Source organism: Grus americana, chromosome Z, assembly GCF_028858705.1.
Source record: "Grus americana isolate bGruAme1 chromosome Z, bGruAme1.mat, whole genome shotgun sequence".
NCBI classification, from domain to species: domain Eukaryota; kingdom Metazoa; phylum Chordata; class Aves; order Gruiformes; family Gruidae; genus Grus; species Grus americana.
The window spans coordinates 46,087,732-46,225,232 of record NC_072891.1 but is presented as its reverse complement, the minus strand read 5'-3'; the positions used below and the strand labels follow the sequence as shown (position 1 = coordinate 46,225,232).

The 137,501-nt window shown below is 41.4% G+C and overlaps 1 protein-coding gene across 4 annotated transcripts; it reads right to left on the bottom strand.

Moving 5' to 3' along the window:
• Nucleotides 1–27,430: 27,430 nt before the first annotated feature.
• On the bottom strand, nucleotides 27,431–117,514 carry DAPK1 (death associated protein kinase 1). 4 transcript variants are annotated; one of them, XM_054810903.1, is made up of 26 exons: nucleotides 117,495–117,514; nucleotides 116,254–116,404; nucleotides 76,991–77,212; nucleotides 65,914–66,052; nucleotides 63,902–64,031; nucleotides 63,575–63,623; nucleotides 63,399–63,425; nucleotides 62,825–62,977; nucleotides 62,633–62,678; nucleotides 60,935–61,024; nucleotides 59,831–59,923; nucleotides 58,128–58,247; nucleotides 56,872–56,970; nucleotides 55,764–55,862; nucleotides 54,498–54,596; nucleotides 52,780–52,977; nucleotides 51,554–51,751; nucleotides 48,894–48,992; nucleotides 44,019–44,096; nucleotides 40,963–41,185; nucleotides 38,461–38,649; nucleotides 36,708–36,905; nucleotides 34,343–34,481; nucleotides 32,181–32,301; nucleotides 30,463–30,690; nucleotides 27,431–29,834 (listed from the first exon to the last, which is right to left on the bottom strand). In XM_054810903.1, the coding sequence occupies exons 2-26, from the start codon at nucleotides 116,313–116,315 to the stop codon at nucleotides 28,608–28,610; spliced, it is 4,326 nt and encodes a 1,441-aa protein (XP_054666878.1). In that variant the 5' UTR covers nucleotides 116,316–116,404; nucleotides 117,495–117,514; the 3' UTR covers nucleotides 27,431–28,607. The 4 variants fall into 4 exon arrangements, with proteins under 4 accessions (XP_054666878.1, XP_054666882.1, XP_054666881.1 ...); XM_054810907.1 differs by having other exon boundaries at nucleotides 30,463–30,651; nucleotides 117,495–117,513; XM_054810906.1 differs by lacking the exon at nucleotides 117,495–117,514 and adding an exon at nucleotides 116,862–116,990.
• Nucleotides 117,515–137,501: the final 19,987 nt, after the last annotated feature.

The window sequence follows — 137,501 nt, the reverse complement described above, 5'->3', positions numbered from 1 at the left end:
AAGTTGCTTCTTAAACTCTTGTAAAGCCAGCGTTGCTGATGGCTTTAGTTTGCAAACTTGAAAGCATGTATTTAGAGTGAAAAACAAGGTTTGTAGGCTGTTGCACAACAGCAAAAAGGAAGAAATCATATGATATATGCTGCTCCCTTTTTTGGTGTCTTAAGACACACAGTGTGTCATTAGAACAAGCAATAAGTGTAGCAGTCTTTGACTTAAGGAAGCCCCACAGAGCCAAATACATAAAGTTGGAGGGGTTGTCTTTTGAAAGTACCCATGCAAGTCTCCTGCCACTGAACTAGTGTACTGATTCCCAAAAAATGTGTAAATACACCCAACAATGGTGCTTCTTGATTCGTCAGTAATCATAAGCAAGCCTTGTAAAATCTCTGAGAAAAGAAGGTATTTTCAGTCTAAACTACTGAAGTGGAAGCTTGCATATGAACACTCAAGACTGATCTATCAGGATGGTTGATACATGTGCAGCCAGGCCACTTTGAGCAGGAACGTAAAACCTGGAAAAGACTTCTTCAAAATAGGACTGCAGCAAATGCACACTGGCTACATTACAATTTTTAGGAATTACTTGCCTGTAATTTTAATATTTACTTGCTTTGCAAAGCTGTGTTATCAAATTTCTAGTGGTCTTTGTGGCTGAAATTTCTGCAAGTTCTTGTTTTGCTTTAAGTTGTTGTATGGCTAGTGGCTGACTGACAATACAGTCATCATGGAAACATCTTCTGAAAGGAAGAAAGAGAGTTTGACATACACTGCAACAATCAACATTGCATGCTTGCACAAATTTGAATAATTAATAGTGTGTGTAGGTTTGAAAAATTAAACAAGATATCCTTTCCAGCATGAAACTTTTCACTATCTAACCAATTCACATGTAAATACCTCATGAGAGTTAGATGAACTTCATATAGTTTGACTAACTCATAGTTAGGTTCTTTTGTTTGTGGGGTTTTTTTTGTGGTTTGTTTTTTGTTTGTTTATTTGGGGTTTTTTTGAGTTGTGCAGGATTTGAAAAGTTTCTACCTAATAGCTTTTTGCAGTATTTTCTGTGCAATGGGACCTCTCTGACCTATTGCTGTTAGCTTTGTTTCTGCAACTGTATCTGATATCAGCGGAGCACTGAAAGGCTACAATTAAGTTCTCAATGAGCTATGGATGAGGACTTATTTTCTAAAAGGGCAAGATGTTTAGCTGGCATGACAGGAGGTAAGGTGAAAATTACAGAAGGTCTTGCACCATAAATCACATGTCTGCTGCTCTGTAATGCACCCTGAGATGCACTAGGACAAACCAATGCTTTTCCAGTGGTGTGAAGTCATGTCTCTTTGGGGAAGTTACCGTGCAGTCAGCTAGCATGTGATACCACTGTGCTACCTCTCCTTGTGAATATTGTTAGTGCACGTACACACACAAATGCTGGATACCATTTTTACTATGAAGATAAGTTCACACTTCAAGTTTATTTAATTACCGCACACAGGGAAATGTTAACTGAATTTGTCGAAATTCTTGAAGGAGACAGGAAGACTTTCACCTTCAGCATGTTGACTTTTGACCTGCACTGAGTCATAACAGTTGTGTGGACGTATCAGTTCCCCAGGTATTTTGGGAAGGAAGCCTGGGAGCCCAGGTGCAGAAACATAGGCATATACAAGGGAAATCTGCATGGCAACAGCTATGGGCAGACCCTGGTCATCACAAGAGTGCCATTTAGAAACCTGTGATAGGAAGCTGGCCTAGGACTACCTCAAACTCCAGGACGAATATCTCTTCTTTGAGAGTTGTATTGTATTGTCATCAATGCGAAGATTGCCAGCCGTGCTGCAGAGACTGTTCACGACTTTTGTCTAGGTAAAAATGCCATACTAGACAGCTGCTAGACATCCCTCTGTCCCGGCTCTGTTCCTACTGCTCCTGTCTGTGGACCATGATGCCAAACTGCAAGCCCAGCATGGTGGTGGTCTGCTGAAGTGAACAGAGGGTCAGCGGCAGCACTTACAGGTAATTAATGGACAGATTCTGCTAGAAATAGTTTTCCATCAAACTGTGCAACCTTGTGACACCCTGCTGCAGTCACACCAGCCACAGCAGTCTTTGCACTGTTGAAAACATCTCTGTGGCGACTAGCAACTGTGTGGGGGTCTTGTGTGCAAAGCACTCCTTCTAGGTTAGCAGAGAGAAGGGGTGAAATCAAGAGCTCCTTTGGTTCCTCTGCTTAAAAGCTCAACTGAAGCCATGCCATCCAGTCCAAAGGAGACCTAGATAGCCATGCTAATCACAGTAGTCACACAGTCTTTTCTTCAATAACCTAAAGATCAAAACCTTGAAGGAAGAAGACCCTTGTTCATTAATTTAAATCTCTCCTTTTTGGAGCATAACTTTCCAAATTGCTTTGAAAAAGTAGCTTTTGAGGAACTCTATATGTGCAAAAGTCCAACTATTTTGCCAAAGGCTTGCCGCTCTTCTCAAGATGCAGGAACAACACCTTTTAATAACTGGTCTTGTTTCCATTGCAACAGCCAAAAGATTGCCAATCACCCTGCGGCTATCTGGCCCTACAAGATACCAGATAACAGAGGCCATGCATTTCTCAATAGTCCCAAGAACTTGCATAGCGGTGTGTTGCCTCTGCAGTTGGAGGGGTGAACTCACCATTGATCTCCAGGGAGCCATCTCATCAGTGTGAAACTCAGCTGCCACTGCACATCCCAGGTGTGCAGCACAATTTTCCCTCTCTGGAACTACTCTACTTATTTGAATCCAGGATTTCTGGAACTTGTTTTGTACTTTTAAATAATTTTTCTTCTTTGTTCTCCTGGTACAGATGTACCAGGGCCAATCTGCATCTGCCAGAAAAAGACCCAGAAATCAGAAATGCAAAGCTGCTTTGTAATGGTAGTTGATTTGCAAAGATGCAGCAGGCTGGCAATGTATCAAAACCACCTGTGCAATGTAAACAGAATTAGCTATGTCACACTTAACTGTGACAAGAGTGTGTCCACAAGCAGCTCCCACAGACCAGCTATCTCAAGGTAACTCATGTGCCATGATCCTTACTGAAGTGAAAGTGAGTGGTTTGGATGGCATTTCTCCAAACAGTAAGGAAAGGACATGTTATTTAGTCAATGCATTACTATGAAGACTAAATTCTGGATTTTTATTGCTGGAATACAAAAAGCTGAACTGGCTTACTTAAAAAACTATGACTGTGAACGTGTTTATTTATACCAGGTTAAAGTTCTCTGACTTAAATCTGGTTTCTATCATTTTACCCTACTACACCATCACTTAAGAATGGAGTTCTACAGCAGCATGGTCTTAGTCAAGGTGGATCTTAAAGTATTATCCACCCTCAAATGCAAATTATTGTAGTTCAAAGCAAGCTTTCACTGACCAACTTTTATTAGATGCTAAAAAAAAATAAATAAATTCCAGTCACATTATGTACTTCTGTTCAGCCAAACATTGATCCAGTTTAGAAAAACACAGAGAGCACTGTGCTGATTTTACACGCCAGAGTCTGGTTTATGTGTAAGAAATGCAAGAGTCGTATTTGTGTTTAGGAGAATGACACTTTAAAAAAGCAGGTTAGCTTTCTTCTATTTTATGGCAAAGATTCTTCTCACAGAAACAAAACACAGTAAATTTCCAACACCAGAATGACTTTCAGGGTCTGAAAAGGCAATTATAGAACAGATATCCCTATGCCATTATAGAAATACTACCTATTTTTAGTGACAGTTTCAGAAAAGTTTTAGGAACTGCTGATATTTTTTACGTAACTTGATTTGAACATGGCTGGCAGAAAGGCTACCAAAAAAGCATGAGAATTTTTTCTTCTTCCTCACAGCTCCATGAAAAGCAACCAGCCTCCCTCCCCAATTTGGGCATTCCTCAACAAAGATCTGAGGTGGCTCTGGAGTTTGTAATGGCATTAACAACGTTCATAAGTACCCATTTAAGAATATTCATTTTGGATTCTCCCTAGTAAGAAATCAGATTCAAACTGTGCTTCAGCTGGAGCACCCATAATGGAAGTGCATCATTATTAGGTTAAAAAAGTAAGTAGCATCTGCTTCAAGGGAACATAGACAGGGTTCTGTCAGTTTTCTGAAAACCTGGGAGATGGCTGGCTGGGGAGCAGTGACACAACCTTTCTGAAACACCTCTTTTTTTTTTCAGCAGTCTTGTGATCTCCCAGAACCATCATTTCCTCACCCAAGTGCCAGATAAGAAACTGCATTCCAGCTTCTCTGCTGGCCCACAAGGCAAAGGCGACTTCATTTGCATCTCAATGTCTTACCTGGTCACAGGATTTGGGGAATGATGCAAGAGATTGCTTGCCTTGCAAGAAAGACGGGGTGGAGGTCCTAGTATTGCCACTACTTCAGGGTTAGGGTTTCCCAAAAGCAATATTATTTTCCTGTGAGGTTTTCTGATGAAGTTATTTTTGTACGTATGGAAAAAATGAATTGTTTTGGTTTCTTTTTTCTTTTACCTTAACTTATATTTTTTTAAAGAGGCTAAATAATGAGTCATACTTGAAATCAGCTTTGAAGCTTTGACCATGGTATAACTCATGTACTTAAAATTTCAAATCTCAATTTGATTGAGTTCTCATTTTTTACTCAGTGTCTCCTCCTGATTTCTGGTGACTAGTCATTTCTGAGTTTCAGGAGATTGGTGATTTTAAAAGCCAACCTGGGGAAATAGTGGGAGGATGTGTGGAAGTATCATATTAAATTGCTGATGTAGAAGTTCATAAATATAGAATAATTTCCACATTGTATTGATGTTTCTCTAAAATTTAAAGGGCATTGATAGTTTTTTCTCCCTCATAATAAAAGGGATTTTTTTTTCAATTTTTACACAAAAGTAGTTACTATTTTCTGACTCTCTTAATTCAAAATTTTATTGTAACAAGTTGGGAGTTGCAAATCCTGTTTGTATTGTAAAGTTCCCCTGACCAAGACCAATTTTTTACTGCACATCTCTACTCTAGAGATCACAGTGAAGGCATTTTAACAGAATTCAAAGGCAGCTTTGGGGAGTATTTCATACACTATTTAATATTTGAAATCACATTTTGAGTTAAACAAACAATGATCTAACATTTCTGTTTTGAAACGGAAGCAGTAATAAAGTTCAGAGAGGTATAAATCTTTAAGTGCTTGAGTGCAGTGTTTGTGCTTCTGCAAGCTGTTGTAAACAGTTGCAGAGCATGAAAGAAAAATCTGTTTGTCTCATGTTGTTCTTGGAGCAGTGGTGTCTAAAGGGCAAGTTGACATGCTGGAAAGCATTTCCCATGATAAGGTTAGAGACTGTGAATGATGTGAGGAATTATTTTTAAACTTAAAAGTTACAGGCTGGGCTTCATTAACAGATCATGTGAGGGAAGGTTAAACAAAAGCTGCTTGCAGAAGAGGAGAGAGGCAATTGAAACAATCAAATACCGGTTTAAAGTTTGTTTTCCTGAAAATCAGGTAAGAGGAAAAAGAGATGAGTGCATGTGCTTTTTGGGTAAGAGCAGTGGTGACTCACAACTGCTGTCATTCCTGCTTCACAAATGGGACGGCTGAGGCAAAAAGAAGCAATAACATGCTGTTGTGGCCACTGAAATCAAATGAATGACCCCTGGAGAGACCACTCAAGGCTCTTCAATACAGACGCTAGTCATGTTAAACCATAATGCATCTTTTTTCCCTCTTCTGCTAATCAAAATAAATGCAAGGGTTAGTTCATTTGTTTTGGGAGTGCAAACAGATGTGATACAAATCAGTGCAATACGCATTGCCTTGGCTGTCTCCAAGACCCAGTTGAAGCACAGTCAGCCCATTTAACACCAGGATGCTGGTAATTGCTGTCAGATTTACATAATAATTTCAAATATTTTAATCACTGTTTAATCACTGTGTCAGACACACACTACACCAGGTCTTTCATAGGACCTTTCTGGCCACCAAAGACCTGCTTGATTGGAATCTTCTCACTATCAGTAGAGCAGAGTTTCTTTTGATCTCTCCCGGTTTGATCAACCCGTGGAGCATCCTAAATGTGTACTGCAAAGCTTCAGGACAGCACAGCAGAAGGAAAAGGACTTCTGCACTGGTTCCTCATGGGGTATGGACTGTGAGTGTGTGCAGGGGGACATTCATCTGGATGCGAGATGAAGATGGTTTAATTAGTGGCCAGTATGAAACAAGATATTTTAGGAAACTGCTTCACATTGCAGCAGTGTCTTGATGACTCCATGACAAGGCCATACATAGTACAGTAGCTGCAGAGCTGAGTGCTGAACACTGCTTCCCTGACTTGTTTCATGAGCAGCTATTAGCTTATGCAATTTCCTCTTGCTCCATATGGGAACATCCACAGGGATTTCACTAGACCTTACCCTTAGGCTTGCAGAAGAAGACAGTGCATGACTGTCACAACATCTATACAATCACTTCTCATCCCCATCACCAGAGTCTTCCTCTGGTCTTATGGCAGGCGGTCTCTTAAGGTGTGGTCATGCAGTGCTAGAAAAGTGGGCTGGCATGTGGTGATCGCCGTGGTGCCTATGGTAGTATACAGCTGTGCTGTACTGTGGCTCAGCTGCCTAAAATGTGGGCCTGCTGAAGTCCAAGCCTCACCACCCACGTCAGCATCCTTTACTAGCAGATTCCTCCCTCCCCGAGCAGTATTGCTGCAAGTCTGAGACTTGGGTATCAGCCAAGTAAGCTGTTTTACACGCTGGCTTGGAATCAACTCGTTACCTAAAATACACATGATTTAATGCAAAAATTTGACATTTGCTCGTCACTGGAAAGGTGGGATGAAACCCCTTTGCCCAGGCGCAGTCCCAAAACAGGGTGCCTGGGTTGCCTTCTGCTCCCTTGCCCCCTGACAGAGATCCCAAACGCCTCCCATTAGCATGAAGGGCAGACAGCTGAGCACACAGTGCAATCCAAACACAGTGCTGGCTGTTTCCTCTCCCCCAGTAAACTTTTTTTTAAGGATTTTGTGTTTGACTAAACAAATAACTGTTCAACACACTGTGTTCGAGGGAGAAGATTTTGGGCTCCTTTTGGCTTTCTTTAGTTGGCAAAGGCTGGGGCAGTCACGCTGGGGGGGCACAGGAGCCACTGCCCAATGTGTCCCTCCTCCGCGCCGTGGGAATCAGTCTGCCTGTGTGAACGCAGGCTGCTCCAGCTTCCTTCTCTGCTGAAAGGGGCTTTCCCTGCTGCAGGATTCGATGCTGATTTACAGGCCCTCAGTCTCGACGCTTGGCTCTAGAACTAGGTACATTCACCACCCGGCTGCAAAGGTCAATTGCCAAATACCTCAATGGAGACACACAGAAAGGAAGGAAGGGAGAAAGAAAGGAGGAAACAAACAAAAAATAATGCAATACTAGCACTCTAGAGCTTACCTATAAAATCTTATTTTGTGACTATCTTGACCATATGCACAGTGGCAAATATCAATGTAAATGTTAAAATATTTTTCTAATTATTCTTTTTTCCTAGCAAGAAGCTTTTTTTTTTTTTTTTGCATTACCAATAATTGTTTAACGAAATAATATATCCATAACTCATATGTAACATCACACACATTGTTTAGTGTATTGTTCAATGGGCTGAATTTGTACTGTCCTAAACCATTCATGGAATGTACATGAAAATGACTAGAAGGAAAGGTAAACTATTCATGGCAAAACATGCTTTAGTGATGCTCTGCATTTAGTATATTATGATCATTTAAATTAAAATGCTCCTTCATAATAGTATTAAAAATTTCTCCCCTTGAAGCAGTAGTTGAGACTAAAACTAGAGAATTCCCTAGTCAAATACCGGATTAGACTTGGTTGAGCTGGCTAGAAAGATTTCTAATTCCATATTTTTTCCTCTCCTCTCCTTTACTGCTCACTGAAAGGCAAGCCAGACACAAGTGGCAAAGTCCAGCTGAGACTAGCCCATACTTCTTTCTGTATCTGGCTACATTTAAAAACTATGTGTAGTCTGAAGGGGCTAAAAACATTAAATCGACTTCTAAAGAGCTATAAAATAAAGGCGGGTAAGTGCAGATTTTCTTTTAAAAATAGCTTAGATAGTTCAGACTCAGATAACTGGCTGGCTTTCCATGTTTGCTTTTAAACAGGAATCGATATACACATGTTTTTAAATGATACCGGAATGGCTTGCACGGCTATGTCTGCATGTTTTAGCCGTGGCCGTAACATGACCTTTTCACCCGTACTCAGGGGTAATTTTGTGCCTTGCAGATGGTCCTGTACAAACCCAGCGCCACGGAGGTTGTTTGCTCCTCCCGTGGTAACCTCGGTGAGGTAGAAGTCCACTTCCTCCGCTGCGGGCCCCCCTGCCGCCGGTGGTCTTTCTCTTAACCTTTCCTCATGTGACAAAGGTTGCGTACTGAGGGCTCCTCGTGCCGAGTGAAAATGAAGACAAACAAAGGATAGAGTTGCCAGAAGCGACTGATAGTTGGCTTAAGTAGAATTTGTGGGATTTCTTAACATTTTCCCATTTTTCTCTTCCACCCATCAGGTTAGTTCATAGTCCTTTACAGAGTTCTTTCATGGCTCATCTTCTTCAAAACATAAAAGAGCAAAAATAAGCTTTCCCTCCCTCCTGCGCCCAACCTTTATCAGCAAGACTATTCGCTCTGTAAAATTCATTGTCAGCCTTACCTTATCACTATCCTTTGGGAGAAGCAGATGGCACCAGCCACCCTAGATACTGTGTTAATGCACATTGTATGTTTTCAGCTAAATCTTGATTGAAGATAATGAGAACAAAATAAAAAGGAGATAATAAAATACGTCACTGTAATGATATTGCTACTGAATGTAATGCTTTGCATTGATTGAATGCCTTCCTCTTCCATGAACGTTAACTAATGATGCTTTGTTAATTAACTCCTGTGACAGGATGGGGGATCAATCCTGAAAATAATTTGGGACTGGTGTCTCTATAAAATCTCCACACAGCTGTCAGGACACTTTCCTACATATTTTCCTAGCTAAAGCGTGGCTGCAAAGACAAATTCCTCAGGCTGACAAATCAGCATATGTGTCGCTGCAGGGTTGCCTGAACTTTAGGGGCAGAAGAAGAAAGGCAATTCTCAAGCTACTTTTCTTTTTTTCTTTTTTTGAGATAAAATGTTAGTACTCTCTTTGAAAAAGGCCCTGAACCATTTGTTTCATGCAAAACACTGGAAAGACTACAAGAATTCATCAGATAGGTTTGCAGTTCATCAGCTCAGATGTAATTCTGCGTCCTGAATTCACTACACACCTAGAGTAGAAAAACAGCAGAATGGCAATATCATGGTCCGGTGAGGTCTTGGCTGCGCTGCTGCTGTTCTCCTCAAACAGGGGGATCGAGGAGGATGCTGGTTACTTGTTCTCACATACTACAGCAAAGGTATATTCATAGAAACCCAGTTGCTCTGTGCAGTGCTATTTTTTTCTGATAAGGCTGCAGATAGTGGGGCTGTGGGTGGCTCTTTATGAATGCCAAGTAGGTGAGACATATCATAAGAGCAATGTTGTCCTCCAGTCCCTGGACAACCTTCTCACCTTCTGTGACGTACTTGCAATTGTGTGGCTGCGTAGTTCGCTTGCCCGTTGTTTTCCTCCGTGTTTCCATTTTGTTCCTCCCTCCCACTGGTTCTGGGAACAGCCAGGGTTACCTCACATTTCCAAACAGCTTTTTGAAGTTACTAACATCAGTGTTTTCTCACTAAATTGCTGAGCATGCCACGAAGCAGGGGCTTCTTATAAACAAGGAGTGCAAGCAGAAATTAATCACAACTAGTTTTTTCCATTTTCCTGTTTCGGAAAGACAAGAAAATACTCAGTTGTTTTGTGTGAATCATAACGAAGCGCACAGTGCCTTATCCCGTGTCCTTACATAGGCTGAGCTCAAAGAGCAGCAGTCAGAGTTTCACTAGGTAGGCAATGCAGAAAAATGGTGAGATTCACACTTGCCCTGCCGCTGCACCCTGAGTCAGACCATCAGTACTTTCTGGGGTTTTTTTTCCCCTAAGAATATAAGACCTAGGACATCACATCGTCTGTGTGACTATTTCCCTCCTCCTGTATTTTTTGTGCACATTGGCCATCGCAAGTGAGGCAAGAAAGGGAGGAGAAGTCTCCAACTTGCCTGGAAGGCAGCAGTTTGGTAGGAGAGAAGAAAACCAACCCAGAGCCTCCACGGGGGAAAGCCAGGCAGGCCAAAGCTGCCACAAAATAGTGCTTGGCAGCTGCCGGTGCTCCCCCGTCTGAGCTCCAGACTCTGTGTGGCACAGCTCTCTCTTGCTCAGTGGGGATAGGAAGAGATATGGAGAGCAAAAGAGGAACAGGAGACGAAAGAGAGATCCAACGATAATGAGAATTCATCGGTTTTGCCCTCCCACCACTTTTTTCTGCCATCCGTGTTGCTCAGCTGTCTTCACAGCTGTTTCTCTCATTTACTTGCAGAAGATCCTCTAGCTACCTCTGTGTCACTACTGAAGGCAAACAGATTCTTGAAATGATGAACCGTGGCTATGAAGAGCAAGGGGGAGCACATTCCTGCCTGCGCTTCTTTTGTAAAGAAACTGAAGTGTGTTGAAGCAAAAGGGCAGTGCAGTATCCTTGGCTAGGAAGATCAAGCCTTTGCACTGCAAGCAGGCTGGCTGCAGACAAAGGCGGAGGCAAAGGCAGGATGAGTTTTGCTTTTCCATTTGACTGTTTTTGATTACGTGAATTCTTCTGGGGTAAGTGAAATCACTAAAGACTGAACACCCTGTGACTGCCAAGTATGATGTGACAATGTATTTCTCATCAGTAGCAGAAACCAACAATGATAATAAACATCAATAATTTTTCTAACCAAGCATCTTAGAAAAGCAGTTAGATTGAAAGGATCAGCACTAAAGCTCAACATGTTTCATGAGTAATCCATTATTTAATATGAATTTTAAAAATAGAACACTTTCCCATTTCTATAGATGCGAGTTCTAAAACACTTGGCAGGAACCTCCAGCCATTCCAGTTCTGAAGACGGTGAAAAAACATGCCCCGTAATATTATCCCCAAAGATCATTTCATATAATTCTGTGAATTCACTCACATGAGTAAACTACATACACACATGTTTAAATGTTTGCAGAGTTGAGCCCTAAACACCTAAGCTGTCTGCTTCAGTGGGATGGTGGAATTAATTATTTTTTCTCAAGGAGTAGCTGATAACACAGTCTTTTGTCCACTTGTAATGCAGTGCCTCATTTTTTTTTTCAGCACTGAAGCACTAAATTTAATGAAGACTGTAAAATAAAAAATAATTAGAGGGCACACACATGCAGTCTTACTGAGGAAAGTGTGTTTTGAAGAGTGTATAATTTAAGATGGTATTTTCCAAAGGACTACATGGAGAGTAACCTGACATTTTTTCTGTGGAAATACCTAACTTGAGAAATTAGCAACTTTCTAAGACTTGTGTAAGCAAATTGTGTGCTATGGAGGCCAAGTGGAACTGGTGAGAAGAAATTTTCTCCCAGCCCCAAAGCTGCTGTGAGCTCATGCATCAGTTTTTGCAGGTGTTACTCTCTCCAATGCAGAGTATAAGGATCATTAGTGTTTTGTTCCAACCTGTACAAGTGTTACAGCAATATTTCATAGTTATATACATCCAGTGTCCAAAGATTCCAAACTTAGGTCTTGAATGTGGTGAATTGATGTCGGTGGTGTTGCTGTTTGTGCACAGTGTGTTTCACGCTAAAGGGATGCTTCTCATTCTCTTCCAAATCCTCCTGGTTTTCTTCCCTCAGAGGTTATTTGTGGGGACGAGAAGGCTCTGAGCGTCGTAGGCTGAGCATATTCTTTAGGCAGAGTTGATGAAGTAATGCGACTCACAGGTGAGATTAGCGGTTGCTCACATTACTTCTACATGGAGACTGGCAGGGTGAGAGCAGAAGATCAGAGCTGCTATTTTACATAGAGCTTGTTACAGCCTTCTTTTCACTTGTCTTGGAGCCTCACTTAATATGCTTTCTTCTCCTACAGCCTCTGCAGGGTTTTATTTTGTCACTTTGATTTTTTCTGAGCTTCCTCAAGATGGAAAAGATGTGGGGTTCCCCCCCCCACACACACTTTGACAAAATAAGCCATCCCCTGTGCTGTAAACATCCCTGCAAACTCTTGCTTTCCTTCTTCTCAAGTTGTTCCCCCTGACAGAAAAGCCTGGCTGTCTGTCTACGTGGTGAGGGTAACTGAAAGGACAGCAAAAGGCAGCAAATGGTGTGGAGGACAGTCTCCTCTATAGGGCCTTCTTCAGTACGGAGCCTGAGCAGAATGGGGTATAGTCACACTCAGCAGCAAGGATGGACGCAGCACCCAGAGTGCTGGACGAAGAAAAGCATTATGCTTTCCCTTTGAAAGATGAAACAACTCCCAGACTCTTTGTGCCGCTGCAGAAGCAACGTGTGCCGAGATGCACTCCCATCCAGCCAAGCATTCACAGAGATGTTTAAGCTTGTTGAGCAGGGCCCTGCTAGCATGGTGACTTCAAATGCCCGTGTCCACACATGACTTATTTCGCTAGCAGCTATAGCAATTAAACAAGTTCTGCCGGTAGCTTTGGTTGACACAGGTTTTTTCCCATTAAATAGGTCACAACATTGGTTTTTTGATTTGTGCTCTTGTTTACCCAATTCTTACCCTGGCTGACAGGTAACCTGAAGGCACGATGTTGCAAAGGGGCAGTGGGATGGCTGTAGGTCCTCTGGTGAGAGATATGTCCAGGCAGAGGTACCGCTGCAGTGCCCTCCGAACTTCTACAGGAGTCCCTGTGCAGACGGACGGGAGGTGAGTGAGGGGAGGAGATGGGGGTCAGGGCACGTTGTGCTCTGCGGTTTGGTGAGTGTGCAATGCAATGCAATGTCCCCGGGCAGAGACTTAAGCCAGTGCAGGGGTGCCTTTGAGTGTCTCCCTGCACCAGACACCTTCCCTTATTGTACCAGAATACGACGCATACAGGCTGTGCAGGAAATTGGCTGCAATAGATATGCGGTTACGTTGCGAAAAAACCTGACTGTGAAATCACGTTTGTTTATGTTACAGAATGGTCAGATGAGAGACCCCTCACCTCCTTTCACAGGTGAGTTGAACAGACTGTGCGTCCACGGGGGCGAAATGAGACCCTCTCTCTCACCTCCCAGAGGCAAGTGTGCTGACAGGAGTCAAGGAAGGACTGTAAAACAGCCAAACAAAGGAGGAATGTTGCAATGGTCATTTTGAAATGAACCTGTTTGTGACAAGCAGTGACTGTGGTGATATTTATGCTATGATTCATACTGAAGTGCAGCACCTGCAGTTTTAGTCCGGATGACTTTTAGGATAAAAGCAGCAGCAAATACTGTTCTCATGCTTGAGAACAAGCAAAGAAGCATCAGAGGTGCTCTTTGCTCTGGGGCTGCATGAACTTAGAGTAGGGCTTGTGTAAGAGGTGTCTGGAGCATCTTTCCACTGCAAGGTGCAGCTTGGTTTTAACTGGCTCAGGACAAGCAGGGGTTTGCACAGTTGCGTATCTCTCCGTATTCACTTGCAGTCTCTCTTCTCTTTTATGTGGTAATTGCAATTACACTGGCCTGTATCATACCACATTACAGCTCTTCGAGGATGCCCTCAGAAAGTCCCTTACACCACCTCCCGCTCCTCCTTGATGGCAAGTCTGAGCTTTCTTATCTGTGTCTATGCTAGATAGCCAGCGACGGCGTCTGCCTCTGTGTCTGTAGGCTCCAGGCACCTCCTGGCAGCCTCCTGACGGCCTTGCTGAGAGACACGCATGTTATTCTTTCAGCGCTACTGATAAGCAGACTCTTACAGCCAGGAAGAGGTCAGAGATGGTCACTGCTTTGTATGCCTCGTTGTTGATGCCATCAGAAGGCGGCTTGGGTATCTGCTTTCAGAAACTCATCATATTCCAATGGGCACCTGTGGGAGCTGCATGTGGTAACACTGGAAAAAACAGCTCTTCTGGTGGAATCAAAAAGTCAGGCTCCTGTTTCTTCACAGAAGCATGGCGTGGAGGCTTCAGAATATGGGCCTCTACTCCCACTCCTGCCTTAAGACAATTGCTAAATACCATGTTAGTGAAAATGCCTGGCTTACTGCCGGTCTTACAGGGGAAAATGATACCAGGAAAGGAAGTATCCAAAGATTTTTTCCTCCAAGAAGATCTTTGCTTCTGTCGTGGTTTTACCCCAGCTGGCAGCTGAGCACCACACAGCCGCTCACTCACTCCCCCCCATCAGGATGGGGGAGAGAATTGGAAGAGTAAAAGTGAGAAAACTCGTGGGTTGAGGTAAAAACAGTTTAATAGGTAAAGCAAAAGCTGCGCACACAAGCAAAGCAAGACAAGGAATTCATTCCCCACTTCCCATGGGCAGGCAGGTGTTCAGCCATCCCCAGGACAGCAGGGCTCCATCACGCATAACGGTGACTTGGGAACACAAACACCACCACTCTGAATGCTGCTGTGCAAGACCCGCAGCTACCACGCCAGGCCCCCAGCTGCCACACCTCTCAACACCCCACCCCCCAAGTTACAAACAGAGCATGACGTCATATGGTATGGAATATCCCTTTGGCCAGTTTGTGTCAGCTGTCCCAGCTGTGTCTCCTCCCAACTCCTTGTGCACCCCCAGCCATCCCGCTGGCAGGGCAGTGCGAGAAGCAGAAGAGGCCTCAGGCCCGTGTAAGCACTGCTCAGCAACAACGGGTCCATATAACAGAAACATCTCTATATTATCAACACTGTTTCCAGCACAAATCCAAAACATATCCCCACACTAGCTACTATGAAGAAAATGAACCCTCTCCGCTGAAACCAGGACAGCTTCCAACAAAACGCTCAATGCACAGATCTCTCAGTTCAGTCCTCCAGGGTATTCAGGTTTTTTTCCTACAAGTGCTTAAAATACTTGAAAGTGCAGAGAAAAATCTTTACACAGGCTGGTTGGATGACTCCTCTGCTTAGCACTACACATGTTCTTTTGTTGGTTTTTCCCTATACTCAGCCACTGGAGCTAGTCTTCAACAGTTTAAACAAAACACTCTTAAACACTTAGGGAAAAAAAAAAAAAGAAAAAAAGCAGTTTGTTCAAATAGACGAATGCCTATCCAAAAGCCTGGAAGAACTGCTTTCTGTGGGAAACCACCTTGCTGACATTTTGCCCTTCTCGCAAGACTTTAATTTTTCACTTAAAGGAATTTTTGTTTCTTTTCATTTCTATTTCAGAAAAGGCAGATGACTTTCTGTCTCCTAAGTCAATACAAATGTGTCTCAGATCCTAGCTGGTGCTTTTTTTTTTTGTACTGCTGGAAAGGTAAAGTTTATACCTCTGCACTTTGGAAGCAGGTGTGTGAAAGCCAGTGTTATCCACACCTGAAACAATGACAGATCCCTTGCCTGTCCTAAACCTAACAGCTTTCCCCCATAGCACAGCCCAGTCCTTCCTATTTATTTATTTTCATGGTTCCTTATATTTGCTTTGTAAGTGAAGAGGAAAATAATTCACAAATACAGATTTCCAAAGCCCTGCTAAATTAATGGGGTTTTCTATACATAGTAAATAAAAGACAAAACCTGCAGGTAAAAGGAACTAGAAATAGCTCTCTGTACTCCTTTTTATTACATCTACAGACTACTTGGGACCCGTAGACTCCAGAAGTTGTAGAAAGGGATATCCTCTCCCATTAATACGCGGTGTGACCTTCCCAGTCTGCAAATCTTCCCAATCAGCTAGAGTCAATGCAGTCAATGCCCACATCTCGGGGCAGGGACAGTCAGCAGGAGGCTGTACCATTGATATGTCTGCAGCTGATGCTGTCGCAGAAGAAAAACCCTCTTCCCTGCAAGCAGGGTTGGGGGGGTGAGAGGAGAGGTGCTGTAACTTCTTTCGTGGGGAAATGTGAACCACCCTAATGTATAGTTATGTTTTAGCTGTGATACTGTCCAGGCTCTGGTATCCATCTGCAATACCTGGGGAACCCACTGTTGAAAAGCAACACCCTGATCCCTGGTCACAGATGACCTGGTGTCGGGGACCAAGTTGTCCTCTGCTCTAGCTCTCAGGCTGGTGCCCTCCCGGGAAGGCCGGTGCCGGGGCACGGCCCCTGTGGACAACCCGTGCTGTGCGTCAGCCACAGCATGGCAATCCCTGCTGCTTCAAGGGGGAAGAATGAACAGACTAACTGAGCACCGTTCTTCAGAAGCAGGATCACAAAGCATCCTATAAATTCATCAGGGTTTGTTAAAATACTAGGCAAAGTGCTTTATGATTCACTTACAGAATCAGCATGGTTTGTTGGTTTGTTTTTTTAATGTTTTCCCGGGCAAAGTGACCTAGACTCGGGTCTTGAATGCAACAGTAATACTTGGTGTGCAAGAAATGGAAGATTGAGTCTTGCTTTGCAACAGTACTTTATTTTTAATTAAATTTAATTTGCTCATTATGTTGGTTTAAGAAGCAGCATTTACAGCAGCTGCTACATATCTGTAAAATCAGGGGTTTTTTTTTCCCCTTCTTTTCTGACTGACAGGCAAACAACAAATCCAAATGCCAACAGACTAAAAAAATCTGCTGGATGTAATGAAAGAGATGAAAGGGGTCAGATTACACACAGATGGGTTTTACTCAGAAAAGTTTAATGACAAGTACTACCGTATTTCTTCTTTGTGTTCTGCATCTTTCCCTCCACATCTCCAGCTGGCCTCTCTCCTCCTAGTGGGGTTTTTTTGTTACAGCATGTGAAGCCCAGGTCCCACTGAGCTAAGGTGGTTCAGCCCACCTCTACATCTCTGTGACGGTGCTGTGGGACCACGGCGTGTCCTGTACAGCCCTAAGGAGATTTGCAAAAGCAATGGCCATCTGAAGGCGTACAGCTCCTGCAGCACCGAGACTTCAACCGCGTTCAGAAACGCGGCCTGTGCTGAGCCTCAGCCCGGCCCTCGCGGGCAGGGCAGTACTATTATCTGCTTGTGTGCCGCAGAGGGCTGAGTCAGGGATGGACTCTGCGACTTCAGCAGTGCCACAGGAATCCTGTGGCGCAGGCAGGAGCACAGCAAACTCCCTTTTCCGTGCTTTGGTACTAATCTGGCCTTCCTGACCGGATGGGCCAGAATTAGGTGTATCCAAAGAGAGACTGAGGAGAGGAGGAAAGGGCTGTGGATAACATGCCATTCGTTAACAGGAATAAAACAAATTGCAATTCCTAGAACTTCAGGGATGGCCGTGAGTCAGGAGCGCCCAGTCCCACAGCAGTGTGTTTGCTGTACTGCCCTCGCCTCCACAGCAGAGCAGCTGTAATCGTTCCTCAGGGCTGGCTTTCCTGGTTAAACACCCCGCAGCGTGCGGGCTCTGCCGTCTCACGTTGGCTGGTGTTTCTGGCTGTGGGATAGTTGCCGATTCCCTAGAAGGGAGTAGACGGCTGTTTCAGCTTACTGCAATCTTTTTAAGGTCTCTTTTCTGCCAAGGGCCACTGACATCTGCCCAGAGTTTTATCAGAGCTTGTGGAAATGCTTTTAACTAAAACTAATATTGAAGTCAAACCCTTTACAGGGTTTGAAACTATTTATGGGTGTGGTTTCCTAAGCAGCTTAGGCCAATTTGAATGAGTATTAGTGCTGAAAAAAGGCAGTCTGGCCCTTCCCCTCACCTGTGACTTCTTATTCCTGCTCTAAGCCGTAACAGCAAGCTCATCAGGCTGCAGACAAAGCCTACAAAACAAAGGGGTAGCTTCCTGCCGGATTGGTGAGCTGAACTGGCTGAGCATGCACCCACACAGGTACCAGTGCAAGCCCAAAAGGCTGCAGTGCAAGGGTGGAGAGCTCAGCAGTTCCCCTTTCAGCAGAACGCAGCATTAGATTAGCTTAAGATACTTGGGAAAATGGTCCATCAAATCTTACAGTGTTGACACTAGAATGCTCACCCGAGATATGGCAGAACTTGGTTAAAGTCTGTTCTGTGTCTAGCTGAGCAGGGCTTCAGACCAGCCAGCATCAAATTCACCTAGCCTTACATACACAAATTCTCTGTTTATCTCTCTCCATTGTTGCAAAAATATTCTGGATTAAGGATAAAATGAAGAAAAAGCAAAATGTCAGAAACACAGAAGTTGCCCCAACAGGGAATCCAACCCCCATCAGCTGTCCTGAGTGTAGTTACACACACACACACACCACCTGCAAACACCAACTACCCTGCAAATAAGAAACGTCAGCCTTCAATGGATTGGCTGATCAGTTGCCAGCAGTCTCCTGACCAAAATAAATGGACTAAGGCTTTGACCCGTGGCTATCAGGCAGCAGAGCACCTGCTCCTCTCTCTCTGCCCCAAACACGTAGTTGCATTAGCTGCTGCATGCTTCGTTTTGTTTACTGTTTCCCACCAACCTCTACTGTGCTTTTTTTCCAAGAGAGCTTAGGTAGAGCTGAACACGGCATTTACTAAGGTGGCAGATTTGGACTTCCTCTCGCAACCGATGCCGAGGGGCTCTGCCAGAACTGGACGTACGGGGCTCTCCAGGAACCTGTACCAGAACATGGACTGGCTTTAGAAAGTGTTTAATCTTATTTCTCAGGTGCACTCAACTCTTGTTTACTACGACTGTGGATGAACCAGGGTCTCCTCCCTCTCTGTGTCGTGGGGAGGAATGCAGAGACTTTTGTCAGTGCCTCCTTCTGCCATTTAAAACTGTTTCTCCTCCATTCGGAGAGCAGTGTAGATGTTTTGCAAGGGTGAACGCTATCAATGTGCTTTCTCATCTGGCTATTTCATCACTTAATTATTACATTCCCACTTCCCCAAATGTTTTATTTACTTGGCTCCTCAGAGCTGGCAATCACAGATAGCCTTTAGGTAGCAGAGCTTAGGAGGAACACATCTGGCTTCCCAGATTTGAAATTGTCCCTGAAGTTTGTTGCCTCAATGGACTAAAAGTCAGAAGAAAAGACTATAGCTATTTGTGATACAGTAAAGCCAGAGAGCTTGTGAAATTTGTTCCTTGTGCAAGAACACCAGCTTTTTTTTTGACCCTAGACTAATATAAGTCCTTGTCATCTGAGCACTACCTCTTTGATCAACAGCTGTACTTAACATCTCCAACCATATGGCAAGGTGAAGAACCCAGTGATTTCACAGATTTCCTTATTTTTCACATTCCTGTTCTACTTTCATCACCAGGCCCCTTTCATATAATTAATAGAAATAGCCTGAGGTGACAGAGAACACTGAACAAAGTCTCTCTCATTTATGGCTTGCACTGCAGTCCTCATCTCTTCACGGGGGAGTCCAGGACAGTCCCTTGGCCACACAAACTACTTTGTCTCTGCCCATCAGTAATAAGACAGTGCCACCACTGGCTAATGCTGGGAAATGTGGTGGGACAACATGTCAAGAGTCTGAACTTGGCTCTGTCATAACACCACGGCTCTGGCTGTAAATAATTTTTACTGTAACATGATTTGAACAACATCCCTCATCAACAGTTGGACTGATTTGAACGCCCGCAAGAGGAAGGACATCCTCACAATTAAGCATGTGTCAGATGAAAACTAAATGGCAGAGGCAGTTTAATAACCTACCACCACACCCTGCCTGATGGCAACACAGCACGTCAAGAAGTCGCTATTGTTGGCATTGCTAATGGAGGCCGTGTCTAAATTAGAGAAATGTGCACCTACACAGTATGTCCCCAGCTGGGATTTGTAAGTGCTGGGAAGAACCCTCAAGCACTGATAGTGACCCAAAGCCACATGTGATAATCGTATTTGTGAGGAGATCTGATGGTTATTCTTTTGGCCATCAGTGTTCCGATATAGAGACTCTTCTGCCAGGCAAAGAAAGGAAATATTTCTATGAAGCAAAGGAGAGATACGGTCCTCTTGGATAATGTTTCCAGTGAGCAACTCCAGACCAATTTCTTAATAGTTATATTTCAGAATACGGTCCCAATCATTTATGCTACAAGGTTTCTACACTCTGTTACATTTCCTAGATTCAAAAAATACAAATGACTTTACTCAGCAGTTTGGTTTTTGTTTTTGTTTTTGTTTTTTTATTTTTTATTTTTATTTTTTATTTTTTTAGTTTGGTTTTTTTTTTCCTTTTTTTTTTCTTTTTTTTAACTGGAAGTTGTGGAAAGAGAATAAAACCAGCTTGTTGCAACTGAAATGACCCTGCTGATCTCACAGCTGATCTTACAGCTTCTCAAAATCATTATTAATGCAGTTTGCACACTTTACTTTTTGAGGCCCACCTCAGCTGGATAAATGTGGAGTTGTAGGCAGATAACAAGAGTAGAAGGATGGGCAGAGAAACACCAGCCCTTGAGTAGGACTGAGACCAGGTCTGTGGGTCAGTTCCTCCAAGCTACAAATGGAAATCTTGGCTTCAACTTATGCAAGATGTGACTCTGGGCACCGTGGCTATTAACAATAAGTTTGCAATGGCATAAGTGGTCCTTGTAGGTCTGACCACCTGTAGAAGGAACCACCAGCTTCATGCCTACTGACTGTGCATGGATCTACAAGTCTCTACATACCTGTTAGGGAAGGTAGTCGTCACTCATTTCTATCTGTTACGCAGAGGCATACAGAAGTCGTGACTCTGCTGTGGTAGTTACTATGTAGATGCATAACAAGGAGTTGTGGCTCTAGATTGAGAGTGGATTAAAGGAGGTTCTTCTATCAGGTATTGAAACTAATTCTCCTAATGACAGAAACAATTTGTCTATTACTTCACTTACCAGTCAAAGTAACAGTCAACATCAGTCTCTATTAGTAGCTTCTACGAGTAGAAAATTGCTGCCAAAGGGTTTGTTTCTCTGTTGGGGAAAACTTTTAGAATTTTCATTGACACCACGTCCCAGAAACAATGTGGACCAGAGATGGAGATGATAAACACTTGCTGAAAACAAGTGGTTTCCAGCACTTGTATAGACACCAGCTTCACTTCTGGGAATAAAAGAGAAAAAGTGGAGCCCAATGAACACTGAGAGAGACAGGAGTGTCCCCCTTACTGTTTAACACAGTGGTGCTGGGCTTTATACAAACACACATGAATGTCAAACCCGAGTTTCAGAGGGATCCCCTTGTGCCTACAATGCCTGTTCCTGAGCTCTCTGGTGGAATGTGAAAGGTGCTTAAAGTCATTCATACCATAAAGAAAAGCATAAGACAGTCTCCCCTCTATTCTCTTTAATACATGTGATACTTTGTGTTTGCTGCTAATGCTACGAGAAATCCAGAGAGCACACAGTCACACTGCACGGATGAATTGTGTTGGAGTCAGGAGCATGGTTTGACTGACAGTAGAGAGACGCCCTGAACCTGAAACCGTGACAAAAAAATATGCATTTATCCAACAGGATGCTGGGTTGGATCAACAAGGGCATCACCAACAGAGATAAAGAAGTCGTTATGCCACTCTACTCAGCGCTTGCCAGGCCACACCTGGCATACTGTGTTCAGTTTTTGTCCCCACTATACAGGACAGGCTGTGGAGAGGCTGGAGAGGGTCCAGAGGAGGGCCACCAGGATGTTCAAAGGACTGGGAAGCCTGCCATATTAGGAAAGGCTGAGAGAACTGGGTTTGTTCAGCCTTGAGAAAAGAAGGCTTCGGGGAGACCTTATCACCAGGTTCCAGTATTTAAAAGGTGGCTACAAAGAAGATGGAGACTCCCCGTAAAAGGACGTGGAAAAGACGAGGGGTAATGGGTGCAAGTTACTCCTGGGGAGATTTCCTATTGGACACAAGAGGAAAGTTTTTCACAATGAGAACAACCAGCCATCGGAATAATCTCCCCAGGGAAGTGGTGGATTCCCCAACGTTGGACACTTTTCAGATTCAGCCGGACAGGGTGCTGGGCCATCTTGTCTAGAGTGTGCTTTTGTCTAGACAGAGCTTTCGCCAAGAAAGGTTGGACCAAATGATCCTTGAGGTCCCTTCCAACCTGGTGTTCTATGATCTGCCCAGTGACAGCAGCTACCATGTCCATTCGCTTTGACCTGTGCCCTTCCTCTGTGCAACACCTGACTCGCCTGGTGCTGCAGATGGCATTTTGCATGAGTGACGTAGGACTCTTTCCTGCGGTGGGTAATTTAAAGCAGAAAGGCAGGTCCAGTAGGGATATTGTGAAACTACTGCACTAGCATGGAAGACTGGATTATTTAAATAACTGACTATCCTTAATGAAGGAGAATATAAAGCAAGCCAGGATTTCTCCCTGTCACTTACACCTTTCTTTGGTGGCTATGGGAGCTCCTACAGAACTTTCCTAGCCATGATAGTAAGAAATAGGATAACTGCATAGTGCTAAGTCATAGCTGGGGATGTGGCTGTTCCTGTAACACTCCTTGACCTTCTGCCACTCTTGGAAAGATGCTGTCCCTCTTCCATTAAGTACAAATGAACACCGGTCCTTGGAGAATGAGTGGCAAACGGAGAGGTCACTTGGTGGCTTTGTGTTCATTCTTTACACCCATCCTGTTACACCCAAACTGAAACCAGTAGATTAGGTTCCTTCCAGTGTTTTCCTGAGAAGGCAGCAACAACCGCTTTGCAAAGCACTTCTCAGCCAGGTAGTATTACCTGGGACAAAAGGGACTGGAACTCCTTCTCCTGGTAGCACTTCCAAGCTCTAAGCCTTGATTCAGTTCCTGAAGCATACATGGAAACTGTGTTAATCCCTCGGTTTAAACACTCATGCAGCTCCTTTCTGAACCTCTGCAAGCAGACTGATACTGCAGGTGTACTGCAGGCCTCAAGCTTCCTCTGAAATCTTCACTGGCACTTGACTGCCAGGTCTAACAGCTGCAAGCAGTATTTCCTTCTGACTGTCGGCAACCCAGGAAATTTAGCCTGTCCTATCTGATGCTAATTTGGTTACGGTGACTCACCCCCTTCCACGATTTCCAGGCTAATTGCTAAAACATTCTCCAGCTGTCAGCACAATCCCCAGGGGTCTGCAGAAAATTTTGATTCAAAGTATTCTAGAGGATGAGGATGGTGGTTTAACTCCTATGTACAACCAAATCAAAGAATCTAATCCTAGCTATCAAAGCCTTTAATGGGTGGAATTACCTTCAAAATAATCTCTTTCCTGCTTCTTCTGCCAATATGTACCTTAGGAATGATGAAATCATCCACGCTACGGGCCTGGTTCTGTCTTGCAACTCACCTGGGTTTGGCACTGGCTTTCATGTGCACTGACACGTTGTCTTCAGCACAAAATTCAAGACCTGTACCCTCTGCTTTCCACAGTAATAAAAGCTTTGGCTTAGAAGTGCTTGATTGCACTCAGCAGTCTGCAGAATATTTTTTTTTACAGTTGCAACCAATAGAAAGAACTAAAAAAGTATGCCAGTGCTACAAAGTTGTAGTGCTTTGTAGGTAAATTCAGTGATAGCAGGATTTGCTGACGTTATTCCAACCTTCCCAGCAGATGACCATGTTTTTTGGCTTGTAAGCAGTCATGTGTAGGGGGTGTGCAAGTAAGACTGATTCATCTCTAGGGGGAAACAGACTAAAATGATCAAAGTATACTTCTCTGTGGTCAGGCTAAAATAGCAGATTTTGCAATACAAAAAGTGAAGGACAGTGACTCAAAGAGTCATACACATGCAATCGTTTAACAGCATCAGCAGTCTAACCCCCCCCTAACGCAAGAGTCCTCCCCTCTCTCCCACGTTTCTCTGAGAACAGTTTTGAGAAGCACAACTTCATTCTCCCCTCCCTGTGCACCACATGCTGGTGTCTCACCCGGCCCTTACTCACTCATGCAAATTCCACCTCCTTTGCCAGGCAACCCCTCCACCCCAGCCTCAACTGCTGAGATGTAGCAGAATCTTCTTGGCTATACTTCCAACGCATATGGACCCAAGCTTCTCGAGGTCAGTTACACTCAGCTGTGACAGTGCCCGAGTCCACGGGAAAGCTGCATTTTGCTTCTGCACTCTTTGGATCCTGGGCACATGTGAGAGACTGCGAGAACCTGGACACAGAGCCACTAGAAATGCCCAAACTATTGCAGCAGTTGCTACGATGTTTCAGCAGAAGGTGGAAGCGTGGGCCCAGGCTATCAACATTTCTGCCAGCAAACCCATGGGAGTAAGACGCAGCGTGCCTCGGCATTTACTCCTTCAGTACCCCTTATCATCCTGCACAGGATTCTTCCTAGTCTTCCTCTCCGCCTAGGAGATGTGAGTATGTATTAGCTGTGCAGGTGCCCCAGGCTTAGTGACAGCAGGACCCAGAGTTTGGGCAAGACGGTCCAGGTTTGCCCCGTCTCAGGGCAGGGCTGTGATTTTTAAGGTACGTCAAACTGACTCAGCAACGTGGTTGCATTCTGGAGACTGATCTTTAAATATGCATGGTTTGGATTTGGACCTCACCCAGGGTAGTCTGGCTGGTGCGGAAATGCTATGTCAATTTGGTTAATGCAAACCTGAACCAGGTCCACTGAGACCCTCATCTGGCTTTGAGGCAGCATTAGCTGCTGGCCCTGCTGTTCCTGTAAAGCTTGTTATGATAAACAGTGTAGCCACACAGAGGAATACCATCAGTCCTCTTCTGCCTACACCTTACTGGACTTTCGGAGACCCAAACACTTCCACCTGCAAAGTCTGAGTGGCTTGGCTGTAACCCTTTTGGAAACCAAGTACCTCAGGCATTGCTAAAAAACAATTTTCTTCCTCCTTTCTATCCACTACCTTTCCTTCCAAGTCAGAAAAAGACTGAAAAGATACAGGAGTGAAACCGTGGCCCTGATTAATGCTTTTTGTGACCTGCTGAACCGAGTTCAACTAACAAAGAGTCAAATAGAAATAAATTTTAACATTGTACATAGTGCTTTCAGGCCACCTTCAAAGAAGATAGTGCACTGCTCTATCTCCTGCGACCTAAAGAGAGGCTTCAGCCAACAGCACACTTCCAAGCTTTATTTGGAGTATTACTCCTCCTTTTCATCAGCAAAGCCGAAATGGTGAAGTGATTCAAATCAAGGCACTTGTTTTAAACAATGATGCTGCGACACAGCATCTTTGGAATACAAAGGCTGCAATGAGCTAACGGGTAACTTCTCCTTGGAGAGGGCAATGCAGCCAGCACAGGTTTAAGGACCTGGAACTGGCTCCAGCCGTAACAGCTTCACTGCTGCTCTCTCTCGAGGCCTGGCCACTTAGGAAACTGTTCTGGCTCCTTTCTGAGCCTCCTGGCTCTCTCAGTCTGTCACACTTGGGACTTGCTAAACCCCTGTAGTTTCATGACTCTTTCTCAATCATTTGAATCACAGGGATCCTAAAACCTGTGGCTGTCTCCAGTTTACATCCTCTTAAGGCAAGAAGAATCGTATATATCCACCTCCACCCAAGGTCACCTCTGGATGCCCTTCTCGTCCCACCCTCAAAATCATTTACATGTAGCCACTGTTCTCCCGTGGCTTTCCAAACTCACTAATCAGGTCAGCAGCAAAACTCCCACAGGGACACCAACCAGTCCCTTGTACAAACAGCAGTATGAAGCACTTTCCTATCCCATGTATGCTGCTGCATGCCAGGGAGAACAGTCTACTGGGAAAAATGGTTTGCACTAAAACGTTCGCTTCCTATCTTCTTCCCAGAAAAATTCTTCAGAATGAGTCTAGATGTCAGTAACATACATTCCTAAACTGCAAGATCATCTGTAACGCATCTTGGCCTTGAGCAACTGTGTTGCAAGCTTGAGAGTGTCTATATTACGGACTTGGAAGACAAAATGAACTTTGGGGCTAATCTGCTTTACCCTCAAAATTGTGTTTCAGAAGCTCCAAAGCTACAAGCCAGTGCAAGGAAGAGAGCCTCCTAATGGTTAGTATCCAGCTTCACTTATCTCGCTGTCAGGAGCTGAGCTGAGCATGTTCTTTGCACAAACGATACATAATTTACATTTATGACTAAACTTTTTTGATCTTGCGAAGACTTGCATTTCCTCCATTTCTGGAGTGAGTCAGGCAGGATCAGTGCATTTTAAACACAGTTCTAAAAAGTGTGGAATGAAGCTCTGCTCCTAGTTCTATTCAAAAAACAAAACAGGAAATCAGTAAAAATGAAGCAACTGGAAGGATGCCCACTTGTATCGCTTTGCTAACCATTTTTTTGTCAAAATTGTCATTTAGAACAACAAGGATTTTTTTTTTTTTTTTAGTGTCAGTGGCACATGATTTATAAGAAAGCAATCCAAAGCTATCCTATGACTGTGATTCACTTTCCTGAACCTATTACCATGAAAACTGTAAATGATGCAATAGGCTGTTACTGCCATTCAAATATCCATCATAGCATCTGCTAAGTAACTTATAGTCCCAGGGCTACATTTTAAAGTAAATGGCAGCAGAGAATGTGCTGTTAGGAGAAAAATAATTAAAAAAGACCACTGCAACAACGTTTTTAAGTCAACCCAGCACCCTGAGCACGCATAAAGCATCTGGGGTGGCAGGCGGGGAGGAGCTACCTGGTATCTCAAAATCTTGCCACTCCACCACAAGCAGTACAGTGGTGAATTAAATCCCAAACTAACAAACACCGCTGACAGCCCTGCACGGCAAAAGCATCTCACAGCAGTTTCTGCTCTCACAGGACTTGTGATATCAAGTCCCACTCCCCTGCAGGCACACAGACTCAATGAAGGTAACTCCAAGTTTGATACTTGCAGAACTAGTGTAAAGAAACCAGCTAGAAAAGCAGTTTTCGTGCGTGAGATGAGAAAGCCCCCTCCACATACCATGTGTGATAATGCAAGGGCAAAATATGCAAAGAAAGGCAGTGGGAAATGGCAATCACCTTTTTTAAGAAAAGTCTATTTAATTCCTTTGCGGCATACAGAGAGAGGAGGTATTGTGCAGAGCTGCCTGCATATAGTGCCGTACAGAGACTGTGCAGCTGTCGGTGAGTGATGCGGAGAGTTTAAATAAGCAGCAGCACAGTCCCTCGTGTGATGAGGGGATCCTTAATGTAAAGGAGTGTTACCACAGCACAGGCTGTAACGCAGCATTCTCCCCCTTTGCAACACAGCACAGTCTGGAGGATTCCTGATGACAGACTCCCATCTGCTGTTTTGTTTTTCATTGTAAAAAAACACAAAGGAAAAGCTATGTAGCAAACGGCCTTGGTTTGCCATTTGTCAAAATGAATGCAAATCCCTCTGCTGCAGAGGGACCACCTCTGCAGTAAACAAATTCATAAATATTCCTTCAGTGTACTGAGACATCTCCCTGAAGTGAAATGGGAGGTTCTCAGAACTTCAGAAGCCAGGCATTGCCTCTCCAGGATTGCAAGTGTAAGGAAAAGAGAAGCTTTGTTCCCTTTCAGCTACAGAATATGAACGACAAGAATGCAACAAGCAACAGTTTATTTGTAGAAAAATCCTTTAAAATTTTACTACATTGTAAGATTAAGGAAAAAAATAGTATTAATATATGTACATACAATATATATAAACAAACACACATCGCACCATTAAAATTACATGCTTTTTAGAACAGAGAATGGGTCCTATTCCCTCATATCAATTTTAAAGTTATCACTGCAAGAAACCTTGCTTCCTTTTTGTTTTTATCCCCATCAAAGTTTTCAAGTACAGGAAGTAAGTAATGCAGGATCTAATAGTAGAAAACCTTTGTTATACACAAATTACAACTAACAGCTATACAATATTATTCTGCAGTATCCAACACTTCTGTTTTTTGAACTCTATAATGATATGAACTTTTACCTGAGGTGCATGGAAATAATGAAGCATGATAATTGGCAAGTTTAAGAGATTTTCACATTATGATTTGACTGTAATTGAAGTTGATTAGGTATCACACATCTATACCCATAGTACTGGCACAAGAATGCTCTGCGTGAGTCATCACCAATGTCTTAGAAGTGCAGGAAAAATTAAAAGGCAAGCACCACTTGCAATGATAAGCATGCAGACAATTTAAGTGAAACAGAGGTAGCATGTTCTTGTAACTCCAGCAGGGTCATTCAAATCAACTGCACCCTCCCTTCTGCAAAAGGCACTCGCTTTTTCAGCTATAAACAATGTGGTTTGATATTCAGTCAGATTGACCACAAATCGTGGATTTCTCTCCCTACAAATATAAAAAATGTTAAGCACAGGACATGATGAAAAGAAAAAAAATGGGTGTAAGAATTACACATTTCAGATAATATGTGCTATTCCTCTCCCCCTACCTTTTGTGGGGAGAATCAAAATACTTTAAAAAAGAGTTGCAATACATAATCCAAAAGTTAAGACTTTCCAGTTAAAATGGCAGTACTAAGCAGCACATTATGTATCAGAATAATTTTAAAACACCAGAAGTACACCAGCCTTTTTAATAGATAAAGAGCAACAATTCACAGTTAGAAGTAGAAAGTTTATGCACAAAAAGGTGGTGCTGGAGAAGGATAAAGATCCTTTGATGTAAAACCTCATAAATGGAAATGCACAGCAACTCTTGTACTGAATTATTTATCCTTTCTTCAGTTTAAAAAGGTGTCCATGCAAAACACCTGCTCTTACCGTGACACTACAGAGCTAATCGAGTTATAAGATGTGCCACTGTTGCAACTGGAAGCGTAAGCCTCTTGACCATTAGCATCTAAATTTATTTTAAATACTGAAGATGCCTTCAGTAAAAAGTCTGCTGCATCTCTGCGACCTAATTCCCTCAGCTTAGACATTAGGATACCTACAGTGCTCTCAGGAGCATTACTCCACTCCTGCAGAAGGGCATGGACTGGGCTTGAGAGAAGGTCATTTTGTGTTCCATTATTGTACTTTGCAACAAGATCAGGGAGGCCCAGGTTCATGGCCAGAAGGCACCAATCTTTGCCCATAGGATCAGGTGGATCCAAAAGTCTACTTAGTTTTCTCCTGGTAAGTAGATTCAGATCAGAAACATGAATATCCATTCCTAGGCTTCCCTGGGAATAGACATCAAGACACCCAAAACATAGTATACTGCTAAAGCTCTCTTTATATCCCCCCATAGTGTTAGCTAGTGATGTCTCCTTTTGACTCTGTGCACGGAAGAAGTCTCTAGGCTGGTAGACCATTACTGGTTCATGATGTTCCCTCAGCTGCTGAGGGCTCAGATAGTATTTCCCAGTCAGAAGGCCTGGTAAGGTTGTGGCCATTAAGTTATCAATGGTGCTGCATACAGAATCCAGAAGTAAACAGCACTTGATCTTCTCTGTTTCCAGTCCTCTAACTTGAACCTCTATACCCTGACCATGGTTGACCAGCAGCACTAATAGCTCAGCTCCACGATTCATAATCTTTGATCCGTTTACCCACAGACGTATATCAGCATCTCCCTCTGTGCTTTGCTGATGAACCCACCTGCAGAGATTCACCTGAACTTTATGAAAAATTCCACAAGGAAATGGGGTAAGATGTTCCACAGGAACGATTCTAACACCACCATAAATCAGCACCTCATCCTCCTCATCTGTCCAAGACCTGTGGAGATTGTCAGTCTTTATGAGAGCAGGAATATCCACCATTGCTCCACTGCTAAGGTCCCTTGCACAAATATCCATGGCATCCAAAATCTGTATCAGTTCTTCCACGTCACTGTCTGTCACCAGCCGCTGGATGTCCTCTATAGTGTACCGACCTCTATAGTGATGGAGGGCTTTTGGGTTCTCCACTGACAGGATTTTTCCAAGGACATTTGAACAGAGCCAGCGAGGATCCAGAAGCACAACATCTTGGACAGTTTCACTCTGCATAATGTTAATCTGTTTATAAATATTAAAGTTACTATTTACGTCTTGTGAATGACAAGATGATACCCCAACATTCTCTCCTTCCTAACTTACTGACCCAATCATTTAATTAACACTGCTGACAGGAGAAAAACAAACAATGCATTTTAATTTCTTGCAAGTATTCTGAACAAAGAGCAGATCTTGATTTCCACTAGTAACAAAGCCATTAGTGCCCAACAGCTGTAAAGCCTAGCCATGCCCTGCAAGCTATTTATGCAAAGGTGTTATCCTACAATTCCATTTCTAATGGACATATGTACATTTGTCATATGCAGTGAACACATTAGGCACTAATTTATTTAAGACGATAGCTTACTTGTCCTTTCTGGGTATTTTATATCCTTACAACTATAGCAATAAACTGCAATTCTTCCTGTCTCAAAGAAATAATTTTGAATTAGATAGGAGCCACAAGATAATAATGATAACAAAAAGTATTATTAACCAGTCTCTACTTCTTATGATGTCTTAAAAAGGAGGGACAGCCCCCCCTCCCGCCCCCACAAACTATAGACATTTGCTTAAATCCCATTAAGCAATATTCTACCAGAGCAGTACCTGGCTAATAAAGATATGCAATTTAGATAAAACCACTTACTTCTCCTATGCTATGCAACTGCTGTGCAATATGCCGTAGGTCATCTTCACTTGCCAGGGGATTAAGCTGTTCCTGTACATCGTATACAAACTGCTGCAAGGACATCAGCTGGTTGGGTCCATTCATTTTTCTCCATGAAGGCAGTGTGGAGATTATTTTTTCACACAGATGAGTCATAGGCGGGCAAGTCTTACAAAAGCACAGAAAACAGCCATTTGTAATTCTACTCTGCTGAGAATAACAGTACTATTATTGGGGTTTTTAAAGGTTACAAGGTCTAATACATTCATGTTGTATATTCATGACTAAAGAGTTCCCCTTGCGATGGACTCTTACTCTTCCATCTGGCATTTACTTGCCATAAGATCTAATTTTCTTAATAAAGTGAACTCCAGAAACAACTTTTTCATCGAAATAAGGAAACTTTCCAAACATCACCATGATTACAAAGGGAATCCTGACATGTGGAACAAAGTTTGGTTTTCATAGCCCTGCCTTGTCAAATGTGCCAACTGACCATCTGAAACGGTGACTTCAAGATGTATCAATTACCTTCATGCGTCTAGAAGTTAATTTTTATTTCAGAAACTGTCAACATTTAATTAAAATCTGTACTGATCAGTATCTGTACAGGATCAATTTACTTCAACAGGTGAGACAGCAGAGTACCAGATAAGAAATAAAGATGGTACTTTTATCTATGGATTGTCTTGCACATCACTGATGCTTTCATCCTACACTCTCAAGCCACAGCATGCACTTCTTATGCAACAAAGCTCTCCAGATTTCAAGCTAGTGACCACAGAGCTGATAACATTTTGTCAGAGAAGAAAAGCTTATTATATCAAGAGACCACTGGGAACGTAAAATAGGCTAAATTTTGCATTAAACCAAACATTTTCCTTGACCTACTGAATGAACTCAGTAATACATTCACTTTTAATTCATTTTTAGAAAAATACTTATCAGAAGTAGCTGCAGCAAGTCCTGTTGGTTTGTCACACAAATAAGAGAGCCTTTGCTATAAAGAAATTTAAATCCATTTAGCACAGGCTATATAACAATTTGACTTGGTCACCCTCAGTATGGAAGTCTCTGTGGATTCATGGTGATGACATCAAACCATGGCTATTTTATCTTTAGTCTCATATACATATACCTAATCATATATACACAACTCCAAGCATGTATTTTTCAGTAAAAAAAAGTACAGTAAAAAGTTAACACATATTTAGTTCACACATCTGTATTAGGAATTATCTTTCTGACAGTTAAGGAACGTGTTCTGCTGCAGTGGTTTTTGGTTGGTTGGTTGGGTTGTTTTTATGAAAAACTTATTTGCCTGAAATACATTCTGTTTCTCTGTAATACTACACTGAAAAAAAAAGATTAAAACCAATCAAACAAAAAGGGTCAACATTGGAATCACTGTCAATTCAAGATACAAAACTGTAACTTTGAACTGAAATTCTCAAATCATTTCCTTTCAAGAGAAATCATTTTGGTGACCTGTACGAAACAGCTACAATTCTGAAAATGCTGACTGAATCTTTGACGTCAGAAGCTTGTTTATCACCAGGTCTGCCATGCATGCTGCCAAAGAACTGAAACAGCACTTGGTTTTTTAAGTTTCATAATATAAGTACTAAATTTACAGTAATCATTACAAGATTTTCACATTTTGGCTGGCCCAACACGGACCATTAGACATTACTTACAGAAATTATCTGGTTTCTTATTTCTTGCAAGTGATTTCGGAGAAGCTTCATATCTTTAGACCCAGATGCTCCAGCATCCAAGACAAATAACTTGTCTGAAAGTTGCAGGTCATTACCAAATCTAAAAGAGAAAAGGCTAGTGAGCAATTATTTACTTAGTCCCAAATCCAGTTTTCTTTCTTAATCCAGCTGGCTGAAAATGCATAAGAAAATTACAACTGTATCACAGGACTTGTAATCACAAAACCAAACATTTTAATTCCTGCTGTTCCTTTCACTAGTAATTCTTTTTTAGGTCTTCATATGTGTTGTTTTCTTTCTTCTCACTTTAAATAGTTTAGTTTTCATTGCTATAGACACCAGCTCTCTTTCTCACTTACTTTTTACTTTTCAACTGCACATACTTGTTTTCCTAGCTCTGGACTGATTTGCATTTAAAAGGATTGAAACATCAAACTGTTGGTTTATTTCAATTGATTAAGATACTGCCCTGTCACTATTGTGCTGGAATTCCTACCTTAGTTTCTTGTACATTCCAGACAACTGTTTATGTTCACAGGTACAGACAGTTCCTTGTACCATGTGTTATCCACTTACATGCTCACTGAGAATATAAATTATGGTTACTTTATACATACAATAGTATGTTCATGAAAAAATTCCTATTTTGATCAACAATTAGTGTGCTCTCCAAACATTTGCTGAAGAAGACCAGAAGTTTCCCTAACTTCTAGGTACCTCTTGGCCAACCTTGTCACCCGTGTGACTCCACAATGTCCAGCTCTTCACAAACTGTGTATGGAGTATCTCCAGGCCTGGTTTAGGTTTTTTCCCACTGCGGTGGGTTGACCCTGGCTGGAGGCCAGGTGCCCACCAGAGCCGCTCTCTCACTCCCCTCATTCACCAAACAGGGGAGAAAAGGCATAACGAAATGCTTGTAGGTCGAGATAAGGACAGGGAGAGATCACTCTCTAATTGTTGTCACGAGCAAAACAGACCAAACTTAGAGAGGGAATTCATCTAATTTATTACTAGGCAAAACAGAGTAGAGGAATGAGAAAATAAAATCAACTCTTAAAACACCTCCCCCCACCCCTCCCATCTTCCCGGGCTCAACTTCACTCCCGGCTTCAACCTTCCCCCCCTCAGCGGCACAGGGGGACGGGGAATGGGGGTTACGGTCAGTTCATCACATGTTGTCTCTGCTGCTTCTTCATCCTCAGGGGGAGGACTCCTCTCATCGTTCCCCTGCTCCAGCATGGAGTCCCTCTCACGGGGTGCAGACCCTCAGGAGCAAACTGCTCCGGCGTGGGGTCCTCCATGGGCTGCAGGTGGAATCTCTACACCCCCTCATCCTTCCTCCATGGGCTGCAAGGGGACAGCCTGCTTCACCATGGTCTTCACCACAGGCTGCAGGGGGATCTCTGCTCCGGTGCCTGGAGCTCCTCCTCCCCCTCCTTCTGCACTGACCTTGGTGTCTGCAGAGTTTCTTACATCTTCTCACTCCTCTCTCCGGCTGCAAAAGCTCTCTCTCTCTAAGTGTTTTTCTTCTTCTTAAATATGTTATCACAGAGGCGCTGATTGGCTTGGCCTTGGCCAGCAGCGGGCCCGTCTTAGAGCCGGCTGGCATTGGCTCTATCAGACACAGGGGGAGCTTCTAGCAGCTTCTCACAGAAGCCACCCCTGTAGCCCCCCCACTACCAAAACCTTGCCACGCAAACCCAACACACCCACCCATTCTAAATCAATTCAGAGCAAAGGGTCACTCTCCTGTAAGGCTTCCTCTTTTGCACCCAGAGGTTGTAGCTGAGAACTGCTCATTTTTCTGATACTGGTGCAAAACCTGAGCACCGAGATGTTAGACAGATGGCTGATACGGGCCTTTGCATGTATCCCAGCATTTACGGGGTAAGATCTCCTGAGCCTCCACTCATTTTTGCACCACTTGGCTCATTTTAGCTCACTTAAGGCAGCTTGCTCACTGTAATATTGGTAAATGTTTTCAGTTTTGCACAATATGAGCTTCCTGAACATACTCAAAATATCATAGAATCATAAAATGTAAGCCATATAAAATCTTTTACATATTCCTATGCATTTTAGTATTTTTTCTTTCCAGTTGACATGTTTAAACACTACATATAAATACACTCCTCACTTACCTGTTCCTGATCTCTTTCAACAACGACATGTCTTTGTCATACCAAAACTCTCCCCCAACTGGCCGAGGAAGATTCACTATGTCAGCATGTGTGGCGACCAAAACAACACGCAGGGGACTTTTCAGCTTTCCACCAAATGCTAGAACAGAAACAAGAGCACTCCCTCACTATGAGACATGCCTATGGAGATGGCTGTCTTACTGAGACAGGAAAGTAGCCATACATTTTACATTCTTCATACCAATCACTTTTGCAGTGCATTTACCAACTCTAAGCATAGCCATACTGTGCTTAGACCACTGGTGCTTTGGCTGTTATCTGCCTATAGGATTATCTATATAAAGTACAATTTGAATAGCTAGACTCTTTGAATAACATCAGCTACATTGATGTTACATGACTTTATTGTTTTAACAAAAATGTTAATCAATAACACTAATGATACATCTATTAACTACAAACTATAATAGTGTCAGGAAACATAATTTAAAATAACAGCTTCTTGAAAGGGTTTCTCATAATCTTTGGATGGTCCTTAATACTACAGGTGCAGAGTAGAGGATTGTAAGTAGAACAGAAAATGTCTACGACATTCATACATTGGTATGAATGCTATTTTGCAGTACTTACACAAACAATGACCTCTCACTTAGGTGAGAGTTAAGTAGGAAAGCCTGGCAGAAACCATGAAAAAGAATGAGAAAGAAAGATACAAATGGCATGAATGAGGTGACAGTACAGAACACACAGTTTTCAATTGTTTCTCAAACTGATCTTTCAGAAGAGAGGAGACATCATTAGATTATTTTTAAAAAAAAGACAGTACATCCAATCCTGCTGTTTTAGTCTGATGAAACTTCACATGGGAGAAATATGCTTACATCACTGGTCAGTTTTCATCAACTAAGAGCTACAGAATCTTGATTCATTCATAAAAAGTCACATTTTCTCAAATCTCTGCATAGCACTTCAAAGTAAGTATTTTGTAATTATAAATTGTTTTTTCTTGGCAGCTGAAGGACTTAGACATGCATGGGTACCCAAATTGAGCTGACCTATAAACACTGATTATAAACACTGATTTAAGCAAAGTATCTAAATAATGCTGATAATTAGATCAGCAAGAAGAAACAATTAACTCAAATTCTAACTTAGACAAACCAAGAAGTAAGTTTCCTTGCTGGATGGAGGAGCTGTGAAAAGCTTTCAGCAATTGTGAATTAACTGTATTTTCAGCTTTGATACTTTTCTGTGAATTTCTGAGCTTTTACTTCCAGAAGTAATTTCATGTCGGTTAGGTCCAAACGGTCATATTGTTAACCTTATGATTTGACCTACAATGGAAAATGAAATACATGCAGATGCCTGAACTGAAAACTGAAGGTCTGCCTTGGTTCATCATTACCATTATCTGGCTGAGATAATGCATACAGGATTGAGCAGAAAACAAAATGAGAGGGGAAATACTCTTTGCACTACGTAAGTATTTGATATGCTCATCCCGTGAGTCCCTAGCAGCGTTATAGATGTCCATGAGCATTGAGTTAGATCCACTGGCTGGAATAACATTTTGGTTCATAGAACCAAGACACATGTCAGAGCTTCGTTCGTCTGTCAAACTGTCACAGTCTGCAGACTAACAAGTTATACGGTATATATAGCTAGACCTACAGACCTTTTAAGAGAAAAAAAAAAGTTGTTTGTTTGCCTGTCAAGTAACTTTCAGTTTGTTAGAAAGCCTGAATATAAAACAAGTAAAATCACTTAAAACCTGTGCAAAGCTTGAGAATATGTGAAGTGAAATTTACTAGGAAGACTGGTTTCTGTACATCCTGATGCACCAAAGGTTAATGTATTTGAAGCCCAAATACAGCTCTGGTTAAACATGTTAAAGTGGCACATACTGAGAGGTAACACCACTCCACAATATCGTTCTGTCCTGTTCTCACTGACAAGACTTATTTATGCTGGAAACACTGTTAATTGGGGTTAGATATAAGTAGAATTTAAGCAATGCATCTGAAATTGGTTTTAAATGCATCCAACACTCTGAAACTTTTCCACGCAGCTTATCTGACATTAAACTCCATCTGCCATTTACAGCTGTAAATTCCAGTGCCACAAGAGGCTGCATTGCATCTCATGACCCTTTTCAGTTGGACTAAGTGGTATGTACAACTCTTCAGGCTTGTTCCACACATGAAATTTCCTTTCTCTAACAAACTTTGTGTAAAGTTTGTTTGAATACTTAGGGATGAAGATATATAACAGCACTCAACCCAGAGGACGTACAAAGTTGCAGAGAAACACAAGAATCTTTATCTTACAGTCCCCTAACATTTCATTAATAGGCAGAAGAGCATACCTATTGGCTCCTCAACTGGGACTAAGGATTTCAGGAAACTGAGCCAAAAGGTCACTTGGTTTAACTGGATTTCGTAAGGCTCCTCGAGACTAAAAAGCACTATGTGAATTGCAGTGGGATCATTTGCAGCAAAATAATCGTAACAGCAGAAATACACAGGATTCCCAGAGAACTCCCAGACGCTGAAATCACCAACTCCTGAAAAACAAACAGATGAAGAGATCACACTTTGTCAGTAAGCATGAAGCACCTTGCTGCCATGGAAAGACAAACAAAAGAGTTAATCCGATTTAAACTTTCACAAAGATAAACCGCATGCATGTGAGAAAGCCAGACTGCAAATGCAATCATGAACAAAGGGAATGGGTTTCACTCAGTCTCAGAGGCTGAGAAGTTGGGTCCTCACAATCTGTTCCTCTCTCACATTCACTTCTCTAGCACATTCATTCAGCTGGATGCCACGTGGAAGCACCTGTTTGTTAAACGCATGCAGACTTATACATTAAATTGGCCTTTGCCTTGCACAACAGCAACGGATCTTTTAATTCCCTTGAAAAACAAGAATAATAGCTCCCATTCTTTTCCTGCTCACCCCAAGTAGCTCAACATTTTTATTAATTTTTTCTTCTTAACATGTCACCGTTGGTATTAAAAACAGCTGAAGGACACTCTCAAAGAAACCACTTTGCTTTACAGAGTTGTACTATTCACGTCAAGTTGTTAAGTCAGGACTGAAGAATCACCATGTTAGCGATTCCAACAGCACCGTGCTTCTTTTTGCCATCTCCTTTAGCTTCAGGTGAAAAAAGTATTAGCAATGACTTGGTTTCAAATTACACTGAAAGAGGAAATTAGCCTGGACAAAAAACAAGCTTTAGCTACATGCCAAAATCTTCAGCATCTAGGACAAACCTTTTGTCATTGCATGTGTCAGTGTGCATATAACTGCATTCATAAATAGGTTTCTCTCTCCAAAATAAAATCCTGACTAATCCTAACTCAGCCTCAAAATTGCAGCTGCTAATGCGTGCAAAACACTTTCATTATTAAGAAGAGATCCTCCTGGGAGAGACTTTACCACCTATACGATTAGTACGGCTGGTGGTCTATATGCACCATTTGCCAAAAGCCATATATGTACTTACAACAACTTCTCCAACTGACCCTTCTTACTGCTAACTGGTTTCAGCTGCAGAGAAGTTAGCTTCCTTTCAAAAAAAATGAAGTCAGAAGCTCTACTCAGGATGTTTGGTGAGCTCCAGGGCTCACCAAACATGCTCCAGCTCTGTCATGGGGGCAAGAATGATAGGTCCTTCATACAGCTGGGAACCACTTACGTGGTGAGGACACTTGGGTCTGTGGGACCAGATTAAATCTGATAAAATCCTCAAATGACACACAGTGCAGGTGAAGGAGCCTTCACACCAGTAGCCAGTCTGCCAACCCACTCCTGTTATACCAAATCCCTCCCTCCTCCTGCCTCACTTACTCTTCTCAACAACGTTTCTATGCATAAGGATCTGACAATGATTACTGTGTGTATTACAGGTAGAGAACTTCATGCACATTTACTTTCTGCTTAAACAAACCAAACCCCAACAATGTTGGATGCTCAACCACAGTCAGTACCCTACTAAATCAGATTTTTTTTTCATTTTTATTTTTAAAAACAAGTAACAAGGCATTAAAACTTTGAAGACTTTAAAAACAAGTCCCACAGCATTAAGGCACGCCAGCCCAGGGCTCTGCTTACCATGCAAGCAAGCATTTTGAATGTCAATGGCCTTGGTCGACTGGTCATCAGCAGAGAAGTGAGAGTGATGAGCAGGGGAAACGAAAGCTTCTAATACTCCTTTGGTCAGGCCAGGCTCAAACATCATACTACGGCTTCTCACACTGACATTCTCACATCCAGGATAAAGATTCGTAATGCTTACTGAAACTGGGTCAGGGAAAGGAAAATGAGATTACAAACCATGTGAAAATCACAACCAGATCACTTCAAAATAAGTATGCAAGGCATAAAAGCTGATTAAAAATCCCAAACTGCTCTTCAAAGAAAGAAGATGACTACCAAGCTGTGAGCATAGAAAACCACATTCTTAATCTGAATGATGAAAAGGAAAATCTTAGAATGATCCCATATAACACTTATTGCCCTTTAGCAGATATACTGCTGGGAAGCATAGAAAAAACCTCAGTGATTTGGAAATTAAAGGTTTCAATAGTTAAAGTTCTTCTATGTTGCAAAGACATACTGCTTTTTTAACTAAGGGCTGCAATTTCATAGTGTGGGCTGTTTTTATTGGCATGGAAATGATATGTATTCAAATAGTTTTTTCCTGCAAGTTAGGATAAAATTATCATTGTGTAGCAACTGTTTCTCAGGAGGTGGGGGAGAAAAGCAGGCCCTTAACCAAAATTATTTTACTAACAAGCAATTTGTTGAGTTCATGCTTCAGAGTCCCTAAAAGAGAAATGAAAGGGCTTTTTAATTGACTTGCACCATCTAGTGGAGAAAGCAAACATTTCTTTCCTCCACTGGATGCTGAATTCTAGCATCTGGGTTTTAATATAGAGAGAAACTGTCAGCTGTAAAAGTATACTTTCATGTTTGAACTTCTAGTGTAATATCTAAAACTTTAGGGTCTTGTAAATAAATACATGATGAATTCACACACTTATTTTTACAGAATTCAAACAAACCTAAGCACATGATCAAGTATACACCAAATTGTGTAATTTTGGTGTATGGTTTAAATGTTTTATCTGATTATGCCACTCAACCCCTAACATTATTTTAAATGTTATATAATGATTTTAATCCAAAAAGAAGATAGTGGAACATGCAAAAAACAAAAATCCAAACACTAAACCAATGCCGTAGTAGCTTTGTTTGCACAGAACTGCACAACTTTCGAGTGTGCATAGCCCTGCACAACTTTCTGGCTTTATGTCTAGGTAAAGTATTCATAAGCGCATGCTTCAAATTTGCCGTAATTTCTATAATGATTTGCCAATGTGACTGTCAGTCTTGTCTGATTTTATGATGGTGTGAGCACATAACACCTATCCTCTGGTTCTAGTACCAACATTAAAAAAAAAAATTAAAAAAAATCATCTTCAGTCAAAACCTTCCTGCACTGCCTCCAGGAACTGATACTCCTGGAGTGAATTACCTCCCCTTGTATGACACAGTAAATTAAGATAAATAAATCAGGAACTTCTGATTGATTCATTTAATCAATTCCTTTGCTCTGTTGTCACATATGTGAGCCCCTTGTGTTAAGTGAACAGTAAATGCAATAACCATCTCTGTGCCAGGTATCTTGTGTTGTTAGGCCACCCTGTGAGAACCTTACAGCTTCCTCAGGTGACTAGAGAGAAAGTAGAGATGAGATCTATGACTGGCACTGTACTAACATTTCTTAAAAATGATGAATGAAACCTACACCTGTAAGTATTATCCAAAGTTTTTTAAAGAAAAAGGCAACCCTGGCCCCATCTAAAACTTAGGTAGTAAGACTACTACCCCCTCATCTGTGGGTTCTTCTAAAGCCAGGCATATGTTGAAGTGCAAACCTAGCTAGTTCCTCCAGATTCTGCAACTCCTCTCACTTCACATAGGCAAAGTTTCACTATTAGTTGCTCACATTTACTTCAGTTTAGAACACCTCGATTTTCATGTTGTTTGGAGACAATATTAGGCACTTCTAACTGGGCTAATCCAATCCTGTACCTTACGGAAAAGCACTCCAAGGCATCAGTAGCAGTTCTCAATCCTCTGTTATTACTTGAAGATCACATAAAAATGCAGCAACTGTTTCAATTTTGCACAGAGTTTATTGAAGCTACTCAAAGAAGGTAGCTGACAAAATATAATCCCAAAACCCACGATAGTGGAATCTGGTCACAACACTGGCGTTCATAGCCTAGAACTCTTTGTGAAAAATAAACGTCGGTGTTCACAAGTCCTGTCCTCCACTCTCCCAGTTCACTTATGCAGCATGTGAGTAAAACGAAACCTTAACTACCCCTACACCCTCCACACCCACTGCTCCTCTTCACTCTGACTTTGGGTATGAGCCTGCACACAGAGAAGTCAATACCCTCTCTGCTTTGCTTTGCTTTGCTTTCTTACACGCTTAGCCTGTCCTGTCCTTTGCAGCACAGCCAACAGCTCCTCCTAGGAGGAGGTAGACAGACTAAGAGGAAGATGTTTTCTCTTTCAAACATTACAGCTTCAAAGCCATACCTGAAGGTTTGGAAGACAAAGGAGATGGGGGGAATCTGGTTGAGTTTGTGGAGGAGAGCCTGGGCCTACGTCTTCGAAAAAAACTTCGCAACAGGCCACACTTAAGGGACTCCACAAGGGTTGTTTTCCCAGCACCAGAGTGTCCAAACAGCTTCAGTTTGATCCGGGGCTGTGGATTCTGTGTGTGCCGCAGCTGCTGGATAAAAAGCCCCCGGTGCGTATCCTAAAATTTAACATAAAGAAGAAATCAGAATATGTGGCAGGGAACTTCTGCCTCCCAACAAACTCAAAACACAAGGTTTACATAATGCTTTCTTGACAGGCTAGTGTTCATATGGACCAGTTCCTCCATCTGCTTCATCACGCCAGCGACCAGCTTTCTGGCAGAAGGGCAGGGACAGGTAGACAAGGCACAGCCGAGTGCTTCCTCTCAAGAGCCAGCTTGAGTCTTGATGAAAATCACACGTGACTTCAGGCTCAACATCAGTGAATGGGATCATTCTGACCTCTGATGGAGATGGCAAAGAAGGAAAAACTAGCTGCTTTCAGTACCCATTCTCCTTATCTATGAATCTCAGTAGCCTAACCAATATCCATTATCTTATACATGTAGCACTGAAGAATTTTGCAGTGACAGCTACCACCTAAGCAATCTGAAAACTTGATGTGCATCTCCCCTCTTTTTTACACCAACTTTTTGTGTACTTCTCATATTTGGGAGAATTCTCCTCTTCCCTCTCCCCCTGCCCAGCTCTCTATTTATTCCCATTTCAGTTCCTTGCAAGGTAAACACTGCTTTTCCCAAACCACTCTTATCTCTCCTTTCCCCATACACTTATTTCTCTTTACCTTAAAAGACCTCTTGCATACTATTCACCTTCCATTTTTCTACCCCTCTACTGCATGTGTACATCCTCCAGACTGGTCTCCCTCTTTACTCCCAGGCCTCAATAGATCTGCCTCCCTATTTAATTCTCCTCTCACAGATTGTCCTCCGTGTGCATTCGCGGTCTCTTCCACAGCTGCAATCTCATCCTTCTGCACAGGCCTTCCTCAAACCCAATCACATGTCCTGTAGAAGAGTTTTCCACTTTGAGCTCCCCCATGATACCCCACTGTATCTTGTCTTGTAGTATCTGGAGGATACTCCTTCTTGTTCTTGCCAGACAGAGCTGGCAACGAACAAATCAAATCTGTCTTTTCTCTTTGTCCAGCAAGAGGCAATCAGACACAGATGATCCATTTCCCACACAAGCTGAGCCTGAAAAATCAACAAGGTGATGCAGTGCAGGAGAGCAAACTATCCATTGTTTCCAGCCACAGGAAGACCTGTTTCAAGGAAACAGAGATAGCAGAAAGGTGGAAGGGCAAAAGAACTAGCTTCATCCTCCCTTCATTCCCCCATTCGGAGAGAGAGAGGCTCTGTTGTTCTGCATTTGTACTGAGTTTAACATCTAGAATGAGTCATAAAGTGAGCACCTACAGCACCCCAAAATTATAAGCATGCAGCAATTAAGCTGAGAAATTTGACAGAAATAGTAGTGCATATAATTTAGTTCCTTCCTCGCTAACAGGCATTTATTAAATAATTTAGTCACAATGCAAATACTACACCCCCTCATGGCTAATACTGAATCCTCTGCAAGAGCCACTAGGACAGTAGGTTCTTCATGTGTGTGCTATAAGGCACAAAACCCTCCACAGGCACTGAAAGTAAGCGTCAGGTACGTTCTCTACTACATGATGTTGACCATTTTGAATAGTACTAGAATATTTGACAGTCGGACTTGATGATCTTAGAGGTCTTTTCCAACCTTAAAGATTCTATGATTCTACTTTCAGTGGTTTGATGTAGTTTATTAATTTTGATTGATCAGATTCTCTGTTGGAAAGTATATTCTGATGAAGCATGTAATTTTCATACATTTTCCCTATATATATAGGCAGGCCTTCAATAATTAAGTATACTCTCCTATCAAGAAGATAGTTACGGCTACTGACATCTCTTTCAGAAGAGATTTATCTGATCTCCTCCCTTTTGTTCTAGGTCAATACATGTTAGTTCCATATTTACATCGCGACTAACACACATATTTATGCACCTGCATGCAGAATCAGGCAAGGGTTCTATGCAGGGATACAAGTATGCAAAACTGATCCTGTTGTGACAAACATTTACAAACGCTATCAGCGCAACAGACGTCTGGCACTTTCTGACATCTTCATGGATATGTTTTACTATCCTAGCAAGTACAGATTTACTGGCAAGACTAAAGAACATGATTCTACTTCCACCTTGGCAATGCCTGGTATGTACCATATTCTATTGCTACTCTGAAACAGTCATTTATTTCACTTTTCCACTGACCCATTAGCATAATTAAAACCCAACTGTTTTAATTGGTCTGGCTGTTGCCTGGCATCTCCAGGCAAGTGGTTCCTGAGTCCTCACAGCATGAGTGATGCTGCCTATCCGTAATAATCAATGTGTGTCAGACTTACTGCCTTACAAGACCAGATCAGCTTTGCGTTCTAGTTGTCAGGGGATTTGGAGATACTGAAATTGCAGAATTAAAAGAAGACATTGAGAACTTATGCAACTATTCCACATGGTATTAGAATTTCCAGAAGGGCCAGAAACCCCTCATACTTAATAATACTAATCTAACTAAAATGGTGACGGTGGGGAAATAAGTCCTCTTGTGGGCTGTGCTAATTCTTAATAGTTTATTTTCCAGTTTCTCCTAAACACCTTAGATACTTTGCTAGGCATTGTAACAGACAGTATAAAATAGATCAGTGGTGTACACGAGCTTAGCTGTTTTTGTTAATGTATACATACTAGGTTTAACTGAGAGCATAATTTCAAATTAAAAATGAAGAGGAAAAAAAACCCCACAAACACAACCATAAAGACACCATTACAGTAGGGAATTTTCCAACAGCTTTTTAGAATGGCTTTGATGAATATCTTATCGTATGATTTCCCATGGTCAAACTTTCCTTGGTATCTCTAAAAACATGAAAACATCATTTAAAATTCATACATTCCCAACCTTTTTAAGTCTTGCAAGCAGACTAGCTACATGTTCATGCTGCTCGGCTCTGGCGAGATCTTCTGCTGTTTTCCCATCCTGTTAAAACACAAATTATTAGCAGCAGTTCCTTCCTTTTGCCCACAATAAAAAAATTAATGTGCAACATAGCTCAGCTGCTCAAGGCAGTAACAGAATTGCTGTCAGATGAAAATGTAATAGGGAGAAGAGGAAAAAAAAAACCAAACCAACAACCGGTAATAACTACCCCCGCCAGAATCTCTGTTCTTTTAAATTGTCAAAAAAATAATACTGTAGAATGCAGAACAATGGCATTTCTTTTATAAATTTGCATCTGTAACGTGATATTTTGAATTCAGAGCCTGATAGTGATGCCAGTACTCCCCATCTGAATTGCTCCTCTCACCAATTAGAGAATGATAGTGATTTCTAGATATTACGTATTGAACATATCCAAAAGTTTAAACAGTTCACAAAGAGGGGACACACCAGCATATTCACTCAAATGAATAGCAGGTGAATTTTGTGTACTAATGGATGAAAAATGACAGTGACATATCAGTCACTGGAGGTTTCCAGAAAGCAAAGACATTGTAAGGCATGTGGTTTAAATTGCATTGGCAAATTTAAAAGGAAAAGCAAAGCTACCTTCAAGCATTCTGGTCTTGCCATTTAACTATCCATGTTTCACAGATCAGCAGTTTTAATATTAAATAGGCTGAAAGAAAAATCCTACTTTCAAGTCTTACAACTACATTAATGCTATTGTGTTGTTTTAAGTTTTGGTAACAGGTAACTAATTTATGAGCACTTTGCTTTCACTCTCTCAGAGAAGAGCTTTCGATTATTAAGAAATAGCACTGGAAAACTTTGATTTTACTAGTTTTTCCATGTGAAACCTGCATTGTCTTAAGTAGTTCCTGGTGTTACTGTAATTATTATCCCTACATATGAAATAAGTATCTTCGACACTGAGTGTCCACCTACAGAAAGTTTCCATAGAAATTATTATGTACTCCAGAACTTCATATAATTCAGACAGAACATTAGCAACAAACAAAGTTGCAGCTGATGGCATGAACTGACTAGATTTGAACCAATACCATACCCTTAAATTCCTTCCATAGTTGACATGTAATTGCAACTTTAGTAAAGAAACATCTGAATGTACTTTTAAAATTAATTTTCCTTAGAGACAATGTATCAAAGGGGAAGACTCTTTGTCTGTGTTGACCCTACACTCCAAATCCCAGTTAATCCCGAGTGCCTGCTGCACAAGAGGAAGAGTGGTCTGGTGGCTGGGCAGGTAGCCTGTCAACGGGAAAACTGCTTCAACACTTGTAGTGCTTCCCGAGTTTCCAGTCTTGGGCACATCCAGGGGAATGCAAAACCTTCAAGTAAAGGGAAAACCTTCATCCCTTGCCTGAGAATTCCTGTGGTAACAGGATGTGGCCTTCACCAACCTAAAGTGTGAATTTTATCTGGATTCCCAAATCTTTTGCCTCTTAGTCTAAAAGCAGCTACAAACTGGCCCTGCACTTTTCCAGAGCACAGTACGTTCCTGTTGCAACGTAAGGTTGGAGACGGCCTGGCAAATGCCAGCACCAACCACATGTGCAGCGACAGATCCCTGCACAGGCACTGTCCCTTTGAACAACTGCAGGTCCCACACCTCTGGATCAGTATGCCACAACTGCTGTAGCATCGGCATGGCTCCCCTTGCTTGCTGTGTCTCATTGCTCCATGAGGGTCTGTTTGTTCTGGCTTCAGGCCTGGCTTTGGCTAAACAGCTGTACTCTGATATATCAGTTTTTTAGCTCAGTCACAGCTACTGGGGCACAAACACAAAGGAAATAACCATCTGATAAGTATTTGGCAAGGAGTGTGGATGGCAACAGCTCAACCAGAGCCTGATCAGTGAGCATGGTTATAATAGGATGGACGTGACTGGTCCCAAAATTAGAAAAATGGCAACAGGAATGGTTCAAATTGCTAGAAGTCTAAGTGAATGTGTGCACAGAGCAAGCCTACTGGTAACAGTGGAATGGCACTGTCATGACACAGAGCTCCTTCCTCACTTCCTAACAGGTTCCTGAGCTCAAGACCAGCTGTCTGACACAGCTGTCCAATCTTTGTTCAGACTGCTGTGAAGGAAGATGACCTGAAAAGAAACTCCACCAGGGGCTTTCACACTACCTTTTGCTCAGGTGTTGCTCTTAGGCTGAGGCTTTTGCCCCTTGGTCCTCACCTGAGCTATACTACAGCTGCGTATGGCCATGTATCCCACTGACCCCGCCCCTGACTTTCAGGTTTGACCTTGAACCTGCCTCTTCACTAGGGACTTGGCTGGTGATCACTAGACCCTTGGCTGACCATGGTCACCAACACCAATTCCTGACCTTGACTTAACCTCAGACCTGTCTCACTGTTACAGATTCTTCTGGCGACCCAGGCTCCTGGCTGAAGCTGGTTGCCATCACTGGACCTGCTCCGCTTGCCTTGCTTGGGACTGTGGGACTGGGTCCTTGTTGGTGATGCCATCCCTGTTCCTGCGTGCCTTCTTGTTTACAAGTTCCTAGCTCACCTTCCCTTATGGAGCAATGCCTGACAAGCATCATTTTTGAAGTCCATGGTCATCAGACCACACAATAAACAAGGCAGGCAGAAAGGCCTGTGGAGTAGGTGAAGGATACCTCAGAGCATTGGCAACAAGCACCAAGTACAGCAGAAAGAACTGTAGGTCAAATTTACCCCCAATAAAGTGTTTTGAGATGTTTACATTGACAGATGCTATCAGTTCAGTTCACATGTCTGTTGAAAATTTAGACTCAGATCTGGAAGCTCAATTTCTTGATTGAGGTAACAGGTGTAAAAAGCATTTGCTTCCATGAAAAAGAAATTAACGGAGCAAAGTTCCTTTTTTTTTTTTTTTTGTCCAAAACTGTGAACAAGGTGAGGCTGTTTAATTCTCTGGATGTCCACTGCAGGATGAACTGCAGAGCACAAGAGTTAGAAAATACACACATAAGCAAAACAACAAACAGGTTTTCAAGCTTTCTTGAAGAGTACAGGGTATCTATACACTAGAATAGCAATGCATAAGCAAAGCTGGCATCTGAAAAGGGCTTGGTTACTTAAAAACCAATCAAATGCAATCAAATACAAAATCAAACTAGTCTTAAAAATGGGGTTTAGCCTGCAGAGGAAGCAGGGAAATCATACTGCAGTCCAGTTACTTAACAGTGCTGAAAAAGTTAATTCCTCAGAAATGGCATTCTGAGAGAAGAAAAAACGTAATTAATTCTACTGCACTGGCTTGGAAAGAGCTGTTAATAAGACTTTTCACAACAGTTTAACATCCACCTAGCAAATGAATGCAAAACTGAAATGCTATTAAAATCACCACATGCACTTCCTCTCCTCCTTTTCCCTTCTCTCTGCTGGAATAATGGAGAGTTATGTATATTTAGTCTGTTTCTCCTGCCAGCTTTACTATTAGCACTATTTACTCTGTTATCTCCTTAAAACTGATCTAACTAAAGAGATAAAAAGTACTTTTATCTTGGAAGGACAGGGTCCACATAGGCAATTATACCAACACAGCCATTGGGAAGGGGAAAAAAGGGTGGAGGGAAAAGAAGTTGGGAGGGGGGAAAGGGGTGAGAAAAGGGAAAAAAAGGAAAGGGACAAAAACAGGTGACAAAGGAAAATCTGTAAAACACTTCACAAAGTCCATTGCATGCACATTTCATTATTATTGATTAATAAGGGACATGGCAATCTACAATCTCGTAGTTACCAAAAAGTCATTTTCAGATGCCAAGCTTGTTTAAGCCACAATTCCAAGTTCATTGTCTTTAATGACTGCTTTTGAAAGGCCTCCTCCTGCTACATGAGATACATGCTTAGAGGAAAAAAACCCACAGTGCTAAATGTACAGGGAAACAACAAAAACATATGTGTTTTCTACCAGATGGGTAAAGCAAATGAAACAGAAGTTTTCTCCTTTTTCCCTCCATTTCAGCTGTCTCAGGGATACTTTGTAAGGAGAACTTTGAAAACATGGACTCAACTAAAACCGAATCACAACATGATTTCAATATACAGAGCAATAGTTATTTCTGAGCAGAATGCATTGGTTAGGATAAGTAGCAATGTAAACTCATACAACGCATCTGAAAATAGGGTTTTTTTGTTAGTTTGTTCAAAACACAGGCAATGGATGTATGATGCCTATAACATATCATGCATATATGATGTGTGCATGATGAAGAACACTTCATTCCTGCTGTGGATGTGTCAGCCAAAAGGACGTTTCTCACTTCAGTGAGAATAAAAAATACCTTCAGTGGTGCTAATTGGGAGCAGCGGTGCTGACTGATCTGACATAAACAATTTGCTTTACAAAGATATTTGCACGCTAGTTCACTCATCCATGCACCCACACATCTCCACTATGAAAATAAAACTTTTTAATCCCTTGAAAGCAAGAAAAATATTCAAGATATATACATTTGTACAGTAACTGTACCTGATGTGAAATGACATACCTCTTATTGACAGTGGCCCACTGTGCTTAGAGAAAACACAGTGCTACAAGTAATTCTTAGATGAAGAAATTCTTTGGTGTAGATCAAGTGGTAGCTGCACCATACCTTAATCAGTTTCAAATGTAGTTGTAAGAAGGGAACAGGTGGACAACAGAGAATGCTTTTCAAGCTGTGGACATTCAACAGCCTATTTTTTTTTTTAATTTAAAAATGTAATTATATTAGACCATTGTGTGCCTCTCTCCCCCACTGCAAGAGATTAATTGGTTTCCTACTATCACAGATAAAAGAAGCAAGGAGCATAACAGTACCCCCCAATACTTACAGACGTTAAAGCTTCTACGTTGGCACCAGTAAGACACAGGAATCGGACAACATCAAGAATGCCATTGTTTGCCGCCAGATGTAAAGGTGTTCTTCCATACTAACATGGGGAAAAAAAGATGTTATTACATTAGTCAAAGAACTTCGCTCCAACTTTTATAACTAATAATCAAACACTGTACAATTATACATACTGATACACAGCAAAGGTCTTGCAAAAACTGTAACAAAAAGTACAAAGCAAAAACTGTAAGAAAAAAGCTTAAGCACACCTGCTTAAAGCTTAATTAAAAACTACTTGGAAAATGGGAAACAATTTTATAGCTAAATCCCTCACAACTGTAGAGGAATCCTTTAAAGTTTTTTGGCTGTATTTGAGAATGTCTTTCTAGTTCCCAGTAAATTTAACTGCATTTTGCTTAATTAAATATGAACCAGTGAAGCAACACTAAGTCCTCTGGATTCTGTTTCAATCCAAATATTACTGAAGATTACTCATCTGCAGTCTCCCCCCTTCCACAAAAAGCAATAAAAGGGATGAATGCAGGATGTCAGCCTGAAGGAATCTGTGCTTTCAGTGACAGAGGGAAAGTGCTGTAAGTATTCCTTCACCAATTTTCGCTTTTTCCCCCGAATTGCTTCACTGATGACAGGTTCTCGTGACATTCACTTCTGGTCTTTCATGTTTAGAGCCACTGTTACAAGTATCACTACCATATACTCTCTGCTTGTAACTCCTCTTACACATTTTCATGCTTCCAATACTGTTCTCCCTGTTTCAACCCTACAGTCAGACCGAAACTTACAAACTTACTTCATGAAAGAGTATTTGAAAGCAAAGCTAACTTTCTGACAACTGGAAACTGAAAAGATGTCTGGCTCCTCGAAACCCTATACCTCAATTCATATAAATGCATATGATGTTCTACTGCATGCAGACTGTGCAAGAAACAAATGGCATTATGTATGTGTGGGACAACGCCAGACGTGAGGACCAAGGATAAACAGTTGTTATGTTAATGTACTCCCACTACACAGGGCTTGCTGCTGGAGAGGACCAGTAGAGGTAAAGATTCTCTATTTGGTAAGACCCAAACTCACCCTTTCAAATAAAGAGCGCTCTTAACAATCACTCTAGTATACATGACTCCTAAAAGAATAACAGGACACAAACTTTAACCACAGCGTCTGTAGCCATGATCCCTCCCCCACTGAACACTTGAAGATTGTTTCTTCCATGGCATGCTTGTGGCCAGGCCACCGATCCTAGCTCAGCATTCTCCATTATGAAAAAAGGTGCTAATCCAGCCTTGTGCTGTATTGACTCACCCTCCCCAAAATGTGTTCTTAGCTGTGGATCTGGATTTAATTGCCTAGTCAATCAGGTTTAAGCCCAGAGGCAGGACTGGAGAGCTCATTACTGTACGTTTCTTTCACTTGGCAGCTGATGATTTTCATTATTAAAAGCAAAAGTGATTGCACTGGACAACCCTCAAGCCAAAAGCCCCAAAACTTCATTTAGCTGACTAATAGAGAGAAGGTCAGCACTCTGGTAATAAATGGAAGTGTTAACTAGCAAAATGTTATTGCCAGAATAAGTACTTTTCCAGAAAAACAAATAAGCTACAACACTCAAATCAAACAAATTACAGATAGCACCATAAAGACTCCTATGAATAAATAGGGCAGAGAAAGACATTCAGAGCTAAATATCAAGCCCTAAGCCCCAGAGCCTGTCAGCAGAGTCCAACGGCTGACCCTCACCTATTCAAACTAGTCAAAGTTTCCTGAAACACCTTGCTTTTCTCTGAAATATCTCTAGGAGGAAAGCCAGAATGTTAAACCTGCAAAGCATCACATTCAGTTACCCCATACACTGCAGCAGCAGCACAACAGAAGAAGCAAGGAAGGCACTAGTACCTCAAAGTTTAGGGACAGGCTATTAGATGTTCTCTTTAGAAAGTGCTTTCTAATTCTGAACTGCCTTTTAATTCTGCAATTTCCTGTACCCTGCCAGTGACAATATGTTTAATAGATAAATTAAAGCTACTCTATTCTAAGATAAATGTTTGATTAGGATTTATTTTAATAAATCAACTCGATGCAGAAAAACATAAACTAGCCAATATAACATTTTTATAACGAGGAATAGAACCTGCAGTTGATTTAAATTCCTTAATAGATGACAGTGCAGATCTCGTAATGTAATTTGGAAGAATTCAAAGCTGATTTTTCATAAAAATGTACCACTCTTCAATTCTGTGTATAAATTACTGTTACTAAATCACAGCAAATCAACACCAGCTTAGACCAGCAACAATGCACTTCATCTGTTCTTCAGTGCCTAGATGTAATCTGCACAAAGCAAAGCTATACAGCAAGGGAAGAAGGTTGGCATATACATTCAGCATTAGAGTTGAGTGGCAAAATACATTGTGATAATTCACTTGGGCTCTTTCTTCATGGATCTTTAATTATCTACTCAACTGAAACAAACAGGTACATTTGCAAGATGAGTCATTTAGTGCTTTGCATTTGACCACTTCAAGATATAAAAAAATAAAAGGAAAAACATTTTTCATATCAGAGAACTGGAAAAGGTAATCTAACACAATATGTGAGCTATTAAACTAAGTAATTCAGTACCTGTATTCCATTTACCTTATTGTTGACATCCAGATTACAACTTGCTTCACAGAGTGCCATCACAATAGGCACATTCCCATCTTTGCAGGCCACATGCAAGGGAGTGTTGCCATGTCTGTCTTGGAAATCTACAAAGCAACCTTGACTGATGAGAGTTTTAACTACTTCTATTTGACATCTTCTCACAGCAAGGTGTAGGGCTATATGACCATCCTGAAATCACAAGACAGCTTGTAAGTGAGATTTAATAATGCTAAAAATCAAAGCATTTTGCAGAGTCACGATCATTTCATGTAACTGGGTGCATCTTCTTGCCTCAAGAATCACAATACTTTTTATTTTTATTTTGAAGGCAGAAGCAGGGAGATGCAGAGCATCTGTCAGTATGAATCAGCTATGGGATGAAAGCAAATGTCTATTAAGCCACTGGGCTTTGCAGTGGAATGGATGAAATGCAAATACACATTCTCTACTGACGACTTCCGTAGGAGATGGGATAGTGACCAACTGTAACAACCAGCTGAATATTGTAAACCACTCTAGTGTTTACTGACAGAAGTTAGTGATGCAAAAGTCATGCAATCTGCTTAGTAATCAGTAACTTCAGAGACAAAGCTTTCTCTCTCTGTGGGACAACTTAAAGAGACAATGCGATTGAAAGAGACAAATTATTTCAGAAGCAAAAGCATTTTTCTGAAATTGCTTTAATAACTGTTTAATAACTATCAGTAATAAACGTAACTAAAAGGACAAGGATACCAACAGTATCAGCAATGAAATGCAAAATTTATTTGTTGGGATTACACCACAGAAGACAAAAAATGATTCTGAATCAAATAGAGTTATATTTTTAAATAGATGGAATTCAGCTTATTGGAAATAGGTGTGATTTATCCAACCCATAAGAATCAAAGGCAGATAGCAAAGCCATCTTTTTTCTCTTACTAAGTTAATAGTTAGTTGCCAATTACAGAACCCAATGTTCCTGCCATTTTTCACAGAGTGTTACTCATAAAGTGATAATTGATAAGGTGATAATGAATCAGCAAGAATGCAATCATGGAAAAATAATCAGTGGGCAACTTTAAAGGACTATTGCAGTCATCAACAGTCTCCATGTGAACTGCTCAGAAAACCCATGTCATGGAAACCACACTGGCTTGCAGCATTCAAATGAAGCAATTCAGAACTACAGCTCTGTGACACCTGTGATCTCTGAACCAAAAGCATCTCAAACTAACCTTGTCTGTTGCATCAAGATCAGCCCCGTGTTCTGTCAAGCATTCCACGATATCATGGTAACCCCGAGCAGATGCTGTCAGGAGTGGAGTCTCCCCTTCTTTGTTTTTAACGTTCACGTTACAACCCGCTTCACAGAGCGCTTTGGCAACAGAGTAGTAGCCGTGCCAAGCAGCACAGTGCAGTGGGGTTTCTTCTTCCTATCAACATGGGAAAAAAACCAACCAAAACCAACATGGCTGAACCAAACGCAAGGAGGAACAATTCCCTAGCTTAACTCAGAAAGTCAGGAAGATGACACAAAAGAAAAAAAGACAGTCAACTAAGTAAGCTTTATAAAAAGAAGTTGTAATCTCTAATGCCGACATTCTCAAAGCAAGAATAACTTCTGCTGACATACTAAGTGATTACGGGTAATGATTTTCATCATTACTTGGATTCTGAGAGTCTGTATTTCTCACCATAAAACAATCTACCGACAACACCTTGCATGTCAGCAATCTTAGTTTAGATGTTTCCATGCTCCTGAAGCTAACTATCTTGGTTCTCTCATTTGAAAACTGATCCTCATTCATAAGCAACTTCACCATCCTGTGTGCTGAGGGACTAATCCACTGCTTAAAACACATTGCTCACCAAGGAGATGCCAATCCCACTAGACTTGCAGTTTGAAGCAGATCACTCTGCTTACCGTGCTCAAAGAGCACATCCTAATAATTTAGGAGTGTAGGCAGTGGCTTGGGTACATAGAAACAGGAGTCCTTTACATGTGCATCACAACAAGCCTTTGAAACTGCAGGCATTTTGAGTTCAGTTGTGACTCAAGTTCTGATTTGCCTTTTGCTTGAACCCAGGAAGCCTCAAAATACTCACCTTCGATCTCCTTATACTTCCTAACACTTATGTGGAACATCATTAAGAAATTCAAATGTTTTACAGAAATATGCTATTGGAAGCACCCCACTAAAAAGCAACAAGGATTAAAACCCACCAAAAAAAGTCATTCTATAAAATTCTAAAAAATGGGATATCCTTTCTGTACCTGGCAAATATTAATGAGGAGACAACAGAGGATGATAATATTAGAGGACGTAGACTGTATTTGAGGTTTCTGTAAAATTCTGAGGAAAAAGAAACAGTCGAACAGCACGCCCTGTGGTCCCTTGGCCTGCCGCTGCTTAAACAATATAAAGGTAGTCCTAGGGGATCCAGCACTTGGGGAGGCTCGTGGAAATCCCACACACAGTTAAATTTGGGTCAAATGGATTTTTTTTCCCATTAAGCCTTTTCTTTCCTGTTTTCTCACAAGAATTCAGAGCTCTAAAGAAGCTCTCCTGAGCACTTGTCTCATTTTCAAAAATGAGTGCTTGACACCTCAGAAAAGTCTCATGATAGCTAAAAAGCTGAAATCAATACAAAAACTAATAAAAAGCTTTAGCTGAACTCACAGAGCATACATCACCACCAAGACCATCGTGATGTTGAGTTTCTCCATCTTTAAGCTTTCATTTTTGAGGGAATCTGCGTTTTATAACAGTAGTTGGTTCATGCACACTGTTTTTGAATAGTCTTCATCTATTAAGAGGTATTGAAACCTCCATTTTTTAATTTTTTTTCAAATGCAAACAGGCCAGAGGCTGTGAGGCAAGACTAAGAGTTTTGACCACTCATACTAAAGCCTTATTTGTTGAAGAAAAACAGACAAGCGTCCATGACTTACCTTGTCTTGAAAGTTTGGATTGGATCCAACGCTACAAAGAAACTGAACCACATCCACATGCCCGTACCGAGCTGCAACATGAAGAGCCGTTTCCCCGGACTGCAATTACAGAATGTCAATGTAATTTCATATGTCACCCCTAGATATACACCGCCATGTACAGCCTGAATGCCTGTATGCTGCATGGTGTACTCCTCCATCCCTGTAACCCAGTGGCACATCGGCGGTCAGCAGAGGTCTCCAGCTTACAAACTGTAGTTGTACGTAACAGATAAATCACCACCTGATGGATTATTTCTTCAAAGGCCTTCCTTTTTCCGAACTGATTTTTCCTACTTGATTTGTTCAAGGTCACAGCCACAACAGGATTTCTGAGCAATATGAGGAGGCAGCTGCATGTGCAATTGGTATTGAAACAGATGTCCTATGTCTATTCACACTATTTCCATATGCCGCCCCCTCTGCCCTGTATATACAAATGTAAGGGGTTGGCCTAACACTTTGGTACATCCTGGTGTATTTTGGTCATGACATGTAATTATTTGCAACCTTTTGTTGAAACTACATGAAAAAGAAATGGTATTTTTATTAAGAGAGTAACCTCTTTCCTAGTAGGCCTATCAGGAGTTGAATAATAATTTTGCTAATGTGCCTTGCCTTGCAGTAGTTCCCTCAACAAAGCAAACTGTGTTTCACAAGTACAATTGCCTCTGTATTGGAGCTTTGGCTAGTATAAAAACATCACTATAGTATAAGATTTAACAGCAACTAGTTTCTAGGACAAATGTTGCTCAAGTAACACTGCTGGAGACAAGGTAAGTGCTCATCAGTTATAAATTGTTAAGCTTCATTATATTCAACCTCATAACAGTCAAATTTACTTGTCAGACAAAAGTGATTTTCAATCAAGAGGAATGAAAAACAGAATCACGATTTTATCCTGAGTTCCAATGAGAAATCCAGTCTTCAAGCGAAAATTAATTTAGGTTTGTACTTCCCCACCTACCCACCATGTACTCACCACATTTAATATGCATGCTTGGTTAACATTTGTCAGGAAAATAATCAGTACATTCAGCTACTTTAAAGCTGTGTTATCACTGCCTATACGTCAGCTTAGAAAACCACATTTAAAAAGCCATTCACATTCTGAGAATTATGGCACAGCTGAAAATCATTCCAATTGAAAGACCCGTCTCTTTGCTAAGATAAAGTTATTAAAAAAAGGGCTCTCTGCATGAAAAATAAAAAGAACTTTTTTCTTACCTTATCCTTAACATCCAAAGGACATTTATTATCATTGAGAAATTTCAGTGTTTCTACATGACCATGTCGAGAAGCCCAATAGATTGCATTAGATCCAGCCTGTCAAAAATATTTGATTACAGATGTTACCAATCAATTTAGAATCCTAATTCTAGATTTTCAACTAAGGTACACATGCACTTAGATGTACACAGATATACTGAACGACCATTCAAGCTTATATGAACACATTTACTTTCTTAAAAAAAAAAAAAACAACCACCTTCAAATTGGTTCAACAACCCCACATACCAAGAATGAGGATGCTGAGGCACTGGAACAGGTTGCCCAGAGAAGCTGTGGATGCCCCCTCCCTGGAAGTGTTCAAGGCCAGGTTGGATGGGGCTTTGGGCAACCTGGTCTAGTGGAGGGTGTCCCTGCCCATGGCAGGGGGGTTGGAGCTAGATGATCTTTGAGGTCCCTTCCAACACAAACCATTCTATGATTCTATGAATGACAACAAAAAGCCCTGTATGCAAGGATGATTAACAGGATCACTAACTGTTTGCAAGGATAACCCTCTTCCTCCTTGTAAGGGAGTTTTTTGGAAACAACGGTCATGGGATAAAAACCTTTCTGCTGCTTACTTTACCATCTATTAGATAGAAAAGCAGACAGTGCTTCAAGTTTGCTTTAAATGAACCCCAGATTGCTACAATACATTTTGAGAAAAGCTTTTTGCAAAGCATTCCCTCCAAGACAGACAAGTTTTAGTTGTGATATTTCCCACTGCTAAAATGTGCATTTATCATTCCCTATTAAATAAAGTTCACCATTGTGTTTTAGGGCAATCACTAATTTGAACTAATTGAGGTAATTTTGTAAGCACGAACTACATTTTAAGATTAGTATCATTCGAATTACTTCAGCTAATAAAGTGATCAAAATCAGAGGATATACACTAGTAGTAAATGAAATTATTAAAGATCTGCTTTTATCTTTTTTGCTATGGAAGACAGAAAACAGGCTTTACAGCCCAGATTTTTTCATTTCCGATACAACTTGGTCTGAACTGCTGTTAACTGTACTGAAAAACTTATATTGAATGGTGACAAAGCAGAACCCTGACCTTATCTTGAACATCAATACGGGATCCACGCTTTAAAAGTAACTGAAGCATCTGAATGTTTCCACAGCCAGCAGCAATCAGTAATGGAGGTGTTCCATGCTAACAATGAAATACAAGCAAGAACAATGTATTTAATTTTTGAAGGATGAAGAAAAGAGAGTGGAATAGAAGGGAGGCATTGAATGGCATCTCTGGATTTCCAGTGTCAAATTAAGTCTTCAGGGAACGCTGTATAGAAAATAATTTGTCCCTTTGTCCAAAGAAATTTATTGCACAGCTATTTTCCATGGTTTTGGGATGAATTCGAATTTACTAAATGAAACACAACGCATTAAAGGCATGCTTTTCAAATTAGGAATATTAATGTTAAGCTCTCATTAGCCCAATTTGGCAAGGATGGTCCCCTTTGCTACTTCTCTGTATCTACATTTTAAGTCAGATTACCTAAGGTGTTTGCCACACCACCTCAAAGGCACAAACCACCAGCAACATATGGGAAAGTTAAATGGGACTGCACCATTAAAACAAAAAATACACTGATTTCTTGAAAGGTTCAAGACCCTGTCACAGTAAAATAACAGAGGCTTTACTTTTATAGTGCTCCTCATGAATATTTGTCAAAGTACTTTAAAATGAAGGTCAGTATAACCATTCAAAAAAGTGAAAATTAGAGCAGAGATGATTTATTCAAGGTTAAACAGCAGAGCCAGCAACAGAACTTTGGTCTCTTGGTCTCAGTTCCAATACTCCTGTTAGGACAGCAGCAGTACACTGAAATACTGTAGTTGGCAAGTCATTTTGTTTCTGAAAATGAACGATGCAATCTAACATTATGTTCACATAACCAGTTTCTGCAGTATGGGACTTCTGTTTCTAACAGTGCTTTGCAAAGTCAGTTTTGGCAATCTGGTTATTCCTACATATTGTGCCATCTTAATCTGCCACAAGAAACAGCTGCAAAGAAAAGCAAAGGTTGTTATCTGATATACCACAGCTCTTGACAATAGATTCAATTAATACTTTTTCAAAGGCCTAGGCAAAAAACCCGCAACATTTTGGGTTCCATTTTCAGGTAGTTTAAGATGACTGAACACAGAACACATTAAAATTTCTCCTAAAGAAAGGCAGAGTTATTTCCCATCCACTTGTCTTTACCTTTTCACTTCAGGTGTTACATTTCTATTTTACAACCACGTAGCTCTATTCAACAGGGTGATAGCTGGTCCCCCACGCACCTCAACACAGACCCACACTACCTTGTTGGGTTGATTGACATCGTAATTTGTCAGAGATCCCAGAAGGTGCTGTAATCCAGGAACATTGTCATCATTGATGGCATGAATAATAGCTTTCATCACAAAAGAATCTTCCTCATCCTTGCAATTGAATGAGAAAGAAGAAAAGTTGTTAGCTTCAAGGAAAAAAATCCCTACCTCAACAGCTGCCAAGACATCTAAAAAAATTAAAAAGTAAAATTTTCAAAGTCTTTTAAAGTGCTTTCTTCAGCTGCAAGTTATAAACCTTTGTGAAGCATATGGCTAACATGTACACATGTTATTTGAAAACCCACACCAACCCCCCCACCTTTTTCTAGTACAATATGCTTCCCTCTTCTTCACACATGAACCTGTTACTCACTGAGATTCTAAACAGATTTCTTTTATTAGGTGTATTTTCTTTTTCCTCCTAGGTATTTCAATAGATGCAATGCTTTCATGAAATGAAACCAATTCCATACATAAATGTGAACATTAAGAAAACCAAGAGGTATGCAAATACAAACTGGAGTATCAAGTTTTGCGCCATCCAGGAATATGACACAGGAGTTTGGACCAAGCTTTCATCTATTCAAATGGACCAGTTAAAAGTCTAGAACATAAGTGATGAGCCCAGATACCTCTGCAGGTGTAACTTTGGTTTTCTCCCATGCACTAAAAAGTCAAAGAACTGAATGAAATTCACTGAGCCCAATATTTGGATCACTCTTAACTCCTCTCTCCTGAGCTTTCAGATTTTTTACAACACTAACATCAGGCTACATCCTTTCTGCTGCAACACAGGTGTGAAATGCTGATCCTGTGTTAAAAGGCACACTGATAGCCAAGGTGGGGGAGGCAGGGAAAGGAGGGCAAGACCAAGACAATAAAGAGCATGGAAGTAGAAAGGTAAAGAGGAGGAAAAGTGGAAACAAGAGTGTGGAGTTGCACAGGAGGGACACAGCGAAAATAATATGGATAAAAAAGGCTTTGCAGAATTTTTGAAGTTTGATCCTATTAATGCACAGAAAAGATGGTTAGCCAGCTCTAAACATATTAACATATGTACTTTGCTGATCACAGGGTATTTGTGAAGCATGTATTAAAACCTGCAGAGCAAGCTGAATAAGAATGCTTTTGGATTTACAAGCATTTGTAATTAAAAAGCATACAGCAATTCCTCCTGACTACTTAAATCTAGTAGACGTATATAATACCACAAACTGACTACCAGCCAACTTTAAAATTTCCTGCTTAAATAACAACTTGTTATGATACTGCTGTCTAGCATTCATTGGATCTAAGAGGGTCTCAATGATTTTGAATATTTAGTTAAAAAATGCAGTATTATTTTACTCTACACAGTGCCATGAAAAATACAGATGCAACTTTTTCACATTGTAATTGCTACAGTACAAAGAAATCCTCCTTAATCAAATGTTAAAACCAAGATAGATGAATTTCTGGCACTAGCTATCAGCATCACCATGGTAATTAATACATCAAATTTCAAAGTTTGTGTCATGCAGAAGATCAGACTATGGATAACAGACCTCTATAGCCTTAAAATCTATTTTTTTCTACATATGAGATTAATTAATTTTGCACATTTTCAATAGCCCAGTATTTCTGTTAGAATAATTTCAGAAAATGTTAAGTTTCAGATGCAGCAAAGTATTAAAAGAATGTAAGTACACACTTACCAGAGTATCATCACTCCTAGCAACACTCATGTTACTTCTGGACAAGAAAGATCTTGATAATCTTTGGCACAAGGATATTAAACGCACTGATTGCTTTTTAAAAATAAGAAGAAAAAAGCTATATGTAAAAAAAAAAAATCAAAACAGAAGACTTGTGATAAGATGCTATTGCAGAGATTTTAAAGGAATACTATCGTGTTAGCCAAGCAAACTGGAGTTTGACCTGAGCATCCCCCATCTTCTTTTTAGATTGCATTTGAACTTTCAATTTCTTTTGACATTTATAATCCAAATCGGATATTCATATGCACTAATCAAAGCTACATATTATTTTTGGATTGCTACTATTTCACCAAGCTGTTCAAATACAAAGCAAAACAGATTCATATTACATCCTCTTGTTTACACTGAAAACATTTAAATGTACATATTTTAAAGTATGTACACACAGAAAACCTAAATTGAATGTAAATTAGCTGATAGCATTCCTTTAAACGCCATATTACAAAACAGTTTAAGAGATTCTTAGACTCACCATTTCATTCTAGGGTAGCAAACTAGTACTTAAATTTTATAGATACCATAGATGTTCACCTCACACAGACACTAACCCATAGCAAAAAAATTGTACTGCATAGCTGGCTATTTTGTGCCTTTGGTCCGTAGCTTAGCAAAATCATCCTATTTCTTGGCCCCTGTGACAATGAAAAGAACTCCTTTACTAATAATAGCAACCTGTGCTGTCTCATGTTTCATCTCTTATCATCAAGAGATGTTTGATTTACTGGGATTACTGTCACAAAAACACATACCTACACTTAGAAGTGCCTTTTCTCAGAAAACATTACCAGGACAGATGATGACAGCATACAGCTAGATGTATAAAACAAACAATCCACACCCAAGTATTTGTATGCAGATCATTAACAAAGAAGGCTTCTCCCATACCACCATACTCAAGTACCTAATTTATTCCACATGGGAGAGGAATGAGTTTCTTCTTCCTTCTTCTCCACTCTCAAATGTACTGATGTTTCCCTGTAGCAGGTGATGCTACTGCATTTGTATGTCACCAACAATTTGAAGATTTATTGAACTACTTACTTTCCATTTCCGTCGTGCTGCGAACTTTTTGAATTTCTCCATATTCACTGCAGACGCTTTTCTACTAAGTGCTTGCTGGGTGTCTTTAGGCTATGCACAAAAGGAAAATACAGCTATTGTAAAACACCCACAATTACAACCAGAACTTCCATAAAGCACCTTCCCGCGTGTAAGACTCTGTCCTTCAGTGATGACTTGCACTTACATTATAATAATACTGTAATCATACTGTAATAATAAAGTAATTGTAAGCACATCATTTTAACATCCACAGCATGCAGATGCAATTTCTTGAGAAAATGCCCTAAAGGAAATTCAGAACTAAGAATACTTCATGCAATACTAAAATTTGTTTTTTCATTCTAAACAAAAAAATCCAACATTCAGCTTTATCTTTCACCTCCCTCTGAAGCAGGTATCAGATATCATCTCCTAGATAAATCTTGTCTTTTGGGAAGATTTCCTGGCTGATTTTAAATGCAGTCAAACTTTGTTCCAGTCTCAGTATAATCAGCTGGATGCTGCTGGGACCCAAAATTAACATCCCACATACCTGTGCAGCAAGCTCTAAGGCTGCACCCTTTGAACTTTCTCATGGGCTAATACTAAGCACCAGTTACTAGTGGAGTATACCGAATTTTGCATTATATGATCCCATACTTGAAGTCGTTTTTATGGAGAAATGCAGGTAAAGGTAGTGATGGAAAGGGGAGGAAAAAGCAATATGACCAGCGGGGTAGGGGAGAATGCCCGGAAAGTTAAAGGAACATAACAGGGTACAAAACATGTCTTGCTGCAGGACTGGAGATCTTGGTCCCTGAGACACAAACTTGGACAAAGCTTGCTTCAGTGGTTTAAAAGATCATTTCAACATGTTCAACATGTTTCAACTGTTTAAGACTACCGCAGCAAGAAGTCAGCAAAGCACAGTGAAATCTGTAGTTTGGCTTATTGGTGTAGAACCATCTGCCCTAGGATTCTGAACTGATGAACCGAGCAGTTGTGGCACAGATAAATATTCTGCTAACTGGTTCTCTGGGAAGTGGAATGGGGTCAAATACCCACTGTGCATCCCCAAGACCTGGGAAATCAATGGCACTGAAGAGTTTTACTACTCACCATCAGAATGTAATATGGAATTTAAAAAAGTAAGTGGCAGGTATTACTACCCACATTAAGTAAGAAGAATGATAGGTCCAATTTCCTCCCTCTCAACCTAGGGGCACCACAACAGCTTGATCTAAACCAAACACTGTGGAACAGTGAAAGAAGCAGCAGACTGCTGCCCCACATCAACTGCTTCCTTCAGTCTAAAGAGGAAGGACAGAAGAGAGATGACCCTTTTCTGCCCAATCTAAATAAGGAGACTAGAAGATGAAATATGTGAAAGGAAATTTGACTGGATTCAGAAAATGTATTTTTGTCAATGCAATGCTCCCTAAAAATTAGCTTCTCTGCATGAGCACAATTTAAATCTCAATAGTAGGCTACTTCTCTATTGCTAACTTACATAGAGGATATGATAATGAAGTCCGCATTCTGTGTGTATTAGTTTTCATGCAGACAGCTTTCCAAAACAGTAAGTTATATAAAAAAATTATGCCAATTTTCCTTGTTAAGGAACTTGAAAAGTGAAAGCTAAGTATGAAACAAAGAATGATTAAAAACAGGACAACAGAGAATGAATTACATGCTAACCTTGATCCAAGGATGCAGCAAACTATCTTGAATAGTCATTCTCTTCCTTTAACAGAATAAAAGATAGAACTGTTTCAGATAGTAAAAAATACATACTGCTATGTTTATTACACTAACACCTCAAAATGTGATGTCATTTGAAATACTAGAGACATAGGCTGCAACAGTACATACACAAGAGAAACAACTCACTTTGGATCCTTGACTAGAAGCCTTCGTATAAAATCTTTAGCTAGGGCACTGGTATTACTGAAGAACTCTTCTTCAAACTCATAATTCACAGCAGACACATTTGCTAATGTTTCCTGTTTGGTTTCCCCAAGAAATGGTGATGCACCACTTAGACTGCAAGAAACACAAAACATTCCTCTCATTATATGTTGTAACATTGCTGTTTCAACCCTCTAAGATTGAATAACAGCAAAAAGTGAACATTTTTATTTTCTGCTTTAAGACTGCAAACATACTTTCAGGAAGATGTGATCTAACAGGGAAAAAAGCTTTGCTGTAATTTCAGAGAATATTGATTAAGATAAAGCCACTGTGGAAAATCAGCTACAGATTTAAAGACAGCTTCCCATGCTATCCCAATGCTGATTAATGGCCACTCTTTCAATAATTATACTATTGCTTTTATGATGATTCAACTTGAATCATGATGTGCAATCAAAACGGTTTGACTTTTATAGAAACCACCAAAACCCCAGAGGATAGAATCAGAATTAACCAGCATTTGCAAGAAACACACATAGGTTTTGGTACTTACAGAATATAAGTTATTACACCAATGCTCCTGGAGTGAAGGGAAAGAAAAAAAAAAAAAAAAAAGGGATGAGGGAGAGGGGAGAGAAACAGATGGAGGGAGAGAGAGGAGAAAAAAAAAAGGTTAGAACATAAGAATAATCATGAGAGATTTCTTTCAAGTAAGATCCAATAACTTACCACATATCTGCTTCAAGACCAAGAGGCTCATAATTTACTATTTCAGGAGCTAAAGGAGAAAGCAGGAAGATCAGTACCTAGTCAGAGAACAGAGCTATGTCACTCTGAGCCTATATATGTCAGAGATAATAAGCTAAGGTTCTGATAGATAAAAACACCTTAATGCAAGTCTAAATTAGAACTGAATGCTACAAATTGCTTATTTAAATTTCAAAATGTCATGAATTACAAATTACATAATCTGTAACTCAGCCAAACCAAGCTAAGCCACATATACTGTTTCATAGACTGAACAAGAATAGTTTGAAGAAACAACAGTTTTCTCACCAACAAACTCTGGCGTTCCGAAGATATTTTTGAATTCATTTCCAAAGTCAATTTTGTGTGCTAAACCAAAGTCAATAATCTTGATTCGAGGCTTTGGTACATTCCTGTCCAACAACATTATGTTTTCAGGCTTTGATAAGGAAGGAGGGGGAGAGAAAGAGAGATTATACATAGGTATAAAAAGTCTGACACCAGCATTCTTCAGCACTGAACACTTCTCTTTACCTCCTTCAGCCTCTCGAATTGTGTCTTCAGCAGAAAATTCCCCTATTTTCCCATTTTGATCTAACATATGCTAAAAATTAATTACAATAAATTAGGTTCTCATGTTGTTGACAGAGTGCTGTGATTTCCACAAGGCCAAGATTTTACCTCTTGTAGAAACAACAGTTGCAGTTTTCATGTGGACTGACCCTAAGTGAAACAATGCTATCTTCAGTAAAGACCACGGCCCCTGCACTACGGCCATCTGAGCAGCACTGGGAGCTTGCGAGAAACAAAGTCCTATAAACTCGTATTTGGGCTTGGTTAACATCACTCCCTGAAAGAGGTTTCTTTCACACTGTGCAAGCAATCATGGAGGTGTATCTTGTTGCCTTTGGATTGCCAAGAGAAACTTTAGGAGTGGTCCAGCTCCCAGATTTTAAGGCTCAACATACTTAAAGACTAAGAGCAGGTTCTCATGTCTCTTCTAGCTATATTTTAAAATATGGCCTTTGGATCATTTTACAACACAGATTTGCAAAACTAGAACAAAGAAGATAAAACATCGAGACTATCATCAAAGGAGCTTGCTTCTGCACTCCATCACTTTCAACTAGCATACAGAACCAGCTACCTAGTCTCCATATCCTGTCATGTCCATAAGCTGGCAGTTCCTGGAGCTACATCCATCCTGCTCACATTGTTAAGGAATTCTGGAGTCATTAAGGACAGCTCTTCTTCATCACCCTTCTTTCACCTCTCTTCCCCAATTACAGGGGGCGGATATGTGCAAATATAATTTTTTTCCTTACCTCCCCACATTTCTATTGCATACTTTTATTGTTCTGCATACTTTAATTCTTGCTGTATACTTTAATTCACATATTCATGGTATCTGGTGTAAGGATGCTTTGTTTTATTACAAGCACATTAGCAAAAATTTGTATTTCATACTGTAAGAAAAGTATTTCTTACTAGATTCAGAATTCTTTTCTCTTGCTGACTGTCTATACAAAGACCAAACATATTACTGTAGGTAATGAGGATGAGACTGGAAAAGGTATGCTTACCCTGAAAACCATTCCTTTCCCTACCTCATCCCCAAAACACAGGACCCCTTTCAGAACTGCATTGCAATATAATAATTATGCCTCTTTTTCCTACTATAGACATAGCTGCTGACTTCAGCAGACTTCAGGGAATGTTCAGCTGCCTACCTCTGAAAAAAAAAAATCTTACAGAGGAAAACATTCTGAAATCAAAACATTAAAAAAAGCAATGACTGGAGTTTAGATATGCAATTAACAGTTTTTCTAAAAACAAAAAAGCCGCAAAAGCAAAAAAAGAGGAGGAAATTATCTGTTCTGTCTGCTCCACAACAATCTTTGTACTTAACTCTGTACTGTTTCAATTTAGTACCTATAAATAACATTCATGTGAACATAAATGTATACAGCAGTAAAAAAAAAAAGTTGGAAAAAAGGCATCCTGTTCAGAATGTTTCACCCAGGTAACATTCACATTCCATATAATCATCATTTTTATTTCAAGATTGCTTCCTCGGAATGGTTTAATTTCATCAAAATTTGCCATTTCCCATGAAGAATCTTACATTAGAAACAGATGGGAACTACTTACGGTTCAGTAATTTCTTGTCAATTTCTTTCAATTTCTTTCCCCTGTCTACATAAGCTAGAAAAACAAAGCTACGTCCAAGATCTGCACGATGGCAGATTTGTGGCTGGTGTTACAAAGGACTTTAACAGATGTTGCTTACAGTTGCTGAAGTTTTTATCTGCTCAACACACCTTAAGATCAAAGTGGGCAATTTGCAGTGAGTGGAGATACTGAACACCATTAAGTATCTGTTTGAGAAATTCTGTGGCTTCCTCCTCCGTGAGAGATTCTTTCTCAGCTAAGAAGTCGAAGAGCTCTCCACCTGCAACACTTGGAGAGCAGAAGCAAAGTTATTGACGAGCTTGTTTCAACCAGCGGGTTCCTTTGAGTGTAGCTATTCTCAGAGCAGCCTTGAAAAGGATTCAGATGCTTTAAATGTTGTCAGTATCAAAAAAGAAGATGCAAATTACTTAATTCAATACCCCAAATAGTTAGTAACTACCCCTCCTCCGCCTGAAAAGAATACAATAGAAAGAGTCTTATTTTCAAACAAAAAAAGGTTTAAAATAACCAAACAAACATGGCTGGCTGTGTCTATATTTAAATTAAGTAAAGCCCACCTACTCTCTATATGGACATTTAAAAGAATAAAATTAAATGTGAAGTAAGTATACTCAAAACATACTAATGTAACAGGACATCTAGAAAATAAAATATGAATTTGCACGCAGTAAAACATCAGATTTTCACCCTCGATTGAAAAATACAAAATCTAAAGCACATTTTGAAATAGTTACTGGTAGCTGTCCTACTATTCAGCTTCTAAGCTACTCAAAGCATTCAACTCTTTGAAAATATATTCTGTTCTTTGAAATAGTGTACTACATTCAGCACGTCTGTTGTATTCATACCCTAACACTACTACACCGTTCCTACATCTTAAGATTACTTCCAGCAAGTGTTTTAGCTGCACAGGCAGAAAGAAGAGAGGTAAGAAGTGAGGAGGGTACATAAGCACATATAGATTTTTGCATTTGAGGGAGACGAATAAACTGAAGATGACCCTTTTCTCAGCTCAGTCAGCAGTCTGGCAGGAGTGATGATAATTGTCAACAGAAAAAGAGACAGTGAAGTGAAGGGAATAGGAAATATGAACTACAACTACACTTAAAACCCAAACCAATCTCCTCTCAGTTTAAGAACATATACTGACATGACTGTCCACTGTGGCAAACTGTTTTTCTTGTTTATAAAAGCAGCATTATTACCTATAAATGTCTTGGAGACCACAAAGATAGTAATATTATCCCCTATATTTTGCATTGTATCGATATTAAAAAAAAAATCAGAAAGTACACCCTAATTTATGTTGCCTTTCCATTGGGAAAAAAAAAATCTGTTTATGATTTAAAGTTCCAATTATGAAAAATAATGGGATTAACATACAACAATAGCTAAACAGTCTGTACAAATTTCTGGAAATACCTTTGACTTCTTTATCATGTCTACTTTTCAAGAGACCTAATCTGCATTATTGTAATGCAAATTGCATGAAAACTGTATTTTAATGAGTTCTTGGAGCTTTCACTGAGCTGCCTAGACAATAATGAGTGTGTTGTTTTGGGTATTATTTATGTTGTAATATTTTCTGCATGAAAGCAATTATTGAAACAAAGTGCCATTAAATACAAGAATTATAGACTGGACAGAAGAGAGGTCATTTTAATATTTTTTTTTTCCTTTTTCTGTAGAGACATTAAAATGTAATTCCTAAAGATTAAATACAGTTCATTATTTTACAGAGGCTGGAGGGTGGCACAGTGCTGGCACTTCCCTTCATTTCCAATTACTGGGCTAAGGGACTTAGACATCACATGGAACTTGTTTCCACATGTTTCGAAGTGGGTGTTTGCTGCAGTTGCCGGGAGGCTGTTAATCGGAGCACAGCCATGCCACAGGCAGGCTCATGGTGGCTCCTTCCCCAGCCGTGGGAGCAGTCACAGCAAAACCCAGCACCTTTACGCGCTCAGCACCATTTGGCACTGGGCTAACCATCAGTTTGGTGAACCGGCAGAGCTGGACCCTTGGCTGAAAGACTGCGCCAAACACATGGTTGTCTGGTTTGCTTTTCATGTAGATCACCCACCCTGTGAAACAGGGAAAGCTCCTGCTGATGCTTAAAGCATTCGTCAGCCATCACAAATGCAGCAGAAGTACTCGGCGCATGCATTTTTGGCAATGCCAACTTGCAACACTGTGCTGCCCACTCTGCAGTCTAAAGCAGGCTGTGACAGTGTCACACAGGTATGGATATGTTTTATGGCTGTTACAGCTTGCTCTTATTCCTGTTGGCATTTTAAAGATACGCAGTCTCTGTGGAACTTGCTAGTCATCTATGAACAGCAGCATGGATTATACACCTTCCTTTTAGAACCAAAGGAAAAAATTTCCAAGGTTTACTTATTTTTGAGATATCTAACAACAAAACATTAACTGTATTTGTGTAAAATGGAAAGAGACTCTTCAGCTTCAGCTTCTTCTTATCTGCAATCATTCCGTTTTGTGCAATTTCATATCCTGAAAGTTTAGACCGCATGAAATCACGAGTTTGATGTACATGTGTTTTTATGCGTCTCAGAGATGTCACATTTCTGAATAGTTAATTACATGAGATTGCATATAGCTCTTCTCTAGCACTGATGAGTACTATTCTCTTGTCTTTGCCATAGGTTAGTTGTAGTGACATTTCTTTTATGAATATATTATAGGTCTTATAATAGCATGAAATAAAATGATACCTGTATTTTACAAGTAATATACCTAGTGCTTGCAAATCTTGAAACTGAGGTCCAGAGAAGCTAACAGGTTAAAAAAAAAATATTTTTTTTTGTCTTCAAATTGGAAGTTAATTAGCAAAAGTGGTAGATTTTTTCCAACGTGTTGCGTGCTTCCTTAGATGCTTAAGTACTGTTACCCTAAATGACTCAGCAGCCCTTGCTTAAGGAGTAGGTGAGTGAAGAGGGACTGGATGTAACACGCTCAAAGCTTTCTTCCAGAAGTAGCTGTACCTCTGGTCTATGGGATTTTAGCGTGCCCCTTCACATTATGCACCTCACCCTTAATGCCTAGGGTGAGATCCCATGCGGGATCACCTCAGAGGGTGGGTCATAGTGACTTCTCCTGCTGGTAACTCCTCAGCTGCAGGGGGCAAGCTCAGTACCCCATGTTCTCCCTTTGGGCACTGCCATTGCTGGCAAGCACCGCGCCCAGCCAGCTTCTGCTGCTGCTTACTTTTACCAGCACTGACGTAAGGTGTGAGAGAAACGGGGTTTTATAGCAATGACGAATAAAATGTTAAACCAGCACAGAGGAGATGACTTGGAAGCTCAGAAAAGCTAGGCTTCCCGGAAAGCTCCGTTTCAGGTGACCTCCTGGGGCCCTTCCCATATGTGAAGGGCTGTGACCCACGTCCCCGTGGGAGCTCAGTATCGCTTCCTCTTCACACTTGTCAGAAGACTGCTTATTCTCTACCTTCCTGCTCACTCTGGTAGGTCTCATATTAACCAGTACCGCCACAGGTATACAGAAAACCACAATATCACTGCAGGGCAATTACTCCAAACAAGTCATAGATGGTTAACACAGGTCCACGTTCAACATCCTTTACAAGTCTCACTTCCACAATTAATTCACTGGATTACAGTGCCCCCAGGTCTATCAGCAGAGTCTGCTTTCACAGATTTCATAACCAGATTGTACACCAAGAGTAGCTGGATGATCTTGACTGGACTTCCAGATCAAGAAGTGGGCTAGAACAAGCCGGGAAAGACACCAGCTACGTAGGCCACTGCAGCCTTCACAAACCTCCTAAAATGCTGCTGGGTTTTCAAGTCTAGCCCTGTGCCTCAGCCAGGAAAACATGGTTCCCCGGTAAATAAACACCACACATTTTACTATCCCATGGTCACCTTCTGAGGTGGAGGCAGAAGCCAAGCAGAAAGCCCCATTCCAGGAATGTTCCTGTGCACGCCCCATCTCACGCACAGAGGCAGTCTTAATCTGAAGGAAAAGAGGCAGACAACTCCATTCATCCGCCCTTATGACTGACCTTTGTGAATGTCAGGTTCTCCCAAGAAGTACACTGGTTCCACTTCCACTACAATGCCCCAGCCTTGTTTCTAAGTTAGCTTCGGGGCTGCTGGTGCACAAACACCCTGTTGAAATGTGGCTCAAACCAGATCATTGCCCGGGTTTCCAGAGCCACGCGACCTCCCTCCCAGCCTGCCTTTGGGGCTCTGCAGACGGGACCGCGCAGCCAGCGTCTGACAGACTGCTGCCAACCACCGCCTGGATAAAGGTTGCCTCCTGAAGGAAGCAGAGGTAAAAGGTTCACCGAGCACTAGTGTTTCTCCCTGTAGAGCTCTTTGGAGTATCTGTTCCTAGTATCCTCTGGAAGCACAGAGCTTCTCTGTTCAATTTCTCTGTCTGCTGGTAGGAATTGCCAGACAGCTTTCTGAGCAGTTCATCTGTGCCCTAGCGCAACTGTGACCTCCAAAGTGCTAGCAAGTAACTGATGGGCAACAACCTACACCTCTTCAGGTCAACAAAGGAACTTGACTGCAGTCAAGTCACAGCTAAATTCCTTTACAGCTGCAAAGCCTCTATGTTCACTTTCACATACTGTTTTCCTTGAAAACATTAGTTCTTTAATGCTCTTGTATAAAAGCTTTCTGTTTATCTTTAAACTAAGTCACAATTTTGCAGTCATAATAGGTTCGAACATTTAATAAAATGAGAATCTGTGATTGATGGAGGTCACATCTTAATCCTAAAGGACACGTTATATTATTGACCATGTTATAACACAGAAAGCCATAAGGGCTGACTAAATCTATTTTCACTCTTATTTTGACATGTTATATTGCCTTTGAGTAGAAATACTTCTAAAAACATTTTCAATAAGAGCAAAGCTGGTATCTGTTGCTTCCCTGATATTTCTAGGTAGAGGCGCTAGCTTTCCCAAACTGATACAAGTAAAACAAAACTTCGAGTCAACGGCATTCTTTCTTACAAAATGCAATACTGGTAAAAGCATTTTCCAGCCTTCCCAAAGGAAGGCTGACAGATGTGTTTGCAACCCACATATTCCCTTGGGGAAAAAAAATACATTACACCTGCAGAAAAAGGATTTCTTGATAGTGCTTTTGCAGGTTGCCAAGCTTTCTTAACTATGAAACGGAACTGATCTCAGAGGAAGCCATTACGGGAACTTATACACGGAACTTAGAACCAATTAACCTTCAAAGTCAGCGTGGTCACCTCGTAACGACTCAGTCACATGCCATGTTGATCACATTGCTCATATTGTACTAGCACCTAAACGGTAATTAATGATTACCTAAGGATTTCTGATGAAGTTAAAAAAAACACAAACAAACCTCAAAACCTATGCCCAAACCCCTTGTTTGAAGAAACTTAACCTAGTAAGGTGAAGCTTATGAGGTTTAATTTATCTTGCTTAGATTTCAAACCAACATAAACTACTAAAGTTAAAGAAGAATTCCAGAACCAATTTATTCCATTTTTTAAAGCAGATTCAATTTGATAAATTACTGAATTCTTCCCTAATCCAAAAATTTCTTCTGTCAACTTGCAAAAGAAATGTTTTCCCTAAGGATTCTGTGGTCAAATGTCTCTTGTATGACTCCTTGCATTATTTCAAATTTATGAATTGTATAATTACCAACCCACTCCTCAGAAGTACAAAATGTACCAAATATTTTAAGAGAGCAGAACAGGGCTACTAGTTCATTACATTACCTACCTGCTGAACAACATTGTACTTATTTTCTTCTACCAGAAAAATCAAGGCATGCCACCGCATCACTATGCTTTGTCATTTTCATTTGTCCAGCTTCTTTCAGAGACACCAACTGTCATGAAATCCTCTCTTTAGCAAGCCTAAACTCTTCAGTTACATTGAACAAGAAGCAGTGGCCTCAGAATGGCCAGCCGGAGGAACACAGGCACCAAAACTGGGACTAAGATTTAAGCAATTGAGTCCCACTAAAAGGGAGACCTGAACACTCCTGTGAATCTTTCCTGCACCCAAACACAGCTGTTATTTTGGTTTTCATCACTGCAGTTCCCTAAGTGTCCAGAGTGTGGATAATGCACTCTGACCCAGCAGAGTGCCTTAGTATTTTGATCCCACCTCAGACATTCAAATTTAACGTACGAAGAGCATTCAGGTTTAGCATACAAGAGTGCCAAGCATTTTGCTCAAGGACTGCAGAGTTCAGAAGCCAAGTGTTTTCCCTCCGAGATGGGCTTGGTGTGTTGCAGAGTCACACTGGCTCTAGCTCCTTTCTTTTCAGCCCTGTCAAGCCTTCATTCTTATCTGTCTATGTGTCCTCTGTCCATCTACCTGTGGGCCTGCTATTGAGGATTTTGAAGTCAAAAGGTGGCACAACATGTACAAATTAGCGGTGCAGAGCTTGCTTACCTGCTACTACATCCAAGTAAGCACCAAAGATTCAATCCTCCTCTCAATAGTCAGTACAAGGCCACTTGAGAACAACTTTCTTATAGGTAAAATTAACAAAAACCTCTGAGCTACTTCTATCAAAAAGACAACTAGAAACTAAAGAAACTGTGCAGATTTCAAGCTTCTCTGGAAGTCAAGCTATTATAAATGTAACAAGTTACATTAAGTCCCCATTAAGATAGAAGAGGAATTTAAAGAGTTCATTGTTATTTGCTGTTACTTGGAAAGCACCACTGTGGAGAAGGGCCTGGGAGTCCTGGTGGACAACAAGCTCTCCACGAGCCAGCAATGTGCCCTTGTGGCCAAGAAGACCAATGGTATCCTGGGGTGCATTAAGAAGAGCGTGGCCAGCAGGTCGAGGGAGCTTCTCCTCCCCCTCTGCTCTGCCCTGGTGAGGCCGCATCTGGAGTTCTGCATCCAGGTCTGGGCTCCCCAGGTCAAGAAAGACAGGGAACTACTGGAGAGAGTCCAGTGGAGGGCTATGAGGATGATTAGGGGACTGGAGCATCTCTCGTAGGAGGAAAGGCTGAGAGAGCTGGGTCTGTTCAGCATGGAGAAGAGAAGACTGAGAGAGGATCTTATCAATGGTTACAAATATCTAAAGAGTGGATGTCAAGAGGATGGGGCCAGACTCTTTTCAGTGGTGCCCAGTGACAGGACAAGGGGCAATGGGCACAAACTGGAACACAGGAAGTTCCACCTGAATGTAAGGAAAAACTTCTTCACTTTGAGGGTGACAGAGCACTGGAAGAGGCTGCCCAGAAAGGTTGTGGAGTCTCCTTCTCTGGAGATACTCAGAACCCCCCTGGACACAATCCTGTGCAGCCTGCTTTGGGTGATCCTCCTTTAGCAGGGGGGGTTGGACTAGATGATCTCCAGAGGCCCCTTCTAACCCCTACCTGTCTGATTCTGTAATTTACTCTACAATGAGCAACTCATGACATCATCAGAATTTTTATACATGGATCTACCATCCTTTCCTTGCTCTGTTCTGTTTGGTTAATATTATGAAGGTACCAATAAGGTGGCAACTCTTTCTGAGACACTGGGATGTACAACCTAAATTTAAAAAAAAAAAAGTATACAGGAACTAACTTTTTAAAAAATCATAAACCCTAGTATTTAATGCACAATCACTTGTAAGTTAGTATTATTCCTCTCTTTCTGAGCTAAGACTTTCAAAGCTTTATTCTCCTTTTTTGAATTTTAAAAGCAGATATTCATGACTCAGAACTATGCTACAAGAGCTAACAGTCTTAAATTAAGATTTCTAATTCAGAAATGAAGGTATTTGTTTTGCAGAGAAAAGTATGAATACCTAACTCCATCCATAGCTTTCCAGTGAAAAGAGTCAGCTATTGCTATCAAGCTATTTTAAAAGGTGAGACCATTTGCATTACTTTTGAGGATTCTAAGGAATTACTATATAATTTAGGATAAGGGTATTTCTTCTTTGCAGGTGCACCCAGAAGCTACAACCAAGCATAACACAGTGAGTATATTTTGTAAGTCTGCAGTCCAAATGAAGATATAATATAATAAAGTGGAAAGAAAAACAAAATAGAAGAGACAGAGATTACGCATCCAAGGTTACCAGCAGGCCAGTAAAAAGGGAACCAAGTAGGTGCAAAATGTGCTTGAGGAAATAAAATAATGATCACTATGCGACAGAGGCATCACTGTGACGTCTAATAAACTGATGGCTTCCGCAGCGCTCACTGGAAATAGCTTAGCATTACTAACATATAACAGAGATTAGTTGCTGCAGCTGGATAGAAAAAAGTACTATAAAATTCTGACATTCAATTATTAGTGTGATAGGAGAACAAACTATTACAGTTTTAATTTAGATGAGGAAGAGACAGTGTCTTCCAATTCATATGTAATATGCACAATATTCCTTGCAAGATGATGAAAGAGTCCACAGAGTAGGAATTTCAAAGGTTATTTCCAAATTGAGACACTTCCCACTAAGACATAGAAATATAACAATATGCCCGATTTCTCTAAATATACCAAAAGACTGTAATAAAGTAAGGGTCTTCAAGAATATCTCATGCTTGTGTGTGACTGCAAATCTTTTAAGAAAGCATTTGATTTTAAATGTTTCAGAAATTAAATGGTTTTCAAATTTTGATAGGTCAGTTTCCTGACATAAGGTAGTTGAGAGGAAAACCTCCAAACACCTATCTGGATAAAGTTTTTGATATGCAGCTCTGTTTTGCATTCCATGTTGTGAGGACATTGCCACTGCAATAATTAATGAACTGCATACAAATCACCTTGAATACCTTGCTGGCTGACATAATATTTGCTGCAAGGGAATGAAGGGAAACTTCTACAGCCAGTCGCTCACTTCTGAAAAACGGCTGACTGATAATGCAGAAAAACATTTAGGAGGCTGCACACAGTACTGCAAACCTCTTGGTGAACCAAGAGATAAAAATCAACAGCAAACAGGCAACGGACGCTGTTGCCCCGAGACTGTGCACATTAACATCTACTAGCAGCCGCCAAAGGGGCAGCTGCAGTGGCTTGATGTCTGTGAGCTGCAGCTTCTACCAAGAACAGAAACCAGAGATACTTTTCCTCATCACTGCTCGTGTTAATACACTTGCATACTACGTTCTAATTAGAAGGGAAAATCATCACTTAGGATGGATTCTGAGAACAGCAAAACAGGTTATCTGGTGAGCCTTCAGCGGGTGCGTAGGCAAAATGTGAATATTAAAAGCTTAAAAGAAAAGGATTACACATTTAAGTGTCTAAGCATATGATTAAAAATATTATCTTCTGCCTTTTCAATAACTTTACATAATATCATAGTGATTTTGAGAATTACACAACTTTACAGCAATTACTATATTCAGTTTACAAAGAGATTGCTAATGTGTCATCCTTTCCTCTCTGACCTTCTAACTAAATAAATGTGTTACCTTTGTGATACTTCAACTTTAAAGACTCACACAGCAGTTTGGAAAAGTAGGGAAAAAAAAAGAAGCCTCCAACTGAAACTACATGGCGATTGTTAACTATGCAAAATGATTAGCTACACTGCAATGCAAGTAGTTTGCTGAGCTTCACACTATCAAGCTAACAAAATATTAACACATGTTGTCAGAAGCAATCTCTGCTTCCATTTAATGACTGTTAGTGAGCACACATAAACACACAGAGGAACCTTGCTGCTAAAAGAGCTCCTATCTCATGGGCGAGTGTGTGTGGTGGAATAGCCCTACTCCTCCTACCACTGTCCATGATTACTGAGTCTTCCTCAGAGCTTTCAAGTCCAGACACTGGCCTGATTTCACCTGGACAGATTACAGAGTAGAAAGCAAGCACTGCAGAAGCAGCGATACACTGACAGAAAGGTTATAGACAGGAAGAATGTGAGAGACAACATCAAGTGGGGAGAGGAAGAAGTATCCCACTAATTTTGCTGTGTGTTCACGACATATTTAAAGAGTTCTGAACAAAACTCAGGAGTAGCAGATATTCTGACAGGAACATAAGGAAGTTTTACTTCATGCAGGATGATAATTTAGCTTTTTTTAAAAAATACTTGCTTAAATTATCCAAAGGTGACAAACTAATGCAAGTGTACACTGAAAAAAACCAACCAAGATTACAAGTATTACAGTAAACAGTCACATGCTGGACTAGAAGTGTAAAAGTATTTCTAATGTAACAAAGCAGTATCATCCATGTATATACCATAGAAAAGATGAAACTCCAAAAGCTACTTCCTAGTTTTCTTTTTTAATCTATACTGTAAATCTACATATATGTTACTGGAAGCATGCAACAAAAAAAGCATCCTTGTAAGGTAAGTGGAAATATCATTTAGCGAAGTTAATAAACAGGAAGACATAACCTACATAAGAAAAATTACATGAACTGCCATGGAAAAGACACAAGTGCTGCCCAAGATTCCGATACCAAATCATTTGCTTGCACAAAATACTTATCCTAAAGCACATTTAACTGATACAGAGCAGTATGGCAATAATACAGTCAGGCATGCAAATAATGTCAAGACATGCATATCCCACGAGCAGACACTGCCAAACTGTAATGGGTGAGTAATGCTTGACTTCTAAACTTGCAATCTTTGAGGAACTTGAAGTCAAACTTGAAACAATGCAGAAGTGTTCTCTGCCAACGTATTTACCCCAATCCATTAACAACAATCTTGGATGAAAAATGGGAACTAAAACAAGGATATGAAAGTTCAGGTTACATTTCAACAGGACAGAACAGGGAAAATTCTGTTCTCTGTTACGCGGGTTAAAATAAAAAAGAGAAAAAGCATTCAGTGATTCTACTTTACACCAACATAAAACACAGTAAAATTTGCTAAGCTAACCTCCACTTAGCATCTCTACTTCCCTCTGCTTTTATCTTCAAATCAGTTTATTTAGCTCCAGGCTATTATTCTGGATCCATAACATCAACAATGATTAAAGTAACAAGCAGAAAAAATTCCTAAATATGCTGGATTTTTTTAACCCTTGTAGTGCATTTACAGTGAAAAATATGTCTAGAAGTCAAGAAGCTACAACCCTTGACTTAAAAATAAAGAATTCTCAGACTATTATCAATCTTCTTTTGGGGTATGAAAGGAACATCCATCAAATCACTGTCATTCTCAGAGAAAGTATCTAATTTTTTTTTAAAACAAATATTCTGTTACTCCTCCCCAGGTCTCTAGAGATACTTACAGTTCCAGAATAAGAATGACATCAGTTTTGTTCTCATAAACATCATGCAGTGTGATCACGTTAGGATGTCGAATCTCTTTTAGTATGCTGACTTCTCGCTCAATATCTTCCCGGCTCACTCCGCGCCGGCTGGATTTCGTTCTCCGTTTCTTGATGAATTTTGCTGCAAACTGCTGACCACTGCTTTTCTCACGGCATTTTTTCACTACAGCGAACTGCCCACTGGGAAAAAAAAAAAAAAAGGAAAAAAGAGGGAAAGAATGAAGATGAGTGTTTGGTTCAAGGAAATTTAGAGCTGAGTAGCCTCTATTTACTAGTATGTGGAAGAACAGCTGTACCTCCAAATTACCAACTTGACTAAAGGACATTACTGCTCTTTATGCAATCTAGAATAATACCTGAAGGTAGGTTAAGATACCGCTTTACATCACACAAAAGTACATACATACACATATACTCAGACATTTCAGCATATTTCTAAGAAAAAGATAACACCTGTGTAGACCATTCGATTTTTGACAAATATGTGCATCAGGGATCACTGGGGAAAAGGAATAGTTTCTAGATTTCTCCTTCCACATGCATGTTGAGGATAATTACTTTTTGTTCTGCAACAGTGACCGTCCTTAGTTTCTTCCAATCTATATGATCTATCAATATTCATTTTGTTCCATCCTCAAACTTGTTTTTTTAAATCTTTTAAAACACTACTGGGTTTGAGGACACTGCTTTGGTTTTTAGTATTAAAAGCACTGATTAAATACAGTAATATCAAGAAGTGCAGTTATTGTATCATCTTGTTAGGTAGGAAAAGTTTGAAGGTGAGAAAAGTACTGAGGAACAAAAACCTGTGATTGTGTAACAAACTAGAAGAAACTCCAGGAAACTGCTGACTCCGAAACATTATCGTTGGTGCATAAGCCTGTTGCTGCTAGATTTGCACACTGATTCAGAACAGAAATCTCCAGGAGTCTAATGCTGAGTTAAAGCAAGAACAGGATTTCTAATACTGCTGAGTTTTTCTTTTAAGCTTCCTTAATCTCTTGCTGAGGATTCCCTAGCAATTCTGTTCTTGGTTTATTTCACTGTATGAAGAATTCACAGAATGATACCAATGAGAAAATTTTCTGAAGTTAGCCTATTCTGTTAACTGAAGAAGTGGTGTCCTCTAAAGTAGACTTAGAACAGCAGTTAAATCAAAGCTAAGCCTAGTAGGCTTGACTGTCTACACAGTGATGTAACATGTAGGCATGTATAATTCCACCCAGTACCCAGAAGAAGAGCTAACCTGTATTACTGGTTAATTAATTACAACTGACAGATCTCTAGGAAAATGTATCACCCACAAAAAGGATATCACATAATAACAAAGTCCCAAGTGCGAATCACTCAAAGTTGTACATCTCATGCATGAACTCAATGCACCATACTTTATTATTGGAGAATGAGCATGTGCCAAATACGTCGACAAAGTAATTAAGCAATTAAGGAATGCATGACAGACAGAAAATAGAAGATGATAACCGATCTGCAACAGTTTTATGCAATAAATGAAGATAATAAAATGTTGTACGGGAAAAATCACACTCATGATTTTTTAATTTAGAGGGCTGATCAGCTGAGAATACTTTATGCTGCTGGGTCACCACTGCCACCATTAGTATGCTGACCCTATACAGAAACCCGAGTGACAAACTGTCTGGAACTGGGACACACAGTTGGGCAAGGCTAAATGTCACCTGCAGAAGGCAGGGCAGAGATTAATCCTCTGCTATGAACTCCGAGAAAGGAACTCTAGAGTAGGCATCACTAGCTGGAATGCCTGTGAATGCAGCCATGGGCAGTGAGAGAAGTAAACACTGAGAGACACAATCAACAGTCTTTTAAGTGTTGAGGTTTTGTTTATTTCAATGTTACAATGACTATTCAAGTTTCACGGTTCATTATTTTATGCAATCAGTTTATGAACTTGTGAGATGACTTTATGTTGCATGAAAAAAACCTCTTGCTTTAAATTCCATCCCCCTTCGTCCCCAATTATGCACAAAGTTGTCAAGGGCCAGGCTCACCAGACAGGGCCCAACACAATATTATTACAAACCGCAGCGGAGAGAGCAGTACTTTGGACTGCACCATATCCTCTTCCCCATTACACATAGGCTGGAAGGCCTGCTTCACTGCCTAAACTTGGTCAGCTAGCGCTATCTGAGATTCTTTTGGACACCTAAGACATTCATGTGGGACTGGCAGATAAGGCACAGGACCTCTGGGAGATCTACGTCATCCTAATGTGGCAGCAAAGGGCTAGACAGCATACCATAAGGTACATCAACCCTCTGCTTGGTTCAGTTCAACTCCATGACAACTCTTCCTGCGACAGTGGCTCTGGGTTTGATCTCTGAGGTCCAAGGAATTTTGCACTGTGGGCAGCCAGCCAGAGTGGAGCATGCACTTAGGTGTTCGCACTGCTGCAGACAAGTGCAAACACAGTCCTCTGGCCCTTGCTTACGGGGAGGAAAAGCAAGGATTCTCTCACTCTCTTCCCCACAACATGCACGTGCCCAAAAAGACATTCAGCTTTATTTGAAAAGCAGTCAGCTTTTCATAAAGCTCACAGTTCCAGAGAAACTGCGAAGTCGGACAGTAAACAGACGTAGGCATCATTACAAGTCTGAAGAGCTACTCAAGCTCATGGACCAGAAGAAAGTAAAAAGCTATTGCTCGCTTTTTGGCCACCTGGCTGGCCTTAAGGTTAGATGCCTAAACTGCCTGATAGAGGAAGAAAAATATTTCTGCTTATGATTCATTCATCCATAGGCTTGAATGCTATGTGGCTAACTACTTTCTTATTGATGCTTACCTTGTAAGTCTGGCAACAGTTACTTCTTCATTTAAAAAAAACAAAACAAAACAAATAACAAAAACACCCCACAATGCAAACCAAACAAACTCAACAACAAAAAAACCTCAAAAGACTAAAAACCAAGATTACTGCTAACATGAGCTCTGGAGAGGATGGGACTGAAAAGTAAGCCTGAAGTACATGGACATTTAATACTTTTTGATATCCAAGAAGATTTAATCATAGAAGTTACCTGGGATTAAGAGTTATCTACGTTTCACTGACAAAGCATGTATCATTGACTTCTGGAAAATTCTGGTATTTGAATTTCTGATCTTTAGTCCACGATAGAATTTTTCCTTTAATGCATTTTGGGCTTCTTTCTAAATAAACAAAAAGTTCTGCAAGTGTTTTAAAACATGCACTGGCTGTGGAGCTGTAAGCTAAATAAACATGATTTTTCCACAGTATTACTCATATTTGAATTACACCACTCCCCAAAGGCACTTCATGCTTCCCACGCCTTTAAGGCTAAGGCTGTTTAATCTTATTTTACCAATGGGCCAACATTCTAATGTTACAGCGTGAAGCTGACCTACTGAAACAAAGGGGACCAGGTGAGACAAGTAGGTCTCCTCTTTCCTCCTGAGCTACGTAGCTTTATTTTTTCAATCTTCTACCTTTTTTCTCCAACTACAGCCACCTGCTTGAAGGATATCCTAAGCTATCACAATTCAATATAAAAGTGTTATCAGAAGACCAATACATTGTTTAAAACCACATGACTTTATAGATTGGTCCCATCCACAGCTTATGAGGTTGTCAGGCTCCAGGAATCTTTGGCATTACTCAAGACTGCAAGAAAGTTATCAACTAACAGGTACCTAGAATAAGTGCCAGTTACACACCAAATAACCTTCTTATTGTTGCTGTTGTGATATTCAGCACATAATAACAAACAGCTAATTGTGGGGTTAAATGCTGTACATACAGATCACACTTAAGCTGCAATCAAAAGGGCTATTTCATGCCTGGGATCCCTAAGCCACACTATTTTACAAGTCCTTCTAAACTTCTATTTTAAAAGCAGAGTAGAGGTGTAAATCAAAGTGTATTTACTGGGCTTTAACCCGTAGAACTGCAGCAACAAGCTGGTTTAAGTCAGCCCTGTATAGGCCAACACATTTATATCCAGTAATATTCTCCCACAGATCCTGCAGTTTCAGATCCACTGTTCATTCATACAGTGTCTTCAAAGCCCGAAAAGCCCATTAGCTTTAAGTCCCCTTGCTTTTGCAGGTTTGGTTTAAAGTGGGTAGGGTCAAAAAATGATTGCCATTTTAGGAGACAATTACACTGAAAAAAACCCTAAAAGTAAATCACAAACTCACACTTAATAAAGTATCTGACATAATTTTTTTTCCACGTGGCAGAATCAGGTTAAACAGTGAAGCAGGATGACAGCTTGACATGAGAACAAATACTTCTGCTAATAACAGTAATTTGTTTTGAGATCTTGTAATTCTTACTCAACCAGCAGTTAATTACTATCCTAAATCCACTCTTTTCAGGACACTTGGCATGGTATCTCCACATCCAGTGATTTTTCAGACTCAGTTCAGAACAAGTACTTGTCCCATTACCCGATCATTACATTTCTCCATCTTTTTTACCTCATAAGATGACACACATTGCCCTGTGCAATAAATATATATATATGCAAAAGTTATGCAGAGAGGTGATGGAATCACTAATAAAGTGCCTATACTCCACCCTTTATTGGTCCTGGCTTAGCAGGATCACAAAACAACTACTCATTAGCATGAATTATGGACAGTTTCAACTACAGAGACAGACATTTTAGAATCAAAGGGAAAAAAAAAAAAAGTCCTTCCATTTTTCCCAGAAGGATGATCACAGTGATTAGGGGTGGCAGACACCCTGTATTCCTCCCCACTCCCAGCCTTCTGCACCAGCTCTTCCCTGCTAAATCCTTCTACAAGGAGTAAAACTCTCGCCCCAAGAACCCTCCAAAAGAGGTCCAATCTGGACACAGAGATGCTCAAGTAGCCCCCAGGGACGAATTTTCTGTTATTTATTGCCACAACAGGGCAAGCATGGGTGAATTCTCCATGCAAACCCCTGAGTACTGCATTCAAAAGACAAAGTTTAATGGGAGCAGGGCACAGGAATAAGGAAAAAGCTTATGTTGTTACATTGTTATGTTGACAATGGAGTAATAAGATGTCTTGGTAGGTTTCTGACACTTTGGTACTTTTTTTTCTCTGTTTTAAAAATTTGTTTTTCACTACTCAACTCTGAATATGTGATATATTAAGATCCAACTGCTTTTACTATTTGTTCGACTGCCTTCCTTTTTAAAATTATACTAATCCAGCAGCAGGAGACATAACACTATTAGATTAGCCTGTAAGATAAACTGCAACTCAACCATAGAGCCAGTTGTTTTCCCCAGTAAAACAGTTACTAGCAGACTGCAGACATCTCTGTCTTTCCTTAAAGATCTGCAGCAGGGAAGGCCACTCAAGAAGGTGATTTCCTTCCCCAGCAGCATCTCAGCCTCAGCCAGCTCCATCAGTCACCACCACCACCCACGTACCGCTGCCTGTCATCAAGGGCATCTGAGCTGCTTCCGCTGATAAGATTATGTATTGGGTTTGCATGGCAAGGTTTCAGTACCAGGGGGGCTACAGGGGTGGCTTCTGTGAGAAGATGCCAGAAGCTTCCCCCATGTCCAACAGAGCCAATGCCAGCCGGCTCCAAGACAGACCCACCGCTGGCCAAGGCTGAGCCCACTGGCAATGGTGGTAGCGCCTCTAGGATAACGTATTTAACCAGGTGCAATTGTAGCCAGAGAGAAGAGTGAGAATATGTGAGAGGAAGAACTTTGCAGACACCAAGACCAGTGCAGAAGGAGGGGGAGGAGATGCTCCAGGTGCTGGAGCAGAGATCCCCCTGCAGCCCGTGGAGACCATGGTGAGGCAGGCTGTCCCCCTGCAGCCCATGGAGGATGATGGGGAGCAGAGATTCCACCTGCAGCCCGTGGAGGACCCCACACCAGAGGAGGTGGATGCTCCCAAGAGCCTGCACTGGAGCAGGCTCCTGGCAAAACCTGGGAGCCCGTGGAGAGAGGAGCCCACACTGGAGCAGGTTTGCTGGCAGGACTTGTGACCCTGTGGGAAGGACTCCATGCTGGAGCAGGGGCAGAGTGTGAGGAGTCCTCCCCCTGAGGAGGAAGGAGTGGCAGAAACAACGTGTGATGAACTGACCACAGACCCCATTCCCCGTCCCCCTGTGCTGCTGGGGGGAGGAGGGAGAGAAATTGGGAGTGAAGTTGAGCCCAGGAAGAAGGAGGGGGGTAGGAGAGGTGTTTTTTAAGATGTGGGTTTTATTTCTCATTACCCTAATCTGATTTGATTCAAAATAAAACAATTTTCCTGAGTTGAGTCTGTTTTGTCCATGATGGTAATTGATGAATGATCTCTGCCTGCCCTTATCTCAACCCATGAGCCTTTTGTTGTATTCTCTCTCCCCTGTCCAGCTGAGGAGGGGAGTGATAGAGCGGCTTTGGGGGGCACCTGGCCTCCAGCCAGGGTCAACCCACCACAGGCCAACTGTCACAAAACTCTCTAGTGAGGCAGCAGTACCTAACTTGAGTCCTTTCCAAAGGAAAGGAAGACTTCTCCACAAACTGTGAAGGGCTATAGGTACATTAAGTCCCTCTCCACCTTCTAAATCAAGCAAAACAACATTTTTCAGTTCAGCTGCAATGCTAAACTGGAGGCAACCTCTTCCCCTCCTTCCTCTCTTGCTCTTTATGGTCTTGCAAAAGACGGTAAACTCTGAGGCACTTGAGAGCCTCTCTTGCGTGTATAAGGCTTACAGTACCGCAGCTGAGAGGCACTAGCACAAAGCGTTACACTCACCCCAGTGAGGGGATAAGTGATTGTCAGCGTTACCAGGATGGGGTAAGTGATGGTTAATAGAGCACTCCAAGCAGATGTGACTGGGAAGTGGTAGTGCTTCATGTGTACCATGCTCAAAAGACAACCTGTTTCATGGAATAGCAGCTGTCGTGCTAGCTACCAGCATTAGGCCTCAAAATAGGTTGATTATCCTTCAGTGTGAATACATCAAATATTTAAAGTTATTTTACCAAAACATCCGGACTTCTTTCCTTATGTAACATTTTGAGAAAAAAAATAAAAATCAAACACACAACTTTCAAAAGAATCTGTATTATTACTCTACAAAATACTTCTGGTTAGAAAAAACACAGCGTTATCTGATACCATTTTTTGTCTGTATAAAATCAACTGAAACCTCTGCTGTACTACCTATTCAAATACAGTTCGAACAGTGTAACTGTGTACTTACTAATGAAATTAATAGAAAGAGAAACACACTGATACCATCTGTTACAGACACTATCACAAGATGAAGCAGTCAGAATTTGAGGTTTCAAACAATGGAAGCAGCAGGCAGGCTAAGTTAACCTTTTAAGCATACCCATAGACTAAACTATCTACCATAACTTTGTATAACTGAAGTCAGGTTGCAGGATCGACCAGAAAGTGAAGAATCACAGGAGTAGGGAATTTGTTCAATCTGTTCTTTTCTCCAACATTCTATAAGCTCATGCCTCATATTTTTGTGGTTTGGTTATTTTAAAAACAACTCATCACGCATTTCAGCTTATTTATATCCTGTAGAAATCCTCTTGTGCTGTCAGTCTCAGCACATTACGCTGATGAAACTGGACGTCTCTGCTGCTCTGTTGCTTTCTGCAATTTCATTAGTCTGCTAATGGCCTTCTCTAGATGTTTACTAAGATTACAGACAAGTGATTTTTCAGTCTCTTCACTGGTTTCTTAGAAACTTGCAGGAGCCACTAGGCCTAAGGGAAGACATAACAGCACGATAAATAACTTTACCTATGACAGAGCACACTGTCATTACTTGTTACTGTTCATTACTAGTTCTTATGTGCTTTATATTGCTCCGAGTTGTGTATGAAAAATTTTAGAGGAATTATTACATGGGATGATGGACTAAAAGAGAGAGAAAGAGAGAGAGAAATCTGGAAATACAGAAAACTACTTCTTTATAGGTGTACATGCATACATGTGTATCCAGAACGGAATGGACAACTCTTCTACTATGTGTCTTCACAATACCAGTTTATCACAGTATTACTTTTACATTGCTTTCTGGGCCACACATTTAAAAAGGCAAGTGATCAAGTGTGTGACTGGCATTGCCAAGGCTCGCTATGCAGACTGTTATCCATGTACAGATTCAGTCAAGATTGCGTCTCACTGAACACAGCTCCCCAGAATAGTAATTACTGTTAAGCACAAGCAGATTAATGAGATGGCTCTGGCTGGCTCAGAGAAACGAGGATAAAGAGAGCGAGCTAAATTTGTAATATTTTTAGTGCATTGTAACCACATGTTGGAAGTAAGACCAAGAACACCAGTACACTTTCCATGGCCCTTCCCCAACACCTTCACCTAAAGGAAAGGGGCTGATCTGCTTAGGATTTTCCCATTCTACTCGGGGAGCTATGACAAAGTGCTTCCAACATAGTTAATGCGAAACAAGTTAAACTGCTGGAGCATGCATGCATGCACACACCTGTGCATACATTTGCTGAGTTGAAAAGCACTTATTGACTAGTACAGTACATTGTGCAGAGATGATGAAGAAAAGTGTATCCTAAGTATCAGCAATTTGACAGTTAACTTCAACTGCAGATGACTAAAGAATTGGTCACATTTAGAAACAAGAAGTTTAAAAAAAAGTGTAATCTCATGATGATTAGGCTTAATTTTGTGAAGTGGAACAAAGGATGAGTTAAAAAAAAAAATCCAGCTCTTTCCCTCCTGTTTACATGCAATACATGCAAATGCTTTCAGTCAGTCTCTGTGTACATATGTCAGTATCTCTCTATACATTATGACAAGACCATTGTAAAAACAGGATCCAAAATGAAAAATGACTGCATATTTTGTTTATAGTTTATTTTATACACACAACACTGCAGAGTGAATAGATACTTTGCATATTCTATCTTTGTAAGCAGTAACTGAATTACTGTCCTTGAAAAGAGTCTTAATTAGAAACATAGCACCTTGAAAAAGAAATTTAAGAGAGTCAAAAAGCCTGCAATATTTGCATCCTGCTGCTGTACTTGCCTGAAGGCTAACGCATAGCCCTTGCCAAGTATGGCTGCTATGTAACCAAATGAGAGTTTAGTCCTCTCTTTTTATCCGAGGAGAGCGCCTTCACATTTTTTCCCTTTAAGGGAGGTTTTGTTTCAAGTCAGGGCTCTAAACTGAACAGGATTTCAGCATGCAAAATGTGTTCTGACTGGGTAACACCAGATCTCCCCATGAAGTTGCAAATATGTTTGCTCTGCACAATCCCGAGTGTTGGCATATGACCTCGGAGTGGGGAGAAGAGTGGAAGGAATTACAAAAAGCAAAGTTAGAGATGCTTTATTATGTGATTCAGTGTGAAAACTGTTAAGAAAACACTTGAAAAAATAGCAGCGTAGGTTCTGTTTGAAACAGGCCATTTGTATTTTTCTTACGTAGTCCACCTCCTTGATATGTAATTAGATGTGACTGAACCATGGTTTACTTCACCACTTTAAAGGGATGTTTAGATACTCAAGTCACGATGTATCATACATTAAATTATAGGAAAATGTAAATGTTGTTCCAGAATATTTTAATTACCCAAAATAAAGGCAGAGTTATTAAATTATAACCAAGCATTAAAATAGAAACATGTATAGCAAATTTAATATAAACAAATCACATGAAGAACATCACCTCTGAAGACTTAATCTGCATGGAACAGGAATTTGTCTCTATTTAAAGATACCATTGATCTTAGTTCAAAATAATGAGGAAGAAGATGACCAGAGTTATAGTGAAGAATGGAAAGCTCTGTACAAACCAAATATGAGTCCATTGTATATTATACTTCAACTTACATTTATTATCTAAACTGAACTGCCACACAAAGCATGTCATTGTGAGACACAGTCAAGGCTTACCAAGGCATTTCATCATTGTTTAAAAATATTAAATAACAAAGTTTACCTAGGACTTTTATATAAGAGTTAACATCCGTAAACTCAAATTGGCAGATGACAACTCAATACTGTAAGAGAGATTTCAGTAAGTCCTTCAAAAGCTGCCTGCTCAGAAGAAAACACTTTGCCAGAAAGATGCATCTTAAAGCTGCTGAACATTCCTTAACCTTAACCTCTGAAGCTAAGTCCTTTGTTTCTCTATACCACATTATTCAGTCTTAAATTCAGCTTAATATTTTTATTGATTTTTCACCTTTTTTAAGGGAAATAAAAATTTCCCATGACTCAATTTCCCTCAATTTAGATAACTGTAAAATGAATTTAAGTTCTATTTTCCCAAATAGTCTTCGCATTCCTTATGGCATTAAAAGTAACCCCTATAATTTTCTTTTTCATAGCCAATAAGAGGATTTATACAACTCAGATGCAAAATAAGTGAAAACACACACACATGAAATTATTACTTTATGATCAAGACATGATACAAACCAACCTCATACAAAACGTTACACAATGTGTAAGACTTAACACTGATGAATACTTCAGAAGATTTAAGCATTCACACAGAAGTCTTCAAAATATCTATCTGGCTAGTATTCCTCTTTTCAGCACTGATACGACAGAATCATTTTGGGAAGCACTTGGAAGATTCCTGGAAATAGCTCCCATCTGTTAAAATGTAATACTGCTATTTACACTCTGCTTTCCAGCAAAGACCTTTAAATAAAATGTTTTATTGCTTTAAACATACAGCTGCAACCGTCTCATGAGCTTACTCCACCTCCTGACTGGAAACAACGGCAGGGGCCACAAAACTGACAAGTCCAAGATTTAAGAGAGTTTGGAGCATGGCACCTCCTACTACTCACCCTCCTTTCCTTTCTTCCACCCCAGTCATCAGTTGACCTCCTGGTTACAACAAATCGTAAACGAGGCTTGCTGTCACCAGGTGGCCCGTGTGGCAATGGGATGAGACGCTGTGCAATGTGCACCGCTCACTTTGCTGTATTGCTAGTAGTCTTTCTTGGTCAAAGATTTGCAATACAAATGAAACACCACTTCTTTGCCTTTCACCTTTTTTGAAACATTAATTTTGGAATAAGCTGCATGGTTTCATACGCTGTTTATCTCTGGTGTTCACCACCTTCAGCCCTCTTTGTCCCATTCACTGCACTCTTTTAGTATAATTGAAAGGTTTCCTTCTCATTATTTTCACAACTGTCAGACCACTGTATTTATTTTCCTTGCTAAGCCCTCTGAATTCCAGATGTTTATGATCTCCACCTTCGCCTCCAATTTCAGCACTCTCAAGTCCACCTCTCTTGTACCTCGCTGGATCTAGGCATTTAAGCCATAGTGTCCAAACCTTGAAAAAATTACAAATTCCTCCTCGCTCCTTCCAACTCTGCTCTCCTCTTCATTGCTTTTCCCTGCGCTTACACATTCGCCCAACTCCACTGGGATGGTCAGGTCTCTTCCTAAGGCGCAAATAAAGAAATTAATCAGCACTCCCACAAAGTTTTTCCTAGGAGAGACACCCGTCTCCCAAATCACCCTCTTACGGCATATACTACGTCCTAAGCACAACACTTTGTTTCCTCCCAACCTGCGTAGCTTACCTTCACAATAAAATGGCAAAGCACATCAAAGAAACATACTAGGGAAAAACCGCACAAACAAACCTCTAACAATTATGCTTCCTTTCTGGATTAAACAGAGTGCTGCACCCCAAATGTGGCATTCACACTTTCCCAGCACCTTTAACACTCAGTAGAGCTTATTTATTACTTAGAGAGAAACAATTAGTAAGAACCTATTAAGTTCTCAACTATGTATGTATGAAATAGGTGGACTCATAGCAAATTCAAACTAAACCCCACAGTTTTACACAAATTCTTTACTATAACCTAAATAACGGAATAAATAGTAAACTGTAAGTTAGTAATTTAAAGCTTCTACATATCGTTAAAAAAATACAAATCTACTGCTTTCAAAGTTATTTCCTCTCTTTTATCCAGATAGCTGAATAACACTTGTAACAAGTGTTTTAAGGAATAAAGAAAAATACAAACATGTATGCACAAAAACCTAAATTTAACTTAACAGCTAAATGGCAGATGGCACATCATGTGGTTAGCCATCAATCTACAGCATTGGCAAAAGGATTAATCTAAAAATCCTGCTGTATAACCAGCATCGATATAAGAAAGTATCTGCCTGCCTTCCCCGCTCCCCCATATTCTCCCCTCCTCCCTATCTCACATACACACACACAAAAAAAATTTCTGTTCCTTAGGCAATGGTATTCCAGTAGGAAATTCTTGGACATTTATCAGTTTGCTTTTGGGTCCAGGCCAGTCCATTTTTAAGTGCTGCCCCATTTAAAGTACAAACCATCTGAAGTTCCTATATTTGCCAAGATGTTTCCCTTCCAGGATTTCTGTTATGTATGAAGTTTCACATCTCTTTTCTAATTCCAATCCACTATTCTTCCAAAGATGTAAACATAGTTTCTATGGGTTTGCTTTAGGATTTTTAACTCCTTTCTCTCCCACTCCAAATTATTCTATGTATTTGTTTCAACAGTCTCACCATAACTGAACTAAATGGAATAATTATCCGATAATACAGCAAATTATTTTTTCTTTGGCTTACTGCATATAAGCTCTAACTTACAGCATCTAAATAATTTTTTAAAAGTTACTCCAAAGACAGAAACGGCTGGGGCATTCATATGCTCTCCAATCTGAGTGCATAGTACAGATTCAACAGCTCGGGGGAGGGGAAAGGGAAGGCAGTGAAAACCTTTTTTTTTTTTTTTTTTTTTTTTTTTTTTTCCCCAAACCCCCCTTAACTAACATAACTCTCCAACCTCTTCCTTCCAGGGGAAACAAAGCCTGTGACCTAGCACCTCAATCTATACATTTTTATGTTGAAAGATGAAAGTGTTGAAATGTGCTGAAGATCGTTGCTCTTTGTTACTTTTCCATTGGTTTTGTTTAGCATGGAAAATATTTCATTTTAGGACTCTCTGCTACAACAACAATCACAATGTACTTGTGAAAGTAATGGATGAAAAACCACTGGTGCCAAAACCAGCCACTTTGCTCCTTTCATTAAAAACACAGTGTTCTCTTCCTTTGGTAGGATTTGAAAGTGCTCTTGTGCAGCACTAGAGAGACGGCAAATTTGGAGCACGACCGCTGAATAATTACACGGACTCAGGTTAAGCCTGCATTTTATTCACATGAGTGCTCCTTGTGGAACAAGAATGAGGCTTCCAGTTAGACTTCCAGCTGGAATTTGAGGAGAGAAACATCAAGTCTTTGGAGGGATGATTGCCTCAGAACCTAAAAATGGGAAGTAACAGCAGATCACTGAAAATTAAAAAGCTTCTATCAAATTAATAATAGGTGCACCATCATTTTATTCATCCATTGTCTCTCTGTAATTATCTGAAATAAAATAACACCATCACCATCCTTTGGTATTCCATCCATTTGCGTTCCAGATTCTTAATGGAATTCTTTTTCCTCTCAAAAAACATATAATTTTCCTTGCACACTTTTTAAGATGCTTTCTGCCTGTAAGCACTTATTTTGACCCATCATGAAAAAGCCAGCAATATGCATTTAGTTAAGAGCATTAAAAGCTTCATTTTTCAGTGTTACTGCTGCTGTGCAGAGAATACCATAAACATTTTTTCTATATTTATAGGCAGTTGAGCTGATCTTTTGAAGCAGAGAAATGGATTAAGCGATTTCTAAAGATGTCGTCATGTTCTAGCTTTATACTTTATACTATAAAACAGCTCATTATTGTTAATAATGCATGTTTTTCCAAAGGCTCTAAATCTGTATTTTACACAATGTAGATAGAAAAATTAGTGTGCCTTAAGAAAGATTAGGGAAGATGCAAGGATCCAGACTTAAGGTCATTTGAGCAAAAGGATCTCTGGAGACAGCAGCACCCTGCAACATCCAGACCTTACCCAAATCCTATGATTTGGGATTCAGACTTCTATACTTCCAATATTAATACAACCTACTTAAGGGCTAAGTTCCTTGAGTGGCAAGCGGTGCCTTATCTTCACTCTAAGTTGTACTTGCGATGAAAGATTACTCTATTGCACAGCTCCCAAGTTTCAACTTGCTAGAGAAAGGGACTTGCTTCTGCACAGCAGGACGGGGGCTACACTGCGAGGCAGCACGTGCGCAGGCAGCCGTCCATCCGACGGAAGCAGCAGCTGTCTCTCGCTGACCTCCTGGGAGCACAGAATGCCTCCTCCACTCCAGCTGCCCTTCTGCAAGTGGCTGTTGTGCACAGAAACGCTCTCCTGTAAGCTTTGACCTACCGCCACCTTGATTTCTTACTTGAACAGTTAGTGTCTGAAGCAGTCCAAAATCCACATGCGTATTTCAATGATGTTTACGGAAGCTATGAAAACTATTACATTGAACAAAAGGTCGGGAACTATTGTAAGCCATGTATATACTTTCATTAATACAAGCAATATGGTCAATGAATATCAACAGTAAGAATAAATACACTAAAAAAGGGAAACAACAAAAAAAAAAAACGAGTTGCAAGACCACATCAGCATTACTAAAAAGAATTGTTTCCTAAAATTCAGCTTCTGTGCCAAAAGAGAAAGCCTTTTTGTACGTATGGTTTTGACTAATAGGACGCCAGGAGATTTGTCATTCAAAACAGCTGTGTATTTATAATCACTAGCATTGCATTTGAAAAGTTTCACTTTCTACAGTAATTCAGCCAGTCTACAAAAGACTCACATGCATCAATTTCAGCTTTCAGCACTGCAGCTCTTTCTACTCAGATTAAGAGTTAGGCATCAGAATAAAAATGCAGTCACATGGACATCAGCATAACAGTCACTGCAAACTGCAATTGAAATCCTCTCTTCCCCTGTTACAAGGCCTGAGAGCAAAGGAGTGCACAAACTACAGGAAGCATTTTAGAAATTATGGTCTTAATCAGGAGGCGCTTCCGTAGAATTGCACTGCAGAATTGGAAACTGTCATACGTAACCTGGCCTTGCCTCCCTCAACCCTCTTGCTTTGTATGTTATGGATATGCAATCATAGAATCACAGAATGGTTTGGGTTGGAAGGGACCTTAAAGCTCATCTTAGTTCCAACCCCTCTGCCATGGGCAGGGACACCCTCCACTAGACCAGGTTGCCCAAAGCCTCATCCAACCTGGCCTTGAACACTTCCAGGGAGGGGGCAATACTACACCGGAGATAAAACAAGTGGGATAACTTGGGGACGCTTAGTTAAGGAATGAAGTGTGTTTCAACACAGGTCCAAAATAAAGCAATGATTTTTGAATTCACAGATGAATTTGTAAATGGAGCTTTAACAAGAATATTTTTCAATAAAGCTGGTATTCTCCGGTTAGAGCTGGCAAACAAGAGGGTAATACCCCCATAGAGAGCAGCATCCGAGTCCATCCCTCAGCCATGCTCTGCTCCACAGAGGTACGACTGAGCAAGCAGGGGATCTGTGATTATTCCCCATTGCTACCACCAGCAGTCCGCTCTCTGGAAGTCAGTTCCTCATCTTCCCTCTACTTGGGACCTCCCTGCATCCCAGCTGAAGATGGGCAGGGCCCTGGAAAAAAGCAGAACCAGTTGCCCAGCTGCATTTCAGTATTTCCAATAAACTTTCTCTGCACATCACTTCCCCCTCCACCCTTCAAGAGGTATTTTACTGCACCCCCTTTGCTGGCATGACTTCCTCAAAAATAACGTAAGAAATTCACTTCCTAAAAGCGTTAACTCTTTATGTAATAGATATTAGAGGCTGAGGGAGGAGTACTCTTGACACAGTGGAAGGGTACAAAGGGCTTTCGGTTGATTTTAACTCTGCATCGATGCTCTCTTTGAAAAGTTTTGGTCAGATCTTTCTGTATTACATTGTATTCTAATGAAGAAAAACTTGCCCACAAGTGACAGCCTGCCAAATGGAAAATATATTTGTTCTAGTTAGTAAGTATTTTTGCACACAGAAATAAATGACAGACTATCCTGAAGTATTTCACTTCATAAGCCACAGCCTACTTTGATCTTTGATTTTCTAGATACAGACTTTTCAAGTAAAGACTTCTAATATTTAACAGCACTAATTCCTGAAATTTTCTTGTTTCTATTGCCTGCTTGACAAAGGTGTATTCCCCAAGGAAACGGACAGAAATTACTTGAGCTCCAATAGTGCAAGCAAAGCTGTAACTGATTTTTGCTGCATTTTTTGTTACAAATCCAGTTCACAGAGGCATTTTATTTTGGCCGCAAGAACACCAGTTCCATTTATGCACTTCCTTCTTTTTGCTGTCATAAAGAAGCATTCATCCGCATGAGTTGCGTCTACTTGAAACATTACCTGGAGCAAGGTTTCTCTTAGCAGGGGCTGCTATTGTTTCTTTCACAGAAGCACGAATCACCATTATGTCGGATGACCATGTGCCTCTCAACAGCTTTCTGCACACACTCCCTGTGCCAATGAAATGGGAAGCAGCCTTCTTTTCCTACTGCCGGCCACCAGCTTTTCAGCTGAATACAAATTGTCTCAGGGAGGCCAGCACAATGTGCTCTCCCCTAGTGTCATGCTTCATTTTCTTCTTTTTCATGTTAAAGTGTCAGACAAAGAAAAATCGCTCTGACGGGGGGTTTCTCGCGGCTCTTTACACAGAGAAAAAAATGTCAATGAGGAACTACATGAGAGCAAAAGATCAGCATGGTAGTGCATTTGCCACAACTGACCTTGCAGAATAGCTTGATGGAGAACAACAAATTTTAATTGTCCTTTTTCAATCTGGGGAAAGAGGTCTTATAAGAAGGACTTATTGTACTTGGTAAGGAAACCTGCGCTGCCAGAAGCAGCGTCTGGCAAGCAGCATTTTCTTGTTTCACCTCCTGTAAGGCTCTCACGCCCAGCCAGAGAAAGCAGCAGTGGCTGCTCCTTAGGAGGTCAGCAATTGAACACAGCTCTGTGAAGTCGGGGGACAGCCCAGCATTTTGTAGGATGGCTCCTTCCCTATTCATGGCATCTCAGTAACCTGCCTCAAGTCCATGTTTCTGCTCCTCAGTTGCTCAGTGTGCAAAACTCTCCCTATCAAAGCAGAGTCCTGCTGTTCCTCTACCCCACAGTGTTTCTCAATCTATTTTAGCTGCTCTGTTAATTTCACCAAGTACCAAAAGGCTGGGTGCCAGAAAACATTGCCCTTTTTCAGTGCTGATCAGGAGCTGGTGGGCCAGCATCACCCCTGGTGGAGGAAGCAATCCACATGCAGATGGGGTCGGTACCACCTCTGATTCACTCTCTCTTGCTGGGGCAACCACAGACAGCCCAGCATGCACAGAGGAAGATGACCAAGTGTTTGGCCGGCGAGAGGCAAGCGTCCAGCAGACATCCCTCTGCAGGCACTGCCACCCCGGTAAGACCGTGGCCCTTGGCACCAGGGCAGCACACACCTCCCTCAGCAGGAGGAGCATCTCTATCACAATGTAGTTCAAGTGTACGGGGCCAAAACCAAAACCCCATTTGTCCAAAGAGAGCAAGCCTGGGTCCCCAAAACGCCTTGGTTTCTTCCACTGCCCCTGCTTGTCTTGTGCTTGGGGGCAACACACCTCACAACACGTCAGAAGGCAAGTGAGCTGGTGTGCGAACAGCATTCTGGACAGACTGACTGTCCCTGCAGTAAAGACTGTTTTGTTATGGCAGCCTGTGGGCTACATCCACTGTGACCAGCCGCGAGCAACCGTATGTGCTGCACTCCTCAGCAGTCACAAAAAAAATTAACAAAAGCCACTTTCAGTCTTGGTAGCCTGTCCAGAAAATGTGGTGGCACCCAAGTTTGCATCTGCAAAGCAACAGTCGTGTGTCAAAGTCCCCCTTCCCTCACAGGTCAGGTGTTTCTCTCATTCACAGCAAGAGCCACTTTGGCTTCACAGCTTCGTCACGGCTGAATGCTGACAATGTGCCGGAAGGAAAATGAGTTTTAGAAAAGAAAAACACCACCACCAAAAAAGGATTGCCATAGAATCACAGAATGATTTGGGTTGGAAGGGACCTCAAAGATCATCTAGTTCCAACCCCCCTGCCATGACACCCTCCACTAGACCACGTTGCCCAAAGCCCCATCCAACCTGACAGAAATGGGAAAGCGCTAGGTCACCAAGTAAAGAGAGCTCCCTTCCTATTTCCTAGAGTGGCACCACTGAAATTTCTCTAGCAATTAATGAGTTCGCACAGGTGCTACTCCAAGCATAACCGTAAGACTGTCTAGCTGGCAGAAACATCGCTGAAGTGATAGTGTGTTGGTGGCGACAGAGAAAGAGAGCAGAGCTCAGCTGCCACCGCGCGCAGTAACTACTGCGGGGTTGGCAGTAAAAATCAACTTGTAGGCTTGACACAGAAATCTGTCAAATAGAATAGGGAATCCCCAAACACCTTGCCATCTGAATCTGTACAGTCACACCCAAAGAGTCAGAAAAGCATCTTAATTACTTTTCATTATCTTGGCAACAACAACAGACACACCAGTGAGCCTTGGCCCTTTTGTAACACCTCTCAGACTTAAATTCACTGTCATTCTCAATGCACTCGCTAGCTACAACTTAAGATATTCATTGCTCTTTTTGAAAGCTTTCTCAAAGCACGGAAATAAACCTTCTCTGATGCTGAAGGGGTTTTTGGTTGTTTTTTTTTTTTAATCTCAAGCTTTGTCTCAAAGAACATTTGAGTAAACAAGCTGAAATCCTGAGTGGTGTCTTGGTTCAGGCTTCTGGTAAGCAGTGAACAGCTTAAGTACAGGCATTCCTGCAAGCAGCCAGACACAACCTCTGTCAAGGATGCAGATATACACGGTCTTCCCAGACAACAACAAAGATTCCTCGAAAATCCACGCCCTTTTGGAAGACGTAACACAGTAGCGGTTGCACAGGAAAAAGAAAAGTTACCGTGCAGCTGTAAACAACCCTGCACGCAATCATTTCACCACGGTGCTGAAAGGCGACGGTTTAATCAGAGATGGGAATGCGATAAGATGAAACTAGATGGCTGAATGGCTTGAAGTGGCACCCACATGAAAGATAACGTGATCTCTGCTGAGCGGGCTGTAGGCGCTACCGCTAGCGCTACCTAAGCACAAACACAGCTTTCTGACGACCGCAAGCACTGGGGCTACCAGAGTTACAGTGAGCACAAGGGACGCTGCCCTCTTCCAAAGGCGTTACAGAAAACCCACAACCATGTGGAAACCAGGCCGCCACCAAGTTTTTTTTAACCTCATGTGATTTTTCATGCTATAATGCTCAAACTCTTTTCCTCACCTGCCACATGACTACCAGAAGAAATAACCTTCAGTCAACACCACCAGGGTAGCACAAAAAAGGCCAAGGCTGGAGCTCTGAAAATGAAAGCAGGGAAGGTAGTAGCTTTTTTGAATTCTAAAGCTCCGCTCCAAAGTTGGGGCCTATGTAGGCCACACATTAAACAAACATCTTATGTAAATCAGGACGGCACATAAAACTAGTTTAAAAAGCAGTACTATGAAGAACAACAGGACATTTGTCTGTGTAATTTATTACCAATTTATAATTTTCTCCACTCATAGTCTTCCCAAAAGGGTATTCTTCCATAATTCAGTTTAACTAATTTTCACATTAACATCAGGTACTTCACATATGTTTGTTGGGCTGGATTGCTAGCATGGTGGCAATTCCACAGCATACGGCACGGCAGAAAGGGTCTCCAACACGTTCCTCCTCTGTCTCAAAGTGAAGCTGGACCAAAAATGTCTGTGTACACCTCACCTACCCTCCTGCACGCCCAGCTACTTGTTCCTGTTGTCATGCCTCTTCTTCAACTGATCTCACAAAAATCAAAGTTTATTTCTAACCATTAATGCTCAATGATCCACTTTAAATGGCAATTTTTAAAAAAAAGTGTTCACACAAGTCATGGAGGAAGGTGCTAATGCATGTCCTAGGATGAAATGGCAATGAGCTGAAATTCTTGAAGCCAACGTTGCCATGTATCTTGCAACTAGACTTGGAAAGACAGTACTCTAAAAGAGACAGGAGAAAAGCAGGCCGACTAGAACATGCATATATATCAGAGATTATTTTCAACTTCTTTCATATGACTTTATTTTTAAAGAAGAAAATGTTGTTTACAAATACTTATGGAGTTCTCCTTTTCCACTCCCTCAGTTTTCATTTGAGACAGCAAAACCTCTCACACAAGCCTTCTGCTTGGCCAGCCATGTCCCAGTCATTAACGTTAGCCAGGGAAGTCAGTGGAAATATTTTGGGCCTTTTTTTTTTCCCCTTCTTCTCAGCACTAGTTGTTATTCAGCATAATGTTCTGAAATTTCAATTCCTTTAAGATGTTTCACCAAAGTTAAAGATGAGGTTATTCGTCATGTGGTATAATGTGACTAAGGAGATATTTACTAGGAGTTACATGGGGTTCAGTCAAAAACTCCAGTACTTTTCCACAGTGCTCAGTTTCTTCCAACAACAGAAAATTAAGAAACAAAACTGAAATAAGTTATAGCTAGTTCACTACATTTAAGATACTATTCTGGAAACATCAAATTTGATTTTTATATAGGGCAGTTGCAGAGATGGATTACCTAAAATGAAATATAAGCTCACCATTTTGAATTAATACAGACAAAAAAAAGCAAAACAGGTCAGAAAATTTTCCCTGTAGTTGACTTCCTCCCTGAATTACGAAGCTGAGAGGACAGAATTGAAAAGATTACACTTTGTTACACTAACTTTCCAGCAGTAGCACTAAACCACCTACTTAAAAAGTGCAACATTAACACCAAACACTTTCACCAACTTTCACTGCTGGCAAACTACACCCAAATTCCACAGAAAACAAACAAAAAAAAGCGTCACATTGCAATGGTTGTGGAGTCCACTTCAAGTGAGCAAAATGGTCAAAATTCACAGTTGTCCCCATAACTTAACATCCAGTAGAAATGCATAATGCACTAATTTATCGTGTAATCTTCTCATCCCAGAAAAGTAGTGGTGTGCAGTTTGGACACTTGGGGATTTCAGCAGGAAGGTTTGTATGGACAACTGTGAGGTTGTATGCAGGACCAACTTTGATGTCTCCAAAGAAAAAAAGTGATTAATTCAACTGTTGCTTCATTATGAACAGATAAAAAGGCCACATTACAGTCCCATCTCTGAAATAGTTCTTCATTCAGGTTCAGAGTAACCTCCTCTAACCCAAAATGCAAAAGACTGCTCATCCTAAACACTTAAAAAAGAGCTTAAAAGCAATGCAGCTACTGCAAATGGCAAGGAAGGGTCAGTAAATTGACCTTCATAGGACTCTCAAAAGCACTTGAAAGGGGAAAAATGTTAAGACATTTACACTAATTCTTCTCTCAACATCTTCCTTCCCTATGTAAAAACACAGTTACCTTACAATTTTCAGAATAACAGTTCTAAATGGCTACAGAGAAATGAAACTTTCCATCACAGTTACATATGCATAAGCAAGATAAATATTAATAATTCACAACATTAATTAAGATGGACGCAAGAATTCACTGTAAGATGTCTTCTGGTACTCATGATCCCAGCTTCACTGTTGTTTTATGACTGCTTTAAGCTGAACTAACAGTATTCCAGTAACTTTTGGTTAAAACAGCCGTGACTGCATTAAAAAAACCCCAACAAAACAAAAATAACCAACAACAGCCCCACACAAACAAACAAAAAATCCCACAAAAATCAACTGATAAGAATTCACCATGTATCAAGGTAAGCTTGTTACCACACAAGACAACTTTCTGAGGTACATAATACGGTCAGTATACTGGACAGATAGGCTAAGGGCACATCACAAACAAAGGAGATGCTTTCAAACTAAACCTGAAGATGTTGCCATCATGTCATTACTATGAACAGCCTGAAAAATCCCAACTTCTGGGTGTTTATTAAGGACAGCATGGTGCATTTTGACACTCAGAAATTAAGTCAAGGGAAAAAAAAAAAAATCCATCAGGCAGCTGGAAGAGAGTACCATGTTAAGACTGAATAGCTGGCAAAGTGCAAAGAACAGAAAGCAAATGTAAACAAAGATAACACCCAAGACATAGACCAGAATGCACTGATGTGTTGTTTCTGAGGGCATATAGAAACAACCGAACCTTGATATAACGAGGAAGAAAGAGGAGGGAGCAGAGTACATATAAACAAGCTGTCAAATGTACTTAACAACCTGGTCTGAGCTTTACAAAGCTTAACCAGTCTCTCCCTGTGCAACCTTGAAACATGGGGAAGCTACTGAAAAGGTGAGCAGCAGCACTGCAGGCAGCACCTGACACTGGCAGATCTGCTTCACTTTTGTTAGGAGTAAGCACCCTGTTCCACATTGCACAAGGAAGGACGCAGCCTACTACTGTAAAACCAGAGTAAACCTCCTCTCACCCCAACATAAGGCTGCACCTGATAAATGTGCATTATCTACTACCTCCATGCAGGTACCTGCCACCCAAACACACACATTGCACATTTTATAGCCACCAACAGGGTGATATCAACAATATCCATAAAGCTCACCCCTTTCCCTAAAGGTTGGATTAAATTCTCAGTTCAAAAAGCATCACATTACGTTATCTTGCTTTTTCTAGTTTTTCAGCTCTAACTGTAACTGAGAAACTGTTCCTGTAAGATACCTCCTCTTCTCTATGACAAACTCAGAATGTATGAAAAACCACCAGCACATAAACACTAGTAAAGATAACATTACTTAGTAGATATAAGAAAGCTGCATTCAAATGAGACAGCTTAAAAGGATTTTAAAAATTCATAATTGCCCAAAATGAGCAAGAAAATTGGGTGAGGGAACAGAACTTTATTATTAAGCCATTTTATGCAGCTGACTAAACACAGAACCTCTCAAAACATGCCAATTACAATACAATCTAATGTGTGGGGTAAAAATGGAAGAAAAAACAAGCACAGAAAACCAAATACCATACATCCTGTACCTCCCCACACACAGGCACACAAAGTCTTTTTCGTCTTCGCCTCCACCCTTGTTTTTAAGAAAAGAGCAAGTGAACTCCCTCACAACATATTTTCATTTGCCTTTACCTCTCATTTCCTCCAAAAGACCCACTACAGTAGGACTTACAGTCGTATGCTCAAGGACCGTGGGCCATAAAACTTTACAGTATAAATTACAGACCAATAGAATTGCATAAAAAGAATGATATTAATTTGAAAAGACACCCTTGACAACACATAGCATACAGTACACGTGACATTTGAAAGGAGTCACCTTTTTTTTTTCCCTAACTTTTTTTTAAAAGAAGTTACGAAAAACAAAGAGAAATGGGATAACTAATACTGGAACACAGAAACCCAAAAATCAATGCAGTTTGCATTCTATCTTTCAACTGAAAGTGACAGTCAGAAGAGCTCTCCCACCTCAGTTTGCTTTCTCCCCTCAAAACACAGAGGCGTGACAACAGCATGAAGGATAGCATGAAGGATACTACTAAGCGCTACAACAGATGAGCTTTCAATTCAGCAGGAGTTGCGCAATGATACAGCAGTCTCCTACAGAGGCACAATCAGTCCTCCAGGGACAGATAAAAATTAATAGCTCAAAATTAATTTATTTAGGTAATGAATCCAATAGCAGCTAGGAAACACTGATGTTTTTCCTTGCACCATACTTTGCAGACCATTAACTTCAATAATACTTGAACAGTTCACACCTGACACTGGAGATCTTTCTTATTAGCAAGTGGATTTTCCTGTCACCAGGATACTCCATAGGCAAGAAAAACTCCTGCACCCGCACTTAATGTGGGACTCGTTTTAGAACAGATAGACATACAAATGGAACTCAGAAATAATGTCCATCTGCCTCACAAAGAAGCCAGATAAAACATTTCTTCACTTGACTCTCTCTTACGTTACCATTATGCACAGCTCAAACCAGAAGTGTGTTAAGAGAGTTTTCACAGTGCAGCCCCACATTCATCACTGTAATGAACGGCAGCAGGAAATGCAGGGTACAACAGATGGAGGATTTGCTCTGCGGCAGCGTGCAGCTTCAGGTTTTTGAGAGGTGGCCCTGATGGGCTAGATAGAAAAGTACCACCAGTGTTGAAAAGAAGGCTGAAGGTTCGAGGTGAGGCAAAGTAAGGTGAGGTTTGCGGTGCAGGTAAGTACGTACACAGACAAGAACCAGTCACGCTCCCTCTCCTCCCACCACGCTTGCTGCTGCGCTTCAAAGGTTTTCAGAACAAGGGGGCTAATAACTATCATTGCCTCTCCTGCTTTACTTTGTCTTCCGGTTTCTTATCATTTATCTGTTTCCAAATCATCAGAGCATTTCAAACTTAACGCGATGCCTGCACGTAAGCCTTCTAAGGAACAACACGCAAGAACACACGCCCAGGTATTTTTCATTTGGATGGAAAAAGAAAGTACAGATTCATGATTCAATCAGGCACAGATTCAAGAGTTTCTGTCTCTTTCTTAAGTGCCATGCAGCCTGAAGGATAAGAGTTTTCACAAAGAAAAGGTGGCACTGACAATGGTATTTCAGACAATGAAAGAAAAGGGAGAGATCTCGCAGCTGCTAAATCCTCCACAGACAGTGCCAGCACACAGCCCTCCCTCCCATCAATGTGGTCGTCTTCTTTCAAAGGAGCACATGACTTTAAAGAAGTTATGACCACAGGGTTAGCAGACAATATATGGGATTTCTCCATGATCATACTCTGCTAAGCAATTAGGTCAAACTGTGCTCTTGAAAATTAGTTTAGCACAGCTGAAGGTCAAGGAATGAAAGCGTGTGGGGGAGGAGATGAGGCAGAAAAAGAGTAGAAAGATTTATTTTAACTGTCAAACACGTACAAAGCTCTTGCCAGGAACAGGAGTTGCACTGTTGCTAGAATTTTATAGTGTATGAAAGGAACATTCTTGGCACTGAAAAACTGGCAATTGTGTACAAATAGAAAAAGTGTTGTTCCAAGTTACAAGTTGTACACAGAAACAAAAAGGAACTCCTTTACATCAATGCGCTCACCAGTGCTGTCTGGTTCATTCTAAACTACACTTTTGTCAATGGATTGATGTGGCTTAATAGTCAGGTAAATAAGCAGATTTTTAATGCTGTTAACCAGAACAAAGAAATACTACATGCTTTTATGGAGTTCTGTAATTCTGTTTTTTTAAAACAGATTCTCTTGCATGAGCAGGAATTCTGATGTCAGATTTTTTTTTTTTCTTCTATTCACATTTGGGTTTTGGAATGCAAATTTGAATGAATAAAGTGCTCTGGGTCTACACTGGCAGCAGATGTTCAGAAGAGAAGGCACACCGAAAAAGCTGGAAGCATTATGGAAGGCTTGATGATTCTGTCCTCCTAGAAACCCATAAATTACTGCAGATACAAAACAAAGACATACTAACAACTTTACAGATTGATATAAGAAGTTCATTGAATTATTTAAGTCCAAAAGTAGCCAAAGACCAAATTCTCTCTCCTGCTTTTTATAATGCTTTGAACAGTTAGAATAGGTGGGTGAGAGGCAAACACCAGACAGGCGCAGACAAAACCTTCCCTGCTTCCTGTATGTGTGTAAACAATTCAGCTCTGTCTTCAGTTTCATACCGTCTATCCAACATTCACTTGCACAGTATGGGTAACGCTAGACATGCATGCTTGTCACTGTGCCAGTAGGCGAGCCAAGAAATGCAACATCACTGAAACTTTATGCAAGAGGCTGAGCACTGGCCAGACACTATTTTTTTTCTGCTCTCTGATCCAATTATTGCCTACGCAGGAATAGCGATCAAGTTGTTGGCTACTCCTTTGTAAGCAAAAGCATGATAACTAAATGCTGTGACTTGCTCTCTTTAGGAGCTGTAAAACTTCTCACTGATCAAGAGATAAACAATTTTTCATGGTTCCTTGTTGTGAACTCTTTTTACCACACAATTACTTTTCTCTTTCAAATTTCATCTAACATAGTTGAATGTGAGATGGCCTAAATGCACAGGTATTATACATACAGTTTGAAAACTTAAGAGCTGGGTTTTAAACATTCTTCTCCATGGTCTGTTCAATCCCCCTTTTATTTTAATTTTAATTTTTAATATAAGACTAAGCCATAGCGCAAAGTTCAAGAGCTTTGTCGTCTGTCGTATACAGACGACAGCAGTGCTAAACCACATTCTCACTGTTTCTCTCATTTGGACTCTACAGTTCACAAAACACAAGCATAAGTGTCAGATTGACTGAATCTTGGTATTCTGTGGTCCCCTCTCAATGAACACTGCCAAGTCACTGATCTTTGACATATGCATTGATAATACTGTAACAAAAGGGAAAAAAGTACTGACATATTCTACAGGACTTTGAAGCTGGTCCTTTGTCAATATACAGTAGGAAAAAAACGTGGTGTCAGTTATCTCACGTGACAAATAAAAGAAGATATACACAACCAGTATGAAAGTGAACTCAGTTTAAACACACATGTATGATTCTTGTAAAACTTGGAGATGGTAAAAACAAAAAAAGTGAAAATGCGAGAAAGTCCCATGACTCAAGTCCCTTAACGCAAGCACTTATACTTAAGTGATTATCAAACTACAGAATGCGAAGAACTTCTCATTTGCCCAAGCAAGGGCTGAAGAAAATGCTTTAGACAGAAGCATACTCATAGATGCGGTGGTTTAAAATACCAATGTGAAATCCATGTTGAGATGGAGTGGTATTTAATGTATAAGACGGGGGAATATATATGGCTGTAAAACTTCCAAGGCAGCTGGATGTCAGCCATTTCCTATTAATGATACTTGGGCTACAGCTTGCCGAAACCCATTTCATCTGAATACATCTGCTAAAGCCTTTTCAGAAATCATCTTACAGTATGAAAAGTAGAGTACTTAACGCCTGTAAACAGTTCAGGTAATAACTAGATCTATCATGGAAAGCAAAAAGCCAGAGAGAAGGTGGGATAATGCAGAAATACACAGATTTTCAAGGAAAGTGCTACCCTTACAGCCATTCACAGTATTAAGAAGGAGCATGCACATAAAGGATCGATGCCTAAGTACATACCCATATAAATAAAGAACTTAATATACCGTGCCAATATTTCATGTCAAGAGTTTGAGTCTTAATGCTTCCATTGCTTTTTAGTACTTAATTTTCCCCTTCATTTGGGCTTTTCATGAAATTTGTAAGCCAACTCAGCAATTAACATTAAATCATAAGTTAGTTTTGCTAAATGTTAAAAGATGTATGTGACGTACATTTGACTCAGAACTGAACATAAAAGCTCAGTCATCACTTACTCAGAAATTCTTAAACCAGGAGCCTGGGCTGACTATTGAAATACATGAGCAGAACAAACATCTGATTTTGGTGATGCTAAAGACTGTTGTTGCTGCCATTTCATAAAACGTTTTGAGTTTCCTGCTTCTCTTCTGTAGCCAGGGGTTCTCAACCATGCCTGAAGTGGGTGTTTGTCCTTCAGCTTGGGGAGGAAAAGTCTAGTGATAATGCTTATCAGATCTCAGTTATGCCATCCACTCTTTCATCACAATGATAGAATCACAGAACGGTTTGGGTTGGAAGGGACCTCAAAGATCATCTAGTTCCAACCCCCCTGCCATGGGCAGGGACACCCTCCACTAGACCAGGTTGCCCAAAGCCCCATCCAACCTGGCCTTGAACACTTCCAGGGATGGGGCATCCACAGCTTCTCTGGGTAACCTGTTCCAGTGCCTCACCACCCTCAAGGTGAAGAATTTCTTCCTATCATCTGATCTAAATCTACCCTCCTTCAGTTTAAAACCATTACCCCTCGTCCTATCCCACAATGAGCAGCTTCCCTTTATTTCACCTTTTCAGAACCTCCCCGTTTTATAGCATATGACCTGTGATTTTAATAAGCAATAGCAGCATGTCTCTAGGCAGCATTTCTATGCAGATTTTGACTCTGGAAGATACCGACGTTGAATGGCCACAAATAAAAACACACAAATGCATGACATTTGCAGCACAGCTGCACCTGTTAGATACATTAAATGATGCTAATGTAAGAAAATGTTGCTTTTTCAGTGTATTTGAAAAATCATTTAATACGGTGGTAGGGTAGGGATCATTCATCAAACACTTGCTACAAAAAGGGAAAAATCTAATCACTGAAAGCAGAAGTGAGGAGGGACTGCAAAGCCCCGAACAGGTTATGACTCAGCTTTCCCAAGAAATGATAGAATTAAAGGTGTGGAATGGATTTCACTACTTTTTATTACTTCCCATCAGGTACGAAGAATCACTAAAATCCACAGGTATCTTACTAACCTTTCAGTACCAGAGCGCAAGGAGAAACATACAACCTCAAGCTTACACTCCACAGAAGATGGCAGAGTCATTTTTCACACAGGAAAATTTCTGGGTTTTCTCCTCCAATTATTAACTTGATGTTAGCTAAATACATAAGAAACTCATCAAGCAATACAATCTATAAACACATCATTTAAGCCAAAAAAAGTAAGCCAGTGATGAAAACACTGCTTTCCTTGAGTGAAGGCAGCTTTTTAAGACAACATGGCATTACAAACAAAGCACAGCTTGTGTCACATACACAAATCTCATACCAAGTCCCCTAGTAATTTTCCATATATATTATGGTTTTATGGGCTGCTATTTAAAGCCAAATAATTGTCCACTTGCCCAGCTTTTCAGCCTTTAGTCACTACGACTCATGCTCACAGACAAGCTTGGGCACTTATGAATTTAGAACATTTAAAAAAAAAAATATTCCAAGTTGCCCTCTCTGACCTCCATGCAAATGGAGAGCTTGTCTGGCTACCCTACGGCTGCTGCTGCGGGAAAACATACTCAGACTGTGCAGTCACCAATCTCATGGTCCAGGGTTAACTGACAGCCAGGTTTTGCTTCCCAGTTCAGAGCGGCTCTTCCATGTGGTCTTAGCCGGCCACCCCTGCACAGCAGTGACGCAGAGCACACAGGGCACGGGCTTTATGTGTGGGTTAGTAGATTGAGCCAGCATCCGTTCACAACCGGAGGCTTCCCCATCCCTCTGGCAGTGCATTCCTACGCTGTGCTGGCGACTGGCGCTGATACTTGCCCGACGTGCCCACGGTGACCCAGTTCAGGGAGCTCAATCTGTAATCCCTTCCAGGCTGTGCTCGGGATGGTGCCAGTGCCAGCACGGGAGAAGCAGCAGGAGAATGCAGCTCAGTGGGCGAGGAGCGGGATCGTCCCATTCACTGGCCCTCTCATTAGGCTGGTTTAGCCACCCTGTAAAAACATCCAGGCAGGTAAGGCGGCTCTGACCAGGAACTAATACACCCTTAGGAGGGACAGTAATGTAAAGGTTTCTTTTTAAAGGAACAAAAGGGGCAGCAGAAGTGGACCAGCTTTATAAGATATAATCTGGAATGGTTTGTTCTCCAGTTAATACTATAACTGGCAACAAAAGCAGGAAAAGTGATCCTTCTTTTAGCCAGGAATGTGAAGTAAATAGTATCAGAAGGTTCCTTCAAATAAAAAGGAATGAGAAAAGATGAGACATAAGGAACTAAGCCGTTCCCTGATGTGCTTTCCTGCGCAGATGGCTCTGCTCATGGAGATAAGAAAATACTGCCAGATAATATACAAAAAAAGTCCCAACTCCCATACCAAAATGTTTGAAGTTTATGCTTGCAGAAAAAAGACAAAAACAAACCAACAAACGCCACAAGAACCCCAAGACCTCAAAAGATAAAAGAAAGCAGAAGGAGACAAGGTGAAAGATCCATCTCTGGGATTACATCTGCATCATCTTCATTAAAGGTAACAGGAGCCAAGCATCCCAATAACGGAATCAGACTCAGGAAGAAGAAAGGAATCAAAAAACCCCCTAAAATTTATTAGCATCTAAGACTCCCATGTACTGTTTTTGTTGATAAAGCTATTGCAAGTGCTGAGTTCTGGGCCACAAAATTGTTAGACCTAAGCAAAACACCCACTAATATTTTCCTCTGTGGATAAAGGGGAAAAACCCCACACCTCAATCTCTGTTAAACTTGGCAGAATAATTTAGTTGTAAACCATGCCAGAACAGAATACAGTATTATCAATTAAAAGGTAGCTCCACCTAGTTATACCTACTTAACTAAGCAAAATAAGTGCAGTACCAAATAACACACACCACACAGAGTACATATGACTGTAAATTTTAAGGACTGGCTTTCTTAGTCTCACTTAGAAATAGAGGATTACAAAGGACCATCTCAGCAATGAAGTCCAATCCTCTTAAGCTGCAAACAACCCCGCAACAGTCAACAAGACTAAAAATTTCAGAAGACAGAGAAAGAATAGATGAGGGACCACTTCTCTATAATTACAAGAGAGTTAAAAGTCACAAAAGACTCCAGAAAATGAATGCCCTCTGTGCTGTAAGAGTAACAACTTCAAAACACCACAGCTTCAACAGACTGTATGACCTGGAAAAAACGTCCCTCCGCGATCAGTTCCCATGGGACAAGAGCAGGTACTCTAAGTGAACACTTCTACAGGCACACCCACCCTGTACCTCAAGTCTTACAATGACCACTTACTGGTTCTTGAGAGAAAACTGAGGAAAGGCACAAGAGTTCAGAAGCCAATTTACATACCAGACAAGAAGTAGGGCTCCTCAAGTAACTTGTGAAAACTTAGAAACATAGTATGAATTGCTCACAAAAAAAGATACAGTGGCTATCAAGTATTTCCAGTACACCAGCTCAGTTACAGGCTAACTTAGCATCCTGGTTAAGCAAGAAGTGCACAAACAGAATGCTACTGCTCAAAGCCATTTTTTCCTTTCCAAAGGCTCACTCCTCCGTGTAGTTCAGTAGAAAATTCAGTTAAACTATACCTTTCAACCAGGTTGTATACACAGTTATAATTTACACTGATTGTGAACTCTTCCAAACTTTGGATATGTCCTCTTATGTTTGTGATCACCCAGTAAGAGATATCTTTATCTCTTTCTTTATCTTACCATACAGGCAAGCCCATCTAAGCTTCCCAACAAACAGACTTGCACCTGCAGGCAGACAATACTGGGGAAGACTTGCTCTAGTAAAGAGTGGTACACCACTGCACTGCAAGGTCCCTGCTGCCGGTGGTCAACGCACGCACGTGGTCTGGACAGCCATGCAATGATGCTTCCTCCTCAACAGTATTGCCTCTTAAAGCAGAAATTCTCTGTCACATTTGCTTGCGTAATCAGGAGGCTGTAATGGGAAGGAAATAAAACATCAAACCCAAGAGTATAAGGCTGCAGACCATCATGTGGATCACTCAGCGTGGTGTTTTACAGCAATCCTAAACCACGTGAACTACTCTCAATTTGAGTGAAAAGCGCCCATTACAAGACATTCTCTTCAACATCAATGTGTGCCACAACCAAAAAAACCCACCAAATTTCAACACACTAAAAATATTATATCTTTAGTACAAAAGGACAACATCCTCAAGGACTACAATATGCCTAGAAACTTTGAAAGAGAGAGTTAAAACTGAACTAAGATAACTACAATGACTGTATCCTTACCAGCTTCCTTCTTCCCCAGGACAGTATGATGCAATCCTTTCCTTTAATTTTACAAGCTCAGTCTCAATACAATTTAGGTTCCTTGTTCCCACTGGCTTCATTCCAAAGACAAGTCCCAAAGTTCGCTCTCCTGGAGTCAAGCAGCCATTTAATTTCCAGCCTGCAGAGTCATCTGTGAATACTGTAAATGTACACCTAGTTTCAAAAGTTTGTTTCCCCAAGCTTTTTCGTTCTCCCAGTGCATCTGAAATTCATATGACTCCAAGCTTTGTGGTGCAAGGCTAAACATACCAAAGTCTTAAGTCTCCTGTTGTAAAAAGCTTCTTCCCACAGTTTCACCACCTAAGTGTTTCTTCTTCACTGTACAACAGAACAGCAGCAATCTCTTTGAAATGGAGGGACAAGAGCTGTGAGTACAATGTAAAGGAAGACGTAGCAATGTATTGCACAAGGATATGGGGAGATACCTGCCCCTATAATTCCTCTCCGGTATTAGCCTGTTCCATAACTGCACCAAAACCAACAGGAATGTCACCCAACAACCGCCCAAAACGTGCAGGCTTCACTCTTGCTGTGTCATCCCTTAAGTGATGAGATCTCAGAGTTTAACAGCATTACCTGTGTTAGACTCCTTGGCACAGGCCCTTGTACCTGGTTCTACTAAATTTCACACCATTTATGTTACTCCAGAATTCACTGCAAAACAAAGACATGCAACAAAATAGTTTAGGTGTGAAGATCTTTAGGCTTTGTCCACACTTCTCTCAGCTTCTGCCTAGCTTAGCCATGAACTAGTGATGGTTAAGTAGCATCTACTATACTGCATGGTAAGTCGATGAACCTCGGGTTTGCTGGGTAATCCTCCTTTGCGTCACCTGTCTTCCTGCAATGGGGTCAAAATACAGTTTGAGAAACAACAGTCTTATTTGAGACAGAGCTCCTATGCAAGCCACTACCATCCAGGAAACAAAGCAGTGGCTCGGCAGTTTCTAACTGGCACATTTTATTCAGAATGAAAAATCGTACCAACAAGTCGCACAGGTTCGCCAACCAAGCCAGTTATAAACAGGACACCTGGTCATTAAGCCCACGTCTCACAGGAAATATGCAATTTCCTCCAAAAACTGATACACCTTTGAACACTTGTGACAAATTGCAACCACTGCTCGTCAAGGTTACTCCAGAACCACCGCACCGTCCGTTGTTCTCCTAATTTCCACCTTCACTTCCTTGTTTTCCGTTTATGTTCTTCTGCCTTTGTAGTAACATGACTCTTTATCTCTCTGTTCCTGCTACATATTTAACTTGAGGTAGATTTATGGAGGCAATCACAACTCACGCAGGCTGAGATTTCACAGTGCCTTCAGCAGATCTGAGTGTGCATTGCTGCCATAAATTAGATATAAGGTGTTTTTTCCTTCCCCTTTGACAGCACTGTTGTGTCAAAAAAAAAAAAAAAAAAGAAAACCAAAAAAAATCCCCACAGAAGCACACAGCAGAGGAAAGTGATACTGTTCCTTTCAGTCACTGACAGTGTGGATTGAGCTTGGCACACAGTTCTCATGAAAACACGACCTCGGCCTCCCTTTTCCTATGCCAAAGGGGCCCAATTTCTGTTCAATACGCACAGCTCCAGCAGAGGAAATGACATACTCAAACATCTGTAAAGGGAGATAACGGGGAGGAAAAAAACAAGAAACACCAAAAAAACCCCACAAACACAGAAGGACAAAAATGCAAAGCCCAGAAAGTCTTCAGCACACCCCTAACATACCAGCTCTGGTACTGATTGTGTCTCACTGAGCCTGGCTAGAAGAGAAATCAAAGACGAGCATTTTTATCTGCTTCCTGATGAGTTTAGATTTACAAAGATTTGTGCATTTAATCTGAAGGCACAGAATAATAAGCAAGCTCTAGTTTTAATTACACTTCATTTTCGAAGACCTACAAAGCAGGCATTATTCTCCCCCTAAGTGAGAAATAAACTACGCAGGACCAAGCAGTTATACCCAAAAAAGCATCTGCGCCTCTTGTGCTTTTCATGCAGCAAACCTCTCAACACATTTTTATAAAGCAGTAATTGTCACCAGTTAGCACCGTACAGTGACAGCCTAATACAGCCTGCGCAATCAGCAGCTCACAGGTTATTAGGCGTTTACGAAAAGGAGGCATTTTGAGGCATGACTGGGAGGTAAAGTGACTTGAGACGCAGAAAAATAATTCCTCCCACCACACTTTCCAGTTAAGAAACCTTCTTTTTCAGCATCCATGCAACCACCAGGGCCAGGATTTGCAGACAAGCATGGAATAACCAACTTCTCTTAGAGATGACAAGACGGATACAACATTTACATGGTTCACAAACAGCACAGAAGAGGTTCTTTGTTGTAATCTGAATTTCACAATTTTCAAATCTTAAAAAAAAAAAAAAAAAAAGTACACAAAGACACCAACCAACCGATCAGGTTTCCTGCTCAAACAGTAGCTTTGTGGCCAGCATTTTCAGGGTTTCTTCCCAGGTTCTTGTCCCTGAAAAACTCATACAGTCCACTCAATTTACTGTAATTAATTATCATTGAAATTTGCATACATGTAGTTATAGAAGCAGTGAATACCAGACTGGCACTATTTATCATTGTGCCTATATGAGTAACACAGAAAACGGTACTGCAGAGGTTTGTGCCTTCTGCATCTTCAGTACTTAACCATTTTACCTCTGTGTCAAAAGGAAGGTTAACACATGCCTTTTAATGGAGCAATGGAGATGAGGTTACAGCAAGAAAATCCATGAAAACAAAACCTGGTAATTTCAATACGTCACAATTAAAAATTTTATACCTTACACGCAATACTTTTAGCCTTACCAGACCATCTTTCATATTGCTCCTTCCGCCCATATGACTTTCTAATCTCATAATTAATAGCAAAAAATGTTACACTATAACATTTTTAAAGACAGCTGGCATGGATTTTAAATGTGAGCATTTAGAAAGGAAGCATCACCTCAAAGGAATTTCACATCCTATACATTTCACAACAGGGCTTGACAATACTCACACAATTTTAGTACATCGGCTAGTCAGCAAGATTAGTTTAGGTTGTCAAGCCTGAAAAGAGCCACAAAGATCAAATTCTAGTTGCCATCCAAGTATTTTTTGTTCGGTGTTTTTGCTTTCCTCCCAACACAGAAGCGCAATGTAGTTATAGTTATGGTGGGTGGATAGATGACAGACAGCCTTCACAGCTCTAAAAAGCAGCATTTCTGAAAACTAATATGAGAATAACCAAAAATACATACATGCATGCTTATATATATGTATGCATGTTCTGCGTGCATACTCCCTGCTTACTACAGAAATCAGTTTCCAGTGTACAGGGAAAAAAAAGACCAAACCCAACCTCTTTTCACTCAACACTCAAAGGTAAAAGAACATTTTTCAGGTTGTAAATACACATTTTCACAATTCCCTGTTCTCTCTTATCGGCATCTTCAGCATGTTATCCTATGCATTTTTCTCTCACAACTGATAAGGCAATTAGATACCTTAGATAGCAGGGTTAGCTTACTGCTTTTTACTGTTAGTGTCTCTGCTTAGTGAGCTACCAAGCAGAAACAGACTGGTTTCCAAAACTGCTGAGATTCATCATAGCTTTTATTCAAAAAGTCGCAACTGTTCCCCTAGTGAGTGCAACAGGTCCAAACAAACTTGAAGTTTAAAATTGATACCTGTTCCTACTTTTTGGATCAACAAGAACCTAAAAATTGCAAACACCATTCTTCAATTCCACAACTTTACCTCAACAATCTTCATCTCTTTTAGGAAGCACATGAAGGTTTAAAGAAGAAAAAAGACCCACAGACTGGGGGTTAGGGGGTGAAGGAGGAAGGAGGTGTTTGTAAGACCAGGAACTAAATCACTTCAATTCACATAAATAGACACAGTATATAACTATACCATAGCTTTGTTTGGGTACCTCTCCCTATAATTATTTAAGCAATGCCACATTTCTCACAGTGCTGTAGCAACTCCCAAGTAAGGCCAGATACAGGAGGGTAAAAAAAAAAAAAAAATTATTAATTTGATCCGGGCTTTATTTGCATGCTCACTGTGGTGAGGTTTTTAATACTGATGAACTTGAATTCCTGTCTTTTGGGCGGACTGAAGTAAAAGCACTGCAGCAAGGTATTTGAAATGCACAGTCACATCACTTGCAACTGCAGGCAGATTTAAAATGAAGAAAATAGCTTTAGTAAATTTGTTCTCTTTCATGATAATCTCTACTACCCCTTGAAATTTCATTGCTAGATGATTACTTAACACATCTGTAGATAGCCTGAATCTGAACAATGCAAGTAATACATATCACTTCAAATTTGTAAGATGAAAAAAAAGTGTACGCAATGCAATGTACACAATGATCAAGCGTACAATCTTCCTATATGTTCTGTGCTAATGACAACATTTGATTCACAAGTCTCACAGGACTCTTTTGGTGCAAAAGCTTAAGATAAACCAACTTAAACTGCCCTGAAGGTGTTGGAAGAAATCACGTACAGGAAAGACAAATAAGGGTGATCCTGTCCGTATTCACAATCCCAAGTTCCTTTTTTCTTATTCTCCCCAGGCATAAATCAAAACAAACCAAAGAAGGGAATAAAACTCAAAACATTTTGGTAAAAGGAGGAGGACTGTTTATTATGTTTTCTGCAAAGGCACTGTGAAATACCAGAAAACTAGAAAGTGCATTTTTTTTCAGCCTAGGCACACCATTATCCCTTCCTCCTTGTTTCCCACAACTCTATGTTTTATGTTAAGCAATATTTAAACCTCCTTTATTAGTCTCAATCAAAAATTTCATTTACACAACCCATTTACTTTCTTGAAGACACCTTTTAGATCACTTGATTATTCAAATGATTTTTATTCTAGTTACTGTCAGAAATATTATAAGGTAATAAAGACACTAAATAATTTACAAGGGAAAATAGTGAAGACTATTAAAATTTCTGAGTATTTGCATCTTCACCTAGCTTCTTAAAAGGCAGGTTGGCTGAGGAACTTCAGGAACCGTTCATTCAAACACACCTCTGTCAGTAAAAACTCGTTTGTTCATTTATTCACCTTGTTTGCTCCATGACTGCAGCTAACTAAGAGGAAATAAAATAATTATTCCCTAAGAAGGGGGAAAATAGATTGATTTTGCAAAATGAAACTGTTCATTATTGCTTAGCTCAAGTATTAAATCACAATTCGGGTTCCCAAATGAACATAAGAAATTTTAAAGTCAAAGGTGTTTTTAATATTCACTGCTTTCTGAGTTTTCAGCCTGAGGGTTGAAATTTGCAACTACATTTGTATGCAAACGTAATGGTGAGAAACCTACCTAAGGGGTAAAGGAGGAATGGAAATCCATGGCATTTACGAGAGACTATTTCAAGTAACCCTGGAAATTTAAGTTTAAAAAGAAGTTAAACACACCACTGAACTAAACCATACAACAAGTATCCTAAGATTTGCTTACTCTTATGGTTTTATGGCAACACTTTGCAGTGGAATAACCCCTGTTTCTCAAAGTGATGCTGAAGTGAAAGTTTTGGTCCTTTTAAACAACTGCATTCCATTTTTAAAGCAAATGCCCTGTCAAACATTTTACAGTGTTTTATCGTCCACTTGTATTTTCTCACAAAAGCAGATAAAACTAATCAGATTCTTAGTTTTACTTTTTTCAAGAAAAAAAAAAGAGCAGAGTTTAACATTCTTTTAAATGCTTAAAATATTACAGCTTTAGACTGTATGCCAAGCTTATACAGCATTAGGATGAATAAGAACAACCTCAGTACTGTAATACTTTGTCTGTAACTGACCACATTAATATATCAATTTTTTACTGAACTCCACTACCCAATATTTTGCCAATTTAAAAAACTAAAAAAAAAAAAAACAAACCCCAACCCAAAACCTATGTAACATTATTCAGTGTTTGCACTTCCCTGTACTATAAAATTTAAACGCTTGGTCTTCACTGCTATGTTCTGGAGCTACCAGCATGTTTGTTTGGAAAAATCCGCATACATTTAAGCATTTCTTATGTAATTAGCTTAAGGCCAGTCGTTCTCTTTCATAATATGTATTGGGGACCAAACATCGCATTGACACTCTCTTTAAAAAAAAATACAAGAGAAGTTACATAAACCGTAACACTTTCTGAACTAGCACGCTGACATCATCTTTCTCCTGAAGAACATTAAGAAAATATGATAGATAATTTCAAGATCTGTGTCTTTATTTTCTTCTATAAAGTAAATTACATATCAGCGTCTGTAAGCACAAGCAGTTTTAAAAGCCCAGAAATCTAAACCTGGATTTCAGAACACTTCGTGTGTTCTTGCCAAAAAGAATGGAAATCACATAAAAGTTTTAGGTGTCCAAATAAAATATTTAGACCACACAACCTAAACTTATGGTTTAGCACAATAACATGTCTTTTGAACAAGATATCCAATAAGTTAATATGACTTCGCTGTCCAACACAGCCTGTCATTCTCGAAGTATGAAAAATCCAACCCAAAACACTACGTGTAAATAAAAGTACACATCCATCCTGTACCTGTACAAGTCACGGCAACAAGCTTGTACATAAGTGGAGTGCAGTTTATTTTAAATACAGTCCAATGAACTTCCTGATAACGTGGGGGCTTTTGGGTTGGTTTTTTTTTTTTTAAGAAACAGTGTTGTATTTCTAAGTTCCTACCTATACCACCAGCAGTACTTTGTTTGCAACATTTGCTATCACTGGACCCTTCACTGGAAATGTACACACAAGTAAGATCATCTGCCCCACACACACTGCTCTGTGGTGATTACACACCGATCCTAAGCTCTGAAATGACCGAAACTGAACACTGGAAAAGGATTCTGCCATACTGGTGTGCTAAAATGCCATCGGATTCCCCCTTAAAGAAGGGAGATGAAAGGACGCACACATTTCAGTGTTAAACCAATTTTTAAAACACGGAAAGCACTGAAAAAACAAGGCAAGACTTATCGCTCGAGCTCTTTACACAAAGAGCGTGGCAGTAGGAGATCACTAGACAGCATTCAACAACCAAGGTTCAAGCAGGCACGGCAGCGCTCTGCAACACATCCCCGATCTAACTTCCAGCTCCGACAGTGATGCCGCCAAAGCGATCTTCACCGCAGCACTACTGATCAAACACTGAGTTTCTCTCACTTCTTCAATCGTGTTATTAAAGCAAAACAGACGCGCAACGCACACGGAGTCCTTCGCTACCCTCCACAATGCAAACTTCTGCTTCACGAACGCACCGCGTCCCCCGTTCGCCGCCCGGCTAACAGCAGCGTCACAGCGCCGCAGCTGCTCCCCCGGCCCGGAGGCGGCAGGTACGCCCCGCGCGATACCCAGCCGGGCGCCAGGCTGAGCGGGTAACAATTAGGAACTGCCCAAGTCCAAAATCCCATCGGACCAGCACCGGAAAAGAAAACGCGCTGTAGCTTAAAATCCAACTCCGCTTCCCGTCTGCGGGCACTTCGGAGGGGGTGGCAAGGCAACGCGGGGACGCTCCCGGCGGCAGGAGCTGCGCCGGCCCTCGCCCGGCCGCGCTCCGCGGTAACCGCTCCCCCCCCGCCGGCCCGCACCCACCTGCCCAGGTCCTCGCCCGTCTCGTAGTGCTCCTCCAGGTTCTCCTGCCTGAACACCGTCATGGTCGCCGCCTCGCCGCCGCCGGCTTCAGCCCCTGCTCGGCGCCCTCATCACCAGCGCCCCGGGGCCGCTCCGCGCTCGGCTGCGCGCCCTGCGGAGGAGCACGGAGGTGAACACCCGCCGCCGCGACCGGGCGGCGTCCTCCCAGCGCCGGGGCCGCCCCCCGCCCTCCCCGCCCCCGAAGGAAGCGGCACCCGCGGGCCGGAGGGCGCCTCCCCTGCCCCCACCCGGGCGGCGGGAGAAGAAAGCGGCGGCGCCCCTCCCGCCCCCGCCCCTTCCCCGGCATCGCCACCACCGCCCAGCCGCCGTGGCGGCCGCCGGCGCCCTCCCGCTCGCCCGTCGCATTCCTCCGTGGCTCCGTTGCCCGGTCACTGGGACGTGCCGCCAGGGCTGCGGTGGGAGCCCCGGGGCATCCCCGCACCTGACCCCGGGCGAGGGCGGGAGGGCGAGGCGGGGAATCCCCTCCTCGCCGCCGGGCAGGGGCGCGCGGGGCCGCTCCCCCCGCCCGCAGCGCCGCCCGCTCCCTCGCTGGCCCGCTCGCCTCTCACCCGCCGCCGCCGCTGCCGCCGCGGCGCCCCGGCCGCTCCGCGACCTGTGAGGCGGCGACAGCGCCGCGGCCGCTCCCGGCCGGCTCGCAGGCACCGCACGACGCCGCTGCGCGGGGCTCCGCCGCCCGGCCAATGGGAAGCCACCCGCCGCCGCCCCCCCGCCGCTCGCCGCGGCCTGCCCGCCTCTGCCCCGCCGCCGCCGGGCGCCACGGCCAGGTGCGCCCCGCCCCGGCGGCGGGGGGAGCCCGCGGCGGCGTGCCCCCCTGCCCGCCCCCCCCTCCCGCCGACCTGCGGGCGGCTCCCGGCGCGTCCATTGTGTGCGCTCCCGCCGGCCGCGCCCGCCCGCAGCCCGCACCTCCCCCGCCGCCCCGCTCGGCGGCCGCGCCCCCGCCCTAGGCAGGGTGAAGCGGGGCTGGGGGCAGCCGGGGGGCTGGCGGCCTCCGCCCTCCTCCCACCCGCCGCTGGCACCCTGCTCTGTCAAAAACGCGGTCTCCGCAAGGGCAGCGGGGCGGTGCCGCGGAGGGCACCGTCCTGGCCGCCCGCCCTCGGGAGCACCGCGTGTCGCGGCCGCCGCCGCCGCCCGCCGCCCTGCACCGGCAGCCGCCCCAGGCCCCGCGTCCGCTGCGGCAGGACCTGCCCTGGGCCCCCGCCAGCAGCCGCGAGTGCAGGAGGCCTGCTGCTGCCTTGCACTCGTGCTCACGCTGGGCACACCGGATGGCCCGGGCCCCGCAGTCAGCGTGCCCGGCGGGGAGCCCCCAGCACCATCAGTGCTCTCAGCCGCTTTACAAAGCAAGCAGTTAAGTAGAGTTTGCAGGTAATCCTTTATCACCAGGCAACAATAATGAGGTGGGGTTTTTTTAACACCAAATGTATTAAATTGTTTCTGCAGAGTGTTGCACCTTGTATTTGGCATTTGCTAAGGTTTCCTATCTTCGCACGTGCTGCTGCTGCTCAGGTTCAGCTTTCCCAGCACATGATGTTTTCTGTGGTTTATTGGTCCCCTTCCAAGTTGGAACTTCGACTACTGTTTACATTTTGGAAGTGAGTTTTTTTGCTAATTGCTCAGTTTTCCTCCCATCCGTGGTGTTCAGCCTCGACTGACTGTATGATGTCAGGTAACCAAACAGCTTTTAACTTCCATCTGAACTCTTGAGATCTTTCAGAATTGCTCATCAAAGACAAAAAAAAAAAAAAAAAAAAAAAGCAGTCATATGATTTTATGCATACTTGATTTAGCACTTGAGAGATCCTGGCCTTCAGGTACAAGCAAATAGTACAGAAGCTCTGAAATTTTCCGAGTGTTGTGGTGTGTGGTGCTTGGGCAAACGTCAAAAATTTTTGTGCCTCTTCTGTAAGATGAAGGGAGAGCATTTGAATGGATTGCTGGATGTGAAATTCCGCAAAGCCATCTTCAAAGAGGGCAGTGTGGAGGCATCTCCTCAGGCTGAGTTACACTCAGAACTATGCACCCCTCACTATTTGATTTATAGCCAGACATGCAGGAGAATGATGCTGTGCCTTGTCTTCAGCCCATCTACATATTTATCTCTGACAGGTTTTCAAAGTCATGACTCACGCACTTTAGGTTGTTGGATTTTCAACACAGCTCAATGTTTTTAAGAAACAGTGAATACAGATGCAAAAGTTAATTTTGATTTTATAGAGTCTTCCTTTGCTGGAAATGAGGACGATCATCGGAGCCAGCCCATGAGATTTGAAATGCTCTAACCTTCCTTGATCTTCAGATGTTTTCCACTTGTTTCAGGATTTTTTTATGATGGTCCTGAGCGCATACAAGAGCAACATTCATTGTAGCTTGTACGTATTTTGCGTTGCAAGTGCTACTCAAACACGCAATTCAGTGTTAGTCCTTATAACCCAGCCCTACTACAACTGAAGCAATTGAAATTTCACTATTGATTCAAGTAAGAGCAGGGGCACACTGGAATCAATACACCGTAACTGAGATAACTACCGAGATGCATTGGGTCAACAAAAAAAATGAATTACTTAAAATGTTTCTCTTTTCCCTTTCATTTAATAACCATACCTGAAAGGGGAAAATCTTGCTCCTGTTGCCTCTCCACCTAGGTCTGGGATGCCTGAATTTTGTTGTTCAGGCCCCTCAGTGGACCCCAGAGTTGTGTTTGAGTGCTCTTGTGTCAGCAGCAACAGCACGTCACTGTGTCAGTGTGCAATGAGGAGGAGTCATGCTCCACTCAAGTGAAGAGAGCCACGGCGGCACATCCGTGCCGTGGTATACACAGGTACAAAAGCAGACCCTTGCCAGCTGAAGCAGCGTTCCTGTTTCTTCAGAGGAATACGCAACAGGTTATGTTTAATGCAGTCCATTTTGAAAGGGCTTGCCTATTCCTAGTGGCACGCGTCTTGCAGTCTGGGAATGCTTAATCTAGGTGAAAAGCCAGCCCCATTGCGATGCTTTCAAAATGCTCATCTACTTCCATGAGAATGATATTGGATTGCACACATAGTAAATGGGAAAAATAATTTTAAATTACTGACAAACGTAATTCAGCAATTGTGACTGTGGTTTACGTTTGCAGGTTTAATAGCACATTGGATGAAATCCAACCCTAATAAACTCCGTAACAAAATCTTCATGATTTCATGGTTCCGTGATTTCAAGCCAATGTGTATTTTTTTTTATTGTAACATAACAGAAAATAAAGTGAGATTAACCCCTTACTTATACTGTGTAAATCAGGAGTGATACTGATGTCAGTAAGATTATTTCAGTGTGAAAGACGATCAGGAGCAACATTAATAACAACAAATGTGTTTTCAAAGGAGTCATTTGTGCCTGCCAGCTTGCTACATCAAGTGGTGCATGTATATTTTGTTATGTAGAAAAACAAGCGTTCTGTTTCTTGATAAATATTACAAAGAATTCAAATTTGCAGAAAGCATCTGTATCCCCGAGCAGTGTTAAGTAAAAGGAAAGCCACATTATTTCTGCAAGTCCAGTGATTTATAGCACTCTTCAGCCACTTTCCTACTGAATCTACACAGCCATTTCTACATAAAGTTAACAGATAAGGAGGCATATTGAGTGTATTGTTCCACGATAAATCTTTTCAGGATCACTGTCTGCTTTGTTTCTGTCATTCAGGTAAGACGTCTCTGCTAATAATGTAAGATACTAATTATGGCAAAGAACATAAATTACTTAGGCTGGCTATTATTTTTTCTGAGTACAGTTTTCTTCGTAAAGGATCAGCATTTATTTTTGACATTTACTATAAAAGCTATTTCCTGTGTTGTGTGTGGTGTTCTCTGTGCTGATTTTTCATAGGTTTTTCACACCTACTTTAATTTGTTACAAGGCAAAGTGGTTACTGCCCCTGAAAGTTGCTCTTCTGTATCCATCAGACACCAGGGATGACAACTGAATGGGAGGGTGACCATTAGTCTCGCAGAGCCACTCAATTTTGCTAAACTGCAAGCATTTTTCCTACAAAAGGAGCTCCAGATGTGCCAATGACTTTTGTGATTAGGGCTCACATCCCTCAGAAAGTAGACTGAATCCATAGATTCCTTCCACAAAGGCCTGAAGCTGCTGACAAAGACGGCAGAATCTGTCGCTTCACAAGGCAATAATTTTAGCACTGTAAGTAGACTCAACTAAGTGGTGAGTAAATTTTGCAGGATGGAAAAATAATTCCTTAGCATTTCAGTCAAAAAATAAGCCACTTTTTTGTTAAAAATTGTTATAATTCATGTAATTGCTGTATTTTGGAAGCCAGACAGAAGTCAAGTTCATAGAAAATTATCAGCATTGCTCTTCTGAAAGCACTGCAGAAAGATTAGTGCCTCTTATATTCTCTAGGTATTTATGTAATAAAAAAAAATGTGTTTCATCTCCCAAGAGAGTTACAGCTAATCTATGATCTACTAATTCATGTGTTTATTCATCAGGGGCCCATATCACGTACATCCCCCAACAAAGCCTCTATTTGGCAAGGCAATTAATTGAATGCCTGACTTGAACCAGCGAATAACAGATTGTCTGAACTACTTGAGGGCTTAAATGCATATGTTTCAGCATCTCCCTGAATCAAAGCCCAAACCCAGAGTCATGGGCAAAGCGCTTCTGGAGTTTGGGCCAAAAAGCTGTACACCATTCCTTCTGTGATGATGCCCTTGCAGGGCAGCTCTTCTCCACTGGAAAAGTCAAGCTGTCAATGGAAAAAGACTCACATCTCCAGTGGATGGGTCTTGCCCTGAAGCTGAATCAAGATGATGAAAGCCTCTGACAAATGACCTAAGAATAACCACTAACCACAATCAGAACTAACTAGCAAATACATCTCTTTGACTTTGATATCCTATAACTATTCTCCCATGTAGATTTAGTCATTGTGTTATTGTGTATTTATTTAACAGAAAACAAACTGCAAATGATTAAATTTTTGGCAGAACTGTTTCTTTCTGAAAAGAAGGTTTACACTAAGTCAAAACATTTTGACAAAGATTTTTTTAACATGTAATTTCAGTAAGGTAAATGTGTAATTTGCTACATTTAGTTAAAATATTACATTTAATAGTATAATATATCTTTATGTCGCATATAGGATTACATATTCTGTGAGACAAAACATGTATTCTAAAGCAGCATGAGAAAGTCCTCTGGATTTTTTGCTTTTTAATTGTGGGCTGAAAGAGTTTAATTTCCTACAAAAACACAATCAATCAAGTATGTAATAGCATGTTTGGTAAATTTTCTTCAGTCAGACCAAAGAATCCTCCAAACCTACATTTGAAAGAGGAAATCAAGAAAGGAACTTCCACTTGCTGGAAGTCCTCGGTAATTCTCAAACTACTTCAAGAATTTTACAGGGAAATTGAAGGCCTTATTTGTACAGTATATTGCGCTATAAACCTTGAACTTGACTGACATCTCAGTATTGTGATATGCATGTATAATAATAATAATAATAAATAATAACACTTACTGTCATAAAACAATAGGCTTTGCATCAACTTCTTGCACAATATGCACTAGAATTCCTGCCACTCAGCTTTGGAATGCAAAAGTTCAGCAGAACTACCAGTAATATATGATACCATGAAAATGTATTTCCTTGGATCAGTGAGCTTCCAGAGATAATGGGTGACAGGATAGCACTTGCTGTCTTGTCTTTATGTCTGTTTCTTCTTTTTTCTTCTTCTAAGGGACACTCTACAATCTGAGTCATGAGACAAATGAAAAAATTGAAGTGTATATATAAAAGGAAAAAACAGTTGATAAGGGTAATTAAAGTTATATAATGACTTGCATTCAATGCTCCCCAAATGCTTTGCAAACATAGGTTGCTTTAATTATCCTTTGCTACACCTCTGTAGCAGTGAGGGTTGTTAAGTAATTATGCTTGTAGATGCTGAACAGGCACTCACTGCACTTGCCAGGGATGAGAACCAGCTTTACAGAAAGCCATGCAGAACGCAGAGGAGGTCAGTGGGATAGTGCCCGTGGCGGTATCTTTTGGTGCTGTAGTCAGCCAAACCTCTCACAACCACGTTCCTGCTGATGTCAGCTGTTAGAAGGGAAACGTGCCTGCTGACACTTGGCCTTGGCTCACTGCCTGGCAAAGCCACTTGTGGGTTCAAATTCCTTTGGCATAGTACGGTAATACAGTGGTCATGGCCTTATCCTTAGAAATAAATGCTGAGCAGTATTTCATGTAATAATTTTACAGGCATTGGAAGTGCAGGCTGGATACAGGGTTTAACCCCAAAACCATGGATGTGTATTTAACTGCTGGAAGTAATTTTTCTTTTTAGTTACATGTGACTGAACTGAATGTCTGTAGGATCAGTCTGACTTGCACAACATCACACTTGCAGTGAGTGATGATGACCGAAAAAAGATGCTACTCTAACGCTTAACTCATTCCAGTTAGTCCCTAAGACTGCCTCTGTCAGCTCCAATGAGCCAAGGCACCTATGTAATGGTGTTCCTTTTGAGGATGCACTGTGAAAATCTGGCTGTAAAGTCATTAGTGCTTCTAACTGCTGCCCCAGATTTTTCCTATCTCAGTAGGTCTGGCATGACAGATACACTGCTCTGGCATCCACATTAAACACCTCATTACTACAGCTAGCATTATTGTGTCCTCTGTTCTGACAGAACATTTACCAGGGGAATCTCAAAATCTGTACACTGTGCTGATCCAAAACTCTTATCTTCATGCTGATGCTTGCATGTGCCTATGACAATTTTTGTAGGAGAATGGCTCATAGCGCAAGACTTGACTAGTGCTAAACCAGAACAGATACAGCAGGTGACATCTGAAGGTAAAAGTGTGGGAGATTTCTTTTGTTGGCTTAGTACATGATACAGGTTCCTCAAAATACTGTGAAACCAAGGGCAGCAGTTTGAAAGTTATCAGCTGCCTGGCACCCTGATGAGCTACAGGAGGAGTGTTAAGAGAGTAGTACTCTCCAGCTGTTGGTGAAATGCCTATGTGTGAAATCATTAGCATATAAAACAATGTCTGTTTGGCTGTTTTGCAGCATTTGCTCAGTGTATTTGGGCATTTCTGAAAGCAAAACATCCCTAAGCATGAATCTGCAACAAATACGTCTGCATGGAGTTGCCATCTAGGTGTTTGGGAGATAGAGTAATCATGTTTGGCGTGTTTTATGCCCATACATTCCCTCTGCCTATTTTGCCTACACATACAGCAGGCAATGAAACATTTGTGATGTAATTTCTGCAGCAAGAAATTTGAAGTTTGTGCTCAGTTTCCTTTGCATTTGATTCCTTTGCCGAGGTACTGCCCATGGCACGCTCTGATCCTGCAGAGTGCTTTTGTGTGCGTGCCATGCAGACAGCTAGGTAGGAGCATAACTAAGCTTTTGCGAACTGGTGGATTCACTAAGGAGAAGGTTATGGAAAAAAAGTACAAGAGGTTTCTGTTGTGTTTCTTGGCTGGCTGATTAAGAGATACTCTATATTGTTCAAGTACTGTAATCTGGTCAGCTGAAGTTCCCTGTGGTACAGAAAAAATTTGTCCTGATGAAATGCCCATTTCTGAAATTGATCTCCAACTTAGAATCATAGAATCATAGAATCACAGAATGGTTTGGGTTGGAAGGGACCTCAAAGATCATCTAGCTCCAACCCCCCTGCCATGGGCAGGGACACCCTCCGCTAGACCAGGTTGCCCAAAGCCCCATCCAACCTGGCCTTGAACACTGCCAGGGAGGGGGCATCCACAGCTTCTCTGGGCAACCTGTTCCAGTGCCTCACCACTCTCACAGCAAAGAATTTCTTTCTAACATCTAATCTAAATCGACCCTCCTTCAGCTTAAACCCATTACCCCTTGTCCTGTCACTACACTCCCTGATAAACAGTCCCTCACCAGCTTTCCTGTAGGCCCCGTTTAGGTACTGGAAGGCCACAATTAGATCTCCCCAGAGCCTTCTCTTCTCCAGGCTGAACAACCCCAACTCTCTCAGCCTGTCCTCACAGGAGAGGTGCTCCAGCCCTCTGATCAGCTTCGTGGCCCTCCTCTGGACTCGCTCCAACAGCTCCATGTCTCTCCTGTACTGGGGCCCCCAGAGCTGGATGCAGTACTCCAGGTGGGGTCTCACCAGAGCGGAGTAGAGGGGCAGAATCACCTCCCTCGACCTGCTGGTCACGCCTCTTTTGATGCAGCCCAGGACATGGTTGGCTTTCTGGGCTGCAAGCACACACTGCCGGCTCATGTTGAGCTTCTCATCAATCAATATCCCCAAGTCCTTCTCCTCAGGGCTGCTTTCAATCCATTCCTCACCCAGCCTATAGCTGTGCTTGGGATTGCCCTGACCCATGTGCAGGACCCTGCACTTGGCCTTGTTGAACTTCATGCGGATCGCACGGGCCCACCTCTCCAGCCTGTCAAGATCCCTCTGGATGCCATCCCTTCCCTCCAGCGTGTCGACGACACCACACAGCTTGGTGCTGTTGGCAAACTTGCTGAGGGTGCACTCGATCCCACTGTCCATGTCACCGACAAAGATGTTGAACAGTGCCAGTCTCAGTACCGACCCCTGAGGAACACCACTCGTCACTGTTCTCCACCTGGACGTTGAGCCGTTGACCACAACTTTGAGTGCGACCATCCAGCCAATTCCTTATCCACCGAGTGGTCCATCCATCGAATCCATGTCTTTCCAATTTAGAGACAAGGAAGTTGTGTGGGACAGTGTTAAATGCTTTGCACAAATCCAGGTAGATGATGTCAGTTGCCCTTCCCTTATCCACCAGTGCTGTAACCCCATCATAGAAGGCCACCCAGTTTGTCAGGCACGATTTGCCCTTAGTGAAGCCGTGTTGGCTGTCACCAGTCACCTCCTTATTTTCCATGTGCCTGAGCATAGTCTCCAGGAGGGTCTGCTCCATGATCTTGCCAGGCACGGAGGTGAGACTGACCGGCCTGTAGTTCCCTGGGTCTTCCGTTTTTCCCTTTTTAAAAATGGGGGTTATGTTCCCCCTCTTCCAGTTGGCGGGAACTTTGCCGGACTGCCAGGAGTTCTCAAATGTGATGGCGAGTGGCCTGGCCACTTCATCCACCAGTTCCCTCAGGACCTGCAGATGCATCTCGTCAGGTCCCATGGACTTGTGCACCTTCAGGTTCCTTAGATATTCTTGAACCTGATCTTCTCCTACAGTGGGCGGTTCTGCATCCTCCCGGTCCCTGCCTTTGCCTTCTGTGACCTGGGCAGTGTGGCTCAAGCATTTGCCAGTGAAGACCGAGGCAAAGAAGTCATTGAGTACCTCAGCCTTCTCCATATCCTGAGTAACCAGGTCACCCGTTCCATTCCAGAGGGGACCCACATTTTCCCTCGTCCTCCTTTTATCACTAACATACCTATATAAGCTTTTCTTGTTGTCCTTGGCATCCCTGGCCAGACTAATTTCTATCAGGGCTTTGGCTTTCCTGACCTGATCCCTGGCTGTTCTGACAGTTTCTCTGTATTCTTCCCAGGCTACCTGCCCTTGCTTCCACCCTCTGTAGGCTTTCTTTTTTTGTTTGACTTTGCCCAGGACCTCCTTGTTCATCCACGGGGGCCTCTTGGTGTTTTTGCCTGACTTCCTCTTTGTTGGGATGCATTGCTCCTGAGCTTGGAGGAGGTGACCCTTGAATATTAGCCAGCTGTCTTGGGGCCCTCTTCCTTCCAGGGCTTTGTCCCATGGTATTCTACCAAGCAGATCTCTGAAGAGGCCAAAGTCTGCTCTCCTGAAGTCCGGGGTAGTGAGCTTGCTGCGCACCTGAGGATCCTGAGTTCCACCATTTCATGGTCACTGCAGCCAAGGCTGCCCTTGAGCTTGACATCTCCTACCAGGCCCTCCTTATTGGTGCGAATAAGGTCCAGCATGGTACGTCTTCTCGTTGGCTCCTCTACCACTTGGAGGAGAAAGTTGTCATCGACACATTCCAGGAACTTCCTGGATTGCTTGCGCTCAGCTGCGTTGTCCCTCCAGCAGATGTCAGGGTGGTTGAAGTCCCCCATAATGACCAGGGCTTGTGAGCATGAGGCTGCTCCTATCTGCCCATAGAGGGCTTCATCTGCTCAGTCCCCCAGGTCAGGTGGCCTGTAGCAGACACCTGGTATGATGTCCCCTGCCCCAGCCCTCCCTTTAATCCTGACCCATAGGCTCTCGGTAACTTCACTTGGTGTAAAGAGTAATGGTTGTGATGTACAACCATTGTCTGCTGAATTTTGGTTTCCTGGCCCTTCCCATCCCCTTTATTTCCCCTAGTTGCATTGTTAGCTCAAGGTAACACAACCTAAATATGTTCCACCTTGCTATGGCTGGCCACGATAGCCTGCTGAGGATCAGGGAGTCATGACATTTTCTCTGATAGCACGTCTTTGCTATGAGTAAGCTGGGAGTAAACATGGTGGAGGAAGGGCTCTGGGCCAAACTAATAATTTCCAAAGCAAGGCAGGATGCAACTGTGGAGAGCAGGGTGAGCAGCAAGGACCTCCCATGTCGTATATGATGCATACTGTGTTAAAAGGGGGATAGAATCCATTTTCCCCAGCTGAATTAATCCCTCCCAGCATGCTTTTAATTCATTTAGTATTGAATCCCTTTAATTGATTTATTATTGTGTCACAGATAAAGCTGAACAAGTTACTTAATGAGTTCAGCTACTAGGATGGGTAGATTATTTGTTCTATGTTTTTGTGATTATTTTCTTTCTGTGCAGTTTTCAAAGTAAAAGCATATACCTACATACTCAGCTGTCACAGTAGGATTTTACATCCTGAGTCAAGGACCTTCCTTCTCCAAATACCCAAGAGCCTCATCAAGCACAGGTACGATAGGTGTGACAAGTGGTGTTACTGCTGTCATTGCCAAAACCAATATTTTTTTTCGTAATCATTGCTACAGTTGCTGGTTAGGATGGAAAATTCTTGCTAGAATATGTAGCCAAGATTTGGCAAAGTGGATCTGGAGGTCTAGATGCTAGACTTAGCATTGTGAACTCTGAATCTGGTGGAGTAAACCACTGCTGACATAGGCACAGGCTGGAGAGTTTGTAATCACTCTGCTGGGTGAGCATCCGAGCATGCAGCACCCTGCAGAACAAAGGGTGAAATTCTTACTTATGTGCTTGAATAAAGGGACTGCTATTCAAATCCAGAGTCTTGTTCTGACTTCAAGACATAGGGAGTACCATGGGTTTGTCCACCGTTAAAATACAGAATGTTATTTTAGTATTCTCAGCATGGAAGTAGCATCATGATTCATTCATTATCACATTACAAAAAAGATACATTATTTACATGCATAGTGCTTAAATAGATACTATTGTATCCATAAAGAATTACTAAATGGGCAGTAAGCATTCAAAACATCTTGTTCCTGAATTAACAAAGGCATGCATTAACAATGACGTGTCTTGTACCTGAAACCACATTTAGTAGCTAATTTAAATGACAGGCAAGAAAAGAGTTCTGTCATGCAGCTCTTTTTTTCTTTTGACTTTCAGCTATCACGCTGTTGCAAAGACCTAATGCATAATACTGTGCAAAGCAGGTGGGTTTTTGTGGGTTTTGTTTTGGGGTTTTTTGGTCTTTTGTTGGTTTTTTGGGGTTTTTTTACAGTATGTTCCATTTAGCCAAGTAGAAAATCTATTTTTATTAAAAAAAAAATTTTTATTCTGCAAATGAATACCCATATTTATAAAACAAAAATATTTTACAAGCTGGCCAATAAAAGAAAAATCTAGTCAGGATGTGTGAAAGAGTAACAAAGGCATACCAAGAAATTCAGATTAAAAACTAGAAATTACTATTGAAAACCTGGTGAATGTTGCTCCAGGGAAGAGGCAGCTCTGAATCTGAGCAAGGGAGGTGGGTGGATTGGTGGCTCAGCCGTATGACCAGGACCTCTGACTCTGGAGCAAAAGCAGTGCTAATGGAAAAGTACTGGGGCTGGAGGAGGAGGAAGGAGGAAGCTTATGTCTCTTCAATGCTCTTGGTAAATCTGCAGTTGCATTGCTTTTCCTAAGCAGTGAGAACATGAAGAAACACTAGAGAACGCTAGCCTCTATTTCAATTAAAGTGAAAAATCTTCAGTAATATTAAATGTCAGAAAGTTATCCAGGGCTAGTTCTTCAGCTAGTGTAAATCAATACAATAAATTGTCTCAGTCCTCTAAAGCCATGGGACCAGGATAACTTAAGCAAGGTCAGTGTTTAACATGAATTAACTGTTTAACTTAACCACTTGCTTTGATTTGGGGGGATTTAGTGCTAAAAAAGCATGTGTGAATCCAACCTTGGAGAAATACCCATACAGCTAAACACAGGGCTAGATACTCGGCAAGAGAACGATAACTGTACATTGTTTCAGAATAATTACATGGAGGCCGAGATTTTTTTTTTTTTTCCCCTGGTACAAACCTGTTCAATTACATTACATTGTGTTCTAATCTTCAGACCGTAGTGCACGTTCTGCAAGCTCCGCTCGGCCTGTCAATCTGCTATGGAGGTGTTCATTTTTGAAATTGTTGTGGTGCAAGGGTGAAGTGGCACACTGAGTTAATGCAATAGTATTTTACCTCAGGAAATCAGGGTTCTACTTCAAACTTGACATTGCTTTGGCAATGCCAGGCTAGCGTAGGTATTTGTTCCCACCCCTTCCAGCAGATCACAGTGCAGTGTTTGTAGAGCTGACACCGGCACTTAGCACGTGTGTAGAAAGAGGTATGGGACCACGGACGGATGGATGGGCACTCACGGGCATCGTCAGAGGGGACCAGACTTGAGACATTTCAGACAGCACGCCCCCTGCTTCCTTAGCATGCTGAGAATTCACTTGGCTTCTCTACACCTGTCAAAACAATAACTATTACATCCTCCACCCCAAAAACATGCAGATGAATAGAGGCTGGGGGTGGGGAGGGTTTGCTGATTATTGACGGTAATGAAGGAGAGTGGGTGGTGATTGCACATTGCAGAAACCCAGAAGAAAGGCAGTATGATATAATTTCACCCTGGGAATCTATTGCTATGGTAACAAAGGACAGATTTTTTTTTTTTTTAAATAGCGTTCAATACAAAAGTATCGCAAAAGCAGAAATAAGATTTTTAACAAACCTTTTCTCCTCTTTGTATTTTATTAATTTGTATTATTACTGAAATGTTTATAATAATGAAAAATACAGGTTTGTGGCCCACAGACATTTCCTTTAAATAAAATAAAGTCTTGTAGTGTTAGCTTTATTGACTTGGTGTGGTGTTCTTGATGTTCAGTCTACAGACCACTTATAGTTTACATTCCATTTACATCTATTAAACGGTTCCTCCAGATTTAACAAGATGTAACTGAGGTCAGGATTTGGCCCACACTATTTTCTATTCCATGTAGATAAAGAATTTATGAAAACCATTACTTTCACTTAAAGCCACTGAAGCAGGTTTTGATGGCCATTACAAGACACTCTGCCAGCAGCATTTCACTTCAGAAACTGCCGTGGATTGGGGCGGTGAATAGGTGCTGGGGGAGGCGTTTTTCTGCGTGACAAAGGTTTAAGTTCTCCAGTAACATTAAATGAAGGAGCTGTGCTAATCACCCCTCTATGGGAAGAAATAAGGCCTTTTGTCAGAAGGCCAAAAAAAGAAATCCAGGAGCCAGATGAATACTGCGTGGCTCCCTGCCAGCATTGCCTGCCAAACCCCTGGGATCACCAGTTTGAGTCTGCCAAAGGCAAGCTGCTGGTACAAGGAATAGTGACCAGTTCTGAGTTTCCTTCCCTCTTCAGAGTTTAAATGAGAATTATGAGTTACCAGCTAGATGAGCCAAGGATTAGCCCGTACCCAAGATCTGCTTCTCTGTTTCCCCTCGAGACATCTTCATTTAGTTCTTTTAGGCTCCATCCCACCCTGTTTTCCTAACGCTTGCACTATGGTAATCACATTTGCTGTTTCTCTGCTCAGACATGATGTTCATTTCAATTACACACCCATGTTTACACTATTTTAGCTCTACAGCAGGCATAATTACATTTGTTCATTATATCGATCATGTATTTTACAGTATCTGCAGGCTTTTCATATGATATTAAAATGATTTTGTTCACACCTTGTTCCTGACACAGAACTTGCCAAAGAGATCTCTGCTGCTGTGAGATATCCTGAGGTCCCTGCACAAAAAACTCTGGCAACATCAATAACATCAATGGTCAAATTACAAATTTAGTGAAGAAGGGCAGCATGCCTACAGCAAGAGGCATTGAATCAAACAAAGCAATTTCTCTCTGTGTGACTAGTTCACACAAAACACAAACAAACAAACCTCAAAATCAAAACAAGAAACAGAGAAGAAACAAGAGACACCCAGGAACTCATTTTGACAGAAGACAAGAGTAAGCACAGAAATGGGATCCTACGGGCTTTTCCCTCCGACATGCAGATAGGATGAGACAAGGATGCTGTTCTGTTTAAAAGTCAGTTTAGAAGCACCTACCAGGCTGGTAGGTGCTGAAATACTGATGTCCCACACTTTCATGCTGTTTAGCATACATATATAGGATATTAGACTGACAAGTATTGCTCACCTTCGGACCATTTTGGGAAGCTGGTTGGGGACCTCTGTTGCCTATGGGAATCTGTGGTTGGCATTGACCTTACTCCAGCAGCTTTGCAGCACCCACTTCCTCATCTTTACTGTCAAACAAGGCTGCAGACAAACCTTAGCATGTGTTGGGTGTCCTGAGATGAGAAGATAGGGGAAAGAGGGAAGTCTTCTTAGGTCATATTGAGATGTGGCAGTCTTTGGTTGCCAAAATCGTTTGCAAGGAGCAGTGGCGCTGAGAAATTTTCTGAGACCAATTTTTGCTTTTGTCCTCAACTGTCTTGCCTATAAATTATGAATTTGCAATCAAAGGACTCTGTTCAGCAGACAAAGCTTCCACCACATAATTACTGCTCACAGAGACTGCAACATTTGTATCTGGATGGAGAGTGACTGAATTATATTTTCATGATGCCGAAGAAGTGAAAATTGGTCTCAGAGCTCTTGCTGCATAAAGAACAGGGGCAATCTCATGCGCCTTTTTGGCCTGGCATCTGCTTTTAATATTTATTTGCTCTTCTTGTTCTCACAATACCACTACCAGTTTTCCTGCTGGCGGGCCCTCTGGCAGGAGCCCCAGCCCCTCTGAATTGAGCTGGAGCCTTGGCACTGCCGCCAGTGGCAGCAGGGTGTCAGCTTCTTCTATCCCTTTGTGTTGCTAATGGACCTTAAAATGAACACGGCTTTTCTATGTGTTCGGACAGTAACTTCACACTGTTTTTTTCAGAGTTTTGTTTTGTTTGGTTGGTTTTTTTAATACTAATCACCAGAAGCTAAATTCACCTGTGCTATTACTCCACCCTAAACAATAATTTTATGGCAGGCATAAATCCAACCTCTGTGGTCTTCTAAGGCTGATAGTTATTGGAGAGACTTCTGTGAGTACTGTGGAGTACTTTTACTTTGCTGTTAGTTAAGCCTAACTTACAATGGTACTTTTTTGAAATAACCTGTGTTTAGTATGAACTGATTTTTGTTGTGTATCAAATGCCTGGAATTTATGCAGTGGAGACTTCCCGCCTTGCATACAACAGAAAAGTAGCAATTTTACCTCCTGTTAAACAACACAGATTTCCTCTGCCTTGTATCTGTATAGACTGCAGTGAAGGTGCAGGTTTTTTTCTATAGAAAAGCCTTGTTGAATTGATCAGGGAAGAAATCAGCCAGATTCCATAGAAATTTAGCACCCCATAGGTTTAAATGGAGAATTACATCCCCATTGCAGTGGTCTCTGGGTTGTTCTAAGCATTCTGTAGAATGTTTAGACATTTTTTTTTAAAGTTTAAACTCCATAGAATTTCCCATAAATGCTCTTTTTTGAGCTGCTGGGACTGGAAATAGACCTTAAGGGTTAGGAAGCACCATCCATTTCTTGGGCTACTAAAAGTTATCATTTAGTCTGCCTCACATAGCTGTCATTCCCCTGGGACCTCAAGGCAATCCAAAACCTGAATTCCATTATGGTGGTGCACTTACCCAGCACCGTCACTGTAATGGGGGGGATTTGCTGCAGCTTTACCCTAGTAGGAAGGAGAAGAGAAATGGGATCCTCCTTCTTATTTTTAACTCCAAATCAGCAATATAATCCACACTATGTGGTGTAGCTACACTACTGCAGTGTTGGGTACTGTTTAGGGGTCAGCAAATGAATATGTTATTAGATTGGCAGGTTTTAATACATGCTGCAGTGTAAGTCCTGTAATTGTGTCTACCTGCGGGCTGCAAAAGGAAATCCTACTATACTTTCAGGGATTGCACTCCTGTGAATGACTCTGAGTCTACGTGACTCAGGTATCATAGCAACCTTCATGAATTGCAATCTTTGTTTCTGTGACTTGTTTATATAAAAAACACTGCTAGTGTGGGGCCTGCTCTTCCGCTCTTCATCACAGTGAAGATTAGGACTGCAGAAGTGGTCCCACCAGCTCCAGCGTGAGTCACGGGGGTTTTGTACCAAGTTCTCCGTGGTGGGAACTGCTTCGTGCTAGGTGCCTGTACAGGCATTAGCACCCTCTGAGTTTTCTGACAATTACACAGTTTTAATAATGAAAAGGCTTAGTTTTGCAATAGCACAGAAAATAAGGAAACATTGCTTAAAATAGTCCTTCCCAAATGTGCTTTTCTAAGAAAAAGAATTTAAGGAGTCTTTGTGCTTACACAGAGTAATGCTGTGTGGCTAGCCCTCCTCTTTGTGCTCACCAGGTCACGCTGCACCGCTGAGCAGGAGGTGGCTCAGGAGAAAGCAAATTCCTTCAGTGCCTGACAGTAAGTGATTTGCTTTGCCTACACTCACTGCTGTCTTCTTGGGTTGGAGAAGGGAACCTCAGGTCTACACACTTCTCTTCACCAGGCCCCACTTCCTCCCTCCCTACTATTTGCAGTAGGATTAGGGAACAGACACTTGGCTCCAAACCAGGTCCACCAAGCAAGAAAGGGGTCAGGTTGATGTAGCGGGGCTTTTTCACCCTCTGCTTTGGCAGGTAAACACAAAGAAGATGGTGCTGGAATTTGTTCTTATGTAGGAAGACAGAAAGACGATGCTGTGTAGAAGAATAACTGCAGGGCAAGTCCTTGGGCTTATAACTTTTGGTCAAGTTATTGTTTCCTTGTGGCCCTGAAACTTCTGTGTAAGAGAAAATGCTTTCATTAATTGTTTCCCTATGAAAAAATAATCTACCACAGTGTCAAGTATTGCATGGAGAGGACAACAAGGACAGAAATGGTGAATCATCACTATGACCAAGCAGAACAAGATTGGCTAGCCATAAATTTTGACTTATTTCATTTTCTCTGCTGTCATTGATATTAGTTCATGCATTTGTTCAAAATGGAAAATAACCGGTTCTTAAAGCCACTGCAGTTAGATAGTATTGGCCTGAAAAGGAAGAACATCCATTAAACTCTTGAAGTTCTGTACAAAAGCAATAAAAACATACTGACTTTTGTAAAATGAAACAGAGGGGTTGAATGACTATCTTGAGTATTACATTAAATATCTTATAAAATTTCATAAGCCAGTAGAGCCTTTTTAGACTTAAGTTACTAATTCTGATATATGACAACATAGATACTACTGCAAAGATAAAACTAGTGCTAACTTAAAAGCTCATAACCTTACCAGGCAAAAAGTGCTGCAGATATCAAAAAGCCTCTGAGATACTTGCACATCCTTCTCTGGATGAAAAGTATTTTGTGATTGCTGGGAACTTGAACATTTGTAATCTTGATTCAAAATGCAGCCTTTCGATAATAACCTAAATTTGATACTGCAGACAGTGGAGCTAAATCACATGAGTTCAGAAATGAACTGTAAAGATGAAGATCAGACATAAAATATCATTCTAGGTGGAAAAAAAATGTGGATAACAACTACAGAATCTGAAAAGAAATGTAAATGTTCTTGCCAGTGTTACAAGAAAGATTCCCCTATGCATTCTTGTGCAGAGATATGTGGTGGCTCCATGTATGCATGCATTAACCTCAGTTCCAGGATTTCAGGCCAGTTGGCCTATGGGAAGTTGAACATTCATCCTGGCATAATACAGCATGCAAGCCACCTCCACACTTCACACTTTCATTTGTGGTGTTAACAGAGAGGTCAAAGATGTGAGGAATTTGGTGATTGTCCTGAACTGAGTGTTTTGCTTCCAGGGAAACACTAACATACTTCACTGCTGAGCACTCTGGTGTGGTCACAGCTCTGCTTTTTCTGCAGTTCTTTCCTCCTCACCCCAATGTGAAACTGGTAAAAGACCCATTTTGCTCACACAATTTTTCCTACATGGGGTGTTTGTTATATATGCTGCATAAATTTATTAAATATTATAGACAGCTGTGGCAGGTAAGCTGCAGTTGCTTACAGTCTGAACTACCTTTCTTGTTTCTCAACAAGGTAGGACCATCTTGAGGAACTGGTGGAGGTGGCAGAAGTCTTCAAGGGAGGAATATGTGCCCTTCCTGACTCCACTGGGATTTCTTCACTCTGGAATTACAGGTGCACTATCTAGAGGAGCTTAATGCTGTGTAACTCTCCATTTTAAACGTTGTTCTTTATTTCTATAGTATATTTGCTCTTATCTCCCTTTCACCTCATTTGGCTGATCCGCCTCATATCTCTTCATCTTGCTCAGTTTCCCATGCCCTCCTATTTTTGGTTGCTAGAGTCTTTTTCTGCCTCAGCCACTTCCCGGCACCTGGTCTCTGTCCAGGCAGCTGAGGCTCAGTGGGCTGCCTGATCCCACCGAGCAGGGGCAGAGCTGCAGCCCAGTACAGCCCAGTGCTTCCTTCCTCCAGTCGCAGACCATCAGTTAGGAACTGCCCTCCGCCTATCAAATCTGGGATCAAGGAACTCGGAGCCTTGGCCTGTGATCCTCTTCCTGGTTTTGGTGATCCTAGACATTAGAAACATTGAGGGAGTCTGTCCAGATTTTCTGTGAAAATCCTAATACAAAGCATGTTGTGCTCTTTCCTTTTTTAATTCTGCTGTTCCAGTCATTATTTCCAGAAGACAATGACGAATTCCTGATCTCTGATTTCCTCTGTTAACAGGGCCCATTACAGTGACCTTGCAGTGCTTGGCAGTACCAGATACCTGACCTTTTTTTTCCCTGACATTTAACAGTCTCTCTGAAGGTATAATCTGTTTACAGCTCTTGAAAACCTATTTGTCTCATATGAAGCTGGTGTCCTTGACCACAAATTGAGGGCACACTGTAGCAGCTGGCTCTTTATGAATCTAAAGGGAAGCACAGGAGCAACACCACTTACAGATAAATGGAAATCAGACAAACAGGTGCTTATAATGGTGATGTTCAACAAGCTGGGAGATGATTGGAAAAAAATGTTGTCTCATGAACAAAGTATACGATATCCAGGAAGGTGGTAACAAAACCAAATCCATCAAGTGAGGCAGATTTCTGTAGTGCTTATATATATTTTGACAGCAAAAGAGTTTTTGGGGGATCTCTTGCCCCAGAGGTGGTTGTAAAGGACACAAAGAGCAATCTTAGCTCAGCATTCACAGATTAATCAGAACATGGAGCCTCATGTTTTCATGTGACCATTCATGCAAGAATGAAGTGGGCGCCTCCAGCATAAGAAGAGAGAAGATTATTGGCAAACACAATGTTCTTGACAGAAGAGATTACGTCTGGTGTTTCCACAACATGGTCCCATTTTGAAGACTGTAAAATAGACAGCACTTTCCCATATAAATTTTGGATAAAAGAACATGATAATAGAAGCAGTACCTATGGTTGCCAGGGTTCAACTCTGGGGTCCTTTAGACATCATGCTCTTCAGCAGAGCCTCCTACATAGGTCTTAAAGTGCCCCAGTGGAACTTCTGTAAGGAAAAGAGCACAGTAATGTCCATCTCCAGACATTTGCCCTTCTTGTTTGTTGTGGAGAGTGTAGCTAATGACTGCAGTAACAGAAATAATTAATCTTATTTCAACACTTGTAAAAAGAGCTGGCAAGGCTTGCCTCACCAAAACAGGTATCTGCTTTCATTCATTAGAATGAAAGAGAGGAAAGGATGGAGCTGGAAAGGTCTTTGTTTTCCAGGATGAGACTCTGGTTGTTGCATGTTTCAAGACCTGGAAGTCCATGAGAGCCTTTTAGTCTGTAGGAGAAGGTTTGCTGGCAACAGACCCCTGATGCCTGTTCACAGGACTGTTGGAAGAGAGGACTTCTCCTTGTAGTTAGGCTCAATAAGTAAATTCTTTTCATCCATTGATGTAGGGTACTTAGAAGTCAGGGGGAACTACCACGACAGGTAGCTCAGTTATACAGCTTAGATACTTTAGTCCAACACAAAACTCCAGCTTCCTTCTCCCTTCAGCTACACTACACTTCTTACATTGTATTTTCTTCTACTTTCTGTACAGTTCAAACTAGGAGATACAGTTCACTTCCAAATGAGGCAGATTACATTATAGGCTCTGTACTTCTTCTCTCCCAACAGGACAGAACACTGCTTGCTGAGGAAGCTGCATTTCAGGGCTGCTAAAGTTGCCTTTGATTAGTACCTTTGCATTTCAGCGGTGAGTCACCCTGTTCTTTCCTCCTGTGAAAGCTAATCTTAGTTGTTGTTTTGGGACAAATACTTTACAACTGCAGAGTTATTCACTAGCAGTGAACTCAATGCCTTTCTATTTATGGCAAACTTCCCACACTCTGTTGTCTTGTGATAGATCTGAACTTCACAGAATCACAGGGGATGGCACTGTACCCTTCTGTGCTGAAAAGAGCTTGAGAAGAAAACTATGTGATACAAGAAGCAGAGAAGTAGAAAAGGACAGCTGAAGAGTCTTCCACGGACATGCTTTGAGACATATGTATTTGCTTCTGAGGAGGTGGAAAGGAAGCTGAAGCCCTGAGAAACTTTGGGCCATTCATTAGCCTCTCACTATCCAAGCTCCAGAAGTCCTATGTCCCACTTTGGCAGAGCACCTCTTAATACACAGCATAACGCCATCCTGCTGGAGAAGAGGAATTAATGTAAGAAAAGTAATCACTTGAAAGAAATGCTGTCGTGGTCAA

What these genes read in the sequence shown, in the direction of transcription:
- DAPK1 (XM_054810903.1), bottom strand. Translation starts at nt 116,315, where the DNA reads ATGACGGTGTTCAGGCAGGAGAACCTGGAGGAGCACTACGAGACGGGC. An exon ending in TGCTGCATCCTTGGATCAAG is followed by an intron (nt 61,025 to 62,632) that starts GTTAGCATGTAA and finishes TTTTGTGCATAG; the next exon opens with CCTAAAGACACCCAGCAAGC. An exon ending in ATCTGGATGTCAACAATAAG is followed by an intron (nt 48,993 to 51,553) that starts GTAAATGGAATA and finishes TCCCCATGTTAG; the next exon opens with TATGGAAGAACACCTTTACA.